The sequence below is a fragment of the Canis lupus genome, chromosome 5 (genome assembly GCF_048164855.1).
Source record: "Canis lupus baileyi chromosome 5, mCanLup2.hap1, whole genome shotgun sequence".
In the NCBI taxonomy this organism is placed as follows: domain Eukaryota; kingdom Metazoa; phylum Chordata; class Mammalia; order Carnivora; family Canidae; genus Canis; species Canis lupus.
The window spans coordinates 17,238,065-17,382,243 of NC_132842.1; the positions used below are offsets into that span (position 1 = coordinate 17,238,065).

The following is a 144,179-nucleotide window of genomic DNA, read 5'->3' on the forward strand; positions in this document are numbered from 1 at the left end:
GCCAAGATACGAAAGCAACCTGTGTCCATCAACAGATGTATAACACACACACACACACACACACAGAGGAGTATTACTAAGTGATAAAAAGAATTAAATCTTGCCATTTGCAACAATGTGGATTACCTGGAGGGTAAATGAAATAAGTCAGACAGAAGTAGACCAATACTATATGATTTCACTTATATGTAGAATCAAAAAAGCAGAACAAATGAACAAACAAAAAGCAAAAACAGACCCATAAATACAGAGAATTCTGTATTGCCAGAAAGGAAGTGGGTGGGAGACTGACAAAATGGGTGAAGGGAAGTGGGAGGTTCAGAATTCCAGTTATAGTAAGTCACAGGGATAAAAGTACAGCATAGGGAATATAGTCAATAGTATTGTAATAGCATTATGCAGTAACACATAGTAACTGCACTTGTGGTAAGCATGGGGTAACAATATGGACCTGCTGAATCACTATGCTGTACACCTGAAACTAACATAACATTGTGTCAACTATACTTAAATTTTAAATAAACAAACAAACAAATGTTAAAGAACAAATGTATATGTTATTAGTGGGAATATTACTCCCGGAGCGATTGAAAGATTAAAAATTATAAAATTCAACTTTTTCCCCTCCACAAGTCCTGCTTTATTTACATAGTTTATTTACATAAACTAGCAAGACGTTAAAAATCGTCAAGGGCACTCAGATACCCAGGAAGAGAAACTGCTATAAAAACAGTCCTGATAGCTGTGCCTCTATTTCGCTACACAATGCCTAATATTTTCTTTTTGTGAGCTCCCACTCCTGGACACTCCTCTGCAGGGCTCCGTGGCACTCTCCAACGTTTAAGTCTTTAGCCTGCCAAGGCACAGACTCCCAAAACAAGGAAAGGCCTAAATGACCAAGAATAGGAGCTATCTCCTGCCCCTGGAGAACCAGCTAAATGGAGTCTGAGTCATCCAAGCAGTCATCTCAATGCAGGCATCTTACCAACTACCCAGATGAAGCTCTGTTATTGATCTGACAGCCAGTCCTACTCCACCAAACCCTACACATACATGGGATGGGCAACCAAGAATTAGGAAAAGAGGTGGAGCGATGACAAGACCACTATCTTGGGCCATTCATCTATATACTTCAGAATCTCCCTTTCCCCTATTATTTGAGAGGATCTAAGCCACCTTCTGTAAGTTGGGGTAGAAGTCGGTGATATCCCATTCCTATTTGCTGTAAACACTCTTGCCAGTGGCTCAAATGATTTTAATGTTTCTCAACAGAAACCCTGAAGTATGCTAGTTCCTTCAATTAAACCAACAAATAAAAAAGCTGCTCAGGACTCTCTGGAACCCTCTATTTTAATATACCTTTCTAAACAACACCCAATATCTTGTGTCCTTCGTTCTTGTAATTCATCTGTATCTATCTTGTCATAAACCCCAATATTCTGACATCTTTTCTAACACTCTTATTCCTATTCAACCAGTGTGGTTCTTCTTGAAACGTGCCCTCCCCTGCTAATTCCCAGTAGACCCACTCCCTATCTTTCTATGGTTAAAACATTCACCTACAAGATGAGAAAAAGAGGGGGAAAAATCTAAACTTAAACCTCATTTCTGTCACGGTATCAAATCCAAGCAAGTCACTTTAATCCCTTTTGAGTTTCAAATTTTCCACTCCAACAACCACTTGGTAAGGATGTTAAACATGGGTTACTGTGCCAGGGGGTATTTTGATTAACGCATCTCTAAATTCTTTAAAACCCTGAAATTCTATCTGCTTTTCTTTTTGTCTGTAGAAAAATGCAGAATACTTAGCTGGCAGAAATGGAAAAAAGTAATGGAATAAAATAAACACCAAGAAAATTGGAGAAGAAAATTAACAAAAAAATCAAGTAAAGCCTATAGAAAAGTCATGGAGAAAAAGAAAAAATTCTACAAAAAAAAGAAAGAAAGAAAGAAAGAAAGAAAGAAAGAAAGAAAGAAAGAAAGAAAGAAAGAAAGAAAGAAAGAAAAAGCTTCACAGAATTTATCAAATGTGCCAGCCTAAAGGGGGAAATTAGACTGAGAAGTCAGTAAATAGACAATTGCTTAGAAATATCTGCTAAATAGATGATACATTTAATTAATGTAACATGGTCTATACCTAGATTACGTATCCTTCACTCTCAGAAAAATCATTCATCTCAAGGGGAGCAGACGGCACTAAATCTAAGAACTCGCCACACTAGGGCTTGCTTATGTAAAAGGGCTTGCTTACTGTGGCCATAGGTAACTGAGATCCACTCCAAAATCTTTGACAGTAAAAACAAGAAACTAGTTACCACTGCAATAATTACCTCTAGTTATTACTAGTTGTGTCCAATATATTAGGAAAATGCTTGGACTAGCCTGGTTCTTAGGAAAACTCTAAATCAGAGTTAACACATAGTGAAATTCGACTTTCTGAGTTGATCTAAGATCTGTATCCTAATTCCAGTGCTGCTGAGGACAAAGGAATGGATGTGGGAGCCACACAGGCTAACAGTCAAATCATGGGTCTGCTACTCATTAACTATGGAATCCTGGGTCAATTAATCCACCTCCCTGAACCACAGCTGACTAGTTAATAAAAAGTAGGCTATAACAGCACAGCTACTTGGTGAAACTATTGCAATGACTATATAACACATATTAAGCACATAATATAGTGTCTAGCCCAGAAGAGAACACTCAACAAATGCTTTTCTCTGCACTCCCTTAGTTAACACATAATTTTTAAAAATCCATAAAAATCCTACCTGCTTAAAGAGTCTTCTTCAGAATTCTTATCCACTAGTAAAGAAAGCAGCAAAAAACATTTTAAATCAACAGTAGAAAAATACAGAATATTAAAAGTGTAAGACCGATGATGACTTGTTGAAAAGTATTCCTTTGGACCATACCTGGAAACCACACCACAGTGGATATTAATTGTACTATTGGTAGGCAGTTAATGCATTAAGAAATCTCATTTTCTCCTCTATATTTACCAAATTCAAGAAAAGAATTCTAGTTATCAGAATGTGATACCTACAAGTGAATGTTTCTAATGACCATTATTGTAACCAAACCCCATGAGACTGACAGGAAATGGTATCATTAGCAGAGTCATTATCATAAAGTGACAATGGCAAACTTAAACAGTATGAGTTTTCTGGACTTCCACTACTAGGAGCAGTTAAAACAGACTATACATATTTGGCTGGAACACAGCGGAACTTCTCCAGCTTTTCAGTAGAGACTGTTAAGTTCAGGATGAAACACCTCATCACAAAGTTCAGCTCAGCTGAGGCCATGCTCCTGGGGTCCTGGGTGGAGACCCTCAGGGAGTCTGCTTTTCTCTCTCCCTCTGCCCTCCCACCTCACTTCTGCTGTCTGTCTATCTCTCTCTCAAATAAATAAATAAACTATTTTTAAAATATTTTCTTGGGGATCCCTGGGTGGCTCAGCGGTTCAGCACCTGCCTTCCGCCTAGGGCGTGATCCTATAGTCCCGGGATTGAGTCCCACATCAGGCTCCCTGCATGGAGCCTGCTTCTCCCTCTGCCTGTGTCTCTACCTCTCTCTCTCTGTGTCCCTCATGAATAAATAAATAAAATCTAAAAACAAAAAACAAAAAACAAGAAACAAAAAAAAAAAAAAAAAAAGGAAAGGAAAGGAGAGAAAAAATACTGCCAACCGAAAGCTGAAAAGGATACAACTGGAATACTGATGACATCACTGAACCATCAAAACAATTCTGGTCCCTATTGTTTTAGTGCCTATTTGGTTTTTTTAAAAAGATTTATTTATTTATTTTAGTGATAGCATGCATGCAAGTGAGGGTATAAGAGTGGAGGGGAGGGGCAAAGAAAGAGAATCTTCAAGCCAACTCCCCAGTGAGCACAGAATCCAATGCCCAACACAATGTGTGTCTTCATCTCATGAGATCATACCTGACCCACCAAGGGTTGATGCCTAACTGACTAAGCCACCCAGGTATCGCCATTATAGTCACTATTAGAAGTCACCTGCTAGGGGATCCCTGGGTGGCTCAGCAGTTTAGCACCTGCCTTCGGCCTAGGGCATGATCCTATAATCCTGGGATTGAGTCCCACATCAGGGTCCCTGCGGGAGCCTGCTTCTCCCTCTGCCTGTGTCTCTACCTCTTTCTCTCTCTCCCTCATGAATAAATAAATAAAAATCTTACAAAAAAAACCAACAACAACACAAAGATAGCTCTATTCTATTATGAGCACCTTTAAAGACCAAAACTCTATTTCATCTTTGTTTCCTATAACACGCAAAACCAAAGCCAACCTACAGAATTTCTGTGATAGAGATCCACTAACTTAAAGGTTTCTTCCCACATTTCAAACCATTCAATGTACTAGGCCCCACATCTAGGAAGCAATGTTAACATCTTTGTTACTGGGAACCATTTTTGTGCTTTGATTATAATTTGTTGAGCCCAAGTTGCCCTATTTGAATATTTATGATGATAATCTTTTAACTAATGGCAGTAGAGTATCTTATTCCTACAAAATTATGGTATTATTCAACAAACAGGAGAAAACATTGTCTTTATTAAGTCAACAATTCACATTTTGACTTAAGAGAAATGAAGTTACTAATAGTGAGATTGTGTTGATATAACATGTAAAATAATGTACTCTTCTCACTTCTCAACAGGCTTCCGTACTATAGTTACATTTTAAAAAAACAACCTCATTGGTACTGCTGCACACTAAGTTTTGCAGTTCTTATTGTTTGCCATTTCTATAAAGTACCAGCAGGGTATTGCAGAGTTCCAGTTTTAAGGATAGTTCCTTTTTAATGAGACAAATCACTATGTAATAATATTTGCGAAGTGAAATCTACTTGTAAAAATTAAAAGATCCATTTTTATAAGAAGTATAATTTTTTATAATGTTTATAGAGGAAACATAAAACATACTAACTTAAAAATCTTTTTTTCCTTATTTACACAAAGATACTATGTGGGATTTTAGGTATCAAAACTAATAATAAGGGACCTGGGTGGGTCAGTGGTTGAGCAACTGCCTTTGGCTCAAGTTGTGATCCAAGGTTCTGGGATTGAGTACCACATCGGGCTTCTGCACGGAGCCTGCTTCTCCCTCTGCCTATGTCTCTGCCTCTTTTTGTGTGTCTCTTATGCATAAATCAATAAAATCTTTAAAAAAACTAAAATAATGAATTTTTTTCAGACAATATTGCCTCATATCTTATATTTCCTACAATTAACTTCTTAAATAATTCTGAATCCTAGACTATTAAGAAAGAAATTAAGAAAAAAATACCCATGCAATTTACACATTGGATTTCTTTTCTTTTTTTCATTGCTCTTTCATTATCAAAACTTCCTTACTCTGACTTCATCTATGTTAGGACCACCATATGTAATTCACTCTAAAAAGTCATACCTAGATTGTGACTTTGTGAAGAATTTTCAGGTTTCATTTCTTCTTTATGTTCAGAAATTAGTTGGTGACTGCTACATATAACAAAGAGTGATAAACAATGTTACTCTTTTAATACTGATATGAAAGACATTTACCAAATGTACCAAATTCTTGAGTATTTCAAACAATATCAGAGTTAACATCAAAACTTAAATTACCCAATAGATACTTAAAATTTATAAGTTCTAAAAACTTTTATTAAGTATGTAATTATAATTAAAGGAGAATCAAAAGTAAGATCAACTAGTCATGAATTGAGGGCATTATAGCTCAGTAAACTAAGAGCTTGCCATAATGGAAAGTGTCTCAAACCCTGAAGTCCTAGCTCTATAACCAACAGCTATTTGTTCTTGGACCAGGCACTTCTCTTCCAGTCAAAGTCTTCCTCTAAAATAGGAATCTTATTGTCTTAGTTTACAAGGTTGTTAGAGGAGGATTTAATGAGATATTATACCCAAAACATGGCCTCTCAGGAAAGGTGATGCCCACTACTCTGGGAAGGGCAATATGAGACCTTCCATGACCTAATAAGAAAAGGCACTCCACAGGATTTAAAGCAGGCTTGGGGTATAGATCTAGGAACAAGGGGGAAAGCAAAGTCCAGTCTCTTCCTGTAGCATTATTTGAATGTCTTTAACAGCTTAGAATGGTCACAACTAAAATCTGCTAGCAGAAAAGACGAACAAAATCCTCAAAGGATAATTCATCATGAAGGTCTGGGCTAACATATGGTTTCCACATAAGGTTTTTGAGTGTGAAGGAAAGGGTGTATGGGGCTAAAGCCAGGAGTCCCAGCTGCCAGAACAGCACGCCGGTGCTTTGGAATAGCAGCGGAGCACATAATCATATGTAATAAACTAAAAAAGGTTGTAAGTTTGAAGTCTAAGTGTGGATCACCATGAGGACTGAGGAATGAAGATCAGCAAGGGCATCCTGGGAGTAAAAGTCAATCATGATCAGAGTGCAGAACCAGTTTCAATAGTGATGCTGCAGGAACAGAATCAAAGGAAACCACAGAATGATGAGCATGTCCTTTTTTCCATCCAAATGGCTTATGAAGGAGGAATGTCTCTCTGGTATTAGGGAAGCCCTTATGTTCTTGGAAAATTCAAGGGGGGAAGTATAGGCCATAACCCTCAAGGAAAAGTATAGAGTTTTCTACTGAACTGAACATCTTAAGACACAGGTAACTAGTTAGAAAAAACAGATAATGAGGTGCCTGGGTGGCTCAGTAGATTAAGCATCTGCCTTTGGCTCAGGTCATGGTCTCAGGATCTAGCCCTGTGTCAGGCTCCCAGCTCAGCAGTGTTGGCTTCTCCCTCTCTCTCCGCTGCACCTCCTCACTTGTGCTCTCTCTCAAATAAATAAATAAAATCTTTTTTAAAAGCACCCAGATGTAACATTATGTGTACCCCACGCAGAAGGGTTATAGTTGGAATGAAACAGATACAGTGAGGATCCCTAAGGATAAAGGTCTCAAGAGTCCTGACATAAAGAATCCTGCACCCATTGCTACTCCTAACTAGTCTAGCCTTTTGCTTTGTTTCTGGGTGATGATAGGCTCTAACTCACTGCCATCCCCAAACTACCTGAATCAAATTATAACTTCTCAGCTGTTACATAGAAAGTAACAGTATTTTACCATATTTTAAACCCTGGTATAGTAATAACTAGCATTTTTAAGTCATTTTCACTTTATTTTAAAATTTTATTTACTGAATCATGACAGACTTACAGAGAGAGAGGAGGCAGAGACATCGGCAGAGGGAGAACCAGGCTCCTTGCAGGGAGCCAGATGTGGGACTCAATCCTCAGACCCCGGGATCACGCCCCGAGTCCAAGTCAGATGCTCAACAGCTGAGCCACGCAGGTAGCACAGTAATAACTAGCATTTAATGTAAACACTTATATATTAAAACTATTAATAATAGCATATTCTTCTGCAGTCCATCCATATACATCTTAAGGAAACCTTTCTAAAGAGAAGCCTGAGTATATTTCATGGTTCATCTTTTACATCATATTTTATAGCAAGCTTGAGGACCGTTCTAAAATAACAGAAAGATAACTTCATCCTTAAGAACTCAGAGTATTTAAGCACCTAATTTGATATATTTTATCAGGGTAACATCTCACTTGTTGCTACAGAATTGACCACTAACATGTTCAAGTGTTCATCTTTGAAAATTACCCCCATGGCTAAGATGAAGGAACAATAAAGAAGCCTATTGTTCCACATGAGTATTATATTAGAAGTTGCTAATTTAAAATCCTTTGATGAACAAGAAACTATGCTGAGATCACTTGTCTCAATAGGTGAGGGTTTTTAAAAAGAATTCTCCATTTTGCAACACCTAGGTGGCTCAAAGGTTGAGCGTCTCTGCCTTTGGCTCAGGGCCTGAGTCCCACATCGAGCTCCCTGCATGGAGCCTGCTTCTCCCTCTCTGCCTGTGTCTCTAGCTCTCTCTGTGTGTCTCTCATGAATAAATAAAGTCATTTTAAAAATATTCCCCATTTCTTCCTTAAACTGATACAGTGTACCTCCAAGCCACCTGGAGGCCAGGTCAGTGTAAAAGCTATTTACAGGTTTAAAACAATAATATTAATACTACTACTAATAAAACAGTCATAGTTGCAGTTAATGATGCTAAGTTAAGCATGTAGTAGGCACTAAATTAAATGCTATATATATAAAATATTGTTTATACACAACCAGCCTTGAAGAATATATTATTATCCTCTTCTTCATATCTGGAAATGAATGCATCTGGTGATGGTAAATAATGTTTCCAAGGTCACATATCCAGCAAGGAGGCAAGCTAGGAATTAAACCTAGTCTTCTGTGAATCTAAAGCCCATCTCTTTTCTCTTTATCACCCAACTATGATTTCTCCTCATTAAAGTAAAAGTCTATTCAAATAAAGTTCTCTTTCATCCTTCTACTGATACCAATTAAAAATGAAAATAATAAAACATACAGGACATGAAAAATAAAAACTGATGAACCCATAGTAGCTGGTAATGGTAATTAACCACTTCAGGATCATCTAACAACATCAGTATTCTTCCACAAAAAGTAATAATGCAAAGAGTCATCCAAGAAACAAAACAACTCCTATTAATGCTTAATATGCATCTTTTAAGGAAAAGTACGAAGTAGGAACTTAAAAAACATTAATAAAAGGGTTAAGAGGTCCAAAATTGTGTTATAAAATAACTAAAAGTTGGGAGTCTACACTATAAAACTAATATTAATATGAAACCCTTTTAGCTAATATAAAATCATAGGGCAAAAAAACTACTGCAAATGACATCGATCAATTTTACAAAGGATTCTGAATTCTGCTATACACTGTTCTTCATGTTGGCCTGTCAGAATAATTGCTTTCTACCTAACTGATCTCATGCCGACATTTTTACCACATAATTATAAATTAATCCTCTTGCTACCAAGCTAACCTTTCCAACTTGAGAAATTGTTAAGGTTTAAAGAAAAAAACATAACAAAAAATACTGTACCTTTTAACCTTATCAACTGCAAGTATATTTGCTCCTTTTCCTACTAAAAATTTCACCATTTGCTCTTTGTTTTCATTTACAGCAACTAAAAGTGGTGTCAGGTCATCCTGTAAAAGTGCAAAAACAACTTATAATTTACAAAATTACATATTTGCATACTGAATTGTAAAACTTCTAAATGATCTTCTAAACTTAAACATATAGAAAGAAATAAAAATAGCCCCTTCCTTCTCATCCCTCTGTGATTTTGCTAGCTTCTCCTTCTTTTTAGAACACTCCTTTCTCAGGGAGCCTGGGTGGCTCAGTTGGTCAAGTGTCTGCCTTCAGCTCATGAGCTCAGGTCATGATCCCAGGGTCTCAGGATGGAGCCCCACCTTGGACTCCCTCTGCAGCAAGGAGCCAGCTTCTCCCTCTCCCTCTGTCCCTCCCCTCCACTTGTGCTCTCTCTTCTGCTCGCTCGTTTTCTCTCAAAAAAATAAAAATTTTAAAAAGTAAAATTAAAAAAATAAAATAGACCTCTACCTCTTCAACAGATGAACGGCAGTCATTCTACAAACTCACTTCAAACGTTGCCTGGTTCCAAGAATCTTTGCTTCTATCACAATATAGATCATGGTATACTCTAGTTATTTTATTTCACCCCATTTAACCAAGAGCTTCTCAAAGGAAGGGGTTATTTTTTTTTTATCTCTGTATCCCCAATCTCTAAAACATAGTAGTAAATACTTAAAGTATTTTATTGATTTTAATGAATATCTCTGGAGTTGTGTTTCTTATATTCCAAAGAATATATACTTGCAAGAAGGTACATACTGTGCCCCAAAAGAAAGATTCAGTGATCATTTGTGTTTGAGAAATATTACAAAACTGCACTATATATCTAGCAGAAAAGAAGTCCTAAATTTGCTTATCCCCATTTGACAATACCTTTTTGTAGCAAACCTTAATATTTGAGAAATAAGAGTTCCCAGGGGTATAGTTTTAAGAACTTTCCAATAAAAGTGAAGGTTTTCTCCAGGTTGTACAAACTTGCTTGATTCTGTTCTATCAGTGGTATGGGGAGCTCAGATGTCAACATAAATCACTTCTGCTCCAAATAAGTCACTAAGGAGATGGACTCTGAATGAAAAGAGAGAGGTTTCAGGGCACCTGGTTGGCGCAGCTAATTGAGGGACTCTTGGTTTTGTTTCAGGTGGTGATCTCAGGATCGTGGGATCAAACCCTGCATTGGGTTCTGGGCTCCCCTGGGTGCTCAGCACCAGGTTTGTTTAAGATACTCTCTCCCTCTGCCCCTCCTCCACCCCCACAAGACTGTGCATGTGTGCGCTCTCTCTCTGAAATACATAAATCTTTGTAAAAATTAAAAATAAAAATAAATAAAAATAAAAGAAACAAGATTCAAATGAACTTTGATTGCTTAATACTAAATAAAATAATCCTTGGTTAAGGAAGGCACATGATGAGATGAGCACTGGGTTTTATACTTTATGTTGGCAAATTGAAATTATTTATTTTTTTAAAGATTTATTTATTTATTTATGATAGACATAGAGAGAGTGACAGAGAGACGCAGAGACACAGGAGGAGGGAGAAGCAGGCTCCTTGCTGGGAGCCTGACGTGGGACTTGATCCAGGGACTCCACGATCGCGCCCTGGGCCAAAGGCAGGCACTAAACTGCTGAGCCATCCAGGGATCCCCTGGCAAATTGAATTTAAATAAAATTTTAAAAATAAATCAATAGATCCATAAATAAGTAGTCCCTGAAATTTCTATTATAAAATGATTAATTTTTATCTTAGCTGTTATAAAGCTCAATATGAGATTTTAAAATTTTACCTTTTTAATTTAAATTCAGTTAATAACATATAGTGTATTATTAGTTTCAGAGGTAGAGGTCAGTGATTCATCAGTCTTATGTAACACCCAGTGCTCCTTCCATCATGTGTCCTCCGAATGTCCATCACCCGGTTAACCCATTTTCCCACCCTACTCCCTCCAGTGACCCTCAGTTTGGTTCCTATAATTAAGAGTCTCTTATGCTTTGTCCCTCACTCCATCTTTTTTTATTTTTTCATCTCTTCCTCTATGATCCTGTTTTGTTTCTTAAATTCCACATGTGAATGAGATTATATAATTGTCTTTCTATGACTGACTTAGGATATTACGCTAAGGAAAATAAGTCGATATGAGATTTTATTCTCAATTATAATAATTCTGGGACGCTAATGCATATCTACTTCTAAAAAAAACCTGTTTGTATTCTAGTTTCCACTATGATTGCTATTTATAATTATTTTATATTATAGGCAAAATGTAAATCAGAAATAAAAATATAATGGCTTATCAATAAAAATTCCTTTTTTTTTAATCAATAAAAATTCTAATACTGGATGAGCACTGGGTGTTTATATACTGGCAAATTGAATTTAAATAAAATATTTTAATAAAGCAAAAAATTCTAATACTGATTTATACAGATTATTTTTAGCATAATCAAAGCTACTAAATTATTTGCATTTTTGGGGAATAATACCAAGGAGGAAGATAATACTATCTGCAATATGCATAATCTAGCCAACTAGAACCAGGATTAACCACAAATGGCTTGCAGATATTCCAAAAGGAATATAAAAAACAACTTATAAAGTCTAATTTGGAAAATTCATTCCTGAGGGACCTGGGTGGCTCAGTGGTCGAATATCATGATCCTGGGGTCTTGGGATCAAGTCCTGCATCAGGGTCCCCACAGAGAGCCTGCTTCCCCTCCCTGTCTAGGTCTCTGCCTCTCTCTGTGTCGCTCATGAATAAATAAATAAAGTATTGAAATAAAAAAGAAAAAGAAAAAGAAAATTCTATTTCTAAGAAATTAACATAAATACATAATATATATTATAAATTAATATGGATTATCCTGAAAATCTTGAAATCTTTATCAACATATACCATAAACAAACACTTGTAAAACAATCAATGTGATTCATCATATCAGCAAGAGAAAAACCAAGAACATATGATCCTCTCATTAGATGCAGAGAAAGCATTTGACAAAATACAGCATCCATTCCTGATCAAAACTCTTCAGCGTGTAGGGATAGAGGGAATATTCCTCAACATCTTAAAAGCCATCTACGAAAAGCCCACAGCAAATATCATTCTCAATGGGGAAGCACTGGAAGCCTTTCCCCTAAGATCAGGAACAAGACAGGGATGTCCACTCTCACCACTGCTATTCAACATAGTACTGGAAGTCCTAGCCTCAGCAATCAGACAACAAAAAGACATTAAAGGCATTCAAATTGGCAAAGAAGAAGTCAAACTCTCCCTCTTCGCCGATGACATGATACTCTACATAGAAAACCCAAAAGCCTCCACCCCAAGACTGCTAGAACTCATACAGCAATTTGGTAGCATGGCAGGATACAAAATCAATGCCCAGAAATCAATGGCATTTCTATACACGAACAATGAGACTGAAGAAAGAGAAATTAAGGAGTCAATCCCATTTACAATTGCACCCAAAAGCATAAGATACCTAGGAATAAACCTAACCAAAGAGGTAAAGGATCTATACCCTAAACACTATAGAACGCTTCTGAAAGAAATTGAGGAAGACACAAAGAGATGGAAAAATATTCCATGCTCATGGATTGCAAGAATGAATATTGTGAAAATGTCAATGTTACCCAGGGCAATTTACACGTTTAATGAAATCCCTATCAAAATACTTTCTTCAGAGAGTTAGAACAAATTATTTTAAGATTTGTGTGGAATCAGAAAAGACCCCGAATAGCCAGGGGAATTTTAAAAAAGAAAACCATATCTGGGGGCATCACAATGCCAGAGTTCAGGTTGTACTACAAAGCTGTGGTCATCAAGACAGTGTGGTACTGGCACAAAAACAGACACATAGATCAATGGAACAGAATAGAGAACCCAGAAGTAGACCCTGAACTTTATGGTCAGCTAATATTTGATAAAGGAGGAAAGACTATCCATTGGAAGACAGTCTCTTCAATAAATGGTGCTGGGAAAATTGCACATCCACATGCAGAAGAATGAAACTAGACCACTCTCTTTCACCATTCACAAAGATAAACTCAAAATGGATGAAAGATCTAAATGTGAGACAAGATTCCATCAAAATCCTAGAGGAGAACACAGGCAACACCCTTTTTGAACTTGGCCACAGTAACTTCTTGCAAGATACATCCATGAAGACAAGAGAAACAAAAGCAAAAATGAACTATTGGGACTTCATCAAGATAAGAAGCTTTTGCACAGCAAAGGATACAGTCAACAAAACTAAAAGACAACCTACAGAATGGGAGAAGATATTGGCAAATGACGTATCAGATAAAGGGCTAGTTTCCAAGATCTATAAAGAACTTATTAAGCTCAACACCAAAGAAACAAACAATCCAATCATGAAATGGGCAAAAGACATAAACAGAAATCTCACAGAGGAAGACATACACATGGCCAACATGCACATGAGAAAATGCTCTGCATCACTTGCCATCAGGGAAATACAAATCAAAACCACAATGAGATACCACCTCACACCAGTGAGAATGGGGAAAAGTAACAAGGCAGGAAACCAGAAATGTTGGAGAGGATGTGGAGAAAAGGGAACCCTCTTACACTGTTGGTGGGAATGTGAAGTGGTGCAGCCACTCTGGAAAACTGTGTGGAGGTTCCTCAAAGAGTTAAAAATAGACCTGCCCTACGACCCAGCAATTGCACTGCTGGGGATTTACCCCAAAGATACAGATGCAACAAAACGCCGGGACACCTGCACCCCGATGTTTATAGCAACAATGTCCACAATAGCCAAACTGTGGAAGGAGCTTCGGCGTCCATCGAAAGATGAATGGATAAAGAAGACGTGGTTTATGTATCCAATGGAATATTACTCAGCCATTAGAAACGACAAATACCCACCATTTGCTTCCAGGTGGATGGAACTGGAGGGTATTATGCTGAATGAAGTAAGTCAATCAGAGAAGGACAAACATTGTATGTTCTCATTCATTTGGGGAATATAAATAATAGTGAAAGGGAATATAAGGGAAAGGAGAAGAAATGTGTGGGAAATATCAGAAAGGGAGACAGAACATAAAGACTCCTAACTCTGGGACACGAACTAGGGGTGGTGGAAGGGGAGGAGGGCGGGGGGTGGGGGTGAATGGGTGACAGGCACCGAGGGGGGCACTTGACAGGATGAGCACTACAGAACGGGATGAGAACTACAGAAGTGTTCTGTAGTTTTTAGGGTATAGATCCTTTACCTCTTTGGTTAGGTTTATTCCTATGTATCTTAAAAGCCATCTATGAAAAGCCCACAGCAAATATCATTCTCAATGGGGAAGCACTGGAAGCCTTTCCCCTAAGATCAGGAACAAGACAGGGATGTCCACTCTCACCACTGCTGTTCAACATAGTACTAGAAGTCCTAGCCTCAGCAATCAGGCAACAAAAAGAAATAAAAGGCATTCAAATTGGCAAAGAAGTCAAACTCTCCCTCTTCACTGATGACATGATACTCTACATAGAAAACCCAGAAGACTCCACCCCAAGATTGCTAGAACTCACACAGCAATTTGGCAGTGTGGCAGGATACAAAATCAATGCACAGAAGTCAGTGGCATTTCTTACACACTAACAATGAGACTGAAGAAAGAGAATCTAAGGAGTCAGTCCCATTTACAATTGCACCCAAAAGTATATGATTCTTGGTCTTGATTCAGGTGATGATCTGAGTCATAAGATCCAGCCCTGAGTCAGGCTCAGTGCAGAGTCTACTTCAGATTCTCCCTCACCACCTCCTGCTTGCATATCCCCACTCACTCCCTCTAAAACAAATAAAATCTTTAAAAAGAAAAAAAAAGGAAGGATGAGGATCATTGTGAGCCTGGGTGGCTCAGAGGGTTAAGCATCTACCTTTGGCTTAGGTCATGATCCTAATCCTGGGATCAAGCCCGGTGCTTCAGGCTACCTGCTCAGTGGGAAGGCCTCTTCTTCCCTCCATCTGCCTTTCCTCCTTACTCATGTTTGCTCTCTCTCATGCTCTCTTTCTCTCAAATAAATAAAATATTTAAAAATAAAAAGTATCATTATTTAAAGTGAAACCCTAGACAGTTATTTCCAAATATTATCATTCAGTAAATGCTTGAGCTTCCAAATATGAGAAATTGACCCTATCTATGGCACACAACAGTGTTTCCGCAAGGGCAGCCACTGAAGGCAATGCACGTCAATGAAAACACAGGGAGACTAGCAAGTGTGGTCATCACCAGCTCCCCATGGCCACCTACCACCCAACTGAGGAACTACATAGGCTGAGCAGGAGCTACTCTCTGGAATGGGAGGCCTCACCGTGGTACATGGCTGGCAGAGTGGCTACCAGCACAAGTAGATACCACCTGTAGGATGTCATGACCTGATTCCCTTGCTCTCATCTTCTGAACCTCAGGGCCTAGAGTGCCCACGGCCTATTACAACCTGCTGCTTTCTCCTCGCATTTACACTCACCCAAGCTACTCCTCTGGGTCACGGTCTCCTACTCATCCCCAGAAGCACCCATTTCCTAAGCCTCTGCACAGTACTCAGCCTCCATCATCACCTCACTCCCCTCTAGGCCTTCAATCCTGGGCTCTGAGGGCACCATCTACTCCCAGGCCCTAACGGGAAGATTTCCTTCCTGGGGTAGAAGGGGGGCTGGGAGATGGAACTTTGCCTTTTACATATGCATCACTTTTTTCTAGGCCTCCCTGCCTTGGTTTTGGAGTTGTTTCCATGATGACAGGACCTGATGTATTAAATTCAGCATCTGTGTGTACATATATATATGTGTATGTGTGTGTGTATGTTTGTGTGTGTGTGTGTATATAAAATAAAATCTTTTACAGCTAAATATATAATATATTCATAGCGTCAAATACTTTGTAAATAAAGTTGATCTGTACCTTGTTTTTTGCCTCTATATCTGCATTCTGTAAAAGCAGCTTCTCTGCTATTGATACATTGTCACCAAAGGCTGCATAATGGAGAGCGGTGTTACCCTTGTTGTCCTTAAGATTTGGATCAGCACCGTGTTCCAGCAGAATAGTTGCACATGCCTCTTCTTGGCATTGTACAGCCTGTCAGTATTACACCAAGAAACAGAATATAATTTGGGGGAATTTAAATTAAACATGCCACAGGTTTACCAACAACTTATGTTTAAATGCAACAAATGTTCATTCCAAGTAATTAAATCTAATCTATCTCAGGCAGACTTAGCTGTGACCACATACCTTCATTAGAGCTGTCCTACTTTCATCATCACGGAGGTTGAGCTGGCATTTCCTCTCTACCAGGATAGTCACCACATCTACATGGCCATTGGCACAGGCCAAGTGGAGAGCAGTCCTGTGAAAGTGAAAGGGCTTGTCAGGAAATTACAGTGTACTATTTCAAAACATGCAATTAATTAATGTAATTGTAAATGTTAAATAGCATGTTTTTCTTATGACTTCAAAACAAAGATTTAGTTTTCTTTTGAAGAAAGTACAATATTTATTAGTGATTATTCACCACTCTATTAAAAGAGCAGCCTATCTGATTAGGAAGAGCATGACCTCAGGAGGCAGCTCAACCTGGGTTTGATTCCTACTTGAACTCTGTCACTTAATAGTTATCACTTAGCTTTTTCACAATTTCCTCATCCACAAAATGGGCATAGAAATACTTATGTTGAGTCTCCTGTTTGGCTCACTATGAAGAGCATGTGACTCAATCTCAGGGGCCAGGGGTTCGAGCCCCATGTTGGTTATAGACATTATTAAACAATAATAATAAATAAAATAAAGCATAGTTATCTCACAAGACCTCATCATGATCCTTAAATGGGGAACTATGCACAGCGTTTAGAATACTTCCTAGGAGAAATATTATAACTACTACTACAACTTACAAAGACAACATTCAATTAGGTAAAGTGATCCAATTATGCCTTCTTTGCAGCTGTGTTTTAAGGATGAGCAAGAATACTATATTTCAATGATTCCAAGATGCTCATTTTGTCACCTTTTAATATCTCTGACATTGCAATGCAATTTATAATTCAAAATGTCTTACAACTATAAATGGCAGTATTTTAAAAAATTTCTCCTTGGTACATAATGTAGTGGGGCATCATACAATCTATGGTGCCTTAAATGAAATAATGGCATATACAACAGGTCTATTGCACTTCTAGTCATATGGTCAGCATTTTATTTTTCAAGAACTAAAAAAAGTTCTAGTTCTTGAAAGCTTAATGGGAAAAGAGGACTAAAATAACAAAAGAATTTTTTTAAAGTAATTCTTATTTTGATTTTCAAAGAACTTTAAGCCAAAAGAAACTGAGGATTCATGACCAGGGACAGCTCATTTTATTAAACATTTAAATTAATGGAAAATATTTAGATTTATAGAAATCAAGTATTTCCAATTATAAATATTCATATTTAATACTATTATAAATTTCAAAAAGGCAGGTAAAGGTTATCTTCTACAATTTCCTATCTTCAGAAATGTTTTCATTTGACAGGAAGTTCCAAGGAAAAGCTTCAGTTGAGATTAAGTCCTAATACTTCAATTTTAAATTTCTTATCTTAGGGGCACCTGGGTGCCTCAGCTGGTTTAATGTCTAACTTTTGGTTTTGGCTCAGGATGATCTCAAGGTTATAAGATGAAGGAAGACATAGACATGGCCAACATGCACATGAGAAAATGCTCCGCATCACTTGCCATCAGGGAAATACAAATCAAAACCACAATGAGATACCACCTCACACCAGTGATAATGGGGCAAATTAACAAGGCAGGAAACAACAAATGTTGGAGAGGATGTGGAGAAAAGGGAACCCTCTTACACTGTTGGTGGGAATGTGAAGTGGTGCAGCCACTCTGGAAAACTGTGTGGAGGTTCCTCAAAGAGTTAAAAATAGACCTGCCCTACGACCCAGCAATTGCACTGTTGGGGATTTACCCCAAAGATACAAATGCAATGAAACGCCGGGACACCTGCACCCCGATGTTTATAGCAGCAATGGCCACGATAGCCAAACCGTGGAAGGAGCCTCGGTGTCCAACGAAAGATGAATGGATAAAGAAGATGTGGTTTATGTATACAATGGAATATTACTCAGCTATTAGAAATGACAAATACCCACCATTTGCTTCCAGGTGGATGGAACTGGAGGGTATTATGGTGAGTGAAGTAAGTCAGTCGGAGAAGGACAAACATTATATGTTCTCATTCATTTGGGGAATATAAATAATAGTGAAAGGGAATATAAGAGAAGGGAGAAGAAATGTGTGGGAAATATCAGAAAGGGAGACAGAACGTAAAGACTGCTAACTCTGGGAAACGAACTAGGGGTGGTAGAAGGGGAGGAGGGCGGGGGGTGGGAGTGAATGGGTAACGGGCACTGGGGGTTATTCTGTATGTTAGTAAATTGAACACCAATAAAAAATAAATTTAAAAAAATTTATAAAACAAGGCAGGGTGTAAAAATGCAGTGTTTTTAAAATCTGTTTGAACTGAAGTAACCATCAACTTAAAAGAGATTGCTATACATACACAGGATGTTATATATGAACTTCATGGTAATCACAAACCAAATATTTATAACAGATACACAAAAGGAAGAAAAGCATCCAAACATAATACTAAAAGTCATCGAATCAGAAGAGAATAGAGCAAGAAAACAAGGAAGTCAAATGAAAGAACAAGACTAAGGCTTCATTTAACATGAGTCTATGCTACATTTTTCTACATTAATAAAACCATGAATATACTATCAAAATCATAAGCCTATGTGCATTGATTGAAATGGGTATTTTAACAACAATGATACACAATGGAAATGGGTTGTTATTAAAGGCTCCCTATCACTGCCATCTTAGTCATCAATCATTCAAGTGATGGCATCAAGGTAAATATATGTGAATTTCATTTGAAATATCCAATTATTTGTGGGGTGCCTGGGTGGCTCAGTCAGTTAAGTGTCAGAATCTTGATTTTGGCCCAGGTCATGATCTTAGGGTCATGAGATCCGGCTCCACTTTGAGCATGGAGCCTGCCTAAGAGTCTCTCTTCTCTCTTTCCCATTGCCCTTTACCACCTGCTTGCTTTCCTTCATTTTCTCTCTCTCTCTCTCTCAAAAAAAAAAAAAAGAAAAAAATCAAATATTTCTTTGACTTACTTATTTAGAAAATCTCTACAGTTGCTCAGCAAGCCATTTTATAAAAATTGAAATAGAAGTAATATAAGTTAAAAAAAGTGTTATAAGAAAGCAATTAGGGATGTGCTCTCATGTAAGAAAATGCCAAAACTTACAACATTTTTAAAACTGTTTTATTTATTCATTCATAAAAAGTACAGGGAGAGAAGCACAGACATAGGCAGAGGAAGAAGCAGGCTCCCTGTGGGGATCCTGTTGCGTGACTCAATCCCAGGACCCCTTGGATCATGACCTGAGCCAAAGGCAGATACATGCTAAACCACTCAGTCATACGGGTGCCCCCAAAACATAGAACTATCAATTTAGTGTTACAAGTTTATTTAATTCATAAAAAGGACTTACCGTGGAATCGTTAAAATAATAAATATCTCTACATGGTTAAGTGTTTGGATTCTAATCGTTCACTTATGCATAGGGGTGGAAAATTGGGTTACAGCAAACTTTATTTTATTTTATTTTATTTTTTTTACAGCAAACTTTAAACATATTATAAACTATTGCTAATCAGAGAATAAGTCAAAGCATCTAAGTGTATTTTGGGTTAGTAGGTAATAATATTTACTTTCCAAAATCCAATTTAACATAGCTTTTCAAGGAAATGGGTCTGTTTGGGGGTGCCTTGGGAACTCAGTTGGTTAAGCATCCAACTCTTGATTCCAGCTCAGATCATCATCTCGGAGTCATGGGATCAAGCCCTGAGTCAGGCCCCACACTCAGTGGGGAGCCTGCTTGAGATTCTCCCCCTCCCTCTACCTCTCTCCCCACTCGTGGGCACACTCTCTTCTTTCTCAGATACATAAAATCTTTAAAAAATAAGAAGATAAAATGTGTCAGTTTAGTTGTATTTATTGAATAAAGTTAATAATAGGTATCTCTTGACAATAAGAGCTCCAGGAGCTTAAAAAAAATACCATAAAATTTCTGTCCCATTTCCTTATTAGCACAAACCAGTATAACTTTTACTTAGTGAGTATTATTCAGTTAACTCAGAATTTCACCAAATTAAAAACAAAAATTTTATTGGAAATCTGAAACTCAAGAAAAGAAAGATAATATAACTAACCTTGATCAAGTGAGTTTCAATGCTGCTAACTGAAGTCTGCGGCCTTGAGGTAGGAATCATTACATTTTCTCTTGGAGTAACATTTCTATCCAGCAGTAAACTACTAGTCAAATTTCCAACATAAGGCCCTTCCAAGACTGGTCCTATAGTAAGAGTGCTGTGGAAAGGTCTGTTCTGCTGTCTCTCCACCAGATATTTGGTAGTGATACCTGCCAGCCTCTCATTAGTCCTGTGAAGATTACACAACACAAGTGCTTAGTATTTTATTTCTACCCAAATCATTCCTGCATGACCTGCATTTTTTTAAGTTTCCATAATAGCAAACAGAATGTGCCAGTAAACAGTGTTTTAACACTGAAAATGTGACAGAGCAGAGCTACTATATATATTTATAGGTTTAAAATTATTCCAAAGGAGTATATATGATTCCAGGGATAACTAACTAACAAGAAATTCAAATTAGGGGAGGGAAAGAAATGGCTGACAGTGATGTACATGGATTGACAGGTAATACTTGCTACCTTCTGGAATGGCTGTAATTACAAGATTCTGGAGAATGCCATTACACATATTTGTATTTAGTAAACCAGTTCAGAACATAAAAATAAACCATCCCTCAAAGACATTTTCAAGGATGTGCTTTCACCACTCTTGTACATTTTACTCATTGCCTCAGAGAAATTGAGGGTTTTGCACCGAGGAATACCTCAGACCAACAACCTCTAGGGGCCAAGTAGACGGCAGAGCAGTGATCAGAAGGACCGAAACAGCTCCAGAGGCAATTAGCTGATAACACACTTACCAAGGCCCTGGAAGTAGAATCTGCCCTTTTTGTCTTCCACACACCCCCTCATGCCCACCATGATGCTATTTTTAGCCATGTTGGGATTTATACTGCCTTTCACCCCAGTGTGAATCTTTCTCTGTTTCACATGTATACTTTTATATAAAGTAGAAAACCTACAAAGGTTTCCCCCACCCTCAGGCTCTCTAGTAATAATACCAAAGACACAATCAAGAAAGTTAATTTACCAACCTGCCAGGATGTATAGTATTGGCACCTGATCTTTTGGGTTAAAGGTGTAATCTTCCAAAAATGAACTCATTAATATTTCTATTTAGCGTAATTCTGACAAAAAATTTTATAGTAATATGCTGTCTAAATACCCACTATTTGCTTCGACGTGGATGGAACTGGAGGGGAGGGTATTATGCTGAGTGAAATAAATCAATCGGAAAAGGACAAATATTATATGGTCTCATTCATTTAGGGAATATAAAAATTAGTGAAAGGGAATAAAGGGAAAGGAGAGAAAATGAGTGAAAATATCAGTGACGGTGACAAAACACGAGACACACCTAACTCTGGGAAACAAACAAGGGATGGTGGAAAGGGAGGTGAGCAGGGGGTTGGGGTGACTGGGTGATGGGTACTGAGGGGGACACTTGGATGGGATGAGCACTGGTTGTTATGTCATATGTTGGCAAATTGTTATGCAACATGTTGGCAAATTGAACTCCAAAAAAAACAAAACAAAACAAAACAAAACAAAACACCTTTTAAGTAGGGTTGTAAAGATGCAGGTATGTGAATCTGCTCTTTCCACTATAAATTTTATGAAGTTTAAATATAGACACGTATTCCCAATGAAAATTTAGTGTTCTAATTGAAATATACCATAATTGTAAAATACATGCTGGATTTTTAAGACTTCGAATGAAAAAAATATGAAATATCTCAGTAATAATTTTATATTGATCACAAGTTGAAAGGATATTTTTTGACGTATTGTGTTAAATAAAATATATCAACTTTAAAAAAATAATATGCTGTCTAAATTATAAAGTTTTAAACAATTAGTTTGTAAAGACAACAAGATAGAGTAACTGAAAATATTAACGGGAAAAAGTAAAATCATATACCCCCCCCCCCACACACACACACAGAAAGAGGAGAGAGGCAAACTATCCTGGATGAACATAAAATGGTAAGTTTATTTACAAACGTTATTTTCCAAAATTATACTATCCAGTTGGCTTTCACTTCCTACTAATCTCATGAACCCATCTCCATAAAAATTATGCTTTAGAGGCAAATCAATAAGCTAAATCTATTTTCATTGATTCTGTTTTAATTTACTTGCTCAGTTTTTTTTGTCAATGACATTCGCATTTCTGATTCTTCTAGGTAGAGTTGCCTGTACTTTTCCAATTCTATTTTAAGTTCCTGAGAATTTCTTATTTGGGATTGAAGTTCAGATTCCAGCTCTTTAATTCTGAGTGCCACTTGACTTCTTATTGAAGCATCATGACTTGCTCTTAACTGCTCTAAGTTTTCTTGAGATGCTGCTTGTCTCTAAAGCAAATTAAAAGCACAGTTTTAAAACAGCTAAAACTTGAGTAATTATAGTATATTTCTTTCCTTCAGTTGGGACTCAATGATTCAGAGAGAAATTTTAAATGTGTAAAAAAAGCTGAAGTGTAAAATATTTATCACCAATGTCACCTGAATTGAATCTGAATGATAAAAATAAAGTTTAATCATTCTTATATTAGTACTCATGCAATCTGATACTTCAAAGAACAAGAGAATCAATTAAAAATTTTAAAAAGTGCATAATACAACTTGAGAATAACCTGTTTCTTGATTTCTGCTCAGAGCATGTTCTCAGTCAGAGGTCCTGAGGCCAAGCCCTGTGTCGCACCCAGTATGGAGTCTACCCAGGATTCATTCTGTCTCTCTGTCTCTCCCCCTCTGCCAATCCCCCTGCTCATGTTCAATAAATAAATAAGGAAATAAATAAATAAATAAATGAAATCTTCAAAAAGGAAGAATAACCTAGCAATGGAACATGGAGCCCAATGCAGGGCTTGATTTCACAAACCTGAGACCAAGACCTGAGCTGAGATCAAGAGTCTGCTGCTTAACCAACTGAGCCACCCAGATACTCCATGGTAAAAGTTTTATTTTTTTAAATTTATTTATTTTTAAAGATTTTATTTTATTTATTCATGAAAGCCAGAGAGAGAGAGGGGGGCAGAGACACGGGCTGAGAAGGAGGCTCCACCCTGGGAGCCCGATGTGGGACTCGATCCTGGGACTCTAGGATCACGCACTGGATCAAATGCAGGTGCTAAAACCACTGGGCCACCCAGGAATCTCCATGGTAAAAGTTTTATTTTATTTTATTTTTTTCCCCATGGTAAAAGTTTTAAATCACAATTTTTTCTTTTCCTCTTAATAGTCTTGTTTCAGGGGATCCCTGGGTGGCTCAGCGGTTTACCACCTGCCTGCGGCCCAGGGTGTGATCCTGGCATGGAGCCTGCTTCTCCTTCTGCCTGTGTCTCTGCTTCTCTCTTCCTCTCTCTGTGTATCTCCTGAACACATAAATAAAATCTCAAAAAAATAGTCTTGTTTCACACATACTGGTCATAAATCATTCTGAAAGATCAATTTAGTGAGAATAATGATGAAAACTGAAATCTTTACAGGGAGGAACGAATGCCTCCAGAAATATACCAAACAGATTGCTGTAAAGGAAGCAGAGGAAACCTACACAATGCATATAACCAAAGTGTAATTTGTAATGAAATAAATGAAAGCGTATCACAGATCAATAAACTAATCTGTAAAAATAGATTGACTTCTTTTAATCTTTCTTCTACAATCAATCTTACTCTCTGGTCAATCTCCCATTTATAATACTTTTCTACTTGAATGCCTTGTACCACATTGACTTCTGCATGACTTCTGAGGTTTACTACTTTTTCTTCCAAGTTCTTTTTAATCTGTTTTAGTTTTTCACATTCCCTCTCTGTTGCTTTCATAGATAATAACTCCTGTTGAAGAACTTGATTTTTTGCATCCAGGTCTATACATCTTGAAGATTCAGTTTCCAATCTTGCTCTAAGATCACCAATCTGCATGAATAGAACAATACAGTTTGGAAATGGAATGAAATTAGTTTAACTCAAAACTATAACCAACATTTTAAAAAACATTTTATGTTTAAGTCTCTGTACTGAACCGTAGGCTCGAATTCATAACGTCAAGATCAAGAGTCATATGCTCTACTGACTGAGTCAGCCAGGTGCTCCCATTTTAAAATAAATTCATTTGCAATAAAATATAATCTATATTGTAGCAGAGTCTTAGAATGTGGAACCCTGAAGCATTTAGAAAATTAAGAACAAAGTTAAAACCACTAGGAGTTATTAAAAAAGATCTCTGCTATCATTGTCTTTGCCACACAACATTTGTACTTCATTTTATGCTTTTATTTTTCTATGACTGCTTCAGATATTTCCTCCATAAAATAACTGTCAGTCACCTCTTAGTATAAAGTCTCTTATATAGGCAAATTGAATTCAAATAAAATTTTAAAAAAGAAAAGAAAGTCTCTGGCCCCTTCCCCCATCCTAACACACCATAATTTTTAAAAATTATTTATTCATGAGACACATAGAGAGAGGCAGAGATATAGGCAGAGGGACAAGCTCCACAGGGAGCCCGATGAAGGACTCGATCCCAAGGCCCTAGGATCATGCCCTGAACCAAAGACAGATACACAAACCACTGAGCCACTCGAGTGTCCCAATGAATACTCCCATTAATTTTTAAAAAGTTTTAGTAATATCATATTGACTTATGTAGGTCTGAACCAATAAATGCTTCCTAAGAGAAGACTTTGAAAATAAGACTCTAATTATTGAATCTATAAATACTGATTCTAAGCCACAAGCCTTTTTCTGAATTACAAATGACTTACATTAATTTGAATTGCATTCCCAGGAGAAATGATTCTCAGGATTAAGAAACCACACCTCTCAGTATAAAAATTTAGTGAGATGAAACATATACTTTCGGACAAAAAAAAAACCACCTAATTGAATAGTATTATCTTATAATCCTCTGTTACTCCCACAAAACAAGGGAACATACTAAGCACCAAAAACCACCACTGAAAAACCTGACAGGGTTTCAGTGATTCTGAGTTGGGAAGAACTTCTTTCTTCTGGATATGATTGATAAGACAGGGTAAGTGGATGTGGTGGTTTTATAAATTTTTTGACACTTCTCCCATGATAATCCCACCCCTTAAAATGTGCTGACCTTAGTAATTGGTTTCCAGTGAATAGAATTCGGCAGAACTGCTGTGTGATTTTTTTAAGGCTAGGTTAAAAAATGTGATATAGCTTCCATTGACATTCTTCTTCTAGGGAAACTAACCCTTAGAATCTAGCTGCTGTGGGAAGCCCAGACCACCTGGTGTGTCTTCATGTAGACATTTCAGCTGAGACTGACCCAGCTAACGTCCTTGCCAAAAGCCAGCCTCAACAGCTAAACATTTGCATGAACATGATTTTAGATGATTCTAGTCCCCAGCTTCCAGTCATCTCAGCTGACACCAAATGAAGAAGAAATGAGTTGGCCTTACTCGGCTTTGCCTAAACTAAATACTTGTGAACCAAATAAATGCTGTTTTGAGCAACTAGGTTTTCAGGTGGTTTATGATGCCGCAATAAATAACTGGCACAGAAACTGATATTAAACATGGGGTGCTGACATTAAAATATTTAAACCTGAACCTCCTTTGAACCGAGAGGGAGGTAGAAACTGAAAGGATGTAGGGAAGAGTAAGAATGAAAACCAAAAGGGCTTCCAACAGACTGTTAATGGAAACCTGATGGCCCTTGAAGAGGCTGACAGTAAAGGTTCCAGGCAAGTGAAGAAAATGACACTAGAGGAAAAGGAACTCGTGCCACAAACCACTTGAAAGTAAAACGGGACACAAAAGATAAACTAAACAAGGTCTATGCAGTATGAAAGACCCAGACAAACTGGGTGCAAATCTTTTCTCCACATTTATAGCCTTTCCATATGCTGAAATGTCAAATAATGCTAAAATAAAGAAATGCATCCTGGGTCAAGAGCAAATCCAGGAAAACATGGCCTATGGATGAAGCCAAGATTATAAAACCTTTTGTTAAGACCTCAGAAGGATTTCAGGTATGCCTCAAATTTCTTTAAGGATCTTAAGAGTATGAGCTTCACAGGAGAGCCCAGTTGAAAAGTTTATCTCAAAAAGATCCGGGAGACTGGCTTTTCTACTGACATAAAATCAATCCATTGATTCTCACAGAAAAACTCAAGAAGTTAAGAAAATTATAGCATCAAAACCACTGTTTGCGAGCTTGGACTAAAAGAGACCTAGATAGCACGGACTGAAAATAGGCCTTTGGGTCTTAGAAGTCCCCACAGGGAGGCAGCAGGCTGAAAACACAACTGCAAACACAGGTCATTGGACAGAACCAAGAGCTCAGAGAGGATAGACAGCAAAGAGCCATGGAGAAAAATTTCCATGGTTTCAGACTAAGTCTGACTGAAAAATGGACAGCATGCATCAGGCTGCATTTCAAACCTGGTATGGTCTAGTGTGACTTCCATCTTCTTTCTGAATGGAAGAGTCTTTAGCAAGTAACCAGAATGTTGTGTTTTCAATAGTAGAGAACTGTTCTCTTTAGTTCTCAAGTCTTCATTCCTATTGAGAGAACCTGCACTCCAGGGACTAAAATTTAGACAACAAAACCCTGGCACCTTATCCCCGCTGCATCTGTTTAAGATGGCAAGATCTTGGACTCCATCCTGAACCCGATGCCATGATAACTGAGATTTGTCGGAGGTACTGGGAGGAGGTGAGTGCATTTTTCATGTGAAAGGAATATCGAACACTGTGGCCAGTGGGTAAATTACACTAAAAATTGCGTTCTTCATGTGTTCATAGGTGTTCCAGTATTCCATTAAAACTAAACAAAACAAAAAGACTGTGGGCTAACCTTAGTGACTTGCTACTAACGAACAGAATATGGTCAATGTGATGTTGTGTGTATTCCAAGGCTAGGCTACAAAAGGCAACACAGCTTCTGCCCTGTTCTGTATCTCAGCCTGCTTACTCGGAATTTAGCCCCTCCTCTTGTGAGGAGGCTCAGGCCACAAAGAGAGTCCAGGTGTGCCAGTGTAAGCATTTTGGCTGCCTGCCCTAACTATAAATCTAGGCAACAGCCAGCATCAACAACACCAGACATGAACTTTTTCTCTTGGTTTTTCCCCATTTAGGAAGACATTATCTGTGCATTTTTTCATATATTCCCTTTATTATGTTGAGGTATGTTCCCTCTTAAACCTACTTTGTGGAGGGTTTTTATCATGCATGGATATTGTACTTCATCAAACGCTTTTCCTACATCTATGGAAATGATGATGATTCTTCTTTCTTTTATTAATATGGTACATCACACTGATTGATTTGCAGATACTGAATCACCCGTGTAACCCAGGAATAAATCCCATTTGATCATGGCGGTGATTTTCTTAATGTATTGTTAGATTCAGTTTGCTACTATTTTGTTAAGGATTTTTGCACTAGAAAATTGGCCTGTAATTCTCTTTGTGGTGTCTTTATCTGGTCTTGGTGTCAGGGTAATGCTGGCCTCATCAAATGAATTTGGAAGTTTTCCTTCCTCTTCTGTTTTATGGGACGGTTTGAGAAGAACGCATACTAACTCTTTCTTTAAATGCTTGGTAGAATTTGCCTCTGAAGCCATCTGGTCCTGGACTTGTGTTTGTTCCAAGTTTTTGGATGAGTGATTCAATTTCTTGGCTGGTTAGCATTCTGTTCTACTTTCTTCCTGCTTCAGTTTTGGCAATTTATATGTTTCTCGGAACTTATCCATTTCTTCTAGGTTGTCCAATTTGTTGACATATATTTTTCATAATATTCTCTTATAATTGTTTGGATTTCTGCAGTGTTGGTTATTCTCCTCTGTCATGTGTGATTTTATTTGGGTCCTTTCCCTTTTCTTTTTGAGAACTATGGCTAGAGCCTTATCAATTTTATTAAATTTTTCAAAGAACCAGCTACTGTTGATCTGTTCTATTTTTATTTGTGTTTAGTTTCTATATCATTTATTTCCACTCTAATGTTTTTTTAAAGATTTATTTATTGGGGCGGGGGGGAGGGGCAGAGGAAAAGGGAGAGAGAGAATCCACCAGTAGACTGAGGTTGGAGGCTGAAGCAGGCTTCAATCCCAGGACCCTGAGAACGTGACCTTAGCCAAAATCAAAGAGTTGGTCAGTTAACCAACTCAGCCACCCAGGACCCCCATTTTTCCTCTAATTTTTATTATCTCCTTCCTTCTGCTGGCTTTAGGTTTCATTTGTTGTTCTTTTTCTAGCTTCTTTAGGTGTAAGGTTAGTTTGTGTTGAGATTTTTTTTTTTTTTTTTTTTGCTTCTTGAGGTAGGCCTGTATTGCTATATATACTTCCCTCTTAGAATCACTTTGGCTGCATCTCAAAGGTTTTGGACAATTGTGTTTTCATTTTCATTTGTTTCCATGTATTTTGAAATTTCTTCATTTATTTCCTGGTTGGCCCACACATTGATAGTACGATGTTATTTCACCTCCATGTATTTGTGGTCTTTTCAGACAGTTTTTTGTAGTCCACTTCTAGTTTCATAGTATTGTGGTCAGGAAAGGTGCATGGTAGGACTTCAATCTTTTTGTACTTCCTAAGGCCTGTTTTGTGGCCTAATGTATGATCTAGTCTAGAGAATATTCCATATCTGTATTCTAATTTCATTTATTGCACTCTTCATCTCAGATTCTTTTTAAACTCTTCTATCTCTGTTGTAAGGGTCTCACTGATGTCTTCCATTCTTTTTTTTTTTTTTTTTTTTTTTTTTTGATGTCTTCCATTCTTTACTCAAGTCCACTGAACATCCTTATGGTCACTGCTTTAAATCCTCCACCAGGCACGTTATTTCTCTCTCTCTCACTTAGATCTCTGGCCCTGTGGCATTATCCTGTTCTTTCATTTGAGATAAATTCCTCTGTCTTCTCATTTTGTCTAGGTCTCTGACAGTTTCTCTGGGTTAGAAAAGCCAGTTATGTCACTTGTTCCTGAAAGTAATGGACCACTGAAAATGGTCCCGTAGTGCCCAGGGCCTGGTGCTTGAGGGAGGGTCTCCAGGGTGTGTGGCATGCACTCTGCTACTGGGTTCTGGCTCCTCTATCCCTCAGGCCAGTCATCTGAGAGATAGGCTCTCAGTATCTGCTGTGGGCAGTGTTTGGTACTTGGCCTGAATCTAGCAGGTTTGAACTAGCTTGTGAAATGAGACCTGTCACACTCCACTGGAACTGAGACCCTGCAAAACTCTGGTCGGGACACATGGTGTCCACAGGGGTTTGTACTGGTCTTCTGGGGGAAGGGCTTGCTGTGCTGGAACTGAGGCAAGCATGATTGAAAAGGGCAGTTCCCCTGGAGTGCAAACGGGTGGTGGCTGGTGTAAGCAAGTTAGGCAGCTGGTGTCAGAGTGGCACTGATTCCCACAGGTGGCTCTGTGTTTGTGCTCAGGGCCAGGGGAGGGAAATGGCACCAGCCAGCTGGTTCCGTTCTGTGTGCCTCTCTCCAAGTATAGTGCCCTACACATTCTACCGTAGCCAAGCCCAATAACCTTTAAAATTCCAGGCTTTAAGACCTCCATAGTTGCAAGAACTCAGGAAATTCAGCCACTCTCCTTTTCCAAGCCAGTGGCTACGTGCATTCCCAGGTGTTCTCTCCTGCCCTTCGCTGGGACCACTACTCCCTCCCATCTGCTGCAGATAGGATCTCTTTCTCTTCTAAACTATATCTCTGTACTTCCGACTTTCTTTAAAGTGGCCTATCCTCTCTCTTTAGTTGTGACCTTTGTTCTGTCAGTATTCAGGTAGATTTCTGGGGTATGTAGGATGAGTTGATAGGTATCTAGTTGTATTAGTGGGATGAGGTGAGTCTAGGCTCCTCCTACCCTGCCACCATCTTCCTTTCTCTAAGACATTTTTTCTAAAGAATCCCTTCAATTACAAATTATTAAAACTAGACAAGAACTCCTCTTTTAAATTTCCCCTCATGTTAGGGGAGAAAAACGACTGGCAAGCAGAGAGACATGTGATTTGAAGTATAACAGCTGAACAACTAGTAAAAGTTTAATAAGCAAAACGGAACCTTTTATCTGAATTCAAGTAACTGCAATTCTAAAAGAAAGAGGCAGCACTGAGTGCTTTTAAATCAATAATCTTCATTCTCCCTTCATCAGTGATGAAATAAGGAGAACGTTATGGAATAATTTCTAATCTTTTCATTAGCGAAACAAATGTATTGTCTTTGGCACACTTAAATTAAATATAATTTCTCCTTTATCTTACTGCAAGCTTATTTTTCAGGGGAGGTAGTAAGACTATCTCATCTTTATATGTACTAGAATGCTTCTCCATATCATATAGGTTCACTTTGAAATCTTTTTGTGATTCAAATTGCTCGCCTACTATTTGTCTCTGATAATTTGATTATTTTTAAAAATATTTAATTTATTTATTCATGAGAGACACACACAGAGAGACAGAGGCAGAGACACAGGCAGCGAGAGAGGTAGGCTCCATGAAAGGAGCCTGACGTGGGACTCAATCCTGGGTCTCCAGGATCACGCCCTGGGCTGAAGGCAGTGCTAAACCACTGAGGACCCGGGCTTCCCTGATAATTCAATTAAATGCAACAAGATATTTTACAGGTGTATTCTTGACATAATGTAATGAAATGTTTATTCTATTAATTATGTATTGACCTATCAAAGTACAGCTATGCATATCTTTCTATTTCAGTAAAAGAAGATGGATACAGGCAACTCTGTTTTCCAAGAATGTAGGATCTGTGCCAAGAACGGGATCGGCGCCAGTCTTGTATGCACAAGAACCAGGTCAAAAGAGTATCTAATTGTGAACTTTAAGATGATGGATTAGCAAGACTTCCAAACAGGAAGGCTGATAACCCAGAGTTAATCCTTTATATCCTAGATGGTGAAATCTATGGGTGAGTCTATGCATTATAACAAGTTCATAAAACACAATGAAGTACATAGTAGACAGTGGATCCTACAACCAAGACGATGGAAATGGATGCGGGAGGCACTGAGTGAGAAACTACAGGTATTACTGGAGAAGAGAAACGGGACTCTATCTTTTTGAGCCTGGCTTCTCATTGGGTCAGGTAGTCAGCAAGACATAAGCTGGCAAAAGGCTCCTTCAAAAAGTATAAGTCTCTACAGGAGTAAAGTTAGGTTCTACTACATTGACTTATTACATAATTGTAATATAAATGAGTGGTAATTTGCAAGAGGACTAGGAAAGAATTCTCATAAAATTTGATTTGGTAGTGGCCTAAGGATAGACATATAGGTCAATGTATTAGAATTGAGAATCTAAAAATAAACTCTCAAATTATGGTGGATTGATTTTCAACAAGGGTGTCGAGACACTAAAATGGAATAAGAATAGTCTTTTTAACAAATGGTACTGAGACAAATGGATATCCACAAAGTAATAAAATTAGACCTCTACCTCACAACATATGTACAAACTTAACATGAAATATTAAGAGCTAAAATTATAAAACTCATAGAAAAAACAGGTGTGTATGTTCGTGATTGCATTTGGCAACAGTTTCTTAAATATGGCATCAAAAGACAGAAACAGATTAAGGATTTCATCAAAATCTAAAAAATAAAAGCTTCTATGCTTCAAATGTAACCATCAAGCAAAAGTGAAAAGGCAAGGTGATGAATAAAATATTTGAAAATCATATCCCTGATAAGGGGTCTGTAGTTAGGATATAGATAGAACTCTTACAATAATGAAAAGACAGTCCAATATAAAAATGGGCAAAATAAATGATTAGTTCTTTAAGCAAGATATAGAAATGAATAATGACCACATATAAAGGTGAGATGCTCAACATCACTAGTTCTAAGAAATATGCAAATTAAAACCGCAAGACAGATGGAACTCAACAAGTGTATTATGCTAAGTGAAATAAGTCAGAGAAAGACAAATACCATATGATTTCACTCCTATGTGGAATTAAGAGAAAAAAAAACCAACAACAGATGAACATAGGGGAAGGTGGAAAAAAAGGAGAGAAAGAGAGGCAAACCATAAGAGACTCTCAACCATAGAGAATAAACTAAGTGTTGCTGTCGAAGTGGGCAGGGGGGGCTAGATGAGTGATGGGTATTAAGGAAGGCACTTGTACTGATGAGCTCTGGGTATTTAAGTGAGGAATCACTAAATTCTACTCCTGACACCAATATTACATGATATGTCAACTAACGAGAATTCAAATAAAAATTTGAAACAAATGAAAATACCCCTACAACGTGTCATTTTACACCCAATAGGATAGCTATAACAAAAACAACAGATAATGACAAACATTGACAAGAATCAGGGAAAATGAGAATCCTCAAACACTGGTGACATAAATGTAAAATGGTGCAGCCAGTTTGGAAAATAGTCTGGCAGTTCCTCAAAAGGTTTAAACCAAAAATGTTAAAGGTCCTTTAACATATGAACTAACAATTCCATTTATAAGTATATTCCCAAGAGAAGTGAAATGTTCATGCAAAAGCTTGTACATGCGTATTCACAACAGCATTATTAACAACAGCCAAAAAGTGTAACAGCTCAAACGTCCACCAAATGATAAATACATAAATAAAATGTGGGCTGTCCATATGGTGGGATAGTATTCAGAAATAAAAAAATAATAAAGTTCTGACACATGGCACAAAATAAATCTAAAAACATGCTAAACCAAAGAAGGCAGTCACAAAGGATCAAATATTTGGTGATTCCATTGAGATGACCTGTCCAAAATCAGCAGCAAATCGATAGAGACAGAGACTAGAACGGTGACTACCTATGGCTAAGAAGAATAGGGAGGGGGAAACTAGCATGAGGTGCCAGTTAAAGGGCATAGGGTTTATTTTTACGGTGACAAAATGTTCTAAAATGGATTGTGGTAGTCTTTGAATATGCATCTTATGTTCATTATATCTCAATAAAGTTATTACCAAAAATATATATCAAGTATGTAAGATTAATAGGAAAATCTGTATTTTACTGCTCAAAGCACAGAGGGATTTATTTCCCAATAATTTTAGAGTCCCAAAACTAATTAAAAATTACCTTCTGTCTTAGCATATTAATCTGAATTTCCATTTCCGTTTGACTGGTTTTTAAATCCCCATAGAAAGGAAGCTCTCCATTTTCATATTTACTTAACATCCTTCTTAACATGTTTAAGTGGTTCTTAAGCCTGCAGAAGGTATAGAATGAGTAAGTCAGGTCCTTTAAGAAGAAATATTTAATACTTATTTAAATAGATAATATGTTCTATCACATAAACAAATCTATACTTATGATATCTCATTTGTTCCAATCTCTCATTGTTTGAGAGAATACCAACTAACTTACATTGCTAAGTAAAAAAATATGGAAAAGATCTTTATGACACATATGGCAGTTAAAGAGTTAACAGGGTAACTATATTAAGAGTTCTTGTAAGTTATTATTAATATCTATTTCCAGTATGTGAATATAAAAATTAATCTATTATTAGGTAGTAGAGGCTAGTAATCCACGGTGAGGAAGAAAAGCATCCTCATCTATTAATGTTTCATAAAGACACAAAAATACATTTTGGTACCCACCTACCACAGTCTAAAAGAAGGAAAGAAAATACAGACAAAAAACATCAAAGGAGATCATTCAAAACAGAAAGAGAAACAGGAAAGAAAAATATTTATAAAGTTTGAATTCAGAGGAAGAAGGAAGAGGCAGAGCTGTAGAAGAAAGGAAATCAGCAGAGAGGGAATGTATGATGATGGCCTATGAGACTGTTTTAAACAAAAATCTAATACCTTGGCTAGTACACTCTTAGGAAAGTGAAGGATGCCAAACAATTCAGAGAAACAAAGTTAAATGACAGAAAAGTTTTGGCGGATCAGAGCAAAACTTAAATACTCAGCAAATAAGCAGAAAGGAAGCCAGGTGGGAGCTTCAGAGACATCGGAAAGACTTTTTTAAAAATCTGAGTAGTGAAATTGCTCATTTTATTCTTCATGAAGTCAGACATATATTTTTGTATGAATGATATATTTTATAACTAGAAAATGCAGGAAGAAAATGTAAGCCACTTGAGTCAGAGATGGCAGAGCAAGAGGAGAACATAGTTTTGTCTGATCCCAGAAATTCAGCCAGAGAGCTTTCAAATCATTCTGAACACCTGTGAAATCAACCAGAGATCTAAGGAAAGAATTGCAGCATTTCTACAAATAGAAAAGTGACCACTTTCTGCAAGTCTTGGTTAACTTTCACCTTCAGAGTTACATTCTATTCTTTCACCGTACTTAACTTTATTTCTATATACATGTAAGTCCTGCTTGTTTTTCCTTTGGGATATATTTCTCTAACAAAAAGACATAGGATATGGTATATTGCTCAGTTCTGTTCAACTGGGTGATAATATCTTTTTTTACAATTTATTCGTGATAGTCACAGAGAGAGAGAGAAAAAAGAGAGAGAGAGAGAGAGGCAGAGACATAGGCAGAGGGAGAAGCAGGCTCCATGCACCGGGAGCCCGACGTGGGATTCGATCCCAGGTCTCCAGGATCACGCCCTGGGCCAAAGGCAGGCGCTAAACCACTGCGCCACCCAGGGATCTCCGATAATATCCTTTTTATTTTGACTTTTAATTTCCATTTTTACACTTACATTCTAGACTTTCCTTGTATTTAATTTTATTTTTGTATATATACAAGGTTTCCTCTTAACCATTTGGGGATGCAATTTCCTAACAAAAAGACCAAAATTCACATAGTATCGGTGTACTGCTCTGCTCTCTTGATCTCTCTAATTCTATTATCTCCTTTGTTAACCTTTAAATTGGCTTCGGGTCTCTTCTGATTTGTTTAGCATGTATTTATCTGGGGTCATTCTTGATATTTTTCTATTCTGTTCTCTCACTCATCTCTTCTTCTCTGGACAGAATGACAAGATGGAAAAACTCACCGCCACAAAGAAAACAAGAGGTAGTACTGACTGCCCAGAACCTAAGCAGCATGGATAGAAGGAAGAGGCTGGAGCGAGAGTTCAGAATAATGACCATCAAGATAATAGCTGGGCTTAAAAGACACACAGAGGACACTAGAGAATGCCTTTCTGGAGAAATAAAACAACTGATATCTAATCAAGTTGAGATAAAAAAGGCTAATCTTAGTGAGATGCAATAAAAAATGAAGGTTCTAACTGCTAGGATAAATGAGGCTTCACAGAGAAGTAGTGATATAGAAGACAAAACAATGGAGAATAAAGAAGCTGAGGAAAAGCAAGAGAAACAACCACTGGACGATGACAGGATAATTTGAGAGATGAGTCGTACCACACAGCAAAACAATGTTAGAATAATGGGGATCCCAGAAAAAGAGGGGAAGGAGGGGGCAGAAGGCATATTTGAGCAAATTATAGCAGAGATCTTCCCTCATCTGGGGAAAGAAACAGGCACTCAAGTGCCAGGAGGCACAGAGAACCTTCCTCAAAATCAATAAAAAATAGGTCAATATCTCCAAGCAAAGCTTGCAAATTTCAGACACAAAGAGAAAATCCTGAAAGCAGCTTGGAACACGAGGCCCTGAACCAAGAAGGAGAGAAATATTCAACTGGCAGCGGATCTATCCAAAGAGATAGCAGGCCAGAGAGAGCTGGCATGATATACTCAGGGTGCTCAATGAGAAGAATCTACAGCTAAGAATTTTATCCAGCAAGGCTCTCATTCAAAATACAAGGGGAGATAAAAAGCTTCCAGCACAAACAGAAACTAAAAGAATTTGTGATCCCTAAAACAGCCCTGCAAGAAGTGGTAAAGGGGAACCTTTAAGCAAACAGAGAGCCCAAAAGTAACACAGACCAGAAAGGAACAGACACAGTACACCAAAACACGGACTTGACACGTAATACAATGGCACTACATCCATATCTTTCAATCGTTACTCTGAATGTAAACAAGCCAAATGCCCCAACCAAAACACACAGGGTATCCCAGTGGATTAAAAAAAAAAAAAAAGCAAGACCCATCGATATGCTATCTGTAAGAGACTCATTTTTAGACACAAAGACAACCCCAGATTGAAGGTGAGGGGGTGGAAAACCATTTTATCATATTAAAGGACATTAAAAAAAAACTGAGGTGGCAATCTTGATATCAGACAAGTTGTATTTTAAACCAAAGACTGCATTAAGAGATGAAGAAAGACACTATGCCATAATTAAAGGGTCTATCCAAAGAGAAAATTGAACAATTATAAGTTTTAATGCCTCTAAAGTAGGAGCAGACAACTATATAAACCGATTTTCTGTTAAGATTTCATTTATTTATTTATTTGACACAGAGAGAGAACAGAAGCAAGGGCAGCAGGAGAGGGAGAAGCAGACTCCCCACTGAACAGGGAGCCTGATGAGGGCTTGATCCCAGGACCCTGAGAACATGACCTGACCAAAGGCAAGGGCTTAACCGACTGAGCCACCCAGGCCCCCTTATGAACCAATTAATATCAAAATTAAAGGAACACATTGATAGTCATACAATAATAATAGGCACTTTAACACACCACTCACTGTAACGGCCAGATCATCTAAGCAGAAGATCCACAAGGGCACAAGGGCTTTGAATGACACACTGCACAAAATGGACTTCACAGATAACTTCAGAGCATTCCATCCTACAGCAACAGAATACACATTCTTCTCGGGTGCACATGGAACATGTTCCATACTAGATCACGTACTGGGTCATAAATGAGGTCTCAACTGATACCAAAAGATTGGGATCATTCCCTGCATACTTTCAGACCACAATGCTTTGAAACTGAAACTTGATCACAAGAGGAAATTTGGAAAGAATTCAAATACACGGAGGTTAAAGAATCAAGCCAGGGAATAAAAGCACAGTTTTAAAAACCTCATAGAAACAAACGAAAATGGAAACACAACTGCTCAAAACATCTGGGATGTAGCAAAGGTCATCCTAAGAAGGAAGTATATAGCAATACAAGTCTTTCTCAAGAAATGAGAAAGGTCCTAAGTACACAAGCTAACCTTACACCTAAAGGAGCTGGAAAAGAACAGAAGATTAAAACCTAAAACCAGCAGGAGAAGAGAATTCATAAAGATCAGAGCAGAAATCAATGAAATAGAAACCAAAGGAACAGTAGAACACATCAATGAAATCAGGAGCTGGTTCTTTGACAGAATAAGATCAATAAACCCCTGGACAGACATATCAAAAAGAGAACGGACCCAAAGAAATAAGATCGTGAATGAAAGAAGACAGATCACGACCAGCACCAGAGAAATACAGACAACTATAAGAACACATTCTGAGCAACTATATGCCAACAAAGTAAGCAATCTGGAAGAAATGGATCCCTTCCTATCAAAATTGAAAACAGGAAGACACAGGAAACCTGAACAGACCCATAACCAGCAAGGAAATGGGAGCAGTCATCAAATATCTGCCAACAACCAAGAGTCCAGGACCAGATGGCTTCCCAGGATAATTCTACCACACATTCCAGGAAGAATTAATCTATTCTTCGGAGCTGTTTATAAAAATTAGTAATGGAAGGGAAACCTTCCAGTGTTCTCTGTGAGGCCAACATTACTCTGATCGCAAAACCAGAGCAAGACCCCACCCAAAAGGAGAATTACACTCCAATATCCCTGATGAACACGGATGCCAAAATTCGCACCAAGGGATCCCTGGGTGGCGCAGCGGTTTGGCGCCTGCCTTTGGCCCAGGGCGCGATCCTGGAGACCCGGGATCGAATCCCACGTCGGGCTCCCGGTGCATGGAGCCTGCTTCTCCCTCTGCCTGTGTCTCTGCCTCTCTCTCTCTCTCTGTGACTGTCATAAATAAATAAATAAAAATTAAAAAAATAAAAACAAACAAACAAAATTCGCACCAAGACACTGGCTGGGAGGATTCAACAGTACATTAAAGGATGATTCACCATGTCCAAGTGGGTTTTATGCCTGGGCTGCAAGGGTGATTCGACATCTGCAGATGAATCAATGTGATACACTACAGAAATAAAAGAAAGGATAAGAACCATAGGATCCTCTCAAGAGATGCAGAAAAAGCAGTTGACAAAGTGCAGCACCCTTTCCGGATCAATACTCTTCACAGTGCAGGGAGGAGGGGAGCATATCTCAATATCATAAAAGCCATCTATGAAAAGCCCACACCCGATGCCATTCTTAATGGGGAAAAACTGAGAGCTTTGCCGCTGAGGTCAGGAACACAACAGGGAGGTCCACTCTCTGGACAACCAGTGTTGTTCGACATAGCCTCAGCATTTAGACAACAAAAAGAAATAAAAAGGCGTCTGAATCAGAAAAGAACTCAAACTCTCACTTTTCTCAGAGGACATGATATCCTATGTGGAAAACCCAAAAGACTCTACGCCAACATTGTTAGGACCTTTTCCTGAATTCAGCAAAGCAGCAGGATAGGAAATCCATGCACAGAAATCAGTTGCATTTCTATACACTAACAATGAGATGGAAGAAAGAGAAACTGAGGAGTCAATTCCATTTACCATTGCACTAAACACCATAAGATACCTCGGAATAAACCCACCCAAAGAGACAAGGATCTGTACTCTGAAGACGACAGGACATTCTGGAAAGAAATTGAGAAATCATAAAGAACTGAAATCATTCCATGTTCATGGATTGGAAGAACAAATATTGTTAAAATGTCTATGTAAGCTCGAGCAATCTCTACATTCAATGCAATCTCTATCAAAATACTACCAACTTTTTTTTAAGATTTTTTATTTATTTAATTCATTAGACACACACACAGAGAGAGAGAGAGAGAGACAGAGACAGAGACACAGGTAGAGGGAGAAGCAGGCTCCATGCAGGGAGCCTTTTTATGTTACACAGATAATTATTTCAGCCCCACTCTCCATTCCTTGTTGATGAATTTGCAAAGCTTCCCAGCCTGCTGAAGTCTCAAAAAGAAATGGGTATTGTATAGGTGAGACTAGCAGTGGTAAATTCTACATTAATCAAATATTTTCTCTCTTTTTTATTAGAGGCTAAAATTAACTTCCAAGTTCTTCACATACTCAATCCTCTGCTCAAATCCTTCCAATAGGTTACTATCTCAGAACAAATGTGAAGTCATACTAATGGCCCTCAAGCCCCCTACATAACCTGGCTTCTGCCTTCCTCCTGGCCTCAGCTCCTAGAGATCCCTCCCCTGTTCATGCTCACTCCACTCCTGCTATACAAGAATCCTGCCATCCCTCCCTCAGTAGCCTGAAAATGGAGATCCAGTGCCAAATTAATAAATCACAAAGATACAATTCTATTGGAAAATTTTAAGCCCAAATGGTAGTTACCAATGGAGTTTTGAAATGAGCAAATTATTTGAAAAATGCTTAAATTATAAACCGTGGTGGGAAGATGAAATCAAATACAGCTTTGCTAAGTCACCAGTTATCCCAAATTATGATTTAGTGAAAAGTAGATGCCTTCAAAGAGTGAAAAGGTCACAAGAATAAATGATTTGAGACTAAACATTTAAATTTACATAAATAAAAATAAAAGTATGCTAACTGAAAATGCTTAAAAAGCTATCAAAAAAAAGTACTGAGATACAGCACCTACACTTCAGTTCATGTGACAAATCTGGAGTTAGTTGTCAAGGTAATCCACTTATTTGAACCTCAAGGTCAAAACACTCAGGTATGAGCATTTCCACTTATCTGTTCATCATGGTATTAAAACGTGGTGACAAGAATTAAAACTATTTTAGTAGTACTAACAATAAATTATTAATATCAGACTCCTTTCTTTAACAATGTATAACTTAACCTCTTGAAGTTTCTCATAGATGACGTGCATTTTTATTCAAATTAAAGCACCTTTCAGGTCTAATTTTTATTTGCTGGATACAAGTTATGCAGATTCAAAACTGACCCATAATCATTCAGGTCGTGATCTCGGGGTCATGAAGTGGAGCTCTGCACTGGGCATAGAGCCCACATTGGATTCTCTCTCCCTCTCCATCTGCCCCACTCCCATTTAGGTGCAGGTGCACTATTTCTCTCCAAAAAAAAAAAAAATAGTACTAATAAGCCATAACCAAACATTACTTTGAACTTTCTAATAGGAAGCTTGAAAAATATTTGTCTTTCTGAATACTTACTTCTCTTTCTTCTTTCTCATCTTCATATCTAAATGCTCTTTCCATTATCTGTTTACATTTATTGATTAACTCCTTATTTCTTTCTCGCAGTTGAAGAGCTCGTTTTTCACCTGCAACTCGAACCATTCTTACAATAACCTGAACCTGGTCTTTGAGATCAATTATAGTCTTTTCTTTACATTCCACTCTGCTGTAGGCATCATCTAGTTGCTCTCGGAGCAACATATTTTCACTTTTTAGTTGGATAATTTCTCTTCTAAGGATTCATGCTTTCCCATGTATTTATTCACTTCCTTGTTCGTTTTGAGATTTCTGCTCAATTTCCTTCTTCTGACCCTGTGTTTGTTTTGGGTTTCTTTGTAAATGTTCTAAAGCCAACGTCTTTTCTCTGAGAGCATCTCTTGTATACTGGAGCTCAATTTCTAGGGCATTAAATTTACTTTCGACTTCAGAAAGTTGCTGAGAAAGCACCTCATTGTTATCTTTTAGGTTAGACATCTCAAAGTTCATTTTGTCCTGTAAATGACACCACTCATCTTTTGCTCTCTGGAAAGCAAGTTCTAGGTCTCTTTTTGATGCCTGACTTTGATCACGATCCTGTATAGCTGTAGCGAGTCTAGCTCGGTATGATTGAAGTTTTGCTTCCAGTCTTTCTCTGTTTAGCTTTTCATCCTGCAATTTAGAGTTCAGCATGGTATTCTCAGTTGTCACAACATTCAGCTGCCCACTAGATTGGAATACTGTATTTGTTAATGTTACCTCATTCAGTTTTATGGCGTTTTGAAGACTGTCATTCTTTTCTTTTTCAGTTTCAGTGTCTTCACAATACCTCTTTTCCTGCTTCTGATTCCTTATTGTGTCTATTTCCAGTCTTAGCATGGCAAGTTCATCTTGCAACATGCGGTTTTCATGCAACAGACCTTTTTCTTTTTCATGAGGAGGAGAAACCTAAGTAAAACAAGAGTCTTTTAGCTGGAACTCAATAAAATGACATTATCATGATTTTCTCTGAAATCAAAGAATATCCTATGTTTATACAAGGAATGGGTTGCAGTTAAGTGGATATCCAACTGGAAAAACACAAAGTTGGATCCAAGCTCAAACTTTTATACAAGCATAAATTCCCCAAAGTTCAAAAGTTTAATTGAAAGCAATGAATGCATGAAAGGAAAAAGAAATCATGACAAAATCCTAAGAATCTCAGAATTGGAAAGGTCTTTCTCTGGTTTACAACAAACTCAGAAGGCTTGAAAGAAAAAAACTAATACATCTGACTACACTAAAATTGAGTTTATAGTCTCATGTCTAACACAGTCCACAGGAAAACCCTTAGCTCTGCATATATTTGGACAGATTCAATTTCCTAACCTCACTTTGTCCTGAGAATATTCCATACGTATTCGACTTTTCTAACATTTCTATACTCAGTTATAAGAATTTTATCTACTGATAACTAATAAATCTAGGCATTGTACTACAAACATGTCTGCACACATTAATTATCTCTTTTAGTTATCACAATTCCAGAATGGAGAGGTTAAAAATACTAAGTGAGCTGCAGGACATTCCCCAGGTCTTTGTACCCACTACCACTATTCTGGCACCAAACTGCAGCTACTTCTCTAGTGTGAATCTTAAATACAAAAGAAGCCTTGTATTTCAGGAGTGGCTGGGTGGCTCAGTCAGTTAAGCCTCTGCCTTTGGCTGAGGTCATGGTCCCCGGATCCTGAGAGCAAGTCCCGTGTCAGGCTCCCTGCTCCACAGAAAGCCTGCTTTTCTCTCTCCCTCTGCCTCCACTCCCCCTGCTTGTGCTCTGTCAAATGAATCCATAAAGTCTTTTAAAAAGAAAAAAAAAAGCCTTATATTTCAAAATACCAATACTAACTAAGGTAAAATTTATGTAGCTCCTAGAAAAATCATGAGATTATTTGTGGCTGCAACTAATTTTATTTCCTCTTCAGATGTTTAAAATGGCAATAAATGCAGAAGAGGGGAAAATAACACTGAGCTATTTTACTAGGAACTTATCAATAAATTATCAGTAAGTATATATTACAGCATATGATTATTTCAAAAGCTCCTTGTAGGGAACCCTGGGTGGCGCAGCGGTTTGGCGCCTGCCTTTGGCCCAGGGCGCGATCCTTGAGACCCGGGATCGAATCCCACATCGGGCTCCTGGTGCATGGAGCCTGCTTCTCCCTCTGCCTATGTCTCTGCCTCTCTCTCTCTGTGACTATCATAAATAAATAAAAAAATTTAAAAAAAAAGCTCCTTGTAATGAAATCAGATACTACTTGGAGCAAATTGTTACTCATCTCAAAAGTAGGAGACTAACATCTGAAGTAAGGTCTTAAAACGGGCTACACTTTTCCTCCTGTTCATCAGTGGAAGTGTGAAACTAACCCCTCTATGAATACAGAGGTGGTGAAGGAATTGCCAAAAACTAAAACATATGTTGTTAGTAGCAAGAGTTTTGTGCTTATGGAAAGCTCATAAATTCCATACTATTTTCCAAAATAATAAAAACTTCTACTTCAGATAAGGGCATTATGAATGTCACTATTTGACACCTGCAGACAAATGCATTTAAATTAATGAATGCGACATCTTAAAAGCCATCTATGAAAAGCCCACAGCAAATACCATTCTCAATGGGGAAGCACTGGGAGCCTTTCCCCTAAGATCAGGAACAAGACAGGGATGTCCACTCTCACCACTGCTGTTCAACATAGTACTGGAAGTCCTAGCCTCAGCAATCAGACAACAAAAAGACATTAAAGGCATTCAAATTGGCAAAGAAGTCAAACTCTCCCTCTTCGCCGATGACATGATACTCTACATAGAAAACCCAAAAGTCTCCACCCCAAGATTGCTAGAACTCATACAGCAATTCGGTAGCGTGGCAGGATACAAAATCAATGCCCGGAAGTCAGTGGCATTTCTATACACTAACAATGAGACTGAAGAAAGAGAAATTAAGGAGTCAATCCCATTTACAATTGCACCCAAAAGCATAAGATACCTAGGAATAAACCTAACCAAAGATGTAAAGGATCTATACCCTCAAAACTATAGAACACTTCTGAAAGAAATTGAGGAAGACACAAAGAGATGGAAAAATATTCCATGCTCATGGATTGGCAGAATTAATATAGTGAAAATGTCAATGTTACCCAGGGCAATATACACGTTTAATGCAATCCCTATCAAAATACCATGGACTTTCTTCAGAGAGTTAGAACAAATTATTTTAAGATTTGTGTGGAATCAGAAAAGACCCCGAATAGCCAGGGGAATTTTAAAAAAGAAAACCATAGCTGGGGCATCACAATGCCAGATTTCAGTTTGTACTACAAAGCTGTGGTCATCAAGACAGTGTGGTACTGGCACAAAAACAGACACATAGATCAGGGGAACAGAATAGAGAATCCAGAAGTGGACCCTGAACTTTATGGGCAACTAATATTTGATAAAGGAGGAAAGACTATCCATTGGAAGAAAGACAGTCTCTTCAATAAATGGTGCTGGGAAAATTGGACATCCACATGCAGAAGAATGAAACTAGACCACTCTCTTGCACCATACACAAAGATAAACTCAAAATGGATGAAAGATCTAAATGTGAGACAAGATTCCATCAAAATCCTGGAGAAGACCACAGGCAACACCCTTTTTGAACTCGGCCATAGTAACTTCTTGCAAGATACATCCACGAAGGCAAAAGAAACAAAAGCAAAAATGAACTATTGGGACTTCATCAAGATAAGAAGCTTTTGCACAGCAAAGGATACAGTCAACAAAACTCAAAGACAACCTACAGAATGGGAGAAGATATTTGCAAATGACATATCAGATAAAGGGCTAGTTTCCAAGATCTATAAAGAACTTATTAAACTCAACACCAAAGAAACAAACAATCCAATCATGAAATGGGCAAAAGACATGAACAGAAATCTCACAGAGGAAGACATAGACATGGCCAACATGCACATGAGAAAATGCTCTGCATCACTTGCCATCAGGGAAATACAAATCAAAACCACAAGGAGATACCACCTCACACCAGTGAGAATGGGGAAAATTAACAAGGCAGAAAACAACAAATGTTGGAGAGGATGCGGAGAAAAGGGAACCCTCATACACTGTTGGTGGGAATGTGAAGTGGTGCAGCCACTCTGGAAAACTGTGTGGAGGTTCCTCAAAGAGTTAAAAATAGACCTGCCCTACGACCCAGCAATTGCACTGCTGGGGATTTACCCCAAAGATACAAATGCAATGAAACGCCGGGACACCTGCACCCCGATGTTTATAGCAGCAATGGCCACGATAGCCAAACTGTGGAAGGAGCCTCGGTGTCCATCGAAAGATGAGTGGATAAAGAAGATGTGGTTTATGTATACAATGGAATATTACTCAGCTATTAGAAATGACAAATACCCACCATTTGCTTCAATGTGGATGGAACTTGAGGGTATTATGCTGAGTGAAGTAAGTCAGTCGGAGAAGGACTAACATTATATGTTCTCATTCATTTGGGGAATATAAATAATAGTGAAAGGGAATATAAGGGAAGGGAGAAGAAATGTGTGGGAAATATCAGAAAGGGAGACAGAACGTAAAGACTGCTAACTCTGGGAAACGAACTAGGGGTGGTAGAAGGGGAGGAGGGTGGGGGGTGGGAGTGAATGGGTGACGGGCACTGGGGGTTATTCTGTATGTTAGTAAATTGAACACCAATAAAAAATAAAAAAAATTACTCAGCCATCAAAAAGAATAAAATATTGCCATTTGTGACAACATGGATGGAGCTAGGAAATATTATGCTAAGAGAAATAAATCAGAGAAGGACAAATACCATATGATTTCACTCATGTGTAATTTAAGAAACAAAACAAATGAGCAAAAGGGGAAAAGAGAGGCAGATTAAGAAACAGACTCAACTATAGAGAAGAAACTAATGGTTTGGTGGGGGGAATAGATAGGGGGATGGGTGAAAGATGATGGGGATTAAGGCGTGCACTTATTGTGACGAGCACCTGGTGTTGTATGGAACTGTTGAACCACTATATTGTACACCTGAAACTAACATTACACTGTGTTAACTAATTGGAATTTAAATTAAAACTTAAAAAATAAAAAAATAAATAAATAAATTAATTAATTAATTAATGGACTACAAACTTCACTCCTCCCTATATAGACCCGTATGTGTATGTATGTACGTATGTATATATGTATATATATACACACACACTCACCCACAAATATATATGTATTCTTTTAAAATCCTCTGTACTTACCATAATGTACAGGGTTGGTTTTTTAGAAATATACACATGCATGGAGAAAAATAATAATTCCAAAAAATAAAATATACATACGTACAAATACATACACACGTACTTCAAAATAACTAAAGAAAATACCTCAGAATTCATTTTAGTATGAGACATTTCTGTCTCATTTCGTTTGCAAAGGTGATTGTTTAGAATTCCATCTTGGGTGGGATGGGGGCAAGGTGAGGGAGGAGTAGGGATCCTCAAGCACCTGGCCCCACCAACTTGCCTTGATAACTTTTTTTTTTTTTAAGATTTTATTTATTTATTCATGATAGTCACAGAGGAGAGAGAGAGAGAGGCAGAGACACAGGCAGAGGGAGAAGCAGGCTCCATGCACCAGGAGCCCGACATGGGATTCGGCCCCGGGTCTCCAGGATCGCGCCCTGGGCAAAAGGCAGGCGCCAAACCGCTGCGCCACCCAGGGTTCCCCCTTGATAACTTTCAAATCATCCTGAACACCTACGAATTCGACCTGAGATTGATTGATGATTGATTTTTATTTACTTTTTTACTGGAGCTCGATTTGCCAACATATAGTATAACACCCAGTGCTCATCCCGTCAAGTGCCCCCCCTCCCCCGGCAAGTGCCCGACCTGAGATTTTTTTTTTTAAAGATTTATTTATTTATTTATGATAGAGAAAGAGAGAGAGAGAGGCAGAGACACAGGAGGAGGGAGAAGCAGGCTCCATGCTGGGAGCCCCACGTGGGACTTGATCCCGGGACTCAGCCCTGGTCAGCCCTGGGTCAAAGGCAGGCGCCAAACCGCTGAGCCACCCAGGGATCCCCCCAAACTGAGATTTAAAGAGAGAACAGTCAGAACGCTACAGAGAGAAGGGTTTTCGCTCCTAACAAGGTAGGGAGGTGGAAAAAAATAAAAAAGAATCAGGTGGGGAGGGGCACCGGAGGAGCCGGGCTGAGGCCTGCAGCGGGGAAAGCCTCCCAGGCGGGAAAGCACAGCCCCGGAGAAGCGGACAAGTGGGAGCTTTAAAATCCGCCCCGGATTCCTCCGGGATGGAAAGGCACTCAGCTGGGAACTCCGCCAGGACGTGGGGGGTGGGGACCTCCAGTCTCCGGGGTCACTGACAGAGGAAGTGTGCAGGGTCGAGTGCCCCCCACACCGGCCCAGCTCCGTAAAGGGCTGGAGCGCGCTGCGTGGGGCCTCGGGGAGAAGCCGGTGTGTCGGGAGGGGCTCCGGGAGCCAGACTCCAGCAGCGCAGGCCCCGGACCCCAGGGGACACAGCCGGGATCCTGCTCCCCCCGGGACAGGCCGAGGCGGAGAGGGCCCAGGACAGCGAGGACACTCCTGCCCCTCCTGCCCCGGGAGCATCCAGGCCCCTGTGGACTGGGAGATGGCGGGAGTCACTGCAGGGGGCGCCCTCCAGGGCCAGGGAGACCTGGCCGCCGCCGGTGTGGTTGTCCCTCCTGGTGTCACCCGGTGCCTGGGAGAGGCGTGGCCGCCAGGGGACACGGGTCTCACGGGAGGTCAGGTCGGCTCCCCGTGACCCTGCACCCAGCAGGGGGCGGGGCAGCTCCCCAAGGTGCACACACCTGAGAATCGGCACAGCCCGCCCCTCCCCCAGAAGACCAGCTGGAAGGACAGGGGAAGAGCAAGTTCCCCACCCAGCAGCGCTGGAAAGCTCCAGGGGAAGTCGAGGGATCTACAGTATATAGAACTAGAGGGTACCCCTCTTCCCCGCCCCCCCCATGTTCCAGTACAACTCATTTTTATATCAGACTGTAAGTTTCCAATTTTCTTTCTCTTTTCCCACCTTAACTACAATATTTTGCCACCTTTTCATTTTCAGGTTTCTTCCTTTTTGACTCATATTTTTACAATTACACGTCTTAGATAGATTTTCCACTTCTAGATTCCCTTCAACATACTCAACTTAATTTTGGGAGCTAGACGAGATATGTTTTGTGTGTGTTGTGTGCTTTTTTGTTTTCTCTACCTCATTTTGTTCTACAATGGCACAATACCTTCTAAAACAGGACGAGCATGCACCCAGAACCAAGTGGTATACCGTGCTGGTTCATTCTGTGAGACTCTATTCTCTCTTCGTTCCCATTCTGCCCCCCTTTTTATCTCATTTATGTTTTGGGGAACAATGTTGGGTCTCTCTACAAGTATTTCTGGTTTATAGAAATTTGGGACTCAGTATCTTCTAACATACAGAACTTAATACACCCAGGACCAAGAGGATCACCCCCTAGGACCCCTCAGGTAGACTACATTCTCCCTCCACTACAACTTCATCACCACCACCATGTCCCAGTCCCCCCCAACATTTTATTTTTCTACTTCTTTTTTTCTTTTTCCCCTCTTTACCCTTGCTTTTTTTTCTCTTTTTTTCTTCCTTGGCATTCTTGGCCTTTTATTTTCTACTACTTTGTTTTAAAATTTGTTTTTCACTTTAGTGGTCATTTTGTGTTATTTTGTTCTTCTCTTCGTTTTCAATTTCATGTCATGGACCTTGTCAGAATCATCGAAGGATAAGAAACCTTGGGTGGCTCAGTGGTTTAGTGCCTGCCTTCAGCTCAAGGCATGATCCTGGAGTCCCAGGATCAAGTGCCACATCAGGCTCCCTGCATGGAGCCTGCTTCTCCCTCTGCCTGTGTCTCTGCCCCTCTCTCGGTGTCTCTCATGAATACATAAATGAAATGTTTAAAAACAATCATCTAAGGTGAAATTGACTTAGATTGTGGTTGATATTCTTGACTCAGCCCGTTCATACAGCCACTCTGCAGTGAGCAAAATGACTAGAAGGAAGATCTCACCACAAAAGAATCAGAAACAGTACTCTCTTCCACAGACTTATAGAATTTGAATTACAATTCGATGTCAGAAAGCCAATTCAAAAGCACAATTATAAAGCTAGTGGTGGCTCTGTAAAAAAGCAGAGAGTATTAAAGAAACTTCATGACTGCAGAATTTTGATCTACTTAGTCCAAAATTAAAAATTAATTAAATGAGATGCAATCCAAACTGAAGGTCCTAACAATGAGGGTTAATGAGTTAGAGGAAAGAGTGAGTGCCACAGAAGACAAGTTGATGGCAAAGAGGAAAGCTTAAGAGAAAACAGAAAAACAATTAAAAGACCATGAGGAAAGGTTAAGGGAAATAATCGAGAGCCTCAGAAGGAAAAAATATACGCATAATTGGGGTTCCACAGGAGGGCCAGAGGGCCAGAAAGGATATTTGAACAAATCATACCTGTGAACTTCCCTAATTTTGGGGAGGGAAAAAGGCATTCAGGTCCAGGAGATAGAGAGGTCCCCCACCAAGGGGAAGGGAAAAAAAGCAGAACTCGACATTTAATGATGAAACAAGCAAATTCCAAAGAAAAAGAAAGTCCTTAAAACAGCAAGAAACAGATTTCTAACTTATATGGGGAGAAATATTAGATTAACAGCAGACCTCTCCACAGAGATCTGGCAGGCCAGAAACAGCTGGCAGGAAATATTCAGGGTTCTACATGACAAGAACATGCAGCCAAGAATACTCTATCCAGTGAGCCTTTGGTTCAGAATAGGATAAAGAGCTTCTAAGATAGGCAGAAGCTGAAAGAATATGTGACCACCAAACCAGCTCTGCAAGTAATATTAATGGGGACCCTGTAAAAGAAAGAGGAAGCCCAAAGAAATAATCCACAAAAGCAGGGACTGAATAGACATTACAATGACAGTAAATCAACATCTTTCAATAGGTACTCTGAATGTGAATGGGCTAAATGATCCCATCAAAAAACGCAGGGTTTCAGACTGGATAAAAAAATCAAGACCCATCTATTTGCTGTCTACAAGAGACTCATTTTAGATATAAGGACACCTACAGCATGAAAATAAAAAGTTGGAGAACCATTTACCACTCACACAGTCTTCAAAAGAAAGCAGGGGTAGCCATCCTTATATCAGATAAATTAAAGTTTATCCCAAAGACTGCAGTTAAGAGATGAAGAGGGACACTATATCATACTTGAAGGGTCTATCCAACAAGAAGATCTAACAATCATGAATATTTATGCTTCTAATGTGGGAGCTTCCAAGTCTATCAATGAATTAATAACCAAAGTAGGGGCATACTTAGATAATAATACACTAGTAGTAGGAGACTTAAACACGGCACATTCTGCAAATGACAGATCTTCTAAGCACAACATCTCCAAAGAAACAAGAGCTTTAAATGATACACTACACCACATGGATTTCACAGATATTTACAGAACTTTACATCCAAAAGCAACTGAATACACAGTCTTCTCATGGAACTTTCTCAGAATAGGCCACCCGATACCAAAACATTGGGACTGTCCCCTGCATATTTTCAGACCACAATGCTTTGAAACTAGAACTCAATCACAAGAAGAAATCTGGAAGAAACTCAAACACAGGGAGGAGAAAGACCATCCTGCTGAAAGATGAATGGGTCAACCAGAAAATTAGAGAAGAAATAAAAAGATTCATGGAAACTAATGAAAATGAAGATACAACCATTCAAAATCCTTGGGATACAGCCAAAGCAATCCTAAGCGGGAAATGCATTGCAATACAAGCATCCCTCAAAAGATTGGAAAAAAACCTCAAAGACACAAGCTAACCTTGCACCTAAAGGAATTGGAGAAAGAACAGTAAATAAAACCTACACCAAGCAGAACAGAGAGAGTGAAGATTTGAGCAGAACTCAATGAAATAGAGACCAGAAGAACTGTGGAACAGATCAACAAAACCAGGAGTTGGTTCTTTGAAAGGAAGAATAAGATACGTAAACCATTAGCCAGCCTTTTAAAAAATAAAGGAGAAAAGACTCTAATTAATAAAATCACGAATGAAAAAGGAGAGATCACCACCAATACCAAGGAAAACCTAACCAAAGAGAAAGGATTTATACCCTAACAACTACAGAACACTTCTGAAAGAAATCCAGGAAGACACAAAGAGATGGAAAAATATTCCATGCTCATGGATTGGAAGAATTAATATTGTCAAAATGTCTATGCTAACCCAGGGCGATTTACATTCAATGCTTTCCTATCCACATACCATGGACTTTCTTCACTTTCTTCAGAAAGCTGGAATAAATAATCTTAAGATTTGTGTGGAATCAGAAAAAACCCCGAACAGCTAGGGGAATATTGAAAAAGAAAACCAGAGCTGGGGACATCACAATGCCGGATTTCAAGTTGTCTTACAAAGCTTTGATCATCAAGACAGTGTGGTACTGGCACAAAACCAGACAAATAGATCAATAGAACAGAAGAGAGAATCCAGAAATGGGCCCTCGAATCCATGGTCAAGTTATATTTGACAAAGCAGCAAAGACTATCCACTGGAAAAAGGACACTCTCTTCAATAAATGGTGCTGGGGGGGGATCCCTGGGTGGCGCAGTGGTTTGGCGCCTGCCTTTGGCCCAGGGCATGATCCTGGAGACCCGGGATTGAATCCCACATCAGGCTCCCGGTGCGTGGAGCCTGCTTCTCCCTCTGCCTATGTCTTTGCCTCCCTCTCTCTCTCTCTGTGACTATCATAAATAAGTAAAAAATAATAATAATAAAATAAATAAATAAAATAAATGGTGCTGGGAAAACTGGACAGCCACGTGCAGAAGAATGAGACTAGACCACTCTCTTGCACCACACGCAAAGATAAACTCAAAATGGAGGAAAGATCTAAACGTGAGACAGGAATCCATCAGAATCCTAGAGGAGGGATCCCTGGGTGGCGCAGTGGTTTGGCGCCTGCCTTTGGCCTAGGGCGCGATCCTGGAGACCCAGGATCGAATCCCACGTCGGGCTCCCGGTGCATGGAGCCTGCTTCTCCCTCTGCCTGTGTCTCTGCCTCATTCTCTCTCTCTCTCTCTGTGAGTATCACAAATAAATAAAAATTAAAAAAGAAAAAAAAAGAATCCTAGAGGAGAACACAGGCAACAGCCTTTGTAAACTCGGCCACTGCAGCTTCTTGCAAGATAGATCTATGAAGGCAAAGGGAAACAATAGCAAAAATAAACCATTGGGACCTCATCAAGATAAAAATCTTCTGCACAGCAAAAGAAACAGTCAACAAAACTAAAAGATAACCTACAGAATGGGAGAAGTTATTTGCAAATGACCTATCAGGTAAAGGGCTAGTATCCAAGATCTATAAAGAACTTAGTAAACTCAACAGCAAAGAAACAATCCAATCATGAAATGGGCAAAAGACATGAGCAGAAATTTCACCAAAAAAGACATACAAATGGCCAACGAGCACATGAGAAAACACTCCACATCAGTTGCCATCAGGCAAATACAAATCAAAAACAATGAGATACCACGTCACACCAGTGAGAATGGGGAAAATTAACAAGACAGGAAACAACAAATGTTGCAGAGGAGGTGGAGAAAGGGGAACCCTCTTGTACTGTTGGTGGGAATGTGAACTGGTGCAGCCACTATGGAAAACTGTGTGGAGGTTCCTCAAAGAGTTAAAAATAGAGCTACCCTATGACCCAGCAATAGCACCACTCGGGATTTACCCCAAAGATAGAGATGCAGTGAAAAACCGCGACACCTGCACCCCAATGTTTATAGCAGCATTTTCCAGAATAGCCAGACGGTGGATGCAGCCTGAGTATCCATCAAATGATGAATGGATATAGAAGATGTGGTCTATATATAAAATGGAATATTACTCAGTCCCTAGAAATGACAAATAACCAGCATTTGCTTCAATGTGCACGGAACTTCAATGTGCATGGAACAAACTAGGGGTGGTGGAAGGGGAGGAGGGCAGGGGGTGGGGGTGAATGGGTGACGGGCACTGAGGGGGGCACTTGACGGGATGAGCACTGGGTGTTATTCTGTATGTTGGTAAATTGAACACCAATAAAAAATAAATTTATTATAAAAAACAAGAAGTAAAGAAGAGCAATATAGTAAAGAAGTTGAAATCAAACAACTTCAACTTAATCTTAGAAGACGAAACTTGGAATTGAAGGGTGTAAAAAATAATTTGAATCAGGTAAATTTTTGGCAGTAATTGTATATTTCCATCAATATTATTTATGGTATCCCTTTGATATAATACATATTGTTAGGCTTCAAATAGATTAAACATTTCATTTTAACCTAATAGCAACCATGATCTTTGTAGCCACAATTACTACCTTATTGGAATTCTTGGCCTCTCACATATGCCCTATGTATATATTTTGAATGAAGGGATGGAAGGTAAAATGAGATAAATGTTATATTGATTTATTGATTTATGGAATTGTATTTATTTTTACACAGAGCATGGGCTGGGGGGAAAGGAGTAGAGGGAGAGGGAGGGAAATGAATCTCCAGCAGACTCTGGTTCTGAGTCTCATGATCTGAGTCTCCAGCCTCACCTGGTTCGGAGTCTCGTGATTGTGAGATCATGACCTGAGCCATAAAAAGAGTTGGACACTTAACCCACTGAGCCCCCAGGTGTCCCAGTTTTGAATTTTTTAATGTTGAAATATGAGCTAGATTTCCTTGAGATGCTGATGAAGCTAGTTAAATGTTTTACACAGAAATTTTATTTCACAATACTATGTCTACTTGTATTTTTACTCTATGGCACATTTTGCTGTCATTTAATTTAAAATTTGAATTATTCATTGAGGATGAAAAGCCTTGTTATAAAAAAGACCACTCTTGAACATTTTTTTTAAGTTCTCTTAAGCCTTTTGACTTTTTTTTTTAATGATAAGATCCAAAATCCTAATGAAAATGTGTCTCTAGGTTATAGAAGAGCAAAATGATGTTCAGAGGCAGCTTTCACGAGAACAGAATGCCCAGAGTATTACATGATGGAATACTATTTTTTTTGTATATTTGTTATTGGAGTTCGATTTGCCAACATACAGCATAACACCCAGTGCTCACCTGTCAAATGCCCCCTCAGTGACCGTCACCCAGTCTCCCCACCCCCCGCCCACCTCCCCTTCCACTATCCCTTGTTCATTTCTCAGAGTTAGGAGTCTCTAATGTGTTGTCACCCTCTCTACTTTTTCCCACTGATTTTCTCTCCTTTCCCCTATAATCCTTTTCAGTATTTTTATAGTCCCCATAGAGTGAAACCATATGATGTTTGTCTGTCTATGATTGACTTACTTCACTCAGCTCTTCTTTACTTCTTAATTGCTCCTTAATATTTATATATAAAATTTCAGCACTTCTTCTTTTTTCTTTTTCTTGTTTTAAGGTCAATCTGCAAATGCATGTGTTCATTTTAAAATTTGTTTTGTTAGCAATAAAACTTTTATTTTATGATCTGGTTCCACATATGTTGGTTCATTATCCAAAGGAAATTTTTCTGTTCTCAATTTTTTTCCCTTTCTAGGGCTCATGTTTTTCAATTTATCACTTCAATATCTTCAAAAAGATATATAGTTTAAAAGAAGCAATGAGAAAGCATTTTGCAACTTAGTAAGTTTTAGTCAGTAATAACTCTGGGAGATGTTGTAAGCAAAGGAATTCTGAAATTATTTAAGAAAGGGTTCAAAATTGTCATTTTTTCTCCACAAAGTCATAATTACACTTCAATTAAGACAAATCATTTCATTACTAATTAAAAAGAGAAGTTGCTGTTTATCAACAACTTTATAAATTCACTAGAAATACATTTTTATTTCACAAAACATCACAGGTACCTCTAAAAATGATCTTCAGTGTAAGACAGCATCAGCAGATGTCGTTTACACACCATATACCTGCAGATGACTCTGATCCAGCACTAGACTAGGGAGCCTAAAATCTATTGCCCATGCTTTTTATGTTTCTTATTCTGTAATATTCTCAACCTTGTTGATCATTATGTATTTTATAAATCATTTGAAAACTCCTTTGAAAACATCACAGGATCCATATTAATTAAGTAAAGAATAGAGTAAGATGTGCTTTCAGCATAGACTTTTGAATTAATTTTCTTTATATATGTGAGAAATGTTAAAAAAAACTTAACCATTAATCATTTTTCCATTTTACTTTTTAACCCCTGCATATGTTAAGAATAAACCAATTTTTCTGTCTTGAGAAAAATTGGCCATTTCACACTCTGTTGGGGGGCATATAATATAAAATTTCCTGAGAACAATTTAAAAATATGGATCAGAGACCTCTACTAAATATTTTTATACATTAACACAATACTATATTAAAGAATTTATTCCAATTAACCAAGACTGTAGAAACAGAATTAAATAAAAGTCATTCCTTATAGCATTAATTAAACTATAGGAAAATGGAAAACAACCAAAATTCAATTTGTTAAATAATGAGGTTTACATATGATGGACTTCTACATGGTCATTAAAATTATGCTTTAGAATATATATTAAATTATTAGAAGTATTCACTGTTAAAACCTTGCAGTATTATTTCAAAGAATCTCACACTTTACGACTTTTTTTTAAAAAAAAATTGGAGTTCAATTTGCCAACATACAGCATATCACCCAGTGCTCACCCCGTCAAGTGCCCCCCCTTAGTGCCCATCAGCCAGTCACCCCAGCCTCCACTCACCTCCCTTTCCACTACACCTTGTTCGTTTCCCAGAGTTACGTGTCTCTCATGTTCTGTCACCCTCACTGATATTTCCCTCTCATTTTCTCTCCTTTCCCCTTTATTCCCTTTCATTAATTTTTATATTCCCCAAATGAATGAGACCATATGTTTGTCCTTCTCCGATGGACTTATTTCACTCAGCATAATACCCTCCAGTTCCACCCACGTGGAAGCAAATGGTGGGTATTTGTCGTTTCTAATGGCTGAGGAATATTCCATTGTATATACATAGACCACTGCTTCTTTACCCATTCGTCTTCTGATACTTCACATTTCTAACGGAGTTTCCTTCCCTATAAAATCCCAGAAGGCAAATTAGCAATTACAAAACTTCTCCTACACATCTGCAGCATAAAAGTAAGTATTTCAAGGGGTTCCTGGCTGGCTCAGTTGACAGAGCATGTGACTCTTGATCTCACAGTTGTGAGTTCAAGCCCCACGCTGAGTGTGGAGTCTATTAAAAAAAAAAAAAGTAAATAGTTGAAATATTTCCTTAAAACCAAGATGTCATACCTTAAACTGTAGAGTTCTCATTCCCATTCCATTTTTTGATGCTCTAATTGAGATTTCATTTTTTTTGTTTCTGATAGCAACTTTTCTAGTCCATTGACCTTATATTCCACTTTTAAAATTTTTCTTGTAAGTTGTTCACAGTCTTTTCTTTTTAATTCTATTGATCTTTTGTATTTAAGAATTGCATTCTGGATCGTCAATACGCTAACAGAATCTACACCAGAGGAAAAACAAAAACAGAAATAAAATACAGGAGGCATCAGGGTGGGTCAGGTGGTAAAGCATCCAACTATTGGTTTTGACTGAGGTCATGATCTCACAGTTGTGGGATTGAACCTGGCACTGGGTGCTGCACTCAGCACAGAGTCTGCTTAAGGTTCTTTACCCCCTCGTTCCCTCCCTCTCTGTTCCTCTCCCCATCTCCTGCTCATGCTCTCTCACAAATTTATTCTTTTAAAAAGTAAAATAAAACAATAGGAGTATTTTTTGCATATAAGGGACCGAGCATGTTCACATTAACTCATTCATACATGAAATAAATATTGAGTAACTTCAACGTAAAGAGATTATACCAGGTGCCTGGGTGGCTCAATCGGTGGGTGTCTGCCTTCGGCTCAGGTCATGATCTTGGTGTCCTGGGATCAAGCCACATGGTGGGCTCCCTGCTTAGTAGGGAGTCTGCTTCTCCCTCTTCCTCTGCCTCTCTCCCTGCTCATGCTCTCTCTCTCAAATAAATAAATAAAATCTTATTATCAATAGAACTTTAAAATCTTTTAAAAAGAAAAGAAAACATGACCGAAACCTTTCTAAACTGAATGAAAACTATAATCCCACAGACCCACAAAGGATCTGGCTAGGAGAGAAGAAATGGAAGTAAACTATTGTAATTTAAAAAAAAGATTTTATTTATTTATTCATGAGAGACATGGAGAGAGAGAGAGGCAGAGACACAGGCAGAGGGAGAAGCAGGTTCCCTGAGATAGCCTGATGTGGGACTTGATACAAGGACCCTGGGATCACACCCTGAGCCAAAGGTAGATGCTCAACCACTAAGCTACTCACGTGTTCCCTATTGGAATTTTCTTAAACTACATATAATGTGGTATAACACTACAAGAAGGTGGACTGTGATGCTTGAGTCATATGCTTTAAACCCTAAAGCAATCACTAAAATAGCAAATCTTAAGAGTTATAGTAATAAACAAAGCCCATACATACACACATGTGTATATTTATATATATGTATAAATTGAACTCGTAAAAATTAGTTTATTAATCTAAAAGAAAGCAGAAAGCAAAGAAAATGGGAACAAAGCAGGTCAAACGGAAAGCAAACAGGATGAGAGATTTATATCTACTGTATCAATAATCAGAGTAAATGAAAATTGTCAAAAAATAAAAGAAAGAAAGAAAATGGTCTGAAAGCCTCGATTAAAAGGCACACTGTCAGAATGGATAAAAATGTAAGAGACAACCATAGGCTGCCTATAAAAAATTCAATTTATATGTAAAGACACACACACAAAAATAAATAAATAAATAAATAAATAAATAAATAAATAAATAAATAAATGTAAAGACACAAATTTGTGAAAAGGACAAAAAATAAGGATATACCACACTCACACTTGACAAAAGAAGGCTGAGCTTGAGTAGCAATATTAATGCCAGGCAAAATAGATTTCAAAGCAATATATATTCTCGTGATGTATAAGGTCATTTGTTAATGATGAAAGGGTCGACAAATAAGCATAACAAACCTAAGTGCTTATGAATCTATTAATAACATCAAAATACATAAGGCAAAAATCAACAGAACTGCAAAGAGAAACAGGCAAATTTACAATTTTAGTCTGAGATTTTAATAGGCAGAAAATCATCAAGGATATAGAAGACTTGACCACCACCATCTTTCTCAAGTATCCATGGAGCATTTACCAAAAGAGATTATATTCTGGGTCATAAAATAAACCTTAATAAAGGGAGTTAAGTCAAAAGGATTGAAGTCATGAAAGTGTGTTCTGTGACCACAAAGTGATCAAATTAGAAATGAAGAACAAACCTACCTCTGGAAAATACTCAAATACTTGCAAACTGATTAATAATGCACATCTAAATAACCCCTGGGTCTGGGTACCTAGGTGGCTCAATGGATTAAGTGTCTGCCTTTAGCTCAGGTCATGATCTCCGGGTCCTGGGATTGAGCCCCATGTTGGGCTTCCCACTCAGAGGGAAGGACGCTTACCCCTCTGGACCTCCCTTCGCCTATGCGCTCTCTTTCTCTCTCTCTCCTTCTCTTTCAAATACATAAAAATCTTTAAAAAACCCTTGGAATAAAGAAGTAATGAAAAAAGAAATTACAAAGTATCACATATTGAATGAAAATAAAAACATAATATGTTAAAAATTTCTGGAATCCTCCAAGAATAGCACTCATCTCACCATTTATAGCACTGAGGTATATATTAAAAAGAGAAGGAGGCGGGGCAAGATGGCAGAAAAGTAGGGTCCCGAAGTCACCAGTCCCCACCAACTTACCTAGATAACTTTCAAATCATCCTGAAAACCTATGAATTCGGCCTGAGATTTAAAGAGAGAAGAGCTGGAATGCTACAGTCAGAAGAGTTCGCGCTTCTATCAAGGTAGGAAGATGGAAAAACATAAAGAAATAAAAAAGCATCCAAGGGGGAGGAGCCCCCATGAGGAGCCAGGCAAAGGCCACGCAGCTAGTGCCCCCAGGACAGGAAAGCCCAGTCCTGGAGAAGCAGAAACTTTACCAATCTTCCTGGAAGGAAAGGCGCTTGCAGGGAGCTCGGGCAGGATCCCAGAAGGGGTACAGATGCCCTCAGGCTCCCAGGGGCACTAAAAGAGCAACTGCACTCTGGGGGAGATCCCTCCACACACTACGGGCTAAGCTCCCTAAAGGGCTGGACGCCGCACCCAGTGGGGCCCCGGGAGCAGCTCAGGTGGCGGCCACTGTGAGGCCCCGTGAATGTGATTCCAGCGGTGCAGGCCCCAGAGCCCAGGGCACCGGGGACACAGCCCAGGATCCGGCACTCCCCCCGGGACAGGTAGAGGCCGGGAGGACACAGGGCAGCAAGGACGCTCCTGCTGCCACGCGGCCCCGAGCTGTGCAGATCTATGCCCCCTGCCCCCGGACCACCCAGGCCCCTGCGGACTGGGAGCTGTGGTAGTTACTGCGGAGCTGACTCAAGAGATGGAGAGCTGGCTGCCACCACTCTTGTTGTTCCTCCTGCTGTCACCTTGTACCTGGGACTGAACAGGAGCTTCACAGGATAAACAGCTTGCACTGAGCCCTGCACCTGGCAAGGGGCTGGGCAGCTCCCCCAGGTGCACACACCTGAGAATCACCACAGTGGGCCCCTCCCCCAGAAAACTAGCTGGAAGGACAGGGGAAAAAGCATTGACCAAGCAGCACTGGAAAGTCCCAGGGGAAGTCAAGGGATTTACAGTATATAGAATCAGAGGATACCTCCTCTTGCTTTTTGTTTTCTGTTTGTCCTCCCCCTTGCCCCCCTTTCCTCTCTTTTTCTCCTTTTTCCAGTACAACTTCTTTTTGGCCACTCTGCATTGAACAAAATGACTAGAAGGAAAAACTCACCTCAAAAGAAAGAATCAGAAACAGTCCTCTCTCCCACAGAGTTACAAAATCTGGATTACAATTCAATGTCAGAAAGCGAATTCAGAAACACAATTATAAAGCTACTGGTGGCTCTAGAAAAAAGCATAAAGGACTCAAGAGACTTTATGACTGCAGAATTTAGATCTCATCAGGCAGAAATTAAAAATCAATTAAATAAGATGCAATCCAAAATGGAGGTCCTAACAATGAGGGTTAAAGAGGTAGAAGAACCAGTGAGTGACATAGAAGACAAGTTGATGGCAAGGAAGGAAGCTGAGGAAAAAACGAGAAAAACAATTAAAGGGTCATGAGGAAAGGTTAAGGGAAACAAATGACAGACTCAGAAGGAAAAATCTAGTTTAATTTAGGGTTAATAGGGGTTCCAGAGGCCGCCGAAAGAGACAGAGGACCAGAAAGCATATTTGAACAAATCATAGCTGGGAACCTCTCTAACGTGGGAAGGGAAACAGGCAACCAGATCCAGGAGATAGAGAGATCGCCCCCTGAAATCAATAAAAACCACTCAACACCTCGATAGTTAACAGTGAAACTTGCAAATTCCAAAGATAAAGAAAAGATCCTTAAAGCAGCAAGAGACAAGAGATTCCTAACCTTTATGGAGAGAAGTATTAGGATAACAGCAGACCTCTCCACAGAGACCTAGCAGGCCAGAAAGGGCTGGCAGGATATAGTCAGGGTCCTAAATGAGAAGAACCTGCAGCCAAGAATACTTTATCCAGCAAGGCTCTCATTCACGATAAAAGGAGAGAGAAAGAACTTCCAAGACAGGCAGGAACTGAAAGAATATGTGACCACCAAACCAGTTCTGAAAGAAATATAAAGGGGGACTCTGTAAAAGAAAGAGGAAGTCCAAGGAAACAATCCACAAAAACAGGGACTGAATAGGTATCATGATGGCACTAAATTCATAACTTTCAAGAGTAACTCTGAACATGAATGGGCTTAATGACCCCATCAAAAGGCGCAGGGTTTCAGACTGGATAAAAAGAGCAAGACCCATCTATTTGCTGTCTATAAGAGACTCATTTTAGACCTAAGAACACCTACAGCCTGAAAATAAAAGGTTGGAGAACCCTTTACCATTCAAATGGTCCTCAAAAGAAACCAGGGATACCTATCCTTATATCATCTAAATTAAAGTTTATCCCAAAGACTGTAGTGAGAGATGAAGAGGGACACTATATCATACTTAAAGGATCTCTCAAACAAGAGGACCTAACAATCATGAGTATTTATGCCCCGAATGCGGGAGCTGCCAAGTATAACAGTCAATTAATAACCAAAATTAAGACATACTTAGCTAATAGTACACTAAAACGGGGAGATTTTAACATGTCGCTTTCTGTAAATGACACATCTTCTAAGCCCAATATCTCCAAAGAAACAAGAGGTTTCAATGATGCACTGCACCAGATGGATTTCACAGATATTTACAGAACTTTACAGACAAATGCAATTGAATACACGTTCTTCTCAAGTGCACAAGGAACTTTATCCAAAATAGACCACATACTGGGTCACAAATCAGGTCTCAACTGATAACAAAAATCTGAGATTGTCCCCAGCATATTTTCAGACCATAATGCTTTGAAACAGGACTAAATCACAAGAAGAATATTAGAAGAAATGGAAACATGTGGAGGTTAACTACCATCCTGGTAAAAGATGAAAGGGTCAACCAGAAAATTCAGGAAGAATTAAAAAGAGTCATGGAAACTAATGAGAATGAAGATACGACTGTTCAAAATCTTGGGATACAGCAATAGCACTCCTGAGGGGGAAATATATCGCAATATAAGCATCCCTCAAAAAACTGGAAAGAACCCATATGTAAAAGCTAATCTTGTATCTAAAGTTGCTGGAGAAAGAACAGCAAATAAAACCTACACCCGGCAGAAAAAGACAATTAATAGATTTGAGCAGAACTCAATGAAATAGAGAGTCGAAGAACTGTGAAACAGATCAACAAAACCAGGAGTTGGTTCTTTGAAAGAATAAGATACACGAACCATTAGCCAGCCTTATTTTTTAAAATTTTTTTATTTATTTATGATAGTCACACACACACACACACACACACACACACACACACACACACACACACACAGGCAGAGACATAGGCAGAGGGAGAAGCAGGCTCCATGCACCAGAAGCCCGACTTGGGATTCGATCCCGGGTCTCCAGGATCGCGACCTGGGCCAAAGGCAGGCGCTAAACCGCTGCACCACCAAGGGATCCCCATTAGCCAGCCTTATTAAAAACAAGAGAGAAAAGACTCAAATTAGTCACAAATGAAAATGGAGAGATCACCACCAATACCACGGAAATACAAACGACTTTAAACACTTAGTATGAGCAGCTATACACGAATAAATTAGGCAATCTAGAAGAAATGGGACTCATTTCTGGAAAACCACAAACTAGCAAAACTGGAACAAGAAGAAATAGAAAGTCCAAAAAGGCCAAACACCAGGGAGGAAATTGAAGATATCATCAAAAACCTCCCAAGACACAAAAGTCCAGGGCCAGATAGCTTCCCAGGGGAATTCTATCAAACATTTGTAGAAGAAACAATACCTAGTCTACTAAAGCTGCTCCAAAAGATAGAAAGAGATGGAGTACTTCCAAACTCATTCTATGAGGCCAGCATCCCCTTAATTCCAAAACCCAAGACCCCACCAAAAAGGAGAGGTAGAGAGAATAACCCTGATGAACACAGATGCAAAAATGCTCAACAAGATAGTAGCCAATAGGATCCAAAAATACATTAGGAAGATTATTCACCATAACCCAGTAGGATTTATCCCCGGGATGCAAGGCTGGTTCACCACTCGTAAAGCAATCAATGTGATTGATCATATCAAGAAGAGAAAAAACAAGAACCATACGACCCTCTCAATAGAGGCAGAGAACGCATTTGACAAACTACAGCATCCATTCCTGATCAAACCTCTTCAGGGTGTAGGGATAGAGGGAACATTCCTCAGCATCTTAAAAGCCATCTATGAAAAGCCCACAGCAAATATTATTCTCAATGGGGAAGCACTGGGAGCCTTACCCCTAAGATCAGGAACAAGACACGGATGTCCACTCTCACCACTGCTATTCAACAGAGTACTAGAAGTCCTAGCCTCAGCAATCAGAAAACAAAAAGAAATAAAATGCATTCACACTGGCAAAGAAGTCAAATGCTCCCTCTTTGTGGTTGACATGATACTGTACATAGAAAACCCAAAAGACTCCACCCCAAGACTGCTAGAACTCATACAGCAATTCAGCAGTGTGGCAGGATACCAAATCAATGTCCAGAAATCAGGGGCATTTCTATACACTAACAATGAGACTGAAGAAAGAAATTAAGGGGTCAATCCAATTGACAACTGCACCCAAAACCATGAGATGCCTAGGAATAAACCTAACCAAAGAGGTAAAGGATCTCTACCCTCAAAAGTATAGAACACTTCTGAAGGAAATTGAGGAAGACACAAAGAGATGGAAAAATATGCCATGCTCATGGATTGGAAGAATGAATATTGGGAAAATGTCAATGGTACCCAGGGAAATTTATACATTTAATGCAATCCCTATCAAAATACCATGGACTTTCTTCAGAGAGTTGGAACAAATCATTGGAAGAGTTGTATGGAATCAGAAAAGACACCGAATAGCCAGGGGAATATTAAAAAAGAAAACCAGAGCTGGGGGCATCAAAGTGCCAGATTTCAGGGTGTACCACAAAGCTGTGATCATCAAGAGTGTGTGGTACTGGCACAAAAACAGACACCTAGGAAAATGAAAAAGAATAGAGAATCCAAAAAAAAAAAAAAAAGAATAGAGAATCCAGAAATGGGCCCTCGACTCTATGGTCAAGTTATATTCGAAAAAGCAGGAAAGACTATCCACTGGAAAAAAGACAGTCTCTTCAATAAATGGTGCTGGGAAAACTGGACAGTCACGTGCATAACAATGAAACTAGACCATTCTCTTAAACTATACACAAAGAAAAACTCAAAATGGATGAAAGATCTAAATGTGAGACAGGAATCCATCAGAATCCTAGAGGAGAACACAGGCAACACCCTTTTTGAACTTGGCCACAGCAACTTCTTGCAAGATACATCCATGAAGGCAAGAGAAACCAAAGCAAAAATGAACAGCAAAATAAACAGTCAACAAAACTAAAAGACAGCCTCCAGAATGGAGAAGATATTGGCAAATGACCTATCAGATAAAGGGCTAGTATCCAAGATCTATAAAGAACTTAGTAAATTCAACAGCAAAGAAACAAACAATCCAATCATGAAATGGGCAAAAGACATGAACAGAATTTTCACAGAGGAAGACATAGACACGGCCAACAAGCACATGAGGAAATGCTCCGAATCAGGGGCCATCAGGGAAAAAGAAACAACAACCACAATGAGATACCACCTCACACCAGTAAGAATGGGGAAAATTAACAAGGCAGGAAACAACAAATGTTGGAGAGGATGCGGAGAAAAGGGAACCCTCTTACACTGTTGGTGGGAATGTGAACTGGTGCAGCCACTCTGGAGAACTGTGTGAAGATTCCTCTAAGACTTAAAAATAGATCTACCCTATGACCCAGCAGTTGCACTGCTGGGGATTTACCCAAAGATCCAGATGCAGTGAAACGCCGGGACACCTGTACCCCAATGTTTATAGCAGCAATGTATAGTAGCCAAACTGTGGAAAGAGCCTTGGTGTCCTTCGAAAGATGAAAGGATAAAGAAGATGTGATCTATGTATATGATGGATTATTACTCAGCCACTAGAAACGACAAATACCTACCATTTACTTCGACATGGATGGAACTGCAGGGTATTATGCTGAGTGAAGTAAGTCAATCGGAGAAGGACAAACATTATATGGTCTTATTCATTTGGGGAATATAAAAAATAGTGAAAGGGAATCAAGTGGAAAGGAGAGAAAATGAGTGAAAATATCAGGGACGGTGACAGAACATGAGAGACTCCTAATTCTCGGAAACAAACACGGCATGGTGGAAAGGGAGGTGGGCGAGGGGTTGGGGTGACTGGGTGATGGGCACTGAGGGGGGGCACTTGATGGGATGAGCACTGGGTGTTATGCTATCTGTTGGCAAATTGAACTCCAATTTAAAAAATAATAAGATATCAAAAACAAAAACAAAGATTTATCAACACTCGACAAATAAGAAATAAACCTAACTTTTTAAATGACAAAAATTTTGACAGCTCAATGAAGATATACAGATGTTAAATAAGCTCAACATTATCAGTTATTAGGGAAATGTATATTACAACCATAAATGTATATATTTATACACATATATATGTATTTATGTGTGTGTGTGTGTATACATATATACACCATACCCATCCATGGCTACGATTAAAAAACTGATCATACTAAGTACTGATAAATATAGATGGAGGAGTTAGAAACCCTCACACACTGCTGGTGGGTTTAGAAAATAGTACAATGACTTTAGAAAACAATTTGGCAGTTTCATAATAAGGCAATATGAAGAGACAGGAGACTTAAGAGTGATGGATATGTTAACTGTCTAAATTACAGTTATGGTTTCACATGTGTATATATATGACAAAACTATCAAATTATATACTTCATACACGTGCAGTTTACCTAACTAGGGCTGTTGGAGAAAGAAAGCCTCTATTATATGAAAAACCATCTAAGACAGTGGCTGAGACATGGATGGAAAGATGGATATGAAACCATACAAGATGAATGAAGCTAGTGGCCCTTGGTCTTTCACCTCATAGCATTAAGTACTAATAGCTAAGCTTTAAGCAAGGGGGTAACGTGATGAAATGTAAACTTTTAAAAATGTATAGTAATTATGGTTGCAGTGTACACCAAGATCCTGAGAGGTGGAATGGCAGGGAAAACAGTCCTGAGGTTAGCTCAGTAATCTAGGAGAAAAATAATGGTAACCTGACCTTGGGTGAAGACACAGAAGAGAAGCAGAGTTCACAAACACATCAAGTGTGCCATTCCCACGTGGACAACCACAATGGAAATTATAGTTCTTTGGCTGAGAGTATTCAATAGTTCTCTATTTTAATATAAAACATATTTCTGAGATGAGTAGCTCTATAACACCTCAGTGTTGTTTGGCGCAGCGCTAGACGAGATGTGCACATATTACTACAACCATATATATAGAAAAAGGCTTTATATTTATACGACGGCCCTACCTTTACAATCCATGCCAAGTTCAATGAGCAACAGGGAACTCTTATAATCAGAGTATTGCAACTTGCAATCCTCTGAAGCTGCTTCAGATGACTGAGTTAAGTCATCAAGATGCTCGTCATCAAGATGCTCCGCAGAATTCACTTGCTTTTTGACCTACAAATAAATAATACTATTTCAAAATGTCATCCAAATATTTATAAAATATACTAAGTGTAGAAAGATGATAAATATCCATCTCTTTATAAAAGCAAAAACATAGGTACTTTTTAAAAGAACTGATTTTTATCAAAAAGACCTTTATCAATAATTGGTGTTTCTGAATAATTTTTTCACAGCAGATGTATATACAACAAAGGAAAATTTTCATTTTTTCACTATGCGTTTCATAAAGTAACTTTTTTTACCATGGAATAATGTTTCTGATAAATATGAAATATCAAAATAATATAATAAAAATATATCATGAATGAAATAGAATTATAATATAATAAAAATATATCATAAATGAAATAGAATTATATATTTTGTTTGTCTACCTTGTTCTTTTCCTTAGATGTTTTCTTTGCAGGTCTAAAAAAGAGGAAGGATTCTTTTCAGGAAAATATTAAATACTTAAAATACAAAGAATATTTAAAGCATATCTAAGCAATATTAATAGCAATATTAACAAAGTATTAAATTTACATCAAAATTGCAAAAGTAAAGGAAAATCATAATGTTACATTATTTGATAGGGGTAAATATACCACATTTTTAAAAAATTTTTATTTATGATAGTCACACAGAGAGAGAGAGAGAGAGGCAGAGACACAGGCAGAGGGAGAAGCAGGCTCCATGCACCGGGAGCCCGACGTGGGATTCGATCCCAGGTATCCAGGATCACGCCCTGGGCCAAAGGCAGGCGCCAAACCACTGCGCCACCCAGGGATCCCTATACCACATTTTTTGTTGTCATTTTCAATAAAAACAAGTTTTCACTAAATCAATTTGGAAAGTGCAAACTAAGTTTTTTTAATGACATAAGCCCTTTTTAAATAATCGTGATATTAGTGTTTTGAAGTTTTACTGTGCAACTACTATGCATTATTTGGGACAGTTTACATATCCTAAAGGGTTTTTAGGCCTTACACAAACCGTATGAAGTAGGCAATTATACTGGGTATCTTTTCACAGGAAGCAAATGAGGCACAGAAATTCTAAGGAACCTCCCCAAGCCCATACACCTGGTAGGAGCAGACCACCCAGAACTCAAGTCCAGGAAATGTCCCTTCCAAACATGTGTTTTAAAATATGTGGTAAAAGTAAGTTAAGTATTTCTAAGTAATGTGATACCAATTGAATCTATAGTATTATTCCATTTCTACCTATAATTATTCTAGAAATAATTTCTGAATCTTACATACATTTTTAATTTTTTATTTTTTTAAAAGATTTTATTTATTTATTCCTTCACTAGAGAGACACACAGAGAGAGACAGGCAGAGACATACAGAGGGAGAAACAGGCTCCCCCACAAGGAGCCTGGTGTCGGACCCCAGGATCACGCCCTGAGCCCAAGGCAAGACACTCAACTGCTGTGCGACCCCGGCATCCCACACACATTTTTTAATTAAAACACTTCATACCTAGGCAGTATTAAAAATCTACTTTCAATAAACTAAAGATTTAATTCGTCTAAAGAAGTTCATTAATGGGCATTCCTTTACTCATTCAAATGTTTATTCATGGATTCAACAATTACTCATGAAGCACACAATATGTGTCAATGACGCTGCCGGTACAGTAACCGTGGCTCTTGTAATTTAGAACTTTATAATCCAAAAGTAATAATCTATGATAGATGAATAGTTTTTCAATTGTAAATAAACATATTGTAAATAAACAAAACCATTCCCCTTTCCCCAGAACGTAAACAAATACTAACTTAATATAATCAGATACTCCAAAGCCCCTCACAAAATCATAGCTATTCATGATACTGTCAAAGGTACTGAATACCTTAAAACCTATCAAGAAATGATTAGTTCTATTCAGAATCGCCTATGTGTCTGTATATTTACTATTTTATATATATATATATTTTTTCAATCGATGAAGGATAGTATCTGAATATTCAACTATATGAGAATACTGCACGATGGAACTGATTCTAAATAAACAACCTCTTACCACAAAACTCATATCCTGATCTGGGGGTCCTGGGATCGAGTTCTGCTTTGGGCTCCCCACAGGAAACCTCCTTCTCCCTCTGCCTATGTCTCTGCCTCTCTCTCTGTCTCTCACAAATAAATACATGAAATCTTAAAAAAAAAAGTCACTCCTCCTCATCCTAACCTATCAAGTGGTGTTTTTGATATACTTGAGTATTTCTTCCCTCAGCCTGTACGACACTATATTACAGTGTTTTACCTATATAATAATCATAGTTAACATTCCTTCAGAGGGAAATAAAGAATTTATGGGATTTTACCTTCTTTCATCCTGATCCATTTCACTTAGACTGTTGTCATTACTCACTCGTAGTAGACTACCAGTTAGGGAATCGGCCTCCTCAAAGCCTGGTGTAATCACAGATGCTTTTGATGCCCACTTTACATTTTTATCTTTCTTTATTTCCATGATAGACAAACCAGGATCATTACTTAAAACAAAAATCCAATTAAAATATCCATTAGAAAGCCAATATTTTCTAATAATTTTACTGGTAAGGAATAAAAATATTCTTTTGTAAACATCTGTTACCCATCTGAATTCATTTATTAATTCATAGAACAGTATGAAGTGCAACCATATGCAAGGAAATACACATATACAATTATGATACAATGTCATTTGTGGGGACAAAACTGCCTGTGTAGGACCTGTGGAATCAAGTGCCATTCACCAAGGCACGGGGGAAAAGTCTCATCTGCCCATGCATCGGGTAACAGGCATACGCACTACACTCCCAGCTATGGATCCGGCAAAAGCCCATAAGTTGGCGCCACCCTCACCCTCACAGCCACCATCTGGGAGCCCCTGGAAAACACTTAGATAATCACCCATGGGGGTAGAGAGTCTTCGTGGAAAACCAGCTTTCCTGCAGAGAAGTTCTAGCACATCACCAGAGCAAAACAATCAGGTTTGGACACATGCGAGCAGTAGTCATTAAAGACTAGAGGAGGTGACTGCTACTTCAAAGGCAAAGACAGCAATGCAAAAGGATATGACAAAATCAAGGAAATATGACACCAACAAAGGATTACAATAATCTTCCTGTAATCAATCTCAGACACGTGGAGATCTGTAATTTATCCAAGAAAGATTTCAAAATCTCATTCTTAAGGAAATTCAAGGAGCTACCAGAAAACACAAAAAGCCAATTCAGGGGTGCCTGGGTGGGTCAGGCAATTAAGTGTCTGACGCTTGATTTCATCTCAGGGTCATGAGATTGAGCCCTGCATCAGGCTTACACTCAGCACAGTGTCCCTCTCCCTCTGCTATTCCCCCCTAGCTCACACACTTTCTCTCGCTAAAATAAATGAATAAAATCTTTAAAAAACAGTTAATTCAATAAAATGAGGAATACACTACATAAACAAAATGAGAAGTTTAACGAATAGCTGGAAGGGCTTAGTCAGTTTAAGTGTCTGACTTGGTTTTGGCTCAGGTCATGATCTCAAGGTCGTGGAATCACCCCCAGGTCTGCTTGAGATCCTCTCTCCATCTCTTTCTCTCTCTCCCCACTTGCTCGCTCTTTGTTTCTTTCTCTTTCTTTCTTTCTTTCTTTCTTTCTCTCTCTCTCTCTCTCTCTCTGTCAAATAAATACATTTTTAAAAATAATTTTAAAGGGACAAAGAAAAAGAAAATGTTTTGGTAACTTGTGCATACTTTTAGCCTAGTATCTAATCCTAATACAAAAAGCTGATTTACCAACAGAAAATTATATTTTTTTTTCATGGACTAAATGCATGCAAGAAAATATTATGAGCATATAGCTATGTAAATTTACAAAAAGACTGAATTTTCCCATAGGAGATTATCAATACTGAAAAAAAAAAACAAAACCAGCAATTACTGTTTTAAAACTGCCATACAGGGATCCCTGGGTGGCGCAGCGGTTTGGCGCCTGCCTTTGGCCCAGGGCGCGATCCTGGAGACCCGGGATCGAATCCCACATCGGGCTCCCGGTGCATGGAGCCTGCTTCTCCCTCTGCCTTTGTCTCTGCCTCTCTCTCTCTCTCTGTGACTATCATAAATAAATAAAAATTTAAAAAAAATAAAAATAAAAAAAAAATAAAACTGCCATACAGATAACTCTTCTAGTTAAACTAAACATCCAAAAAAGATGGATCTTCCTGAAAGCAATTATTAAACAATTCTTCTCGACCCAAATTTCAGAAGTAAATCTGTAATTATGGATACAAAATAGCTTTCATTTTGAAAACAGTTAATAGAAGCAACTTTTAAATAGAAAACAACTGGTTAAAGACACCTCAAAGTTATGCTGGCGGGGGAATGCTAACATGCAGCCATGGTAAAGAGAACCTATCAGAACCAGTTTTAAATGTTTGTAATGATCAATGCCATCTGTCCTCACTCACTAGCCAACCAATGTCAGCTTCTCCCTCATGAAGTATAGCCAATGTGGGACAAAATCACTCCAATACGCATGCCTTGAGTGCCAACCAATCAATAACAGTCTTACCCAAATTACCATGGTGCTTCAGATGATGACAAACCACTTAATTCTCTGAAAGTCTCCCAAGTCTTAAACTCCACTTTTCCTGAAACTGTATATAGAAAGTGAAGACTACTCTGTCAGAAAAGACTGTAAGTGGCCAGCATAGCTCCCTCTTATTAGTCAGCAGTAAATTCCGACTTCACCTTTATATTTCAGATATTGAGGGCTCATATCCTCTGGCAAAAATGTTTAAAGTCCTATAATAATTTACCACCACATTTCATTTTCCTTAATGATACATAAATGAAGTTTGCTCTTCCTTTGTTCCATTCTACTATAATTAAAACTAACATAAATACCAGTAAAAGAATAAGTAGCAAGTAACCACAAGATTAGGCCCAAGTAATCCACAAAATGCAGATAACGGACAGGTTAAATTGTCAGAATGGACCCATGCCAGCCGTTCTTTCTGTTTAAGTGAGAATTGGTATTATGTTAAAAACAATACACACGGTTTAGTTAAACTCCATTCACTCAACAAACATTTATTGAATAGCACTATATATGCTAGAATGTTCTCTAAGCACTGAGGACACGGCCATGAACAGAAAAAACCCTACTCACGAGGATAGTAAACATAGTAACAATAAACTACCTAGGCAAACTACACAGTATGAGAGGAGAAAAACTAAAGCAGAGAAATCAAATTTCAATGTGTTGTAGCAGAAGGGGTGGTCGAAATACTAGTCAGGATAAACCAAGAAGGGCCTTGCTGAGAAAGTGACCTTGAAGCAAAAACCAGGGAGAAAAAGAGGGAGCAAGGAGTAAGCCATGAGGATACCTGAGAGAAAAGCACTCCACAGAGAGTTTATAGCAAGTACAGAGGTATGCCTGAAGTGTTTATAATGAGGGTGGGGGATAAGAATAGTGAGAAATTCAAGTGTGGCTGAACAGAAGGAAAGGGATAGAAAGTAGTTCAAATCAGAGAGACAGAGGGAGGAAAGGATAGGGAGGGACCCGAGATGAACAAGTCACATAAGGCCTTGTAGCTATTAGAAAGAACTTGAGTGAATGGGAGGCCATTAGGTTTTGAGCAGAGGAGGACATAATCTGACTTATGTTTTAATAGATCCACTGTGTTTAGAATTAATGGAAAGTGAATTTTCGAAGATTATATAATATGAAGTCACTATTGAAAAATTTGATGTGGTGCATGTTGAAATATATGCTCTTTAAAATGGAAGAATAAGGGGCGCCTGGTTGGCTCAGTCGGTAAAGCGTCTGCCTTCGGCTCAGGTCATGACCCTGGAGTCCCGGGATCAGCCCCACTTCAGGCTCCCCGCTTCTCCCTCTGCCTCTGCCGCTCCCTGCACTCACACACTCTCTCTCTCAAATAAATAATCTTAAAAACATTTTTAAAGGAAAAATAATAGCCTGTATGCAAAGTGCCTGAAAAAGAAGATTCACTGCATTAACCACCTCTTGGTTTATAGCATAGGGATCAAATGTTTATACAGAATATGGGACAAGTTGCCATGTGAAATCTCTTCGTAATAATATTCAGATCAATTTGAGAGTCCAACATTTGAGCACTCGTGCATTGGGAACCAAAACCAAAAACCTAATAATTAGCAGTTTTGTTGGTAATAAGGTAGAGTGCCAGTGTAGCAGGTAACTTTTGCAACTCAGCAGATATTAAAAGTATTCTAAAGTTATTGTAAGACATCAAACCAAACACTTTAAATATACTTTGGGGGATCCCTGGGTGGCTCGGCAGTTTAGCGCCTGCCTCCAGCCCAGGGTGTGATCCTGGAGTCCCGGGATCAAGTCCCACATCAGGCTCCCTGCATGGAGCCTGCTTCTCCCTCTGCCTGTGTCTCTGCCTGCCTCTCTCTCTCTCTCTCTCTCTCTCTGTCTCTCATGAATAAATAAAAATAAAAATTAGAAATTTTAAATTTGTTAAACAATCAAAACCCTGCAGACCTAAATTCATTTTCTCAGATAGTTACATGCTGCATTATTTTATAGGTGTGAAAACTTACTTCCTTATGGATGGAGAGTTAGACTCCCTCCAAGTTTTTGATAGATAATCTTAACATATATATGTAACATGTTTATGTAAGTATTCTTAATATATGTCATATTTTATAAATATAATAATATATAATAAATGTTCTTAGAATATGTGTGTCTAAGTGTTGACACAAGTCATGTTTTCCTATAGGATCTACTCCTGGCAATGAAGCCGTTGGGATATAGGGACAGCATATGTGAAATTTGAAATGCACTGCTACATCACTCTTCAGAAAGGATTTGTCAATTTTCTTCCTCTCTCTCTCTTTTAAATATTTTTATTTATTTATTCAGGAGAGACACAGAGTGAGGCAGAGACATGGGCAGATGGAGAAGCAGGCTCCTCATGGGAAGCCTGATGCAGGACTCGATCCCACGACCCCGAGATCACAACCTGAGCCAAAGGCAGACGTTCAACCACTTAGCCACTCAGGTGCAACGGATCTGACAATTTTCACCTAACAACAGTGTATGAGAATGACTTTTTCCTTACATTTGCTAACCTAGGTTATTTTTTTTTTTAGTTAAATATTTATCACTATGCCTGCAAAACAATTTGATACCTTACCGGTCTTTGCCTTTTTCTGTTTAGCACCCTGGGTGGAATATCTCTACTAAAAATATAAAATGTGTTAAACATGAACATTAGCTCCAAACAGAATTTGTTTTATAGAAAAATAATAATTATCTACTGTTTAAATATTGCCATAGGCTTACCTATCAGAATCTTCATTCTGCGTAGTAGGAAACAGGTGGTTATCAGTTTCTCCAGTCTTTCTTTGTTGAATTAGTCCAGCAGCAGGAGCAGCAGCAGCAGCAGCAGCAACAGCAAGAGCAGTACCAAGAACAGGAGCAGCAACAGCAGCAGCAGCATCATATATGTTTTCTGCTCCTTCCATTTTATTACTCGTGTGCTGCTTCCTTTCTTTTCCAGTCTTGAATGGAAATTTGATAGTTACAACTTCATTCATTAAAAAGAACTTTTTTCATTAATTGTATCATTTGACTCTTTAATGTAATTTTAATCAATAAAACTATCTTGCACTTAACTTTATCATTACATGTAATTGCAATTTTTGGAAATTCTGCTTCATTTCTGTTGGAATAGAACAACATAATTTTCCAGAATTCCAAAAAGGACTTTCTTAATTTTGTGTTCATATCTACACTTTGCCACCTAACATTCCCAACTTCTCCCCATCTGACCAGCAGATATAAAGAAATAAAAAGACACAAAAATCTGTCCTCTTCCGTCTTTACCATCTGGATTTTGCTTACACCAACAGATTCAAAGGATGTGACATTGTGATGCTCCAGGAACAAAGACGAAGCTTTCCATTTCTGCACTGAGCTATTCTTTCCCCAACTGCCTTTTATAATTCTTTTTTCATTTGGATCCCAGGGCTATCAAAAAAGTCACAGTGTTCATTAAAATATGTGAACCAAAGTTCACCACAACATAAAAGGAGCAAAACTGATATTAGTGTAGAATTTTGGGAAATGAGTAATGCTCCCCAAATTTCATATTCCATAACCATAAAATTTTATAGCTAGAGGGTATAAAAGTAATTATCAACTTTAATCCCATTTTCTATTGATAATGGGAATAAAACCAAAAAAGGTTACATGATTTGTCCAAAGTTCCTAAAGTGGCATTACCTAGCATCAAAGAGATGATACAATTCCTTGATGCTGAATCAAATAAATGACCCAACAAGTTTATTAATCAGCTATGCTAAAAGTGTGACTTTGGCACAGTAATTTAATACCTTAATTGGGGATGAGGCGCTTAGCTAATTTTTATTTTAAAGGAGGATATCTCTAGATTTTGTTTATTTTTCACCTCAAACATCAGTTTTCTCCCTTAGAGTCAAATACTGAAGGTTTGCTGAAAATCTATGCTACCTACATGATAAAAGTCGTATGTGTCAAAATATATCATACTTTATTAAACAAAATGTAAAGGTTTGATTCAATAAAAACACCTGAGAATGATGATTAAACAAACACATATATGTGTATACACACACACACACACACGTGGTCACCTGGGTGGCTCAGTCAGTTAAACATCTGCCTTTGGCTCAGGTCATGATCCCCGGGATCTGGGATCAAGACCCATGCATCAGGCTTCCTGCTCCGCCAGGAGCGTGCTTCTCCCTTTCCCTCCTACACCTGCTCCCGTTTGTGTTCTCTCTCTCAGTGTCAAATAAAATCTAAAAAAAAAAAAAAAAAATTTTTTTTTTTTTTTAATGTAGAGGAGATGCCTGAGTGGCACAGTTAGTTGGGCCTCCAGCTCTTGATTGCAGTTCAGGTCATGATCTCCTGGTCATGGGATTGAGCTCCGCTTCAGGCTCCACGCTCACTGGGGAGTTTGCTTCTCTCCCTTTCTCTCTCCCTCTACCCCCTTCACCCTGCTCACACACTCAAATAAATAAGTAAATAAATAAGTAAGTAAGTAAATAAATAAATCCTAAAAGAAAAAAAGGAGTCTGTTTTTAAAAACATGGGAGAAAAAAACTGGTGATAATGCAAATATTTGTTCTTAAAAATATCTCAAAAAGTGGTCGTGTTGGAATTTGAAGTTCCAAGAGTTTGAGGAAAGCAGAGAAGACTACACATACTGAAGCAATAAACAAAAGCAATAAATAGATTGATTTAGATGAAATATTTGTTTATATCCCTTCCCTTAGTTATTGCTTCTTTTCCATGGTATGTATTCATTTATTTTAAAGATTTTATTTATTTATTCATCAGGGACACACACACAGAGAAGCAGAGACACAGGCAGAGGGGGAAGCAGGCTCCATGCAGGGAACCCGATGTGGGACTCAATCCCAGATCCCGGGATCATACCCTGAGCCAAAGGCAGACACTCAACAGGTGAGCCACCCACCCAGGCATCCCAACTTCTTTTCCATTTTATTGTTTATAGAAGTGCAACTTATATTTAAGCCAACAGATAAAAATCCTAGGTATTATGATATATTTTTTAAAGATCTATGTATTTTAGAGAACAAGACTGATAGCATGAGAGAGGCACAGCGGGAGAGAGAAACTCAAGCAGACTCCATGCTGAGCACAGAGCCTGACGTGGGGCTCCTCTTCACAACCCTGACATCACAACCCAAGCCAAAAACAAGACTAGGACTCTCAACTGACCGTGCCCCCCAGGCACCCCAAGATAATCGCATTTTTAAAGCAATTTTCTCTACGGTTACTCTGGTTCATGAGGTCACAGGGTGCATAGCGAAAAGAGCTTCCCAGTTCACACGCCACTTGGGAAACTGAAAAGAAACTTAAGGAACACAAATCTTATGTTTTCCTGCATTCCTATCATTTAGATAGCAGAAATAATATTATTTCTGAACACAATTATATATTCAGATGACCCCATTTTATACATGAGCTTTTTTCTTAAGTGGAAAATCAAAATGGCTCAGATAATTGACAAAGACAAAAAAATCAAAAGAGCAGCAGCAAAGTGAATCTCTCTACCTCTTTTTGAAGTTCAACTTTCTCTTTTTCCAAAGCCAGGAGTTCTACTTGTAACATGCCTTTCTCATTCTTAAACCTTTGCAGATTTTGCATATCTTGCTGTAATTCTTCTTTTTGATATACTTTTGATGTTCTGAAAGGACGTGGTGAAGAACTCACATTTTCTAATGCAGGTTCCGTACTTTTATAGTTATTAGTACTGTCATTATCTGCATCTAATGGCTTCTGGAAAGAGTCTTGTATTGGTTTTGTTTTCTTGTAAGTGTTTGTAATAGCAGAAGTATCATGCCTTTTCTTCTGAATCATTTGTTTCGCCACATTGGAGTGGGCAAGCCGCAAATCAAAAAGGCTTTCTGGGTCACTATACGGAGGGATATATCCAGTGTCTAATTTACTATTGGTGGTATTTTGGTTCAAACTTTTGGCCATCTGCATGTCAAACTCTTGGTCTTCTTTCACTTCAAATGTAACTAGTGGGTTCCTTACTTTTTTATTTTCTGGATCGCTATCAAGACTCTCATTTTTGTTAAAAACATGCTCACCTGGTTTGTTATCATTTTCATGGGAAGAAAGCTTAGAAGATGACTGGCAAGCATAGTCTGGGGACCCAGAGTATGAATGAGAGAGAATAGCATTTTCGAGACTAGGCTCTTTTTGTTCAGGAAAGGCCTGAGGTACTACAGAGACAGACACTCCCAATTCATCTTTTTCCTCACAATCAAGTGTAACTTTTGTCACATTAGGAGGTATTTCCTTTAAGTCTGCTTCTTTAGAATTACCACGTAGTGCTTCTAACTTAGGATGAGTAATAATTTGGTACTTTTCACAAGTTTTACCAATCTTCTGCTTTAACTCTCTGCTCATGCGTTTCACATTATTTTTCCAATCTAATTTGCCTTGTTTCATCTGTATCTCCTCATACTTCTTGTGCACACGAGGATGTTCTGAATGTACAGATCTATCACCCTGTCTATCACATTCCATATTCATTTCTGGTTCTCGAGCCGTATTTTGCAGTTGCACAAGTGGAATGTTAATTTGCTTGGTTTGGCTTTCAGATGTCTTTTCAGCCAGGATACATGTTTGTAAAATAACTTTATCCTTAGGTAATCAAATACGGACAAAGAAAAATAGAAAATAATTAAAATTTAGTTATTAGCTGTTCCTAAGTCACTGGATTATAACTAAGAAGTGAGGACAGAAGAAAAGCATAAATCCATTCACTTATATTTTGTCAGGTTTTTCTTAACTAAACAATTCAATACAGTTACATCTATCAAAAAATGAATCAGATGATTTTTAATGTTACAAACTTAAAAACACTTTATTCCCTTGTATCTTAAAGAGTGAGCCCCGACAATGCATTTCAGGAGTTTTTACAAGTTTGAAACCTAGATAATAGGCAAACTACATTTTTGGGGGGCAAATATCAATTAACATCAAAGAAAAATAAATTCCTATATTTTAATTTAAATTATATACTATGATAGTGTTAGACATCGCTATAGATTATCTGCTTGTATCCAGCTCTAATATATTGTAATGTCCACTGAGAGTGGATAAGAAAAATATTAATAATATGGATTTCCTGTGCTGAAATAACTGAAAGAGTTATTGTTTATAATCCAACTACAAAGGTCCCATCCTGGAAGGTGTGATTCTACATAGGCGATCGTGCTGATTTCATGACCCCATTCTCTCAAGTCAACTACACAGAGATCACAAAGCAGAATAAATCTTTAATCTTGGCATTTGTAACTGGAAATAGAGAACTAGACACTTTGAACCACTGAGAATAATCACTCCTTGTACATGAGTCTAAGTCAGTAGTCATCATTGTTATACTGCTCATAATTTCAACTGCTTAAACATGACTCAATATTTGATGCTACCTTCTTTATCATGTAAAGAAGTTACAAAAATAGAAGAAGCGAAGAATATTTAGAATTATTTTTGTCTCAAAAGATTTTTTTTTGCCTAAATTCCAAGGATGAAGTTTAGCTAAACTTAGTTACTAAAAATCATAGCATTTTAAGTTTTGTAACTCGTAAAATTTTATAAAAACTAAATATTAAATTACACTCTATTGACTTCAATATATCCACTCAAAGAGTTTCACTTGAAACATGTAATATTAGAAAAGCAGGGAAAACAATATAAAATCAGAAATTTAAATTTAAAGCTTCACATACCTGGGGGTGGTTATTTTCACTTTTATCAGGCCTTTCTTGCTCTTGCTTTTGCTGTGATGCCACTTCTAAGTCTGGTTCTGACGACAAATCTATATATTTAGTTAAAATGGACTACTTAGAATGGTTAGATAAAAGCTATTACCTCTATAAAAATAGAAAATATCATTTATCACTGAAGAGTTTAAATTCATCTTTAGCTGAATATTTAAGAAATACTTCTAATTATCTAAAATATCAACAAACCATTTGAGAAATACTAAACGTCGCCAGGTTAAAGGCACACAAACATCTCCAAGATTCATTCACAAATTCATCCACTAACACCCATGAACAAAACAATCAGAAACAAAAGTTTAAAATCCAGTAGAAACATATAAAATCACAAGAGATTATTCTCTACTTTGTAACAGTACCTCTTAAACAACACCTGAAGCTTCAACCACAATGTTATTCATCATTTCCAAAATTATTAGTACTTTTCATGTCTTTATCAGTGTATATCCTCTGGGAAACACTGGACATACATCCTATGGGTGTATGTGCCCAATAAGTAAACGTTTCTGAAATTATTTTCCTCTACTACTTGACAAATTTCCTTGCATCTTTTAGGACTCAGACTGCTGTGTAAAGTCATCCTTGATTATGGCTATCCTTTCTCAGATAAAAATGCATCTCTTTCTTTGGGGTTACCTTAATACCTTACAGCTTTTTCTAGTGCACCTTCACCACCTGAACTGTAAACTACTTCTTTATGTGTCTAGTTCTTTTGCTCCTACATTGTAGGGGACAATCTCGATGAGAGAGAGAGAGAGAGAGAGAGAGAGAGAGAGAGAGAATCTAGAGCGGGCTCCACCCCCAGTGCTGAGCTCCACCCGGGGCTCCATCTCACAAGTCTGAGATATGACTGGAACTGAAATCAAGAGTTGGACACTCAACCGAATGAACCGCCCAGGCATCCCTGTAGGGGACAATCTCTTAAATCATCTTTCAGTCTTCATGTTACTTAGTACTTATAAAAGTAAACAGTCTTTATGTTACTTAGTACTACTTACTGAGTTCCCACTAAGTGATAGATAGGGGACCGGGTTTAAAGAAGCATGTAGATGTAAGGTGTCAGGAATAGCTTTCCTAGACATAATGCCTAAAGTGAGACTGCAACAGTGACGTCAGACAGATTCAAAGGGATTAGAGGGCAGAAAATGGGGAGAGCATGCAAGGCTGTAGTAAGACAAGGGAGAGAAGCACACAACAGGGTAAATATTTGTCTAAAATAGAGAGATTACAGAGGAAGACATCACTAGCAGTTCAGGATACCAGAGACAAGGGCAGATGGTATAAAGGGCTAAAGATGAAGACTTAGGCAGAAGTCAAGATTATGAAAGCTCTGTATGTAATTTTAAGATGCCTGGACATAAATATGTTTTCAACAGTGGTTCACGGTCGTATATGCATTTGAGACAGATCACTCTAAATACTGTGGGGAGGGATGAGTGTGAGGGGTACTGTGATCAAAGACAGGAGATGAATTAGAAAGTGTAATGCAAAACAAAGATGATACACACCTGAACTGACAGAATGGTTCCAGAAATATTCAGAATATAAAATCATCAGTGCTCAGTACAGAATAAATCTGTATTAAGTGAATCAACAACAATCTTGGCATCAAGGGAAAAGAGATATATTTTACATGAACTGTTTTATGTTGCTTGCATGTACTTTGTAATCGTTTTTGTTTCACATTTTCCTGTGGTATAGGAGCCTATAGGTGTTTTCTTTTTAAAGTCCTGTTTCTTGGATCTACCAAGCTCACAAAGAAGTAACAGCAAACAAGTCACTTGTATAGATCAATACACTTGGATTTACAGCCTATACTCACTACTCCTGGAGATAACTGAAAATCTTTAGAAAATGAGTTAATTCTAGAAGAAAGAAAATAACAAAACTACAGGGGTGAAAAAATATTATACGATATGTTAGTACAGACGTGATCATATGACTGATAAAGGACACTGGATTAACTGATACATTAAGTAGAACACATGTTAGATGTGGTTAATCAACTGAAAATCTTAGTAGAATTAGAACTGACTTTCCATATATTCTTTTTAAATGATATTTGATACTTAAAACCAATATTCCTTGGAACTCTTTACTCATTTAAAATAATAAAACAGGGATCCCTGGGTGGCGCAGTGGTTTAGCGCCTGCCTTTGGCCCAGGGTGGGATCCTGGAGACCCGGGATCGAGTCCCACGTCGGGCTCCCGGTGCATGGAGCCTGCTTCTCCCTCTGCCTGTGTCTCTGCCTCTCTCTCTCTCTCTCTGTGACTATCATAAATAAATTAAAAAAAAATTAAAATAATAAAACAGCACCTGGGTTGTTCAGCCAGTTAAGTATCCAACTCTTGATTTCAGCTTGGGTCATGATCTCAGGGTTGTGAGAGACTGAGTCCCGCAGTGGGCTCCGTGCTGAGTGTGGATCCTGCTTGGGATTCTCTTTCTCCTTCTGCCCATCCCTCCCTCCTTACTTTCTGACACTCTCTAAAAAAGTAAAATAAACATAATCAAACAAGGAGATGGACTATGCCTACACAGCTGAGAAGAGGACACTATGTAGTAAATTCTCAATGATTCCAATTACTGCTGGGAAAGTCAACTCCAAAATAAAGTCATAGAGAATATAGGAAATATTTTAATATTCTGTTTGGGAAGGTGCTTTTGTTTGTTACAGTGAATATAGTGTGACCAATACTTATGAATTTAGAGCTATAAAAATAAAGCTAAGAAACTACGTTGTGAGTAAACAATCTTTACATCTCTACCTAGTTTTCCCAACTGGTCCCCAAATTCTAAATCTAATCCCGCTACCCACTCTCAAGTGAAAGCTGAATACGAGCCTAAAAGAAATTATTTCCTCCTAATTCTCTTTCTTATTTATATGTGGCTTTGGTTAGAGGAAGAATGCAAAAATGTCTTGCTGAAAGATGCTCTGTTTGGTGGTAGGTTGCATGAAAGGAGTAAACACAAAGTAAATTTTACCACAAAATTATTTTTGAAAAATCAGAACTATGGTGAAATCATGAGGACACTGAACTCTCTCTGATTCTTTACCTTTTTTGCTCTGTTTTCTAGTAGCAGTGATTCACACAGGCCATGGAGCATAGAATTCTCTAACTGAAACATAGCTCCAATATTAATATTTTATCTATTAAGGTCATCTGTCCAAATTCTGTGGATGCTGACTCATTTTTGATCATTGGTTGTGATACAAATGGGCATTTATTATCAACTTTCAAATCCCCAGTTCTTTGACAAGTCTCATTACTGAGGGACAAACTAGAATCACAATCAGAAAAATCTGAAAACAAAGTTTCCTTTATTAGAATGTAAACAACCATACAAACTTAACAAATCTGTACAAATTCTTTTGTTAGAGAAACAGCCACAAGGCCTGCTCTTCTCCCAGACACACTACTTACTACTCATTCGTAGCTAATTATATTTTATATGTCCTATAGTTGGCATTCACACAGATGAATTTAACTCTCTCTCATTTTCTTTTTTATTCTCTGTTATTACACAGTTTAATTCACTCACCAAGCTCTATTACATATTCTATATTCCATAAAAGCTCTGTCCATTAATAATTAAGAGTCTTCAAGGTCTGAATGTTTTTAGTAACAAAACTGATGTCTAATCATTTATTTTATGTTTAAATATGCATTTTGTGTTCTAAAGACGTGAGATTTAAAAAACTTGTGATGAATGGTACTACTTTAATAATAATGAGATGGTCTCTCCTCAATGCACCAACATCCTCAGAATTTAATTTTTGGACAAATATCATATTTATATGAGAAATCAAAGACTTGGGTAATATAATCCTTTCCATGTAAAAACAAAATAAGTCTCAGTCCACACTGAGATCCAAAAACTACAGCGCCATGAAACAGAAAATGAATATATAACAAAACTATTGTCCCTTTGTAAACAAGATTGGTCTGATTTAAACCTTTTAAGACAAGGGAAACAAAAAAGCAAGAAATGCAGAAATGAAACTTTAATGCCCATTTCATCACAAGGGCCCCTTTATCATTTTGCATCCATGAACCCTGTACATGGTTTAAATCAGTTCTCCCATGTCATCTGAGAATCCCCAGAGTCCCAAGATCCATCGATTCACAAAATCCAAGAGGTGAAAACTATCTTCACAAGCATACTAAATGCTATTTGACATTTCCACTCTCATTTCCTTATTAAGTGTACAATAAAGTTTTCTAAAGATAAAATGTGTGATAGCATTGCAACTCGCATGATCAGCGGATCACAGCTCTAATGGCTAACAACATGAGATTGTGTATCCTTGTGTTTTAAATGTTTTAATTTCTAAGATTGTAAATATCAACAGATATAACCCACTTAAGCAGACGTTCTTTGGAATTCTCAATAATTTTTAAATAGTAGAAAAGGACCCTAGGCCGAAAAGGTTCAGAATTACTTTTTTAAAAGATTGTGTCTACCAAATATTAAGATACAACTAATTCCGTCCCACATTTCTAATAATCAAAGTCACCACACACACACACACAATCAGAACAAGTGTTTGGCTTAAAATGATCAATATAACAACACAAAGATGAAATGAAGTTTTAACTTCATTTAACACAACTGACATGTTAGCAAGTGAAGCTTTACTCTGGGTAAAAGTCAGAATTCAAATAAGTATGGTGAACACCAGAAAAATCTTAGGGTCTAATAATTAACTTCTGGGAACCCCTTAGAAGTAAAGGAATTCCAAACCAGGGACATTAGGATTTCAAAACTTAAAAGTAGAAACTTGAACTAAAGCTTACATTTTTAAAATCTCTTTTTCTTATGCTTGTAAATATCTTTTGTTCAAACGTGGATATCAGCAATGACATCTACCTTATTTATGTCACATCCTTCGATTAAATTTGTCTCACATACACACACACACACACACACACACACACACACACACACAAAGAAGAATTTGGTATAAGAAGACGATGGGCATTTCAACAGTTTAGTGCACATCTTTCCACAGGTATATTTGTACTGTAAAATTTACCTGATCTGGGTGTTTATCACTCGTTGCGACTGCTTCATTAGGAACAGAATCTTTCACTTTAGTGGTAGACTGGATGGGTATTGAAACAATATGATTAAAACAATGTGCATTTCATACAATCTGTAGTTAAAAATTCAAAATAAAAATACAAAAGCTTTACCTCCCAGTGAAGAAGATCTTTTCCAGGAGAATCTAAAACACAAAAGGGACATGTAGTTAATTATACGTAAATATGAAAGCCAACTATACATTCATGCAGTTAGGATTAAGCTGAATCCTCATGCTTGGCTTTGAAAGTGATTACATTAGGCTTTGGTCTTGATTCTAGAGACAGGAAGGTGGATTAAGACAGCAACAAGACAGAAATAGGAACCCATTATAAATACTATAAAAAATAGAAATATATGTTCAACATAACATGCAGTTAGGATTCCAAAAGTAAGATGATGTTTCAAATGAAATAACTAAAACAGAAATCACTAAACGTTGCACATATACCAACGTGAACATGCTGATTGATGGGGGAGAAAAGCAATCTTTAATCAGAGGAACAAATGAGGACTCTGAGAGGATAAACGTGAAAGCTGAAGGCAACAGCACATCCTGATTGCAGTACAGCAGAATCATCGATACCATTCTACTACAAGTATTTGCCATGTTCTTCAATTTGTCCCGTAATTTAGGCAGTACGCAGTTATGATGAATGCATAATTTATTGAATGCGTAATTTATTTGTCACCAAAAACAGTGTTATGAATTGATCAGCCTGGATATACTTGTAGGATAATAGTCAATAAAAGTATTCGTTTTTGTCTATACCCATGTGGGCCACTGGTATGCCTACATTTCTTGTATCCTCTAGTTTAGCCATGTTAAAGTTTCTTGACCCATGCACGCAAGAAGGTATATAAAACACATCTAAGAAATAATGTATAAGCTTTCAATATGGAACCATGACTATCAAACTGAAAAAAAAATCAATTTAATTGCCACCGAATTTTTAGATACTAAAAATCTTTTGTATTTCAAAATCAGTGTCATATTTATTGATAGTAACAATTTTAGCATTTAAGGAATGGACCCTATGATTTCTTTATTTTCCAAAATTAGTTTGATTTGGTAGACTATGTCAGTCTTGAAAAGGTTTCTTTGAAACAGCTATCATCCCCCAAAATGAGCTATCTGAAAAAAAGAACACCCATGCTTCCATATTCAAATTAATCTCATTTGAATAATGAATATTGAAGCAACATATATCTTTGAGGTCCAATAGATTTGAGGAAGACGAATGGTGGCTATATTTTATCCCAAGTCTAGCACTCCATTTGCTCTCAGTATTCTTTGTGGAGCAGCTGTGATCTAATCTGTTTCAGTAGAAATAAACTCAAGGTATCTAAAAAGTGAGTTCTCGGGCAGCCCCGGTGGACCAAGGGTTGGTGCCACCATCGGCCCAGGGTGTGATGCTGGAGACCCAGGATCCAGCCCCACGTTGGGATCCCTGTATGGAGCCTGCTTCTCCCTCTGCCTGTGTCTCTGCCTCTCTCTATGTCTGTCATAAAAAAAAAGTGAATTCTCTAGAGTTTCCTCACCAACTCCAAAATTCCCTAGCTAAGACTTCTTTCATTTTTCCCTCTTTCCCTTCACTATCCCCTGTCTTCAAAAGTAATTTCTGGGGGCACCTGGGTGGCCCCAGTCAGTTGTGAGTCTAGCTCTTGATTTCAGCTCAGGTCATGATCTCGGTGTCCTGGGATTAAGTCCCATGGTGGGCTCCTCACTCAGCAGGGAGTCTGCTTAAGGACTCTCTCTCCCTCTCCCTTTGCCCCCTCCCTGCTCGCTCACTCTCTAACATAAATAAATAAATCTTTTTAAAAAGTAATTCATGATCTATGGTCTTGATTTTTTTTTGCTTTTACAACCGTTTTATGGATTTTCTCCACCACTTCTTTCCTCTTTGTTTAGCAATAGTATCTTACATCTATGCCTTCTATTTCTGTATCTCCTGCTCCCCTCTGGTTATAAACATGGTCAGAAATAAAAACAAAATAATGCTTTTTCTTGACCTTGTTATGTCTTGAACTATCCAACAGCTCTTCCAGATTTCTCTACAGGAAAGTCTATACCCATGCTACTGAGCACATGACCCAAGGACCACAGACACTGGCATCACCTGAGAGGTCAAAATGCACATTCCAGACCTGATGTTCAGTGTGCATTTTTAACAAGGTCTCGGGCGATTCCCTACAATTTGAGAAATCCTGGGTCATACTGAACGCTGCCGCTGTATTACTTTACCTTAACCTTCTAGGAAAAAGCCTCAAGTTCATCACTATCAATTCTGAAAGTGAAGACGTATTAAAAGTCATAAATGTTCTAACGGACTTTGTATCAGGGCTAAAGCTTCCTTGATCTCCACCTAATTGACCCTGCTCTCTTTTTCCTTCCAATTCTTTTTCTTTTTTTTGCACGAAATGATACTAACTTATGAAGTACCACCATTTTATATGACATTGAGGTACACATTTATTTAAAAGATGTTTTCATTTATTTGACACAGAGAGCGCTTGCACAAGCAGGCAGAGCAGCAGACAAACGGAGAGGGAAAAGCAGGCTCCCAGCTCAGCACGGCTCCATCCCAGGTCCCGGGGATCATGGCCCAAGGCAAAAGCAGACCTTCAATTGACTGAGCCACCCAGGCACCCCTAACATACATACATTTATAGCTGACTAGGACATAGCTCTGCATAATCAGCTAGGTCAATCCATAATGTCTTCCCAACAGCGAGAAAAACTGTTAAGAGTGGGAAAATTTTGGTATACTACTCTGACAAGTTTTGGTACTGGAAGCTCACCTGATATCCCCACATTTCAAATAATTTGCTCCTCCTTTTATTTTTTTAAAGATTTTATTTATTTATTCATGAGAGACACAGAGAGACAGACAGAGAGAGAGAGACAGAGACAGAGAGAGGCAGAGACACAGGCAGAGAGAAGCAGGCTCCATGCAGGGAACCTGATGTGGGATCCCGGGACTCCAGGATCATGCCCTGGGCTGAAGGCAGGCACCAAACCACTGAACTACCCAGGGATACCCTGCTCTTCCTCCTAAAAAAATTCTCTCATTTGACCACCTTCCACTATAAAGCGTTGCTTATATTCCTCCATTTACTCCCTGTACTCTCTGCCATTCTCATCATTCCCTCTTTGCTCTTTTCCAACTATTTCCAGGCATTCCTTAGGTCTTGGAATACCTGGAAATGGAACCAGTAATTTAGCTCCTTTAGCCGTACTCTCAATTTAATCTGCAGCTGACACCTGATAAAATATAGAACTCACCTCCTTTTTTCATCTTTCTCCTTTCTATGCATGTAATAGGTGATTTTCTTTGGAAATTAGGATACATGAGAATTTCTGTTTTAAATCAACATTCTGTCAAATGACTTTTTATAAAATACAATTCTTACCTTCTACTTGTTCACTGAATATACTTTGCCCTTGTTGATCTGCAGCTCCAGGTAAACAATCAACAGATTTCTTTGGAAGTCTTGCAGAAATACTCTGTTAAAATTAACATCAATGATGAGTTGCATAAAGATTTCCAAATCCTTTTCTAAGAAAATATTCAAATGTTCTACTTTAATCACAATCATACAAATAAGAAAAGCATGTATTGAAAACCAACACATTTAAAAACCTCATCTATGCTATCTCAATTAAGTGCACCTTTTCATCTTCATTTGGCCATTAACTCTAACTGAACATGGAAGGCCAGAGTAAATATTTTCACAGACAAGAAGACTGACTTATAAGTACATTTCAACAAGGAAATAACAAAACACCTAACTCTACGTTGTATTTTCCACCAGGATAAAAGGACAGTAAAACTATTGAAACAAATTCTTTAATAAGTACATTTGCTATAAATTTAAACTGTTCCTAATGGCAGAAAGTTTTTTAGACTTAAAATAAGATACTTGGCATGATAAGAAACCTCGGAGTACATCATGTTGAGTATAAACAGAACACTGTGGTAGCTGCTGCTTCATTTAGATAAACAAAGGCTTGGAATTTTCATTGGTAGGAAAAAATGGTTGAATGAAATGGCAAAGTAGGAAGAAAAACTTTTCTTGAAATTATGTCTAAATAATATCAAAAGATTTTAGATATAGGTATGAAATGCTTCAAAAAGTATAGTAAGCTTTCAGAAAGGAAGAATAAGAACATTCATTGAGGGCAACCCTGCTGGGACCCCTCTCACTCCTAAGAGCTTTCTCTGTATCTTTACTGAATAAACTTCTTTCATTTTACTCACACACACAAAAAGAACATTTACTGATTAATCACCTAAACGGTACCAGGCATTTGTTTTAGTACACAGTTTCTTTTCTACACACAAAAATAACAATGATTATAACAATGGAGTGGGTCTTCCTGCTTCCCGGTCATTTCTAAGACATTAGAGTAAAAGGAACAGATGTGTTCCATGGTCTCTCTGTCCAGAATGTCCTTCTTCAAGACATTCTTGCGACTGATCCTTCCCACCCGTCACTTGGCAGCTCTGGCACACTCAGAGAGACTTTTTCTCACTACCAAAATTCCACTCCCATTCGCATCCCCATCCTAACTACAAATGCCTCCAATATTCCCTAAACTAACGTTTCCATTTTTTTTTTTACATGAAATGCTTACAGTGACTTATAATGGATCAGAGTTTCCTTATTTTTCTGCTCCTACCACTACAACCTGTACAGCCTGGTCATAGTTAGTATTCAGTAACATAAATGTATTTAAGGTCGAAACACTGAAAATCATCTCACTGAGGGGGTGCCTGGGTGGCTCAGTCAGTTGAGCATCTAAATCTTGATCTCAACACAGGTCATGGGTCTCAGGGTCGTGAGATCGAACCCCACATTGGACTCTGTGTTGAGCATGAAGCAAAGTTAGGATTCTCTCTCTCCCTCTCCCTCTGCCTCTGCTCCTCCCCGCCCGCTCACATGTGTGTGTGCACTCTCTCTCTCTCTCTAAAACATAATCATCATCCTCATCTCACTGAGAAGGTCTAAGTACCAAATCTTGAAGAATGCAAGGGCTGAGGGTGTTGATGGCCAGACAGTCAAATATCCACAAATGACTTTTGATTCCCCCAAAACTTAGCTACTCATCTCTTATTTCCTACTTTAAGAGCAATTAGACTTAAAAATAGGAAACGTATATATGAAAAACCAAAACATTTCAATAAAAGACTCATATATATGCTCTCTAGATCTAAGCTACTTCTTAACCCTCATTTGGCCACTGAGCATGGAAGGTCAAGTAAATTATAACCTGATGTTGACCTTACCAATAACCGAAAGGCAATGAACAAGCTTTGTATATTATATGTACTATACACTGTATCCTTAAAATATAAAGAAAAGGTTATTAAGAAAATCATAAGGAAGATAAAATATATTAAGAAAATACTTATCGAGAAGCATCTGTAAGTGGACACACAGTTCAAGCCCATCTTGCTCAAGGGCCAACTGTACACCTACACAATGTCTCTAATCACAGGCTACTGAAACTTAACATACCCCAAATTACAAATACACCTGTCCACTCTAACTTTCCCATTCTTTTCTTAACACTTGCCATTTTACTGTCCTTCAGAAATCTTCACATTTAAAAACCATGCCCTCTATATTTAGTAAGTCACTCAAATACTGCTGTGATCATTTTTTGTCTCATATTTCTAGAGCATTCTTTACAGCTCACAAAGTGGGTGATCACCTTTGTTACCACATTTGGTCATGACACACACCCAAGGGGTAAGTATTAGTATCATTTTTATGAATGAGGTCACTGACATTCAAACAGGTTAAACAAGTTTTTCTGAGATCCCACAGCAAGTAAGTGACAGAACCAGGATGGTAGCACATCTTTTGACTTCAAATACAGTGCTCACACCATTGTAGAGCAGCTGCCTCTACTAAGACATAGGCCCGTTTTACCTTCTTCCATAGGTGTCACCATAGAATAGGTCATCATTACTTTATACTATGTTACTATAAGTAGGGCAGCCACAAAGATACTCAATGCATGCTATTTTAACTATCCCAAATGTTTTTACCTTTTAAAGTACCACTAAATCATGGGGACCTCGATGGCTGAGTCAGTTCTGGGATCAAGTCCCAAGTCATCAGCCTCCCTGCTGAGGGGGGAGCCTGCTTCTTCCTCTCCCTTTGTCTCTTACCCCGCTCATGCATGTGTACTCTCTCTTAAATAAATGAATGAATGAATGAATGAATGAATGAATGAATGAATAAATAAATAAATAAATAAATAAATAAATAAACTCTTTACAAAAATAAATGAACAACGTACCACTAAACCACATTGTTATTATACTCCCACTGCTCCTTGTAGATCTACCTGACAATCCAAATACAATACTTTTAGGGTGCCTGGATGTCTCCGTTGGTTGAGCATCCAATACTTGGTGTCAACTCAGGTCATGATCTCATGGTCATGGAATCAAGCCCTGTGATGGGCCCTGCACTCAGACTGAAGTCCGCTTCAGATTCTGTCTCCTTCTCCCTCCCACTCACTCTCTCAATAAATAAATAAATACATAAAAGCTTTTAATAAATCTTTACATATATAGTTAATATATAAATTATGATACTATACATTATGCATAATACACAAACTATATATAAATGTGTTTTATATATAAAATAGAATATGGAAATTATATGATACACATATATGCTAATAAATTTAATGTATAAACATAATATATATGATTTATACTTCTAAAAAACTATAATCCAAACTCTGTCTAGATCACATTAGAAGTTTTGCACATCCATACACACCACAGAATCATACATTTCACCATAGGTTGACCTAGAGTTTTTCTTTAGCTTTTTAGATAACTTTAAAACCCAAACTTGGGATATCTGGGTGGCTCAGTGATTGAGCATCTGTCTTCAGCTCTGGACGTGAACCCAGAGTCCTGGGATTGGGTTCCGCGTGGGGCTCCCTGTGTGGATCCTGCTTCTCCCTCTGCCTGTGTCTCTGCCTCTCTGTGTGTCTCTCATGAGTAAATGGATGAAATATAGAAATAAAAAAAGATTCCTTAACACAATTTTTAAAAAGATTTTATTTATTCATGAGAAACACACACACACACACACACACACACACACACACAGAGGCAGAGACACAGGCAGAGGGAGAAGCAGGCTCCCCATAGGGATCCCAATGTGGGACTCAATCCCTGGACCCTGGGACTGTGCCCGGAGCAGAAAGCAGATGCTCAACCACTGAGCCACCCAGGCGTCCTGATTCCTTAACACTTCTAAGCTCAGTTTTCTGCCATACTACCACACACCTTTCACTAAGTTAAGCTTGCAAATTAGCAGAACTCTATTACTATATTTATCACATAATTATCAATTACAGGTAAAAGGTATAAGGAATTTATTTTTATGGGCAAATGCAGACATGATATTTATTTTTATTTTTTATTTTTTTAAAGAATTATTTATTTATTTATCTATGAGAGACACACACACACAGAGAGGCAGAGACATAGGCAGAGGGAGAGGGAGAAGCAGGCTCCATGCAGGGAGCCTGATGTGGGACTCGATCCCGGGTCTTCAGGATCACACCCCGGGCTCCAGGCGGCGCTAAACCACTGCACCACTGGGGCTGCCCAGACATGATATTTTAAAATAATAAGACGGTACCTCAGAATCCCAAGGTGAACTATCTTCTCCTCGTCCTAAAGCTGATATCCTATCTGTAAAATATAGTCACAAATACATTAATGAGAACATGTATTACTATGAATTCTAAACACATATACAAGCGCATCCACATTCACAAATATTTCAATAAAATAAAAGTAATAGGAGATAAGATTTTCAGAGGGATGAAACATTTTCAGGAAGAAAAAGTTCACAGTAGTTTGCGATACTTAGATAGTAAAAGAAAAATAACTTCGTGAAATGAAGTGGATAACATATTTGGATCTACATACTTTCATATTGTTTTTTACTAGCACGTAAGCATAGAAAAAAACTCATAGAGGTTCACTAACTTACCACTCATATGATTTTTGTGTGCTCTATCAGCAGAAGTCAAATTGTCATTAACTGCTTGCTCTTGTGGAGGACTTTCAATAATATCAATACCATTGTCCTTTTTTCCAATTGCCGGCTTCGTTGCTCCTTCCTATAAGAACACCACCACCACCACCACCACACACACACACACACACACACACAAAACAGCTTCAGAAAACATCATATTAATCCACCTACTCTCTCACTCCTCAAAAAGACAAATATATACTGTATCTGTCAAGTCATAGGCACTATCCTGGGAGAAGCTGGAAATATAAATAAAAGAGGGAGTCTGCCTTATATGCTACTAGGGGGACAGATGGACAAAAACAAATAAGAACAGAAGAGGATCATTGTCTAGTTCTAGAAGTGAAGTGAATAGAGTTCAGTGAAGGCACAAGGAGAAAAATGTTGTATATGGGAAGCTCAGGAAATGCTGCAAAGATAAGGCTTATATCTTGAAAGACAAAGTATACAAGGAGTGTGTGAAGGGCATTCTAGCAAAGGTAGAACGATCAAAAGGATGAAGTAGGAAATAACATAGTAAGTGACAGTAGCTCAGAATGTGGCAAAACTAGGACACAATTATTGGGAATGGGATAAAGAGATATAATTGGAAAATCAGGACTGAACTGAAAAAGACAGAGTCATGCTAAGATATGAACTTTCTCCTTCAGGTATTGGGGAATCCACTAAATTAGCAGGAGTTACATCATCACATATATATTTTAGAAATGTCACTCTAGTACCAATGTAAAGATGAACATAAAGGAACCAAAAGAGAAGAGTATTTCAAAATTATAGATGAGAAAGTGAATTATGGTAATAAGAGGTGAAAAATTGTTAAGCAGGTAAAGATACTGCATGTGGTGGAGTGACTGGATGTGGTTTTTAAGATTTATTTATTTACTTTTGGAGAGAATGAGAGAGTGTGTGCCCATGCAGAGGGAGGGACAGAGGAAGAGGAAGAGAATCCTCAAGCAACCTCTCCACTCTGCACAGAGCCAGACACAGGGCTCAATACCGGGACCATGAGATCATGACCTGAACCAACATTAAGAGTCAGATGCTTAACCAAGGGAGCCACCCCAGTCACCTGGATGTGATGTCACCTAATTTTGGGGAAGTTTAGAGTCCAGGATTTTTTTTCTGCTTCAGTGTTCCAATGGTGCTTTATATTACGGTGGGGAAAACAAATGACAAAGCAGATTTAAAAGTCAGGAAGAGCAAAGAGTCAGAAATAATGTCTTCAGTCTGGGACTTCATCAAATCTGAAGCACCCAGGGGACTTATTAAGAAAGTTTTAGATAAATACATTTGGAGTAGAAAAAAATGACAATACTCAGGAAAACCACATGATGTTAAAAAGTCATCTATAAAACATACTAACCTGATATAATTAATGTCAACCTACACAAAACTCTGAAATTTTCAAAATAAAAATAAAAGAAGGAAAAAAAATAAAACAAAATAAAAGAAGGTGGGAAAAACCATGGGATTCAGTACTTCACTTATATACTTCAACATTACTTTCTAGAACAGAAAAAATACTTTTATTAATATACACAAGTAATGAGCACCTGGATGGCTCAGTTGGCTAAGCCAACTTGATTTCGGCTAAGGTCATGATGTCAGGATTGTGACATTGAGATTTACATCAGACTCTACACTCAGCAGGGATCCTGCTTCTCTCTTTCTCTCTGCCCCTCTCCCCACTTCTGAGATAAATAAATCTTTAGAAAAATGCATATATACGTGGGCATGTATTCATTTCTGCACTTTTAAGATAGATACTGAATCCCAGGTCTCCAGGATCAGGTCCTGGACTGAAGGCGGCACTAAACCACTGAGTCACCCAGGCTGCAACAATATTCCTTATAAAAAAATGAAACTTAAAAGCTAAGATTTAAGTTGTAGAAGAGAAATATTTTAGGGATTACAGAATTTTAAGGCACTTTATGAGAAAAATATAAAACCCCACTTTAAAATTCACATGGTTTCTTATTCCACTGTGAATAGCATACTAATAGCTTTAATTTCCTATCTACACATATAGGATGGTACTTAAAGGCTGGAGAAAGAATCTAATATTAAAATATTAATAATCATGATCATCCAAATTAAAGGTTTAAAGTCTCCAAAGTCATGAATGATTATCAAGCAGGACATAATATTCCATATTCACAGGAGAGAAGAAAAGGCCTTAAACAATCAAATCACTTGTATTTCTGAGTTTCAGATACGAAAGAATTCACAGGTTAAATTTAACAATTTTTGGTGGCACCGGGCTGGCTCACTCACAAGAGTGTGTGACTCGTAATCTCAGCATCTGAGTTTAAGCCCAGCATTGGGTATAGAGATTACTTAAAACAAAATTTAATCTAAAAAATACAAAACAGCGAGTGAAGCCGAGGGGAGCCGACAGCTCCTGAGAAGGCGAGGGGTGTGTGTGCATCCGCCTCTTACTCCTCTCCCTGCAGCCCTCCCTCGAGGCTGGCAACACCTGGGCCCCTCCGCCACCCGCCTGCCTGGGTGGCCTGTCGGGACCTCGCGCCCTGCCCTCGTGGTCGGCGCCACCGCCCCTGCCCCTCATCCCATCTAGGTGCTGCGGCCAGTCCCGCCCCTCCGGCGCCCACGGCCGGGCCCATGTGCAGCAGTGGCAGCGGCGGGGGCAGGGATCGCTTGGGACTCCCCTTCACTGGGTGCGCGGCCCACCCCGTCGCGGGCCTGCCACCTCCCCGCCCCAGGAAGCAGAATGTGATGAACACGGTGAAGGGAAAGGCGCTGGGAGTGGCTGAGTACCTGACCCAGGTCCTCAAGGAATCAAAATTTAAGGAAACTGGTGTTATCACCCCAGAAGAGATAACTTTCAAATCATCCTGAAAACCTACCAATTCGGTCTGAGATTTAAAGAGAGAACTGAAGTGACACAGTGAGAAAACTCTGCCCTTCTATCAAGTACAACTTGTTTATGGCCACTCTGCACTGAGCAAAATGACTAGAAGGAAAAACTCACCTAAAAAGAAAGAATCAGACACATTCCTCTCCCCCACAGTGTTACAAAATTTGAATTACAATTCAATGTCAGAGAGCCAATAAAGAAGCACAATTATAAAGCTACTGGTGGCTCAAGAAAAAAAGCATAAAGGATTCAAGAGACTTCATGACTGCAGAATTTCGATCTCATCAGGCCGAAATTAAAAATCAATTAAATGAGATGCAATCCAAACTGGAGGTCCTAACGATGGATAACGACGTAGAAGAATGAGTGAGTGACATAGAAGACAAGTTGATGGGATCCCTGGGTGGCACAGAGGTTTGGCGCCTGCCTTTGGCCCAGGGCGCGATCCTGGAGACCCGGGATCGAATCCCACGTCGGGCTCCTGGTGTGTGGAGCCTGCTTCTCCCTCTGCCGGTGTCTCTGCCTCTCTCTCTCTCTCTGTGTATGACTATCATAAATAAATAAAAATTTAAAAAAAAAGACAAGTTGATGCCAAGGAAGGAAACAGAGGAAAAAAGAGAAAAACAATTAAAAGATCCTGAGGACAGGTTAAGGAAAATAAATGACAGCCACAGAAGGAAAAATCTACATTTAATTGGGGTTCCAGAGGGTGCAGAAAGGGACAGAGGTCCAGAAAGTGTGTTTGAACAAAACCTAGCTGAGAAGTTCCCTAACTTGGGGAGGGAAACAGGCATTCAGATCCAGGAGATAGAGAGATCACCACCTAAAATCAATAAAACCTGCTCAACACCTTGACATTTAATAGTGAAGCTTGCAATTCCAAAGATAAAGAGAAGATCCTTAAAGCAGCAAGACACAAGAGATCCCTAACCTGTATGGGGAGAAGTATTAGGATAACAGCAGACCTCTCCACAGAGACCTGGCAGGCCAGAAAGGGCTGGCAGGATACAGTCATGGTCCTAAATGAGAAGAACATGCAGCTGAGAATACTCTATCCCCATCAAGGCTCCCATTTACAATTGAAGGAGAGATAAAGAGCTTCCAAGATAGGCAGGAACTGAAAGAATATGTGACCACGAAAGCAGCTCTGCAAGAAATACTAAGGAGGACTCTGTAAAAGAAAGAGGAAGTCCAAGGAAACAATCCGTAAAAGCAGAGACTGAACAGGTATCATGATGACACTAAACTCGTATCTATAGTAACTCTGAACGTGAATGGGCTTAATGACCCCATCAAAAGGCGCAGGGTTTCAGACTGGATAAAAGAGCAAGACCCATCGATTTCCTGTCTACGAGAGACTCATTTTAGACCTAAGGACACCTACAGCCTGAAAATAAAAGGTTGAAGAACCATTTAACATTCAAATGGTCCTCAAAAGAAAGCAGGGGTAGCTATCCTTACATCAGCTAAATTAAAGTTTATCCCAAAGACTGTAGTGAGAGATGAAGAGGGACATTATATCATACTAAAAGGATCTCTCCAAAAAGAGGACCTAACAATCAGGATATTTATGCCCTGAAAGCGGGAGCTGCCAAGTATATCACTCAATTAATAACGAAAGTTCAGATATACTGATATTAATACACTTATATGTGGAGACTTGACTATAGTGCTTTCTGCAATCGACAGATCTTCTAAGAACAACATCTCCAAAGAAACAAGCGCTTTAAATGATACACTGGACCAGATGGATTTCACAGATATTTACAGAACTTCACATCCAGATGCAACTGAATACACATTCTTCTCAAGTGCACATGGAACTTTCTCCAGAATAGGCCACATACTGTGTCACAAATCAGGTCTTAAACGATACCAAAAGATTGGGATTGCCCCCTGCATATTTTCAGACCATAATGCTTTGAAACTAGAACTAAACCACAAGAAGAAATATGGAAGGATTTCAAACACGTGGAGGTTAACGACAATCCTGCTAAACGATTAAAGGGTCAACCAGGAAATTAGAGAAGAATTAAAAAGATTCCTGGAAACTAGTGAGAATGAAGATACAACCGTTCAAAATCTTTGGGAACAGCAAAAGCAGTCCTGAGGGGGAAATACATCGCAAGACCGGCATCCGTCCCCAAACTGGAAAGAACTCAATGCAAAAGCTAACCTTGCACCTAAAGGAGCTGGAGAAGGAACAGCAACTGAAACCTTCAACCAGCAGAAGAAGACAATTAATAAAGATTCGAGCAGAACTCAATGAGATAGAGACCAGAAGAACTGTGGAAAAGATCAACAAAAACCAGGAGTTGGTTCTTTGAAAGAATTAATAAGACAGATAAACTATTAGCCAAACTTATTAAAAAGAAGAGAGAGAAGACCCAAATTAATAAAATCATGAACGAGAGAGGAGGGATCACCACCAACACCAAGGAAATACAAACGATTTTGAAAACTTAGTATGAGCAGCTTTACGCCAATAAATTAGGCAATCGAGAAGAAATGGGTGCATTCCTGGAAAACCACAAACTACAAAACTGCAACAGGAAGACATAGAAAAGCTGAACAGGCCAATAACCAGGGACGAAACTGAAGCAGTCATCAAAAACCTACCAAGACACAAAAGTCCGGGGCCAGATGGCTTCCCAGGGGAATTCTATCAAACGTTTAAAGAACAAACCATACCTATTCCACTAAAGCTGTTATGAAAGATAGAAAGGGATGGAGTACTTCCAAAGTCGTTCTATGAGGCCAGCATCACCTTAATTGCAAAACCAGACACAGACCCCACCAAAAAGGAGAATTATAGACCAATACCCTGATGAACACGGATGCAAAAATTCTCAACAATATACTAGCCAACAGGATCCGACAATACATTAAGAAGATGATTCACCATGACCCAGTGGGATTTATCCCCAGGATGCAAGGCTGCTTCAACACTTGTAAAGCAATCAATGTGATTCATCACATCAGCAAGAGAAAGAACCAAGAACCACATGATCCTCCCAATAGATGCAGAGAAAGCATTTGACAAAATACAGCATCCATTCCTGATCAAAACTCTTCACAATGTAAGGATAGAGGGAACATTCCTCAGCATCTTAAAAGCCATCTACGAAAATATCGTTCTCAATGGGGAAACACAGGGAGCCTGTCCCCTAAGATCAGGAACAAGACAGGGATGTCCACTCTCACCACTGCTATTCAACAGAGTACTAGAAGTCCTAGCCTCAGCAATCAGGCAACAAAAAGAAACAAAAGACATTCAAAGTGGCAAAGAGGAAGTCAAACTCTCCCTCTTTGCAGATGCCATGATACTGTGCATAGAAAACCCAAAAGAGGGCAGCCTGGGTGGCTCAGCGGTTTAGCGCCTCCTTCGTCCCAGCGCCTGGTCCTGGGGACCCGGGATCGAGTCCCGCTTCCGGCTCCCTATGTGGAGCCTGCTTCTCCCTCTGCCTGTGTCTCTGACTCTCTCTCTCACTGTATCTCATAAATAAATGAATAAATAAAATCTTAAAAAAAAAAAGAAAGAAAAAGAAAACCCAAAAGACTCCACCCCAAGATTGCTAGAAATCATACAGCAATTTGGGATTGTGGCAGGATACAAAATCAATGCCCAGAAATCAGGTGCATTTCTATACACGAACAATGAGACTGAAGAAAGAGAAATGAAGGAGTCAATCCCAATTACAATTGCACCCAGGAGCATAAGATACCTAGGAATATGCATAACCAAAGAGGTAAAGTGTCTCCACCCTCAAAACTACAGAACACTTCAGAAGGAAATTGAGGAAGACCCAAAGAGATGGAAAAATATGCCATGCTCATAGATTGGAAAAATTTCAATGCTACCCAGGGCAATTTACACATTTAATGCAATCCCTATCAACATACTATGGACCTTCTTCAGAGAGTTGGAACAAATCATCTTAAGATTTGTGTGAAATCGGGACCCCTGGGTGGCGCAGCGGTTTGGCGCCTGCCTTTGCCCCAGGGCATGATCCTGGAGACCCGGGATCGAATCCCACATCGGGCTCCCGGTGCATGGAGCCTGCTTCTCCCTCTGCCTGTGTCTCTGCCTCTCTCTCTCTCTCTCTCTGTATCTGTCATAAATAAAAAAAATAAAAAAAAATTGTGTGAAATCAGAAAAGACCCCAAATAGCTAGGGGAATATTAAAAAAGAAAACCATAGCTGGGGGCATCACAATGCCAGATTTCAGGATGTACTACAAAGCTGTGGTCATCAAGACAGTGTGGTACTGGCATAAAAACAGACACATAGATCAATGGAACAGAATGCAGAATCCACAAGTGGACTCTCAACTTTATGGTCAACTAATATTCAACAAAGCAGGAAAGACTATCTACTGGAAAAAAGACAGTCTCTTCAATAAATGGTGCTGGGAAAATTGGACAGCCACATGCAGAAGAATGAAACTGGACCACTTTATTACACCATACACAAAGATAAACTCAAAATGGATGAAAGATCTAAATGTGAGACAGGAATCCATCAGAATCCTAGAGGAGAACACAGGCAACACCCTTTTTGAACTTGGCCACGGCAACTTCTTGCAAGATACATCCCTGAAGGGAAGAGAAAGCAAAGCAAAAATGAATTATTGGGACTTCATCAAGGTAAGAAGCTTCTGCATAGCAAAAGAAACAGTCAAGAAAACTAAAAGGCACCCTACAGAATGGAAGAAGTTATTTGCAAATGACCTATCAGATAAAGGGCTAGTATCCAAGATCTATAAAGAACTTAGTAAACTCAACAGCAAAGAAACAAACAATCCAATCATGCTATGGGCAAAAGACATGGACAGAAATTTCACAGAGGAAGACACAGACATGGCCAACAAGCACATGAGAAAATACTCCGGATCACTGGCCATCAGGGAAATATAAATCAAAACCAGAATGAGGTATCATCTTCCACCAGTGAGAATGGGCAAAATTAACAAGGCAGGAAACAACAAATGTTGGAGAGGATGTGGAGAAAGGGGAACCCTCTTGCACTGTTGGTAGCAATCTGAACGGGTACAGCCACCCTGGAAAACTGTGTGGAGGTTTCTCAAAGAGTTAACAATAGAACTGCCCTATGACCCAGCAATTGCACTTCTGAGGATTTACCCAAAGGTACAGATGCAGTGAAACGCAGGACACCTGCACCCCAATATTTATAGCAGCAATGTCCACAATAGCCAAACTGTGGAAGGAGCCTCGGTGCCCATCGAAAGATGAATGAATAAAGAAGATGTGGTCTATGTATACAATGGAATATTACTCAGCCATTAGAAATGACAAATACCCACCATTTGCTTTGAGGTGGATGGAACTGGAGGGTATTATGCTGAGCAAAATAAGTCAATTTGAGAAGAACAAACATTATATGTTCTCATTCATTTGGGGAATATAAGAATTGGTGAAAGGGAACATAGGGAGAGGAGAAAAAATGAGTGAAAATATCAGTGAGAGTGACAGAATATGAGAGACACCTAACTCTGGGAAATGAATAGGGGTAGTGGAAAGGGAGGTGGGGGGGTTGGGGTGACTGGGTGATGGGCACTGAGGGGGTCACTTGGCAGGATGAGCATTGGGTGTTATGCTAAATGTTGGCAAATGAACTCCAATAAAAAAAAGTTAAAAAAAAACATAAAATGACAAGAGGCAAGCCACTTTATATTTTAAGAGTAAATAATACACAACACTAAACTCAGAGCAGGAAAATTAATTTTACAAGAGAGTACTTTACCTTGGTACCAGAACTTAAGTCCTCATGTTTTGAAGGCCTTGAATCATCAGTATCAGCTTTGCGGGTACGACTTTACAGCAAAAATAGAAAACAAAGACAAGTTCATTTCTTTAAAAAGAAAAATCGAGTAAAAGTCAGCTGTTTATTAATGAAGTTTCTTGACATACGAAAATTTAGCCTCGTTTTGGTTAAGCTTTTATTTTTAATTCTAGTATCCTTAACATACAGTGTTACATTAGTTTCATATATACAATATAATGATTTGGTAATTCCATACATCACCCAGTGCTCATCATGACTAGTGCATTCCTTAATTCCCATCTCCTATTTCACCCATTCCCCTACCAACATCCGCCCTGGTAACCATCAGTTTGTTCTCTATAGCAGTCTTCTTCTTGGTAAATCTGTCTTTTCTGTCTCCTTCGCTCATTTTTATTTTGTTTCTTACATGTTACTTAGGAGTGAAATCATATTTGTCTTTCTCTGACTTACACTGCTTAGCGTAATATGCTCTAGCTCTCACCATGCAAATGACAAGATGTCATTCTTTTCAATGGCTGAACAATATTCCATTGTGTGTATGTGTGTGTATATATATATGTATATAACCACTTTTTATTCACTAATCCATCAACATGCACACTTAGGCTGATGATTGCAAATAATGCTGTAGTAAAAACATGAGGTGCATGTATCCCTTTGAATTGGTGTGTTTGTCATATCTGGGTAAATACGTAGGAGTGCAACTCTTGGATTGTTAGTTTTGTTTTTAACTTTTTGAGGAACCGCCATACGGTTTCCCATGGTGGCTGTCCCAGTTTGCACTTCCACCAAAAGTGCAACAGGGTTCCTTTTTCTCCACATCCTCACCTACACTTGTTTCTTGTGGTTTTGATTTTAGCCATTCTGACAGGTGTGCAGCGCTATCTCATTGTAGTTTTGATTTGCATTTCCCTGATGACGTGTGATGCTGATCATCTTTTTATATATCTGTTGGCCAACTGGACATCTTCTTTGGAAAAATGTCTGATACATTCTGATCATTCTTGACCTGGATTGTGTTTTGGGTGTTGAGATGTATCAGTTCTTTAGATTCTTATACTAACCTTTATCAGATATGTCATATGCAAATGTCTTCTCCCATTCTGTAAGGTTGCCTTTTAGTTTTGTGGATTGATTCCTTCACTGCAAAAGCTTTTGATTTTGAGGTAGCCCCAACAGTTTATTTTGCTTTTATTGCTCTTGCCTCAGGAGACATAAAAACAAACAAACAAACAAAAAAAACCTGGCTACAGCTAATACCAGAGAGATCATTGCCTGTGCTCTCTTCAAGGATAAAATGGTTTCATGTGATATATTTATATCTTTAAACCATTTTGAATTTATTTTTGTAAATGGTGAAAGAAAGTGGTCCTGTTTCAAGCTTTTATATACCCATTCAGTTTTCCTAGCATCATTTATTGAAGGAGACTGCCTTTTCAAACCATTGGATATTCTTTCTTGCTTTGTCAAAGATTAATTAACCATATCATTATAGTTTATTTCTGGATTTTCTATACTATTCTACTGATATTTGTATCCATTTAATGCCAATACTATGCCGTTTTGATTACTACAGCTTTGTAATATAACTTGAAATCTAGCATAGAGATATCTCCAGTTATGTTTTTCTTTTTCCAATATTGCTTTGGCTATTTGAGGTCTTCAGTGGTTCCATATAAATTTAGTGTTGTTTGCTCTAGTTCTGTGAAACATGTCGATGGATTTTAGTAGGCATTGCATTAAATTTGTAGATTGCTTTGGGTCCTATACACAGTTTAACAATAGGTGCTCTTCCAATCTATGAGATGGAATTCTTTCCATGTCTTTGTGTCATCCTCAGTTGCTTTCACCAATGTTTTCAGAATACAGGTCTTTCAAAATTTGGCCTCTGTGTTATTTTTTTAACACGTTATTTATTTATTTATTTATTTATTTATTTATTTATTTATTATTTATTTATTTGAGAGAGAGAGAGAGAGTGTGTGTGTGTGCACAGTAGGCAGAGAGGCAGGTGGAGGGAGGGGAAAGAAGCAGGGCCCCTGCTGAGCAGAGAGCCCTATATGTGGCTCTATCCCAGTACCCTGACATCATGACCCAAGCCAAAGGCAGTCGCTTATCCGACTGAGCCAGCCAGGCGCCCCTTGGCCTCTGTTTTTAAAAAGGGTTTATCTATTTTGCTTTCACCTCTCCTAACCTGTGAAATGCCCAGTAAAGGCCCAGTTTTAGTTCCCATAACTAAGTGTGACAGGTGAGGAATTCTCTGAAATGTCTGACAGCTAACTGGACAAAAGTTAACCACCATGAATTATCACCTTCCACCTGTCAGAATGGCTAGAATCAAAAACACACACTAAAAAATATTGGTGAGGATGCAGAGACTAAGGAATACTCGTGAGCTGGTGATGAGGATAGAAATTGGGGCAGCCACTGTAAAAAACAAAATGGAGTTTCCTTGAAGAAGTACCAATAGAAATACCACATGATCCAGTAATCCACTACTGGGTACTTACTTATCCCCAAAAAAAGAAAACACTAATTTGAAAAGACATATGTACCCCAATGTTTACTGCAGCATTATTTACAACAGCCAAGATATGAAAGTAACCCATGTCCATCAACAGATGTATAACACACACACACACACACAGAGCAATATTACTCAGCCATAAAAAAGAATGAAACCTTACCATTTGCAACAATGTGGATTACCTGGAGGGTATTAAGCCAAGTGAAATAAGTCAGAGCAAAATAGAAAATTACTGTATGATTTCATTTATATGTAGAATCAAAAAAGCAGAACAAATGAACAAACAACCAAAAAGCAGAACCAGACCCATAAGTACAGAGAATTCTGTACTGCCAGAAGGGAAGTGGGTGGGGGACAGAAAAAATGGGTGAAGGAAAGTGGGAGGTTCAGCATTCCAGTTATGGTAAGTCACAGGGATAAAAGTACAGCATAGGGAATATAGTCAATAGTATTGTAACAGCAATATGCAGTAACACATGGTAGCTACACTTGTGGTAAGCATGGGGTAACAACACAGACCTGCTGAATCACTATGTTGTACACATGAAACCAACATAACGGTGTGTCAACTATACTTAAATTTTGAAAAGGAACTATCTACAGATGTTAAAGAACAAATTTATATGTTATTACTTGGAATACTATTCCTGAAGAGATTAAAAGATTAAAAATTATAAAATCCAAGTTTCACAAGTCCTGCCTTATTTACGTCCACATAAACTAGCAAGACCTTAAAAATCATCAAGGGCACTCAGATACCCAAGAAGAGAGACTGCTATAAAAATAGTCCTGATATCTGTGCCTCTATTTCCCCACACACTGCCTAATATTTTCTTTTTGTGAGCTCCCACTCCTGGATCACTCCTCTGCAGGGCTCAGTGGCACTCTCCAACGTTTAAGTCTTTAGCCTGCCAAGGCACAGATTCCCAAAACAAGGAAAGGCTCAAATGACCAAGAATAGGAGCCATTTCCTGCTCCTGGAGAACCAGCTAAATGGAGTCTGAGTCATCCATGCAGTCATCTCAATGTAGGCACCTTACCAACTACCCAAATGAAGCTCCGTTATTGATCTGACAGCTAGTACTACCCCACCAAAACCTACACATACATGGGAAGGGCATCAGAGAATTACGAAAAGAGGTGGAGCGATCACAAGACCCTGTGACCTTGGGCCATACATTTACATAGTTCAGAATCTCCATTCCCCCCATTATTTGAAAGGATCTAACCCGCCTTCTGTAAGGTGGGGTAGAAGTCGATGATGTCCCATTCCTATTTGCTGTAAATACTCTTGCCAGTGGCTCAACTTATTTTAATGTTTCTCAACAGAAACTCTGAAGTAGGGCAGCCGGATAGCCCAGCGGTTTAGTGCCACCTTCAGCCCAGGGCATGATCCTGGAGACCCAAGGTTCGAGTCCCAAGTCAGGCTCCCTGCATGGAGCCTGCTTCTCCCTCTGCTTGTATCTCTGTCTCTCTCTCTCTCTCTCTCTCTCTTTCTCTCTGTGTGTCTCATGAATAAATAAGTAAAATCTTTTTCTTTTTTTAAAGGAAAAGAAACCCTGAAGTATGCTAGTTCCTTCAATTAAACCAACAAAAAGAGGGATCCCTGGGTGGTGCAGCGCTTTAGTGCCTGCCTTTGGCCCAGGGCACGATCCTGGAGACCCGGGATCGAATCCCATGTTGGGCTCCCGGTGCATGGAGCCTGCTTCTCCCTCTGCCTGTGTCTCTGCCTCTCTCTCTCTCTCTCTCTCTCTCTCTCTCTCTCTCTGTGTGACTATCATAAATAAATAAAAATTAAAATAAATAAATAAATAAATAAATAAATAAATAAATAAATAAATAAACAAACCAACAAAAAGAAATGCTGCTCAGGACTCTCTTGAACGCTCTATTTTAATATGCTTTTATAAACAACAACCAATATCTTGTGTTCTTTCTTTGTGTAATTGACCTTTGTCTATCTTGTCATAAACTCCAATATTCTGTCATCATTTCTAAAACTCTTTTTCCTATTCAACCCAGTGTGGTTCTTCTTGAAACATGCCCTCTCCTGCTAATTCCCATCTCGTGTACACTAGACCCACTCCCTATCTTTATATTATGAAATCAAAGATGAGAGAAAAGGGAAAAAATCTAAATTTAAATCTCATTTCTGTCAGTTATCAAATTCAAGTAAGTCACTTTAATCCCTTTTGAGTTTCAAATTCTCCACTTCAACAACCACTTGGTAAGGATGTTAAACATGGGTTACAGCATCAGAGAGTATTTTGATTAACACATCTCTAAGATTCTTTAAAACCCTGAAATTCTATCTGCTTTTCATTTTGTCTTTAGAAAAATGGAGAATCCTTAGCTGCAGAAATGATAAAAAGTAATGGAATAAAAGAAACAGCAAGAAAATTGGAGAAGAAAGTTTAAAAAAAATCAAGAAAAGAGTATAGAAAGGACATGGATAAAAGCAAAAAAGTCTACAAAAAAAGAAAAAGCTTCACAGAACTTATCAAGGGTGCCAGCCTAAAGGGAAAATTAGACTGAGAAGTCAGTAAATAGACAACTGTTTAGAAATACCCTCTAAATAGATGATAAATTTAATTAACGTTACATGGTCTATACCTAGATTACATATCCTTCACTTTCAGAAATATCATTCATCTCAAGGAGAGCAGACGTCACTATATCTAAGAGCTTGCCTGATTAGGGCTTGCTTATGTAAAAGCTATGGTACTGTGGCCATAGGTAACTGAGATCCACTCCAAAATCTTTGACAGTAAAAACAAGAAACTAGTTACCACTGCAATAATTACCTCTAGCTATCACTAGTTGTGTCAAATATATTAGGAAAATGCTTGGACTTGCCTGGTTCTTAAGAAAACTCTAAATCAGAGTTAACATGTAATGAAATTTGACATTCTGGGATGATCTAAGATCTGTATCTTAATTCCAGTGCTGCTGAGGGGCAAAACATGTATGTGGGAGCCACGCAGGCTAACATTCAAATCATGGGTCTGCTACTCATTAACTATGGAATCCTGGGTCAGTTTATCCATCTCCCTGAACTACAGCTGACTAGTTAATAAAAAGTAGGCTATAACAGCACAGCTCCTTGGTGAAACTATTGCAATGACTAATAAGTAATAAGTAAGACGTATTAAGCACATAATACAGTGTCTAGCCCAGAAGACAACACTCAACAAATCCTTTCCTCTCCGCTTCCTTGGTTAACACATCATTTTAAAAAAATCCATAAAAGTCCTACCTGCTTAAAGAGACTTCTTCAGACTTCTTAGCCACTAGTAAAGAAAGCAGGAAAATACATTTTAAGTCAACAATAGAAAAATACAGAATATTAAAACTGTAAGACAGATGATGACTTGTTCAAAAGTATTCCTTTGGGACCACACCTGGAAACCACACTACAGTGGATATTAATTGTACTATTGGTAGGCAGTTAATGCATTAAGAAATCTCATTTTCTCCTCTATATTTACCAATGCAAGAAAGAATTCTAGTTATCAGGATGTGGTACATACAAGTGGATGTTTCTAATGACCATTATTGTAACCAAACCAAACCCTATGAGACTGACAGGAAATGGTATCATTAGCAGAATCATTATCATAAAGTGACAATGGCAAACTTAAATAGCATGATTTTCCTGGACTTCCACTACTAGGAGCAGTTAAAACAGACTATACATATTTAGCTGGAACACAACGGAACCTCTCCAGCTCCTCAGTGGAGACTGCTAAGTTCAGGATGAAACGCCTCATCACAAAGTTCGGCTCGGCTCCGGTCACAATCTTGGGGTCCTGGGTGCAGACCCTCAGGGAGTCTGCTTTTCTCTCTCCCTCTGTCCTTCCACCTCGCTTGTGCTATCTTTCAAATAAATAAATAAACTCTTCTCAAAACCTTTTCTAGAGAAAGACATAAGGCCTAGAAAAAGAACGTTTTATTTTTTTTATTTTTTTTAAATATTTTTTTCTTTATTTATTTATGATAGTCACACACAGAGAGAGAGAGAGAGAGAGAGGCAGAGACATAGGCAGAGGGAGAAGCAGGCTCCATGCACCGGGAGCCCGACGTGGGACTCGATCCCGGGTCTCCAGGATCGCGCCCTGGGCCAAAGGCAGGCGCCAAACCGCTGCGCCACCCAGGGATCCCAAGAACAACATTTTTTTTTTTTTAAAGATTTATTTATTTATTTATTCATGATAGACACACAGAGAGAGAGAGAGAGACTGAGGCAGAGACACAGGCAGAGGGAGAAGCAGGCTCCATGCCCGGAGTCTGACGTGGGACTCGATCCCGGGACTCCAGGATCACGCCCTGGGCCAAAGGCAGGTGCACCAAGGGGGGGGGCACTTGTCGGGATGAGCACTGGGTGCTGTGCTCTTTGTTGGCAAACTGAACTCCAACTAAAAAAATTTTTAAAAAGAGGGATCCCTGGGTGGCGCAGCGGTTTGGCGCCTGCCTTTGGCCCAGGGCGCGATCCTGGAGACCCGGGATCGAATCCCATGTCGGGCTCCCGGTGCATGGAGCCTGCTTCTCCCTCTGCCTGTGTCTCTCTCTCTCTCTCTCTCTCTCTCTCTCTCTCTCTGACTATCATTAATAAAAAAAATCTTTAAAAAAAAATTTTAAAAAAGACAAAACTAAAAGATAAAATAAGTACATAAACCCAGAGTGTGAGGTGAAAAAATAAATAAATAAAAAAGCTTAATTAAAAAAAAGGAAGGCAGGAAGGAAGAAGTATTATGGTAAGCCTGGGGGGCTCAGTGGGTCAAGCATCTCTCTCTGGTTATGGTCACGATCCCACTCCTGACATCAAGCCCCATGCATCAGGCTACCTGGCTCAGTGGGAAGGCCTCTTCTTCCCCTACCTCTGCCTTTCCTCCCTTCTCATGTTTGCTCTCTCTCATATAAATACAATCTTCAAAAATTAAAAGTGTTGTTATTTAAAGCAGAAGCTTAGACAGTTATTTCAAAATATTTTCATCCAGGAAATGCTTGAGCTTCCAAATATGAAAAATCGACCCTATCTATGGCACACAACAGTGTTTCTGCAAGGGCAGCGACTGAAGGTAATACACGTCAAAGAAAGCACAGGGAGACTGGCAAGTGTGGTCATCACCAGCTCCCCATGCACACCTACCACCCCACTGAGGAACTACATAGGCTGAGCAGGAGCTACTCTCCGGAATGGGAGGCCTCACCGTGGTACCTGGCTGGCAGAGTGGCTACCAGCACAAGCAGATACCACCTGTAGGATGTCATGACCTGATCCCCCTGCTCTCATCTTCTGAACCTTAGGGCCTAGAGCGCCCAAGGCCTATTACAACCTGCTGCTTTCTCCTCCCATTTACATTCACCCAAGCTACTCCTCTGGGTCACGGTCTCCTACTCATCCCCAGAAGCATCCATTTCCTAAGACCCTGCACAGCTTTCGGCCTCCATCATCACCACACTCCCCTCTAGGCCTTCAATCCTTTGTGGGCTCTGAGGGCACCATCTACGCCCAGGCACTAAGGGGAAGATTTTCTTTCTGGGGTGGAAGGGTAGCTAGCAGACAGAATGTTGCCTTTCTTTATGCATTACTTTTCTCTTTCCCTCCCCCTGCCTTGGTTTAGGAGTTGTTTCCATGATGACAGGACCTGCTGTATAAAATTCAATGTCGATGTCTTCATACATGTATGTACCTATGTACAAATATATGTACATATACATGTAAAAAAACCTTTTGCAGCTATATTTATTTATTTACTTACTTAGTTATTTATTTATAATGTCAAATACGTTGTAAAAAAAAGTTGACCTGTACCTTGTTTTTGGCCTCTATCTCTCCTTTGTTAAAAAGCAGCTTCTGTGCTATTAAGATATTCCCCTCAAAGGCCGCATAATGGAGAGCGGTGTTTCCCTTGAAGTCCTTAGCATTTGGATCAGCACCTTTTTTGAGCAGAATATCTACACATGCCTCTTCTTGGCACTGGACAGCCTGTCAGCATTACAACGAGAAACAGAATGTAAATTCTGAGAACTTAAGGAAACATGCCACAAGTTTCACCAATGAGTTATGTTTAAATGCAACAAATGTTCATTCCAAGGACTTCAATCCAATCCATCTCAGGCAGACATAGCTCTGACCACCCACCTTCACTAGAGCTGTCCTGTTTTCTCCATCACGGAGGTTGACATCGCATTTCCAAGCGAGCAGGTACTTCACCACATCTACACGGCCAATGGCACAGGCCAAGTGGAGAGCAGTCCTGTGAGCATGAAAGGACTTGTCAGGAAATTACAGTGTACCTTTCCAAAAATTGCGAATTAATTCATGGAATTGTAAATGTTAAATACTATGTTATTCTCATGACTCCAAAACAAAGAATTAGTTTACTTTGGAAGAAAGTACAATATTTATTAGTGATTCTTCACCGCTCTATTAAAAGAGCAGCCTATCTGTTTAGGAAGAGCATGACCTCAGGAGGCAGCTCAACCTGGGTTTCATTCCTACTTAACTCTGTTGCTTCACTGTGACCACTTAGCCTTATCGCAATTTCCTCATCCACAAAATGGGCATAAAAATAGTTATCGCAGGTCGCCTGTCTGGCTCACTCTGAAGAGCATGTCACTCGATCTCGGGAGCCAGGGGTTCGAGACCCCTGTTGGTTATAGAGGTTACGAAACAATAGTAATAATAAATAAAATAAAAGGTAGTTATCTCACAAGACCTCTTGTCGTGATCTTTAAATGAGGATCCATGCAAAGTGTTTAGAATACTAGTTCCTAGCACAAATATTATTATAACTATTACTACAACTTACAAAGACCCACTACAATTAGGTAAAATGATCCAATTATGCCTACTTTGCAGCTACGTTTAAGGATGAGCAAGAATACTCTATTTCAATGATTCCAAGATGCTCATTTTGTCACCTTTTAATATCTCTGACATCGGAATCCAATTTCTAATTCAAAATGTCTAAAACAAACCAAAACAAAAACACAAAATGTCTTAAAACTATAACTGGCATGATTTTTAAACATTTCTTCTTGGTACATAAATAGTGGGGCATCATACAATCTACGGTGTGCCTTAAGTGAAATAATGACATATACAACAGGTCTGTTGCACTTCTAGTCCTATGCTTGGAATTACATTGTTCAAGAACTAAAATAATTTTCAGTAGTTGAAAGCATTTTGAGAAAGGAATAAAAGAACAAAAGAATTTTTTTAAAGCAACCCTTACTTTGATTTTCAAGGAAATTTAAGCCAAAAGAAACTCAGGATTCAAATAAACAGGGAGAGCTCTTTTATTTTTTGGGGGGTCGTGGGAAGCTCATTTTATTAAGCATTTTAATTAATAGAAAATGTTTAGATTCATATAAATCAAGTATTTCCAATTACCAATATTAGTATTTAATATTATTGAAATGTCAAAAGGGCAGGTAAAGGTAATCTTTTACAATTTCTGATTCAGAAATCTTTTTTTGACAGGAAGTTCCAAGGAAAAGCTTCACGTGAGATTAAGTCCTAATACTTCCATTTAAAATTTCTCACCTAGGGGCACACGGGTGGCTCAGTTGATTAGGTGTCCAACTTTTGGTTTTAGCTCAGGATGATCTCAAGGTCATTAAGACAGAGGCCCACATTAGGCTCCATGCTCAGGGTGGATTTTGCTTGAGATCCATGCTTTCTTTCTGTTCCTCCCCTCTCCCATGACCCTCTCTCTCTCTCTCTCTTTTTAGAATAAATACATCTTTTATCATTTGCAAAATAAAATAAAATCTCTCATCTTAGGAGTGCCTGGCTGGCTCAGTCCGTAGAGCATGTGTCCTTAAATGTCCAGCCCCATGTTGGGTAGAGAGATTACTTACAAATGAAAGCCTTAAAATCTAAATAATACATAAAATTTCTCATCTTGCTCTAACTGGGCAACATGGAGTCTTTATTTTTTTTTATTTTTTTATTTTTTAAGATTTTATTTATTTATTCATAGAGACAGAGAGAGGGAGAGGCAGAGACACAGGCAGAGGAAGAAGCAGGCATCATACAGAGAGCCTGACGTGGGACTCGATCCAGGGTCTCCAGGATCACGCCCTGATCCGCAGGCGGCGCTAAACCGCTGCGCCACTAGGGCTGCCCGTCTTTATTTTTTAAGATTTATTTATTCATGAGAGACACAGAGAGAAAGCAGAGACATAGGGAGAAGCAGGTGCCTCACGGAGAGCCCAATGTGGGACTCGATCCCAGAACTCTGGGATCACGCCCTGAGCCAAAGACAGATGCTCAACCACTGAGTCACCCAGGAGTCCCTGAAGTCTTTTTAAAATTGAAAAGATCCTGAGTATACTATGTCTGCTACATAACCTGCGTTCAGGTTTGTCTGAGAAATAAATGGACTGAAAGAATACATAAATTCATTAGGAGAATATAATAGTGAAAGGGAATAGAAGGGAAGGGAGAAGAAATGGGTAGGAAATATCAGAAAAAGAGACAGAACATGAAGACTCCTAACTCTGGAAAACGAACTAGGGGTGGTGGAAGGGGAGGTGAGCAGGGGGTGGGGGTGAATGGGTGACCGGCACTGAGGGGGGCACTTGACGGGATGAGTACTGGGTGTTATTCTGTATGTTGGCAAATTGAACACCAATAAAAAAATAAATTTATTATTAAAAAAATTCATTTGGAGAGTTCTATAGTTTTTAAAGATTTATCTATTTCTTGGAAAAAGAGAGAATGCATGAGTGCGGTGAAGGGCAGAGGGAGAGGGAGACAATCTCAAGCAGCCTCCCCATTGAACATGGAGCCCGGCGGGGGGCTCAACCCCACAATCCTAAGATCATGACCAGAGCCAAAATCAAGAGTCTAATGCTCAACAAACAGCCACCAAGGCACCAGGAAAGTTCAATATTTTTAAAGAAAACTTTTGTGAAGTAAACTAATACTTTTGAAAGAGCAAGAACATTTATATTTGCTATTTTTAAATTTTTTTTCAGAAGAGATACAACAAAAAATTCTATAAGGTTTTGAAATACCATTTATATCTTTTATTTTTTATTTTCATAAGGATTTAACCAAAATAAAATTATTAACCATTTACTTATTACATGTTATAGAGCTGCACATAATAAAACCATATGTATAGGTCATCCCCCATGGCACAGCAGTTTAGGGCCACCTGCAGCCCGGGGTGTGATCCTGAGATCCAGGATTGAGTCCCACGTCGGGCTCCCTGTAATGGAGCCTGCTTCTCCCTCTGCCTGTGTCTCTGCCTCTCTCTCTCTCTCTGTGTCTCTCATGAATAAATAATATTTAAAAATAAATAAATAAATAAAATAAAACCATATGTATATATTTAATGTATGCATAATACAACCTACAACACAGATAAAAATACTCCCCTTAGTTCTGAAGAGGCTAAAAGTTGTCAGAAAATACCAATCCCCACCCATCAATTTTTTTTAAATAGAAAGAGGGGAACTTAGGTTCAATCAGTTAGGCATCTGCCTTCTGTTCAAGTCATAGAGCGGGGGTCCTGGGATCGAGCCCTACATCATCAGGCTCCCTGCTCCACGGGTTTCTGCTTGTCCCCCTGCCCCTCCCTGCTGCTTGTTTGCCTGGTCTCTCTCTCAAATGAATCGATAAAATCTCTTTAAAGTAAATAAGTAGAAACTATTTTTTGTCTACACAAGATTCATATTCTTGTTCTCCTGGATTAGTTCATTGATAATAAACCTTTCTTAGAATTTTTATATATCTTTCCTATAGAAATCACAGATTTTAAGAAAATGAAAAATCCACTTAGAATCCAAATGTTTGAAGATAACTAATTTTATATTTGCACATCTTTTTGACTAACTCAAAACCATTGTCTGCTTATGTGTTTGTATCATAAAAACAATTTTTCTCTCATTTAATGATCCAAAGTACAGCTTCGCATGTTAATGTGTATCAATTATCTCTGCCACATTCAGTGGTCACATAGTAGTCCAGCCTATGGATACACTGCCATTTACGTATACAGGCCATTAAGTGACTCCTTAATACACTGCTATTGTAAATAGTGCTGAGAATAGCATATTGTATATTATTTATTTCTAATTGTTTCCTAAATATATTTTACATCAATAAGCTTCATGGCTCAAGGAAATACTTATTTTTCAATGTGGTACTTAACCACCAAACTATCTGAAAAGTCCAAAACAACTTAGATTTTAAGCAGTAGTATAAGTAACATCATTCCTTATCTTCACAAAGCTTGAGATGGAAAATGGGATTTTATGCCTCTTTTTAAAAAATATTTTATTTGAAATTAAGAACACCAGCAGAGGGGAGGGGGAAAGAGAAAAGCAGACTCCCCACCGAGCAGGGAGCCTCACCGGGGGCTAAGTCCCAGGACCCAGAGATCATGACCCTGAGAGGTCAAAAGAGGCCAACTGACTCAGCCATCCAGGGGCCCCTATCTCATTCCTTTAATAACTTCCCTGTAAAACGAAGATGTTCTTTTTCTCCTAAACATATGTTGTAAATATTTTGCAAGTACATTCTCTTTTATTTTGTTAATATTACTTTCTGATTCAGAGGTGTTTTTTATGTGGCTGAATCAACCTCCAGAATTTTTGGTTTTTTTAAATATTTTTTATTTATTTATGATACTCACAGATAGAGAGAGAGGCAGAGACATAGGCAGAGGGAGGAGCAGGCTCCATGCCCCGGGAGCCCGACGTGGGATTCGATCCCGGGTCTCCAGGATCGCGCCCCAGGCCAAAGGCAGGCACCAAACCGCTGCGCCACCCAGGGATCCCAGAATTTTTGCTTTTAATGTCATGACCCCCTCTACTGCCCGCCCCGCCTCCTCCTGCCCGCCTCAAAAGCCCTGCTACCTGTTCTTCCTGTCCCTTTCATTTATATCACATAAATCAAAAAGCAGAAACTGCTCTACGTCCTGCAATTTTCTTGGATCATCAGCGACCACAGCTCTGTGGATTTCCCTGAGATCTTGATACTTGATGTGGTATCCGGGGCCGGGGCTGTGGAAGCTGGAAACAATCATAGGCGGTGAGCGGTCGCTCAGAGGCCTGAGGTTGAAGCCGAAGCGCTGCAGGCCCCACCCATCCTGCGCTGCAGATCTCTTTTTCATAACGAAGCCGAGGCTTCGGTGACACAGGTTTCACCGCCTCTAGTGCGAGACACTCATCGTCAGCAATAAGGCAAGTGGGCCTCGCCTCAACGTCTCAGGGACTAAGCCCAACGACTTAGAATCTTCCTACGCAGAACCAGTGTAACCTAGCAACGCTGCTAAATGCGAATGCGCCTGCGCACCTCAGAAGCTGGCATCCCTGCGCATGCGCACAGAGGGCAGTGGCCAAGGGTGCCCAAAGCATATGTGCGAGGAGGCCCAAGCCTCTCAAATCTCTGAGATCCCCTGAGAGTGGGGCTGGCTTCCCTTCAGAAGTTGGTCGGATGGCTGAACATTTGTGGACATTTGCAAAAGCCTCCAGGGTGTGGAAATGTAGTCTTCTGGGCCCATGAGTGGCTCAGTGGTTGAGCATCTTGCCTTTGGTTTCGGTCATGATCCCGGGGTCCTAGGATCAAGTCTTGCATCGCACACCCCACAGGGAGCCTGCTTCTCCCTCTGCCTATGTCTCTGCCTCTCTCTGTATGTCTCATTTGAAAATAAATATAATCTTGAAAAAAAATGTATCTCAAAGTAACTTCATAGAACTGAGAAGGAATAATTCTAACTATAAGAAGTGATTAAAGGGATCCCTGGGTGGCACAGCGGTTTAGCGCCTGCCTTTGGCCCAGGGCACGATCCTGGAGACACGGGATAGAATCCCACGTTGGGCTCCCGGTGCATGGGGCCTGCTTCTCCCTCTGCCTGTGTCTCTGCCTCTCTGTGTGTGTGTGACTATCATAAATAAATTTTTTAAAAAATTTAAAAAAAAATGAGACTATAGGAGGCGGGCCAAGATGGTAGAAGAGTAGGGTCCCCAAGTCACCTGTCCCCACCAAATTACCCAGATAACCTTCAAGTCATCCTGAAAATATACAAATTCAGCCTGAGATTTAAAGAATGCTACAGTGAGAAGAGTTCACGCTTCTATCAAGGCAGGAGGATGGGGGGAAAGGGGAAAAAATTAATAAAGAAACAAAAGGCATCCAAGGGGGAGGGGCCCGTGAGGAGCCGATTTAAGGCCGGGGCGAGTGCCCCCAGGACAAGAAAGCCCCGTCCGGGAGAAGTAGAAGCTTCACCAATCTTCCCGGGACGAAAGGCACTCGCAGGGAGTTCAAGCAGGACCCCAGGAGGGCGGGGGTGCCCTCAGGCTCCCTGGGACACTAACAGACACCTGCGCCCTGGGGAGAGTACACGGAGCTCACTAAAGGGCTGCAGTGCACCTGGCTGGACCCGGGAGCAGCTCGGGGGGGCTCAGGCGGAGGCTCCATGCAGAGGGAGCTGTGCGGCCCAGGAGCACTAATTCAACAGCGCAGGCCCGGGAGCACAGGGCGCCGGGGACACAGCCCAGGATCCGGCCTCCCCCCTGGGACAGGCAGAGGAAAGAAGGGCCCAGGACAGTGAGGAGGCTCCTGTCCCAAGCAGAGCAGATCAGCGGCCCTGCCCCCGGGGCGTCCAGGCCCCTGCCAACTGACCATATTTAAGACATACTTAGATAATACACTTATACTTGACTTCAATCTAGCGCTTTCTACATTCGATAGGTCTTCTTTTTTTTTTTATTTTTTATTTATTTATGATAGTCACAGAGAGAGAGAGAGGCAGAGACACAGGCAGAGGGAGAAGCAGGCTCCATGCACCGGGAGCCCGACGTGGGATTCGATCCCGGGTCTCCAGGATCGCGCCCTGGGCCAAAGGCAGGCACCAAACTGCTGCGCCACCCAGGGATCCCTCGATAGGTCTTCTAAACACAACATAAAATCTCCAAAGAAACGAGAGCTTTAAATGATACACTGGACCAGATGGATTTCACAGATATCTACAGAACTTTACATCCAGACGCAACTGAATACACATTCTTCTCAAGTGCACATGGAACTTTCTCCAGAATAGACCACATACTGGGTCTCAACCGAAACCAAAAGATTAGGATCGTCCCCTGCATATTCTCGGACCATAATGCCTTGAAATTAGAACTAAATGACAACAAGAAGCATGGAAGGACTTCAACCACGTGCAGGTTAAGGACCATCTTGCTAAAAGATGAAAGGGTCAACCAGGAAATTAAGGAAGAATTAAAAAGATTCATGGAAACTAATGAGAATGAAGATACGACCATTCAAAACCTTTGGGATACAGCAAAAGCAGTCCTGAGGGGGAAACACATCGCAATACAAGCATCCATCCAAAAACTGGAAAGAACTCAAATAAAAGCTAACCTTACATATAAAGAAGCTAGAGAAAAAACAGCAAATAGATCCTACACCCAGCAGAAGAAGAGAGTTAATAAAAATTTGAGCAGACTCAACAAAATCGAGACCAGAAGAACTGTGGAACAGATCAACAAAACCAGGAATAGGTTCTTTGAAAGAATTAATAAGACAGATAAACCATTAGCCAGCCTCATTAAAAAGAAGAGAGGGAAGACTCAAATTAATAAAATCATGAATGAGAAAGGAGAGATCACTACCAACACCAAGGAAATACAAACGATTTTAAAAACATATTATGAGCAGCTATACGCCAATAAATTAGGCAATCTAAAAAAATGGATGCATTTCTGGAAAGAAACAGAAAACCTGAACAGGCCAATAACAAGGGAGGAAATTGAAGCAGTCATCAAAAACCTCCCAAGACACAAAAGTCCAGGGCCAGATGGCTTCCTTGGGGAATTTTATCAAACGTTTAAAGAAGAAACCATACCTATTCTCCTAAAGCTGTTTGGAAAGATAGAAAGGGATGGAGTACTTCCAAATTCGTTCTATGAGGCCAGCATCACCTTAATTCCAAAACCAGACAAAGACCCCACCAAAAAGAAGAATTACAGACCAATATCCCTGATGAACATGGATGCAAAAATTCTCAACAAGATACTAGCGAATAGGATCCAACAATACATAAAGAAAATTATTCACCATGACCAAGTAGGATTTATTCCCGGGACACAAGGCTGGTTCAACACTAGTAAAACAATCAATGTGATTCATCATAGCAGCAAGAGAAAACCCAAGAACCATAGGATCCTCTCATTAGATGCAGAGAAAGCATTTGACAAAATCAGCATCCATTCCTGATCAAAACTCTTCAGAGTGTAGGGATAGAGGGAACATTCCTCAACATCTGAAAAGCCATCTATGAAAAGCCCACAGCAAATATCATTCTCAATGGGGAAGCACTGGGAGCCTTTCCCCTAAGATCAGGAACAAGACAGGGATGTCCACTCTCACCATTGATATTCAACATAGTACTAGAAGTCCTAGCCCCAGCAATCAGACAACAAAAAGAAACAAAAGGCATTCAAACTGGCAAAGAGGAAGGTAAACTCTCCCTCTTTGCAGATGACATGATACTGTGCATAGAAAACACAAAAGCCTCCACCCCAAGATTGATATAACTCATACAGCAATTTGGTAGCATGGCAGGATACAAAATCAATGCCCAGAAATCAATGGCATTTCTATACACTAACAATGAGGCTGAAGAAAGAGAAATTAAGGAGTCAATCCCATTTACAATTGCACCCAAAAGCATAAGATACCTAGGAATAAACCTAACCAAAGAGGTAAAGGATCTATACCCTAAACACTATAGAACACTTCTGAAAGAAATTGAGGAAGACACAAAGAGACGGAAAAATATTCCTTGCTCATGGATTAGAAGAATGAATATTGTGAAGATGTCAATGTTACCCAGGGCAATTTACACGTTTAACGCAATCCCTATCAAAATACCATGGACTTTCTTCAGAGAGTTAGAACAAATTATTTTAAGATTTGTGTGGAATCAGAAAAGACCCCGAATAGCCAGGGGAATTTTAAAAAAGAAAACCATAGCTGGGGGCATCACAATGCCAGATTTCAGGTTGTACTACAAAGCTGTGGTCATCACGACAGTGTGGTCCTGGCACAAAAACAGACACATAGATCAATGGAACAGAATAGAGAACCCAGAAGTGGACCCTGAACTTTATGGTCAACTAATATTCGATAAAGGAGGACAGACTATCAATTGGAAGACAGCCTCTTCAATAAAAGGACACAAGATTAAAAGTCAATTCTCTAAATTCACTAAGCACACAACAGTGTCCTAGTGACCTATCAAATATTTATTCAAGTTAGAAACCAAAGATGCATATCAATTTCGTTAACTAGTGACACTCAAATTTTGGTCTTCTGTATAATTTGTAGCATACCAATTTAAATGAAATTTATAACTAAAATTTATTCCTATTTTTTCCTTATTTTTTATAATAAATTTATTTTTTATTGGTGTTCAAATTGCCAACATACGGAACACCCAGTGCTCATCCCGTCAAGTGCCCCCATCAGTGCCCATCACCCATTCACACACCTCCCGCGCCCACCTCCCTTTCCACCACCCCTAGTTCGTTTCCCAGAGTTTGGAGTCTTTATGTTCTGTCTTTCTAGTATTTCCCACACATTTCTTCTCCCTTCCCTTCTATTCCCTTCCACTATTATTTATATTGCCCAAATGAATGAGACCATATGTTTGTCCTTCTCCGATTGACTTATTTCACTCAGCATAATACCCTCCAGTTCCATCCACGTTGAAGCAAATGGTATTTGTCATTTCTTTTTTTTTTATAATAAATTTATTTTTTATTGGTGTTCAATTTCCCAACATACAGAATAACACCCAGTGCTCATCCCATTAAGTGCCCCCCTCAGTGCCCGTCACCCATTCACCCCCACCCCCCGCCCTCCTGCCATTCTACCACCCCTAGTTCGTTTCCCAGAGTTAGGAGTCTTTATGTTCCTGTCTCCCTTTCTGATATTTCCCACACATTTCTTCTCCCTTCCCTTATACTCCCCAAATGAATGAGAACATATAACATTTGTCCTTCTCCGATTGACTTACTTCACTCAGCATAATACCCTCCAGTTCATTCCACATCGAAGCAAATGGTGGGTATTTGTCGTTTCTAATGGCTGAGGAATATTCCATTGTATACATAAACCACATCTTCTTTATCCATTCATCTTCTGATGGACACCGAGACTCCTTCCACAGTTTGGCTATTGTGGCCATTGCTGCTAGAAACATCCGGGTGCAGGTGTCCCGGCATTTCATTGCATCTGTATCTTTGGGGTAAATCCCCAGCCGTGCAATTGCTGGGTCATAGGGCAGGTCTATTTTTAACTCTTCGAGGAACCTCCACACAGTTTTCCAGAGTGGCTGCACCAGTTCACATTCCCACCAACAGTGCAAGAGGGTTCCCTTTACTCTCCGCATCCTCTCCAACATTTGTGGCAGGATCTCCTGCCTTGTTAATTTTCCCCATTCTCACTGGTGTGAGGTGGTATCTCATTGTGGTTTTGATTTGTATTTCCCTGATGGCGAGTGATGCACAGCATTTTCTCATGTGCGTGTTGGCCATGTCTATGTCTTCCCTCTGTGAGATTTCTGTTCATGTCTTTTGCCCATTTCATGATTGGATTGTTTGTTTCTTTGCTGTTGAGTTGAGTAAGTTCTTTATAGATCTTGGAAACTAGCCCTTTATCTGATAGTCATTTGCAAATATCTTCTCCCATTCTGTAGGTTGCCTTTTAGTTTTGTTGACTCTATCCTTTGCTGTGCAAAAGCTTATCTTGATGAAGTCCCAATAGTTCATTTTTGCTTTTGTTTCTTTTGCCTTCGTGGATGTATCTTGCAAGAAGTTACTGTGGCTGAGTTCAAAAAGGGTGTTGCCTGTGTTCTCCTCTAGGATTTTGATGGAATCTTGTCTCACATTTAGATCTTTCATCCGTTTTGAGTTTATCTTTGTGTATGGTGCAAGAGAGTGGTCTAGTTTCATTCTTCTGCATGTGGATGTCCAATTTTCCCAGCACCATTTATTGAAGAGACTGTCTCTCTTCAAATGGATAGTCTTTCCTCCTTTATCAAATATTAGTTGACCATAGAGTTGAAGGTCCACTTCTGGGCTCTCTATTCTGTTCCATTGATCTATGTGCCTGTTTTTATGCCAGGACCACACTGTCCTGATGACCACAGCTTTGTAGTACAACCTGAAATCTGGCATTGTGATACCCTCAGCTATGGTTTTCTTTTTTAAAATTCCCCTGGCTATTCGGGGTCTTTTCTGATTCCACACAAATCTTAAAATAATTTGTTCTAACTCTCTGAAGAAAGTCCATGGTATTCTGTTAGGGATTGCGTTAAACGTGTAAATTGCCCTGGGTAACATTGACATCTTCACAATATTCATTCTTCTAATCCATGAGCATGGAATATTTTTCCGTCTCTTTGTGTCTTCCTCAATTTCTTTCAGAAGTGTTCTATAGTTTTTAGCCCACAGCAGATATAATTCTCAATGGGTAACCACTGGGAGCCTTTCCCCTAAGATCAGGAACAAGAAAGGGATGTCCACTCTCACCACTGCTATTCAACATTGTACTGGAAGTCCTAGCCTCAGCAATCAGACAACAAAGACATTAAAGGCATTCAAATTGGTAAAATTTATTCTGCAGGCTGTCCATTAAGACCATTTAATTTATTAGCATTTGGCTGAACTAAACACAGAAATGACAAGGAGAAAAAAAGCAATTGTGGCTGCAATAGTACAAAAGAAAAGAAGTCCCGCAATGTGCAAAAGAAACAAGTTATAATTAAAATGCTAATTGCAAAAAAAAAATGAAATGCTAATTGCATATGGAATACACTGTTTGATACATGATAGGCCACTTCTTTTGGCTAAAAAGGGTATAAATCAGACGATATGGCGGGGGGTGTGTGACATACATGTTATACTTTGATACTGAAAACCCTTGCTTGTTAAGTAAAAATAAGCTCATGAAATTCATTAAGAAAACAAAGGAATCTGAAAGTAACATAGAGATACTGGCCTTCTGTCTTATTAGTGCTGAGAGAGAACACGAAATGGACAAGGTCTGACCCAAGATGGCACACTATCCTGCTATTCTATTACTCCAGAATAATCACATCAAACAGTGAGATCTGGGGATCCCTGGGTGGCTCAGCGATTTGGTGCCTGCCTTTGGCCCAGGGCATGATCTTGGGAGTCCTGGGATCGAGTCCCACATCTGGCTCCCTGCGTGGACCCTGCTTCTCCCTCTGCCTGTGTTTCTGCCTCTCTCTCTGTATCTATCACTCTCATAAATAAATAAATAAAATCTTTAAAAAACCCGTTAAAAAACAGTGAGATCCTTTAGTTCATGCCAGCCTTTCTCAGGCCTCACCCCAGCAGTTAGAAGAGGAGTACATGTCTATCAAGAAAGACCTAATAAAAGATACATAGTTTTGACAAGAATATAAACGTTAATTTTTTACAGTGCAACTCCCAGACCAAAAGCAGCCACTTAAAAAGAACTACATGGGGGATCCCTGGGTGGCTCAGCGGTTTAGCGTCTGCCTTTGGCCCGGGGCGTGATCCTGGGGTCTCGGGATCAAGTCCCACATCGGGCTCCAGGCATGGGCCTGCTTCTCCCTCCTGTGTCTCTGCCTCTCTCTGTCTCTATGTCTATCATAAATAAATAAATCTTTAAAAAATAAAATAAAATAAAAAGAACTACATGGAAAGTTAATTACATCTGCTTTACCCTCTACATCACTAATCTATACTGTCAGAAAAACAGATTTAAAATATAACATGGTGAAGGCACTCCTCAGAATTAAATAGGGGAACAATGGTCATAACTCACAAAAGTTAGTGGTATGTGACACTGAAGATTGATTACCTCACTCCTACTGTGGACACCACATGTCCTCTGAGAACTATGCTCCCCATTTCTGCACTCCTGGGCCCCCATGCGAGAGCTTCCACCATTTGGAACAGCGCCTGTGACCAACGGGGAGTGCACGGGTGGAGAAATGTAGCAGACAGTGCACTGGCCCTCAAAGACTTCTGCCTTGAAGTGACACACTTCACTTCTGTTCACATTTCATTGACATTAGTCAAGTCACGTGACCATAAGTAACATAACCTTCTATGTGTCTGTGAACAGCAAATATCAGACAGTATACGGCAGGATGGATAGATGCTTACAACAATATACAAAATTAATTTTGATTCCAAGTGAATCGTCTGAAAGAAATTTTAGGTTATACACACAAAAGCCTATGATTTCACTTCTGGCATGCAAGGTAGGTACCACTATTATCATCATTCACATATAAGGAACAGAGGTGCCACGAGGTCAGACAATGAGGTATTATCATCACACTGTTGGCATGATATTCTTGGCACAGCCAGAATCCAAGTCCAAGCAATGTAGCTCCACAGCCCCGGCCCTGAACTACCATCGCAGATGTGTGTGCACCAGAATGGAGAGCCCGGGGATCTGCACACACGGAATACTCCTTACTACACCCAATCAACCATATAGCTAAGGCACTCCAAGAGAGGTGACTAGACAAACACAATGACAATTAAATGACCTCAAGAATGAAAGAGAAAGGAACAAATGAAAAGAGAAAAGAGGCAGCAAAAGGTCCAAACTTGACCTGGATGAATAATGAAAGGTGTCCTGGAGGTTGCAGGATCCCTCCCTCTAGAAATTACTTTTAGTGCCTTGAGCCACAGACCAGACTCTCTCCTTCACTCATTGAGTGGTAGCTGAGTCCCTAAGGGACCAAACTAAACTTCAAGGAGTACTACTCAGTCCCTCCTCCACCCAAATCAAATGGAGTTGTTGCCAAAAGTTCACTTGTAATTCTATCCTAGATTCTGGGACACATATTCCTGTTGATACTGTGAATATGGTGGGGATGTCTCCAAGTCAGCCCATAAAAGCAGGTTTCAATCCATCCTATGAGGGGTGTCTGGGGGGCTCATGCAGTTAAGCATCTGCCTTCAGCTCAGGTCATGATCTCAGAGCCCTGGAGAGGAGCCCCACATCAGGTGCTCAGCGGGGAGTCAGTCACCTTCTCTCTCTCCCTCTGCCACTTCTTACCTGCTCATTCTCTCTCTCTCTCTCTCTCTCTCTCTCGTAAATAAATAAACTGTTTTAAGAAAAAATATCTACCCTGTGAGATTCTACCTCAACCTTGACTTTTCTTCCAGAAAACAGAACTTGTGTTTCTTTTTTTTTTTTTTTTTTAATTTTTTTAATTTTTATTTATTTATGGTAGTCACAGAGAGAGAGAGAGAGAGAGGCAGAGACACAGGCAGAGGGAGAAGCAGGCTCCATGCACCGGGAGCCCGACGTGGGATTCGATCCCCGGTCTCCAGGATCGCGCCCTGGGCCAAAGGCAGGCGCTAAACCGCTGCGCCACCCAGGGATCCCGAACTTGTGTTTCTATAGCCCTTTTCACACAACTCAGAGAAGCGTGGACCTAGCCTCTGTACAATCGCCACATCCCATTCCATCTCGGCCCTGAGGAACAGGCCACTCCCTTTTACCATCTGGGTCCACAATGAATTGTGGTCAATGTACTCCGAGAACCAGTGCAGAATGTCAGGCCCACACTCATGACCAAACACCTTCCCGGCAACAGGACATGAACTACCACCTGCCCTGGCAATAAAGCAAGGGTTCCGAAAACCACACAGTCCAGAGACTGAGGTGATAACGGGAGATGAAGTGGGGTACTGCTAACGCCAACACAAGGCTCGGCAAGCCAGTCACTTCCGGTCACGTACAATCACCTGTAGGATGATTTGGCAAAGCTGAATACAGTGGGAGACACACATCTTTGTGCCCCAACAAATCCACTGTTAGGTAGAATAGCTCAGGAGCTGGATATTTCCCTACTAGAATTCCTGGTCTCTGGAGATGGAGAATAACAGGAATCACCTCCACAAGGGAAGTGAGAACTGCCTTCCTGCCTCCACTCATTCCAGGCAATCAACTACCTGCTCTTATGTGATACTCAGGAGGAAACATCCCACGTGCAATTTTGTAGAGCAAATAGACTCCCTGTTATTAAATTAGGAATCCATCCAAAAGTAAGGTGACTGTTCTGCAACGAAGCATAGTTGAATAAGCACTTAAGTCTCACACTAACTTTCAGAAGGCAGCTGATGTGTTACGCTGAACACAGACTACCTTGGTAGGAGACAGCCCCATCAAGCAACCATTTTGGGACATCTGTAAGAAGAGAAACTGAGCATTTCCAATGACAACCTGGCTCCTAATCACTCAGCCCCAGTCCCACGCAGATCTCTAAGAAGGGCTACATATGGCCTCTGTCTTGAGAGTTTGAATTACAAGGCAACTGTTTACTCAGGGTCTCAGGAATTCCTATCTTTGGCAGATTTTACCTGTTTCTGTGCCAGAAAAAAATGTCAACTATAATGTAAGAAATACGGTGGTCTGCTTCCTCCAACACAGCTGGCTGAACAATTACCTTGACTGGCCAAGGAGCATTACCAGCTGCTGATGCCCAGGTCTCCACTCTGTCAGACCAGGTGGCCATGGATCATTTGCAACATCTGGCTATCTTTTCCCTTTCCTCCCACCAAGGCAAATAGGACTGCAGAGGCAAGTAACATAACCACCCCAACCGGGTTATTCTCTGAACCTAACACCACCTCTCCCCTCTCGAACAGTACAATTTGTTTCTAACAAGCCCTGTACCCCAAGAATCTTATAAAATATTCTTTTGAATCTCACTTACTACTATGTAAATCTCACCTTCCCTCCCCCACTACTTTGCTTCTCGTTGCTTCTAGATTCAAATAAAAGAGGAAAACAAAGGCCTTTGCAGAAAATAAGTTTATAAAACCACTGCTCAAAACATGATCTCTCTCTCTCTTTCTCTCTCTTTAATAGCTTGGCTGTATCAATTATCTTGGAAATAACTCTTTTCCAAGCAACACTCATTGGTGCTAATTAGTAAGAAAATTGGAATTACTGAAAGATGAAGATCACACATAAACTTCAAATTGGTCTTTCATTTTCTAATTATTCATGCTTGGAAATATAAATATAAATAAGTTCTTGTTAATAGGTTACTTTCTGAGCATCTGTTCAAGACTTACTTGTAGACGCAGACAAAGAAGACTTCCACTTTTAAAATTCTACCTAAATCGCAAGTATGAAAATCTTCACAAACTCACATGAATATCGAGATTTAAAATAAACTAATTATCCATCATATCTTCCTCCCTCTGGTCAACTACCCTGTCCACAACTTTGTGTGTTTCATTAAAAACAACATTCCAGGCTATCTTTTCCAAAGGAGAAACTGAATATTTCCAATTACAAATATAATTTGGCAGGGAGTTGGTATTCAAAATACACAACGAACTCTTTATAAATCAGCAATAAAAATAAGAACTAAATGATAAAACTAGGTAAAGGGAGACTTTTGGTTTCAGCTCAGATCATTAGGGAGAATGAAAGTCACAGAGCAAACTGCCTCTTGGAAATCAGAAAAAACAGAGGAATAGAGAGATTCATGGCCAAGATCAGCTTAGCAAAGCAGAAGCCGGTGAAGCCAGAAGCTTGTAGGAAAACAAAAATGGTAACTCTGATGAATTGATGATGACTGAATGTGGAAGTCTGAGAGTCAAAAACCTCCTGAGCCCCAGTCCTAGGGGAGGAGGCCCCTGCACGTTCCTCGCACCAAATTCTCATAGTGAAGAATGGAGAAAAATCCCCTTGGGTTTGCAATAGGAGAATAGAGAAACAATCATTTTGAAATACGTATAAGTCAAGAGCTTTTTCCGTAACTGAGGCCTGCCCTCTGAGAAAAGCAGCTTTAAATAGAGCCCTACCCCGGGACAGGCAGAGGCCGGGAGGCCCCAGGACAGCAAGGAGGCTCCTGCCCCAGCTGAGCAGATCAGCGGCCCCGCCCCGGAGCCTCCAGGCCCTGCAGACGGAGAGCTCCGGAGTTCCTGCGGGGGCTGAATCCAGGTTTCCAGAGCTGGCCCCGCCACTGGGGCTGTTGCTCCTGGGGCCTCACGGGGTAAACAACCCCCACTGAGCCCTGCACCAGGCAGGGGCACAGCAGGTCCCCCAACTGCTAACACCTGAAAATCAGCACAGCAGGACCCTCCCCCAGAAGACCAGCTAGACTGACTTACAACTTCCAGGGGAAGCCAAGGGACTTAAAGTACACAGAATCAGAAGATACTCCCCCGTGGTTCTTTTTTTTTTTTTTCTTTTTGCTTTGTTTTGCTTTTTGATTTGTTTCCTTCCCCCACCCCCCTTTTTTCTCCTTTCTTTCTTTTTCTTTCTCTTTTTCTTCTATTTTTGTTTTTTTCTTCCTTTTTTCTCTTTCTCTTTTCTTTCCTTCTTTCTCTCCTCTCTTTTTCTCCTTTTCCCAATACAATTTGCTTTTGGCCACTCTGCACTGAGCAAAATGACTAGAAGGAAAACCTCACCTCAAAAGAAAGAATCAGAAACAGTCCTCTCTTCCACAGAGTTACAAAATCGGGATTGCAATTCAATGTCAGAAAGCCAATTCAGAAGCACTATTATACAGCTACTGGTGGCTCTAGAAAAAGCATAAAGGACTCAAGAGACTTCATGACTGCAGAATTTAGAGCTAATCAGGCAGAAATTAAAAATCAATTGAATGAGATGCAATCCAAACTAGAAGTCCTAACGACGAGGGTTAACGAGGTGGAAGAATGAGTGAGTGACATAGAAGACAAGTTGATAGCAAAGAGGGAAACTGAGGAAAAAAGAGACAAACAATTAAAAGACCATGAAGATAGATTAAGGGAAATAAACGACAGCCTGAGGAAGAAAAACTTATGTTTAATTGGTGTTCCTGAGGGTGCCGAAAGGGACAGAGGGCCAGAATATGTATTTGAACAAATTCTAGCTGAAAACTTTCCTAATCTGGGAAGGGAAACAGGCATTCAGATCCAGGAAATAGAGAGATCCTCCCCTAAAATCAATAAAAACCATTCAACACCTCAACATTTAATAGTGAAGCTTGCAAATTCCAAAGATAAAGAGAAGATCCTTAAAGCAGCAAGAGACAAGAAATCCCTGACTTTTATGGGGAGGTGTATTAGGGTAACAGCAGACCTCTCCACAGAGACCTGCCATGCCAGAAAGGGCTGGCAGGATATATTCAGGGCCCTAAATGAGAAGAACATGCAACCAAAAATACTTTATCCAGCAAGGCTCTCATTCAAAATGGAAGGAGAGATAAAGAGCTTCCAAGACAGGCAGCAACTAAAAGAATATGTGACCTACAAACCAGCTCTGCAAGAAATTTTAAGGGGGACTCTCAAAATTCCCCTTTAAGAAGAAGTTCAGTGGAACATTCCACAAAAACAAGGACTGAATAGTTATCATGATGACACTAAATTCATATCTCTCAATAGTAACTCTGAATGTGAACAGGCTTAATGACCCCATCAAAAGGCGCAGGGTTTCAGACTGGATAAAAAAGCAGGACCCATCTATTTGCTGTCTACAAGAGACTCATTTTAGACAGAAGGACACCTACAGCCTGAAAGTAAAAGGTTGGAGAACCATTTACCATTCGAATGGTCCCCAAAAGAAAGCAGGGGTAGCCATCCTTATATCAGATAAACTAAAATTTACCCTGAAGACTGTAGTGAGAGATGAAGAGGGACACTATATCATACTTAAAGGATCTATCCAACAAGAGGACTTAACAATCCTCAATATATATGCCCCGAATGTGAGAGCTGCCAAATATATAAATCAATTATTAACCAAAGTGAAGAAATACTTAGATAATAATACACTTATACTTGGTGACTTCAATCTAGCTCTTTCTACCCTCGATAGGTCTTCTAAGCACAACATCTCCAAAGAAACGAGAGCTTTAAATGATACACTGGACCAGATGGATTTCAAAGATATCTACAGAACTTTACATCCAAACTCAACTGAATACACATTCTTCTCAAGTGCACATGGAACTTTCTCCAGAATAGACCACATACTGGGTCACAAATCGGGTCTGAACCGATACCAAAAGATTGAGATCGTCCCCTCGATATTCTCAGACCATAATGCCTTGAAATTAGAACTAAATCACAACAAGAAGTTTGGAAGGACCTCAAACACGTGGAGGTTAAGGACCATCCTGCTAAAAGATGAAAGGGTCAACCAGGAAATTAAGGAAGAATTTAAAAGATTCATGGAAACTAGTGAGAATGAAGATACAACCGTTCAAAATCTTTGGGATGCAGCAAAAGCAGTCCTAAGGGGGAAATACATCGTAATACAAGCATCCATTCAAAAACTGGAAAGAACTCAAATACAAAAGCTAACCTTACACATAAAGGAGCTAGAGAAAAAACAGCAAATAGATCCTACACCCAAGAGAAGAAGGGAGTTAATAAACATTCGAGCAGAACTCAATGAAATCGAGACCAGAAGAACTGTGGAACAGATCAACAGAACCAGGAGTTGGTTCTTTGAAAGAATTAATAAGATAGATAAACCATTAGCCAGCCTTATTAAAAAGAAGAGAGAGAAGACTCAAATTAATAAAATCATGAATGAGAAAGGAGAGATCACTACCAACACCAAGGAAATACAAACGATTTTAAAAACATATTATAACAGCTATACGCCAATAAATTAGGCAATCTAGGAGAAATGGAGGCATTCCTGGAAAGCCACAAACTACCAAAACTGGAACAGGAAGAAATAGAAAACATGAACAGGCCAATAACCAGGGAGGAAATTGAAGCAGTCATCAAAAACCTCCCAAACATAAGAGTCCAGGGCCAGATGGCTTCCTTGGGGAATTTTATCAAACGTTTAAAGAAGAAACCATACCTATATTCCTAAAGCTGTTTGGAAAGATAGAAAGAGATGGAGTACTTCCAAATTCGTTCTATGAGGCCAGCATCACCTTAATTCCAAAACCAGACAAAACCCCACCAAAAAGGGGAATTACAGACCAATATCCCTGATGAACATGGATGCAAAAATTCTCAACAAGATACTGGCCAATAGGATCCAACAGTACATTAAGAAAATGATTCACCATGACCAAGTAGGATTTATCCCTGGGACACAAGGCTGGTTCAACACCCGTAAAACAATCAATGTGATTCATCATATCAGCAAGAGAAAAACCAAGAACCATATGATCCTCTCATTAGATGCAGAGAAAGCATTTGACAAAATACAGCATCCATTCCTGATCAAAACTCTTCAGAGTGTAGGGATAGAGGGTACATTCCTCAACGTCTTAAAAGCCATCTATGAAAAGCCCACAGCAAATATCATTCTCAATGGGGAAGCACTGGGAGCCTTTCCCCTAAGATCAGGAACAAGACAGGGATGTCCACTCTCACCACTGCTGTTCAACATAGTACTGGAAGTCCTAGCCTCAGCAATCAGACAACAAAAAGACATTAAAGGCATTCAAATTGGCAAAGAAGAAGTCAAACTCTCCCTCTTCGCCGATGACATGATACTCTACATAGAAAACCCAAAAGTCTCCACCCCAAGATTGCTAGAACTCATACAGCAATTCAGTAGCATGGCAGGATACAAAATCAATGCCCAGATCAGTGGCATTTCTATACACTAACAATGAGACTGAAGAAAGAGAAATTAAGGAGTCAATCCCATTTACAATTGCACCCAAAAGCATAAGATACCTAGGAATAAACCTAACCAAAGATGTAAAGGATCTATACCCTAAAAATTATAGAACACTTCTGAAAGAAATTGAGGAAGACACAAAGAGATGGAAAAATATTCCATGCTCATGGATTGGCAGAATTAATATTGTGAAGATGTCAATGTTACCCAGGGCAATATACAGGTTTAATGCAATCCCTATCAAAATACCATGGACTTTCTTCAGAGAGTTAGAACAAATTATTTTAAGATTTGTGTGGAATCAGAAAAGACCCCGAATAGCCAGGGGAATTTTAAACAGAAAACCGTATCTGGGGGCATCACAATGCCAGATTTCAGGTTGTACTAGAAAGCTGTGGTCATCAAGACAGTGTGGTACTGGCACAAAAACAGACACATAGATCAGTGGAACAGAATAGAGAACCCAGAAGTGGACCCTGAACTTTATGGTCAACTAATATTCGACAAAGGAGGAAATACTATCCATTGGAAGAAAGACAGTCTCTTCAATAAATGGTGCTGGGAGGGATCCCTGGGTGGCGCAGCGGTTTGGCGCCTGCCTTTGGCCCAGGGCGCGATCCTGGAGACCCGGGATCGAATCCCACGTCGGGCTCCCGGTGCATGGAGCCTGCTTCTCCCTCTGCCTATGTCTCTGCCTCTCTCTCTCTCTCTCTCTCTCTCTCTCTCTCTCTCTCTGTGTGACTATCATAAAAAAAAAATGGTGCTGGGAAAATTGGACATCCACATGCAGAAGAATGAAACTAGACCACTCTCTTGCACCATACACAAAGATAAACTCAAAATGGATGAAAGATCTAAATGTGAGACAAGATTCCATCAAAATCCTAGAGAAGAACACAGGCAACACCCTTTTTGAACTCGGCCACAGTAACTTTTTGCAAGATACATCCACGAAGGCAAAAGAAACAAAAACAAAAATGAACTATTGGGACTTCATCAAGATAAGAAGCTTTTGCACAGCAAAGGATACAGTCAACAAAACTAAAAGACAACCTACAGAATGGGAGAAGATATTTGCAAATGACTATCAGATAAAGGGCTAGTTTCCAAGATCTATAAAGAACTTATTAAACTCAACACCAAAGAAACAAAAAATCCAATCATGAAATGGGCAAAAGACATGAACAGAAATCTCACAGAAGAAGACATAGACATGGCCAACATGCATATGAGAAAATGCTCTGCATCACTTGCCATCAGGGAAATACAAATCAAAACCACAATGAGATACCACCTCACACCAGTGAGAATGGGGCAAATTAACAAGGCAGGAAACAACAAATGTTGGAGAGTATGCGGAGAAAAGGGAACCCTCTTACACTGTTGGTGGGAATGTGAACTGGTGCAGCCACTCTGGAAAACTGTGTGGAGGTTCCTCAAACAGTTAAAAATATACCTGCCCTATGACACAGCAATTGCACTGTTGGGGATTTACCCCAAAGATACAAATGCAATGAAATGCCAGGACACCTGCACCCCGATGTTTATAGCAGCAATGGCCACGATAGCCAAACTGTGGAAGGAGCCTCGGTGTCCAACGAAAGATGAATGGGTAAAGAAGATGTGGTTTATGTATACAATGGAATATTATTCAGCTATTAGAAATGAAAAATACCCACCATTTGCTTCAACGTGGATGGAACTGGAGGGTATTATGCTGAGTGAAATAAGTCAGTCGGAGAAGGACAAACATTATATGTTCTCATTCATTTGGGGAATATAAATAATAGTGAAAGGGAATATAAGGGAAGGGAGAAGAAATGTGTGGGAAATATCAGAAAGGGAGACAGAACGTAAAGACTCCTAACTCTGGTAAACGAACTAGGGGTGGTAGAAGGGGAGGAGGGCGGGGGGTGGGAGTGAATGTTTGACGGGCACTGGGGGTTATTCTGTATGTTAGTAAATTGAACACCAATAAAAAATAAATTAAAAAAAATACTGCTAACTCTGGGAAACAAACTAGGGGTGGTAGAAGGGGAGGAGGGCAGGGGGTGGGAGTGAATGGGTGAATGGCACTGGGGGTTATTCTGTATGTTAGTAAATTGAACACCAATAAAAAATAAATTAAAAAAATAAAAAAATAAAAAATAAATAGAGCCCTATTGGACCTGGGGAAAGAGCAGTAAGGTGAACTCCAGCCCCTGCTAGCCTTCCTGGCCCAACTAAGGAAGGAGGGGAAAAAAGAGGCTAAGAAATGCTTATAGGAGTCAGCAGAGCCCAGGACTCAGGCCCACTAAATAACGAACACTTAACCATCAAGATCACAAGAACAACTCCCCACCAACGGGGTGCCAGTGAAACCACAGTGGTCATAGCTGAGAGATACACATCAAAGACCTCAAGACAGTTCCTTAAAGAGCCAGAGAAGGAGGCAGGGAACAAGAGAGACATGAAGGTTCCCGAAGCCTCTGACACTGACAGCTATGGCAAACATTCAACACAACCTAACCTCTAGCTGGCTTACCATAAAAGCTCACACTAATTAAAAAAAAAAAAAAAAAAAAAAAGCTCACACTAAAAGCTGGATTATATCAGTTCCTATTACCCAATAACTCCAACTTTCAACAAAAATAACTACAAGACATGATAAGAGAGAAACACAGTTTGAAGAGATAAAGCAATCATAAGAATCAGACTCAGATATGACACAGATTTATGGAAGCAGGAGAAATACGGAGATTAAAATAAGTCTGATGAATATGCTAATGCCTTAGCGGATTAATATGCTAATGTGAGATGGAAACTCAGAGAGAATTAAAGTGAAATGCGAGAAACCAAGAACAGTGTAACAGCAATGAAGGCTGCCTTTGGACGTGGCCAAGGGAAAAATCAGTAAGGTCGAAAATATGTTCATGGAAATTCCCAAAAGTGAAATGCAAAAAGAAACAAAATATCCAATAACTGTGGAACAATGCAAAAAGTATAGCAAACACATGATGGAAAACACCAGAAGGAGAACAAAGAGAGGAAGGAGAAGAAATATTCAAAGTAATAATAGCTGAAAATTCTCCAATATTAATGATAAAACACCAGACCACATACCCAGGAAGCTCAGAGAACACCAAACAGAATAAATGCCAAAAAAATCTACATCTTGCACTAATACTCAAACAGCAAAAACCAAAGATAAAGATACTGAAAAGAGCCAGAGGGGAGAAAAAAGCACCTTATCTACAGAGGACGAGGATAAGAAATACATCAGACACCTCATCAGAGATCATGCAAGCAAGAACAGAGAGGGTGCAGGTAAAAAAAGGTTAAAAAGAAAAACCCACCACCTAAGAATTCTGTAGCTGGTGAAATTGTACTTCAAAAGTGAAAAGAGGACCCCTGGGTGGCTCAGCAGTTGAGCGCCTGCCTTCAGCCCAGGGCGTGATCCTGGGAACCCGGGATCGAGTCCCATGTCCGGCTCCCTGCATGGAGCCTGCTTCGCCATCTGCCTGTGTCTCTGTCTCTCTCTCTATCTCTCTCTGTCTCTCATGAATAAATAAATAAAATCTTAAAAAAATAAAAATAAAAAAAAAAAGTGAAAAGAAATAAAAACAAAACACTCAAATAAACCCAAGGAATTTACTGCTCAGCAGACTTGTCTTGCAAAAAGTATTAAAACCAGCGTGCTGAGTTCTTAAGGAATATGAGGAAGTGAAATCAATTAAAGCAATGTTATAAAGGATGGGGAAAAAAGGAATTGATTATATTCTCCTATAAGGCAACTGCACTACCTGTGAAAAGGTGTAATGTTATTTCAGAGTGGACCTGGATTAGTTATAAATGAATATAACAAACTGTAGGGCAAGCACAAAAAATTCTTTTAAAGAAGTATATGGACAGGGTTGTCTGGGGGCTCGGTTGGTTCAAGCGTCTACCTTCAGCTCACGTCATGACCCCAAAGTCCTGCAATAGAGCCCTGCATTGGGCTCAGTGGGGAGTCTGATTATCCTTCTCTCCTGCTTCTCCCCCTGCTCCTTCTCTCTCTCTCTCTCTCTCTCTCAAAACTAAAGTCTTTAAAAAGAAAAAAGTAGAGCAACTGCGCGCCCAGGAGAGTGCGCCGAGCTCCCCAAGGGCTGCAGCGCGCCCGGCGGGACCCGGAGCAGCTCGGAGGGGTTCGGGCGCCGGCTCCGCGGAGGGGGCTGCGCGGCCCCGGGAGCAGCTGGGAGGGGCTCGGGCAGAGGAAGAGGCTCCGTGCGGAGGGGGCTGCGCGGTTCCAGGAGCAGCTCGGAGGGGCTTGGGCGGCAGCTCCGCAGAGGGGGCTGCGCGGCCCGGGAGCGCGAATCCACCAGCGCAGGCCCCGGAGCACAGGGCGCCGGGACACAGCCCAGGATCCCGCCTCCCCCGGGACAGGCAGAGGCCGGGAGGGCCCAGGACAGCGAGGACGCTCCTGCCCCAGCTGAGCAGATCAGCGGCCCCGCCCCGGAGCCTCCAGGCCCTGCAGACGGAGAGCTCTGGAGTTCCTACCGGAGCTGAATCCAGGTTTCCAGAGCTGCCCCGCCACTGGGGCTGTTCCTCCTGCGGCTTCAAGGGGTAAACAACCCCCACTGAGCCCTGCACCAGGCAGGGGCACAGCACCTCCCCCAACTGCTAACACCTGAAAATCAGCACAACAGGCCCCTCCCCCAGAAGATCAGCTAGACGGACAACTTCCAGGAGAAGCCAAGGGACTTAAAGAACACAGAATCAGAAGATACTCCCCGGTGGTTCTTTTTTTGTTTGTTTGTTTTTGTTTTTGTTTTTGTTTTTGTTTTGTTTTGCTTTTTGATTTGTTTCCTTCCCCCACCCCCTTTTTTTCTCCTTTCTTTTTCTTTCTCTTTTTCTTCTTTTTTTTTTTCTTTTCGTTTTTTTTTTCTTTTTCTTCCCTTTTTTTTTCTCTTTCTCTTTTCTTTCCTACTTTCTCTCCTCTCTTTTTCTCTTTTTCCCAATACAACTTGCTTTTGGCCACTCTGCACTGAGCAAAATGACTAGAAGGAAAACCTCACCTCAAAAGAAAGAATCAGAAACAGTCCTCTCTCCCACAGAGTTACAAAATCGGGATTACAATTCAATGTCAGAAAGCCAATTCAGAAGCACTATTATACAGCTACTGGTGGCTCTAGAAAAAAGTATAAAGGACTCAAGAGACTTCATGACTGCAGAATTTAGAGCTAATCAGGCAGAAATTAAAAATCAATTGAATGAGATGCAATCCAAACTAGAAGTCCTAACGACGAGGGTTAATGAGGTGGAAGAACGAGTGAGTGACATAGAAGACAAGTTGATAGCAAAGAGGGAAACTGAGGAAAAAAGAGACAAACAATTAAAAGACCATGAAGATAGATTAAGGGAAATAAACGACAGCCTGAAAAGAAAAACCTACGTTTAATTGGGGTTCCCGAGGGCGCCGAAAGGGACAGAGGGCCAGAATATGTATTTGAACAAATTCTAGCTGAAAACTTTCCTAATCTGGGAAGGGAAACAGGCATTCAGATCCAGGAAATAGAGAGATCCCCCCCTAAAATCAATAAAAACCGTTCAACACCTCGACATTTAATTGTGAAGCTTGCAAATTCCAAAGATAAAGAGAAGATCCTTAAAGCAGCAAGAGACAAGAAATCCCTGACTTTTATGGGGAGGAGTATTAGGGTAACAGCAGACCTCTCCACAGAGACCTGGCAGGCCAGAAAGGGCTGGCAGGATATATTCAGGGTCCTAAATGAGAAGAACATGCAACCAAGAATACTTTATCCAGCAAGGCTCTCATTCAAAATGGAAGGAGAGATAAAGAGCTTCCAAGACAGGCAGCAACTAAAAGAATATGTGACCTCCAAACCAGCTCTGCAAGAAATTTTAAGGGGGACTCTTAAAATTCCCCTTTAAGAAGAAGTTCAGTGGAACAGTCCACAAAAACAAAGACTGAATAGATATCATGATGACACTAAACTCATATCTCTCAATAGTAACTCTGAATGTGAACGGGCTTAATGACCCCATCAAAAGGCGCAGGGTTTCAGACTGGATAAAAAAGCAGGACCCATCGATTTGCTGTCTACAAGAGACTCATTTTAGACAGAAGGACACCTACAGCCTGAAAATAAAAGGTTGGAGAACCATTTACCATTCGAATGGTCCTCAAAAGAAAGCAGGGGTAGCCATCCTTATATCAGATAAACTAAAATTTACCCCAAAGACTGTAGTGAGAGATGAAGAGGGACACTATATCATACTTAAAGGATCTATTCAACAAGAGGACTTAACAATCCTCAATATATATGCTCCGAATGTGGGAGCTGCCAAATATATAAATCAATTATTAACCAAAGTGAAGAAATACTTAGATAATAATACACTTATACTTGGTGACTTCAATCTAGCTCTTTCTATACTCGATAGGTCTTCTAAGCAAAACATCTCCAAAGAAACGAGAGCTTTAAATGATACACTGGACCAGATGGATTTCACAGATATCTACAGAACTTTACATCCAAACTCAACTGAATACACATTCTTCTCAAGCGCACATGGAACTTTCTCCAGAATAGACCACATATTGGGTCACAAATCGGGTCTGAACCGATACCAAAAGATTGGGATAGTCCCCTGCATATTCTCGGACCATAATGCCTTGAAATTAGAACTAAATCACAACAAGAAGTTTGGAAGGACCTCAAACACATGGAGGTTAAGGACCATCCTGCTAAAAGATAAAAGGGTCAACCAGGAAATTAAGGAAGAATTAAAAAGATTCATGGAAACTAATGAGAATGAAGATACAACCGTTCAAAATCTTTGGGATGCAGCAAAAGCAGTCCTAAGGGGGAAATACATCGCAATACAAGCATCCATTCAAAAACTGGAAAGAACTCAAATATAAAAGCTAACCTTACACATAAAGGAGCTAGAGAAAAAACAGCAAATAGATCCTACACCCAAGAGAAGAAGGGAGTTAATAAACATTCGAGCAGAACTCAATGAAATCGAGACCAGAAGAACTGTGGAACAGATCAACAGAACCAGGAGTTGGTTCTTTGAAAGAATTAATAAGATAGATAAACCATTAGCCAGCCTTATTAAAAAGAAGAGAGAGAAGACTCAAATTAATAAAATCATGAATGAGAAAGGAGAGATCACTACCAACACCAAGGAAATACAAACGATTTTAAAAACATATTATGAACAGCTATACGCCAATAAATTAGGCAATCTAGAAGAAATGGACGCATTCCTGGAAAGCCACAAACTACCAAAACTGGATCAGGAAGAAATAGAAAACCTGAACAGGCCAATAACCAGGGAGGAAATTGAAGCAGTCATCAAAAACCTCCCAAGACACAAGAGTCCAGGGCCAGATGGCTTCCCAGGAGAATTTTATCAAACGTTTAAGGAAGAAATCATACCTATTCTCCTAAAGCTGTTTGGAAAGATAGAAAGAGATGGAGTACTTCCAAATTCGTTCTATGAAGCCAGCATCACCTTAATTCCAAAGCCAGACAAAGACCCCGCCAAAAAGGAGAATTACAGACCAATATCCCTGATGAACATGGATGCAAAAATTCTCAACAAGATACTGGCCAATAGGATCCAACAGTACATTAAGAAAATGATTCACCATGACCAAGTAGGATTTATCCCTGGGACACAAGGCTGGTTCAACACCCGTAAAACAATCAATGTGATTCATCATATCAGCAAGAGAAAAACCAAGAACCATATGATCCTCTCATTGGATGCAGAGAAAGCATTTGACAAAATACAGCATCCATTCCTGATCAAAACTCTTCAGAGTGTAGGGATAGAGGGAACATTCCTCGACATCTTAAAAGCCATCTATGAAAAGCCCACAGCAAATATCATTCTCAATGGGGAAGCACTGGGAGCCTTTCCCCTAAGATCAGGAACAAGACAGGGATGTTCACTCTCACCACTGTTATTCAACATAGTACTGGAAGTCCTAGCCTCAGCAATCAGACAACAAAAAGACATTAAAGGCATTCAAATTGGCAAAGAAGAAGTCAAACTCTCCCTCTTCGCCGATGACATGATACTCTACATAGAAAACCCAAAAGTCTCCACCCCAAGATTGCTAGAACTCATACAGCAATTCGGTAGCGTGGCAGGATACAAAATCAATGCCCAGAAGTCAGTGGCATTTCTATACACTAACAATGAGACTGAAGAAAGAGAAATTAAGGAGTCAATCCCATTTACAATTGCACCCAAAAGTATAAGATACCTAGGAATAAACCTCACCAAAGATGTAAAGGATCTATACCCTCAAAACTATAGAACACTTCTGAAAGAAATTGAGGAAGACACAAAGAGATGGAAAAATATTCCATGCTCATGGATTGGCAGAATTAATATTGTGAAGATGTCAATGTTACCCAGGGCAATATACAGGTTTAATGCAATCCCTATCAAAATACCATGGACTTTCTTCAGAGAGTTAGAACAAATTATTTTAAGATTTGTGTGGAATCAGAAAAGACCCCGAATAGCCAGGGGAATTTTAAAAAAGAAAACCATATCTGGGGGCATCACAATGCCAGATTTCAGGCTGTACTACAAAGCTGTGGTCATCAAGACAGTGTGGTACTGGCACAAAAACAGACACATAGATCAATGGAACAAAATAGAGAATCCAGAAGTGGACCCTGAACTTTATGGGCAACTAATATTCGATAAAGGAGGAAAGACTATCCATTGGAAGAAAGACAGTCTCTTCAATAAATGGTGCTGGGAAAATTGGACATCCACATGCAGAAGAATGAAACTAGACCACTCTCTTGCACCATACACAAAGATAAACTCAAAATGGATGAAAGATCTAAATGTGAGACAAGATTCCATCAAAATCCTAGAGAAGAACACAGGCAACACCCTTTTTGAACTCGGTCATAGTAACTTCTTGCAAGATACATCCACGAAGGCAAAAGAAACAAAAGCAAAAATGAACTATTGGGACTTCATCAAGATAAGAAGCTTTTGCACAGCAAAGGATACAGTCAACAAAACTCAAAGACAACCTACAGAATGGGAGAAGATATTTGCAAATGACATATCAGATAAAGGGCTAGTTTCCAAGATCTATAAAGAACTTATTAAACTCAACACCAAAGAAACAAACAATCCAATCATGAAATGGGCAAAAGACATGAACAGAAATCTCACAGAGGAAGACATAGACATGGCCAACATTCATATGAGAAAATGCTCTGCATCACTTGCCATCAGGGAAATACAAATCAAAACTACAATGAGATACCACCTCACGCCAGTGAGAATGGGGAAAATTAACAAGGCAGGAAATCACAAATGTTGGAGAGGATGCGGAGAAAAGGGAACCCTCTTGCACTGTTGGTGGGAATGTGAACTGGTGCAGCCACTCTGGAAAACTGTGTGGAGGTTCCTCAAACAGTTAAAAATAGACCTGCCCTACGACCCAGCAATTGCACTGTTGGGGATTTACCCCAAAGATACAAATGCAATGAAACGCCGGGGCACCTGCACCCCGATGTTTCTAGCAGCAATGGCCACGATAGCCAAACTGTGGAAGGAGCCTCGGTGTCCAACGAAAGATGAATGGATAAAGAAGATGTGGTTTATGTATACAATGGAATATTACTCAGCTATTAGAAATGACAAATACCCACCATTTGCTTCAACGTGGTTGGAACTGGAGGGTATTATGCTGAGTGAAGTAAGTCAGTCGGAGAAGGACAAACATTATATGTTCTCATTCATTTGGGGAATATAAATAATAGTGAAAGGGAAAATAAGGGAAGGGAGAAGAAATGTGTGGGAAATATCAGAAAGGGAGACAGAACGTAAAGACTGCTAACTCTGGGAAACGAACTAGGGGTGGTAGAAGGGGAGGAGGGTGGGGGGTGGGAGTGAATGGGTGACGGGCACTGGGTGTTATTCTGTATGTTAGTAAATTGAACACCAAAAAAAAAAAAAAAAGTATATGAATATGCTAAGAAAGAATGGAATCCCATAAAATGTTAAACTAAAAGCAGAGACGGAAGACAAAGAGAGGGTGATAAAAATATAAAAAAGAACAACTGTAATGAGTGAAAATCAGTTGCAAACATGGTGAATATTAACCCAACTACAGCAACAATTACCTAAAATGTGGATGGTCTAAATATGCCAATTAAAACAAGAGACTGGAGGTGCCTGGATGGCTCAGTGATTGAACATCTGCCTTCCGCTCAGGTCGTTAATACTGGGGTCCTGGGATCCAGTCCCACATAAGGCCCCCTGCTCAGTGGGGAGCCTGGTTCCCCTCTGCCTAGGTCTCTGCCTCTCCTTCTATGTCTTTGGTGACTAAATAAATTAAATCAAGCAAGCAAGCAATCAAACCAGAGACTGCAAGAGCAGATAAAAAGATCCAACTATATGCCGTCTACAAGATACCTACTTTAAATAGAAGTACACAGGTAGAAGAGAAGTAAAGGAAGGGGGAAAGAAACCAGGCCTACACCACCCAAAAGAAAGCTGAAGAACCCATATCAATTTCAGACAAGGCAGATGGCAGAATGAGGAAAATTCTCAGGGATAAAAGAAGGTATTACACAGTGAAAAAGGGATCAATTCTCTGAGAACACAGAACACTCCTTACTGTGTATGTATGTGCCTAACAAGAGAGGGTCAAAATACATGAGGCAGAACTGATAACATCCAAGGAGTCATGGATAAACACACTAGTACCTTTAGAAACTTGTATAGCCTTCTACACAATAATTGACAGACCCACTAGGCAGAACATCAGTGCGGATACAGTTGAACACAACAGCACCAACTAGTCTAACACTTCATCTAACACAGCACTACACAGTCTTCACAAACTCACGCAGAACCAGACAGACCACATCCTGGCCATAAAACACACTGTAACTATTTAAAGAATGGAAATCACACAACATTAGCTTAGACTACATGGAGTTAAGTAAGAGAAATACAGCAGGAGAATCTCCATACATTTGGAAATTAAATAAATGAGTTAAAGTTGAAGCACTGAGAGAAATTTTTAACTATTCTGAACTAAATGGAAATACAACTTATGCAAATTTGTGGAAGGCTGCAAAGGAGTGGTTAGAGGAAGATTTCAGCATTGAAGGCATATGTTAAAGAGAGAGAGAGAAGAGAACACTAAAATCAGTAACTTAAGCTTCTACCTTAGGAAACAAGAACAAGAAGAGCCAGGAGAAGAAAAGGAAGAATAAAATAGAAATCTGTGGAATTGAAACAGGCAAACATGGCTAGGTGGCTCAATCGGATAAGCATCTGAATCTTGGATTTGGCTCAGGTCATAATCTCAGGGTCATAAGATTGAGCCCTGAGTCAGGCTCTATACTCAGCAGGTGAGTCTGCTTGAGATTCTCTCTCTCTCTCTCTTCCTCTCCTTCTCCTCTGCTCATTCTCTCTCTCTTTCTCAGAGGAAAGGAAAGGAAAAAGGAAAAAGGAAAAAGGAAAAAGGAAAAAGGAAAAAGGAAAAAGGAAAAAGGAAAAAGGAAAAAGGAAAAAGGAAAGGAAAGGAAAGGAAAGGAAAGGAAAGGAAAGGAAAGAAGACGCCCAGATGGCTCAGTGGTTGGGTGCATGATCCTGGATTCCTGGGATCCAGTCCCACATCCAGCTCCCTGCATGGAGCCTGCTTCTCTCTCTGCCTATGTCTCTGCCTCTCACTCTCTCTGTCTCTCATGAATAAATACATAAAATCAAGAGGGAAGGAAGGAAAGGAAGGAAAGGGAAGGAAGGGAGGGAGGGAGGGAGGGAAGGAGGGAGGGAGGGAGGGGAGAGAGAGGAAAACAATTGGGAAAAAAACAACAAAGTCAAAAGCTGGTTCTTTAAGATGATTCATAAAATTGGTAAACCTACAGCCAGGCTAGCCAAGAAAAAATGAGAAAAGAGACAAATTACTAATATCAGAAATGAAAGAAGAGTCGTCGCTATGGCTCCCATGGAGATTAAAAATTAAAGGTAACAATAATCCTATGCCCTCAAATTTGAGGATTTACATGACACGCACCAATTCCGTAAAAGACACAAGTAACAAAAACTCCTACACAAAGAGAAATAGGTGATCTAAATAGGCCTATACCTAAAAGAGAAATTAAATCAATAATTAGTAACCTTCCTCAACAGCAAGCACTGAGCCCTGACGGCTTCACTGGCAAAAATAAGAAGAAGACATTATACCAATTCTCAAACTCTTTCAGAGAAAATAAAACAGAGGCTGTACTTCCAACTCATTCTATAAGTCCAGCCTTATCCTACTATCAAAACCAGATAAAGACAGCAGAAGAAGGAAAACTATAGTAGTCTATACTTTTCTATAGAGATATAGACTACTATATAGTCTATAGAGATATAGACTACTATATCTCTTATGAACAGAGATGAAAAACTCTTCAAAAAATTTGAAAAATTTCAAATCAAATTCAACAACATATAATATGGATGCTATATCAAAACCAATGTTTTTTTTTTCCAGGAATTCACAGGCTGTATAATATGCAGAAGTATTAGTGTAAACCATCACTCCAACAAGATAAAAAATATCTATTTGATCCTATCAACAGATGCCAAACAATTATTAAGAAAAATCCAACACGTATTCATGATAAAAGTTACCACCAAACTGGGAATAGAGGGGACTTCCTCAACTTGATAAACAACATGTATAAAATACCTAGAGCAAACCTACTTAATGGTGAAAAACTACATTCTTTCCCTCTAAGATCAGTAACAAGGCAAGGATATTCCCCTCTTACCACTAGTAAAGATTCAGTACTTAAGAAGAAGTCCTAGCTAATCCTCTAGGAAGGGAAAAGAAAAGAAAAGATTTACATATGGGGAAGGAAAAGGTAAAACTGCCTTTGTTCAGAGACAACATGACTATGTATGTAGAAAATCCTAAAGAAACAACGAAAAAAACTCTGGGAACTAGTAAGTGATTATAGCAATGATTCAGGATGCAAACTTCATGTACAAATATCAATTACTTTCCTATATACCTGTGTTCTATGAAAGAGAGAAGAAAAAGGCTGACAAGTCCACCTTGATGAGAAATGGCTTCTTAAGGGGACTTATGGACAGAAGTGTGTCTTGGGAGGCTGAAAAATTAGTAGATCTCCACAACCCCACCTCCAGTGAGACCTGTTTTGGGGCCCAAAAAGCTGGCGGGTAACTGCTGGAAGCCCACCCAGGAGGAAACGCTTGAAAATCATAATCCTATCTCTAAAGCAGATGAAGGACATTCATGGGTGTACTTAAGGGTGTGACCAGACAAAAAGAAAGAATATGAGAGGGACCTGTGCTCCAGAAGGCTTCAGGCCACAGAGAGCCATCAGCATGGTGGGTCTGCCCAAGATAGCATTGTTCACACTGCCAATGAACAATGGGAATTTGAAATTCAAAACAAAATACCATTTACATTAGTGCCCAATCTAACAAAAAGTGTACAGAATCTCAATTCGTATAAAACTCAGCTGATGAGGAGCCCTGGTGGCTCAGCGGTTTAGCGCCGCCTTCAGCCCAGGATCTGATCCTCGAGACCCAGGATCAAGTCCCACGTCGGGCTCCCTGCTTCTCTCTCTGCCTGTGTCTCCGCCACTCTCTCTCTCTCTCTCTGTGCTCTCTGTGTCTCTCATGAATAAATAAATATTTTTAAAAACTCATTTGAAAGAAATCAAAGATGATCTCCATAAATAAATTCCATGTTTACGGACAAGAATACATAATATGATCAAGATGTCAATTCTTCCCAACTTGGTTTATATATACAACACAACCCCAACCCAAATCCTAGCAAGTTATCACATATATATGACAAACTCATTCTCAATTTTACATGAATAGGCAAAAAAAAAAAAAAAAAACAGAACAGCTGACACAATATTGAGAAATACAAAGTCAAAGGACTGACACCAACCAATTTCAAGATTTCCTATAAAGCTTCAGTAATAAAGACACAGCAGTATTGGTCAAAGAACAGAAAAACAAGGATCCCTGGGTGGTGCAGCAGTTTAGCGCCTGCCTTTGGCCCAGGGCGCGATCCTGGAGACCCGGGATCGAATCCCACGTCGGGCTCCCGGTGCATGGAGCCTGCTTCTCCCTCTGCCTGTGTCTCTGCCTCTCTCTCTCTCTGCGTGTGTGTGACTATCATAAATAAATAAAAATTTACAAAAAAAAAAAAAAAGAACAGAAAAACAGATCTGTAGAACATAACAGAGCTCATAATAAAACCCACACGAATACAATCAACTGGTCTTTGGCAGAGGAGCAAAGACGATTCAGTGAAGAAAGGCCAGTCTTTTCAAATACTGATGCTAGACAACTGGATATTCACATGCAGAAAATCTTTGAATCTAGGCATAGAACTTATCCCTGTTCACAAAAATGAACTCAAATTAGATCACAGAACTAAATATAAAGACAAATCTGCACAATTCCTGGGTGACTTTGAGCATGGCAAGGAGTTTTTCCATGCAACTCCAAAAGCCCAACGTCTGAAAGAGAAATTGCAAGGTTGGACATTATTAAAATTAAAAACTTCTGTTCTGTGAAAGAAACCGTTCAGAGAATGAAGAAACAAGCCACAGAATGGAAAAAAATATTTGCAGAACACGTATCTAATAAACGACACGTATCCACAAAAGACAACTGTTAAAACTCAATGGTAAGGGAAAAACACAACTCCCTTAAAAATAGGCAAAAAATGGAAAAGACACTTCTGTAAATCTAAGACTATTCTAAAAAGAAGTCTACTATTTCAAAGGTATCTAATGAGAGAAAACTGTCCAAAGAATCCAAAAAGACGTTTCTGCAAAGATGATACAAAAATAGCCAATAA

At 39.3% G+C, this 144,179-nt stretch overlaps 1 protein-coding gene across 1 annotated transcript; it reads right to left on the bottom strand.

Moving 5' to 3' along the window:
- Positions 1 to 2,790: 2,790 nt before the first annotated feature.
- On the bottom strand, positions 2,791 to 78,295 carry LOC140633285 (coiled-coil domain-containing protein 144A-like). The gene is given in 14 exon segments (XM_072825612.1): positions 2,791 to 2,915; positions 5,435 to 5,505; positions 8,993 to 9,099; positions 40,477 to 40,721; positions 40,724 to 40,770; positions 40,772 to 41,424; positions 53,933 to 54,029; positions 55,897 to 56,110; positions 65,786 to 65,939; positions 66,323 to 66,356; positions 68,257 to 68,427; positions 73,240 to 73,457; positions 76,021 to 77,121; positions 78,213 to 78,295. Coding segments are annotated over 13 exon segments (3,084 nt in total). The 5' UTR covers positions 77,011 to 77,121; positions 78,213 to 78,295; the 3' UTR covers positions 2,791 to 2,832.
- Between the last annotated feature and the right edge of the window lie 65,884 nt (positions 78,296 to 144,179).